The 137982-nt window shown below is 44.4% G+C and overlaps 5 protein-coding genes, 1 long non-coding RNA gene and 1 pseudogene across 7 annotated transcripts; 6 read left to right on the top strand and 1 right to left on the bottom strand.

Moving 5' to 3' along the window:
- Positions 1-16531: 16531 nt before the first annotated feature.
- LOC142871519 (uncharacterized) lies at positions 16532-22648 on the top strand. Its single transcript, XR_012919792.1, has 2 exons — positions 16532-16597; positions 19248-22648. It is a non-coding gene; the product is annotated as an uncharacterized LOC142871519 (long non-coding RNA).
- LOC142871518 (uncharacterized) lies at positions 16595-22648 on the top strand. Its single transcript, XM_076004484.1, has 2 exons — positions 16595-19408; positions 21362-22648. The coding sequence occupies exon 1, from the start codon at positions 16647-16649 to the stop codon at positions 18168-18170; it is 1524 nt and encodes a 507-aa protein (XP_075860599.1). The 5' UTR covers positions 16595-16646; the 3' UTR covers positions 18171-19408; positions 21362-22648.
- A 6183-nt stretch (positions 22649-28831) lies between these two features.
- CILP (cartilage intermediate layer protein) lies at positions 28832-42349 on the top strand. Its single transcript, XM_012758689.3, is given in 12 exon segments — positions 28832-28930; positions 30344-30512; positions 32762-32854; positions 33881-34150; positions 35373-35552; positions 35962-36276; positions 37075-37183; positions 37874-38031; positions 39508-41830; positions 41832-41949; positions 41951-41986; positions 41988-42349. Coding segments are annotated over 11 exon segments (3798 nt in total). The 5' UTR covers positions 28832-28930; positions 30344-30451; the 3' UTR covers positions 42123-42349.
- A 13188-nt stretch (positions 42350-55537) lies between these two features.
- Positions 55538-97023, top strand: CLPX (caseinolytic mitochondrial matrix peptidase chaperone subunit X). Of its 2 annotated transcripts, XM_076004482.1 has the most exons (14): positions 55538-55831; positions 65893-66056; positions 67427-67544; positions 74096-74250; positions 75244-75403; positions 76857-76898; positions 83044-83220; positions 83586-83750; positions 84644-84732; positions 85728-85892; positions 90563-90862; positions 92498-92590; positions 93807-93913; positions 95270-97023. In XM_076004482.1, exons 1-14 carry the CDS (start codon positions 55753-55755, stop codon positions 95358-95360), a joined length of 1905 nt encoding a protein of 634 aa, XP_075860597.1. In that variant the 5' UTR covers positions 55538-55752; the 3' UTR covers positions 95361-97023. The 2 variants fall into 2 exon arrangements, with proteins under 2 accessions (XP_075860597.1, XP_075860598.1); XM_076004483.1 differs by lacking the exon at positions 76857-76898.
- Positions 97024-99557: 2534 nt separating this feature from the next.
- Positions 99558-111287, top strand: PDCD7 (programmed cell death 7). Its single transcript, XM_012758745.3, has 5 exons — positions 99558-100473; positions 102586-102724; positions 107835-108071; positions 108329-108416; positions 110085-111287. The coding sequence occupies exons 1-5, from the start codon at positions 99613-99615 to the stop codon at positions 110206-110208; spliced, it is 1449 nt and encodes a 482-aa protein (XP_012614199.1). The 5' UTR covers positions 99558-99612; the 3' UTR covers positions 110209-111287.
- Positions 111288-114242: 2955 nt separating this feature from the next.
- Positions 114243-137711, top strand: UBAP1L (ubiquitin associated protein 1 like). Its single transcript, XM_012758746.2, has 6 exons — positions 114243-114842; positions 121455-121749; positions 127766-128326; positions 130498-130707; positions 136285-136386; positions 137260-137711. The coding sequence occupies exons 2-6, from the start codon at positions 121630-121632 to the stop codon at positions 137392-137394; spliced, it is 1128 nt and encodes a 375-aa protein (XP_012614200.2). The 5' UTR covers positions 114243-114842; positions 121455-121629; the 3' UTR covers positions 137395-137711.
- LOC142871582 (uncharacterized) lies at positions 118107-118209 on the bottom strand (annotated as a pseudogene).
- Positions 137712-137982: the final 271 nt, after the last annotated feature.

Below are 137982 nucleotides of genomic sequence, written 5' to 3'. Positions count from 1 at the left end.
GACACACTGGCTGCCTCTCAGGCCTCTGGCCCTCCTGCCCTGGGGCCTTGGCCTGGTGTTCCCTCTGCCTAGAAGGCTCTTTTTCAACCCACGTCACCGAATTGCACTCAATGATGCTTCAGATCTCAACCCAGATGTCTCTTCTGCAGGGAACCCTTCCTTGGTTCCCTGGCCCAGGTCACACAAATGTGTGATGTAAATTCTCAAGGCTCCCTGGATACATTTTCTGTAGCACCATCAAACTTTGTGACTGTGTACGTGTTTGCAATATTATTTCAATAGTATTCATCTCTACCACTCGACTGTAAGCACCATAAGGGCAGGGCTTGTGTTACTCACCTCTGTATCCCAAGTGCCTCGTCCAGCGCTCGACACACGGAAGAGGTATGTGGTGGTTTTAAAACATGTCTGTACATTTTTGACATTCTTCCCATCAAGAGGTAGTGCCTAACTGACCTTCCTTTAAATATGGGGCTGGTCTAACAGCTTTTATCTAATTAATAGAACGTGGCAGAAGTGACACCTTGTGACATTGGAGGCTAGACTGTAAAAGGTAACAAGGCTTCCTCCTGGCTCACTCTCGTTTTCAAATTTATTAATATATTTTTCCACTCTCTTTTTGGATGCTCCCTTTCAGAACCCAACTGCCATGCTCTGAGGATGCCCCGGCTATATAGACAGGCCACGTGTAGGTGTTAGAGCCAAAAGCCCCACTGAAACCTAGCCTGCGGCCAGCATCAACCGCCAGACATGCCCCGAAGAAGTTTGAGATGATTCCAGCCTCAGCTGCTCGTGAGAGACCCTGAGTGGGAACTGTCTGGCTGAGCCCAGTTACTCCTAGAACCATGAGAGAGAAAAATAAATGATTGTTATTATTAATTATATAAGCCACTAAGTTTGGGGATGATATGTTATGCAGCAGTAGAGAGCCGGGACAGGGTCCAATAAATACTTATTAAATGAATAAATGTGGAGAGGCTTGGTTGAAAAAACATTGCCTGTGTTTTAGCTCTGTGAAAGTTTTAATTGACAACTCTCAGTTTTTCCTTCCCCAAGAGGTCCTGGAGATTCTGGAAGCCCCAATTTAGAAACTCAAATGTCTGTATTCCTCATAACTACCCTAGAGGAGACTCCCGGAAACTCTCTGCTTGGATCAGGAATCCTGAGTGCTTTAGCTCTGACAGGGACCTCAGAGAGCGTTCATTTCCTTGGGGGTTCTTACTCCTGGGCCCAAGGGAGCAAAAATATCCAACACTGCTCTGTGTGCATGTGTATTTTCTTGAGGAGTTCTCCAGGTTCTAACTTTTATCAGATTCTCAGGAGTCTGTGTCCCAAAATTAACTCAATATCTAGGTTAAGACACTGAGAATTTACTTCATTTTCTGGTAATAGGGTAGACTAGGTACCCTAAACAAACCTTCTGAAAACAATTCTGGGTAAAAGAAAAAAAACTTAAAAATGCATGGATGAACTGGCAAGGAAGTGAGGAATACTTAAGCCAAAACATTCAAGAATCCAGAGGTAAGTTGAGCAATGAAACTGACTTTTGCCCTGAGGACATTTTATTTTAGTTTAGTTATTTTTTTACTGTGGTAAAAAAAACAAAACCCAGATAACATGAGATCTAACCTCTTAACAAATTTTTAAGAGTACAGTTCAATATGATCACAATATTGTACAGCAGATCTCTAGAAATTTTTCATCTTGCATGATTGAGACTTTATCATTTTTAGTTTTTAAGTCAGTAAGCTTGGACTTGAATGTTCATGGTCTCATGGGTATGGGTGATTGGAGAGAACCAGTGGTGTGCTAGTACCTGGCTCTCCAGCAAAACAAAGCACCCCGTTTTCAGGATTTGATGATTTCCATTGTGTAAATGTTACCACCATTTACATTTTAAGATATCGATGGTACTAAGAACCAGCATGCAGAATATTTGGTTCTTATAAGCTGATAGGAACAAGTTCCAGCACAGTACAGAGAGAAACTTGGGGCCCCTTTAAGATGGGAAGTCTAATAAACCTAACATTGGGACTTTAGTAAGTGAATAAACTATTAATAAACACCACCACCTCCCAACATACTGAAAAAAAAATGCCTATCTTAATTTCCCTATTCTGGGGAGAAAATACAATATCCCCTGAGAATTCATAACCATACTCCATCCCTATGTGGATTTGAAGCCCAAATCTACACTACTTGGTCTGAAAAATTTAAGTCAAGCATTTAATTTAAAATGGGCCCAGTCTGATAAAACCCAGAAACATCTGGCAGAATCAAATGCAAACCCTCCTGAAAGACCCACTTTCATCCCAAGCCTCCAAGAATTCCCACAAATAAAGTTCCAAAGAAACAAGTAGCTTCTAATTGAAAAAAAAAATCACAAAACATTAAGGGAAACAATAGACAGTGGAAATCAATTTGTATAGACTTCAGACAACAAAATAATTCTGTTTAAATGCTTAAGAAGTAAAAGAGCAGTCTGAAAATTTGAGCAGGGAACAAGAGACTGACAAAAGACCAACTATATTTGAACAAGAACCAAATAGAATGTCTACATATAAATTTATTTTATTTTATTTTATTTTATTTTTTTGAGACAGAGTCTCACTCTGTTGCCTGGGCTAGAGTGCCGTGGCATCAGCCTAGCTCACAGCATCCTCAAACTCCTGGGCTCAGGAGATCCTCCTGCCTCAGCCTCCCCAGTAGCTGGGACTACAGACATGCGCCACCATGCCTGGCTAATTTTTTCTATATATTTTTAGCTGGCCAATTAATTTCTTTCTATTTTTAGTAGAGACAGGGTCTCCCGCTCTTGCTCAGGCTGCTTTTGAACTCCTGACCTTGAGAGATTTGCCCACCTCAGCCTCCCAGAGTGCTAGGATTACAAGGCGTGAGCCACCGCGCCTGGCCTATATAGAAATTTAAACCATCATAATTAAGTCTACAAATTCAATGGTTGTGTTTAATAACCAGATTAAACAGAATTGAATACATCAGACACAATAAAATCAGAACTGGGAGACAGACCTGAAGAAATTCTCTAAAAAGCAGCACAGACAAATAAAAAGACAGAAAATATGAAAGAGTGGTTTAAAGACATGGAGGATCAACATGGGACTTTAGTGAGTGAATAAACTATTAATAGATACAGAAGACCCACAATACATATAATTAGAGTTTCCAGCAGAGGAGGGACAGTCCAGTCAAGGGACCTAGGCAATGAAATAGTGGCCGAGACTCATCCAGAAATCCATCAACACACACATTAAAGAATTCCAGTAAAACAAAAAGGATAAATAAAAAGAAACCACAAGTAGACACATCACAGTGAAATTCAGAATACCAAAGACAAAGAAAGTATTAAGGACAGATTGTTTTTAAAATAGTGACAAATAGACTAAAACAAAGTGTTTCTCAATAGCTGAAAGACAGTGGAATTGTATCTTCAATGGGCTGAGAGAAAATGACTGTCAAGCAAGAATTCTAAGACCAGTGAAAAGGTATTTTAAGAGTAAGAGAAGGCTAGGCAATGTGGCTCACGCCTGTAATCCTAGCACTCTGGGAGGCCGAGGCGGGCGGATTGCTCAAGGTCAGGAGTTGGAAACCAGCCTGAGCAAGAGTGAGACCCAGTATCTACTATAAAATTGAAATAAATTAATTGGCCAACTAATATATATATAGAAAAAATAAGCCGGGCATGGTGGCACATGCCTGTAGTCTCAGCTATTCGGGAGGCTGAGGCAGAAGGATTGCTTGAGCCCAGGAGTTTGAGGTTGCTGTGAGCTAGGCTGACGCCATGGCACTCACTCTAGCCTGGGCGACAAAGCGAGACGCTGTCTCAAACAAACAAACAAAAAAAATGAGTAGGAGAAAATAATGACATGATGCAAACAAAAACTGATTTGTCACCAGCAGGCAGAAAGTGACCCCAGATGGAAAAAATGAGAGACAAGAAGGAATGTAGACAAAGAAAGTGGTACATATGTGAGTAAAGCTAAACAAATATTGTACAAACAATAATAACATTGTCCTGTAGGCTTAAAAACAAGATGAAAATTCAAGTACATAAAAGCAGTTGTATATAAGCTAGGAGAAGGGTAATCAGAATTAGTTCTAAAGTTCTTGCATTATTTGAGAATAAGATATCAACCTTGGACTTAGACAAAACATGCATGTTAAACTTTCTAGCACAACCACTAAAAATAGCAAAACAGCTGTAATTTGCGCTCTGTGGGTGCTTGTGCAGCCCATGTGGCCTTGGGCAGTGCAGTCCAGTGACCCTGAGGACAGCTGGGGCGACCCTTTGGCTGGGGCCGGCGGGACTAAGCTGGGAGCCCAGGCGTGGTCCTGCTGCAAGCTGGGCTTTCATTTTCTTTACCACTGGATTTGGTGGTGTAGAGAGGGTATAAGAGGAGTATAGTTTTTTCTTTTACAAGAAAGAGGGGGAGGCCGGGCGCTGTGGCTCACGCCTGTAATCCTAGCTCTTGGGAGGCCGAGGCGGGCGGATTGCTCAAGGTCAGGAGTTCAAAACCAGCCTGAGCGAGACCCCGTCTCTACTATAAATAGAAAGAAATTAATTGGCCAACTGATATATATATATAAAATTAGCCGGGCATGGTGGCGCATGCCTGTAGTCCCAGCTACCCGGGAGGCTGAGGCAGAAGGATCACTCGAGCCCAGGAGTTTGAGGTTGCTGTGAGCTAGGCTGACGCCACGGCACTCACTCTAGCCCGGGCAACAAAGCAAGACTCTGTCTCAAAAAAAAAAAAAAAAAAAAAAGAAAGAGGGGGAAAGCACTCAAGAACTTTCAGTGGCAATCCCCCTTAGTGACCAAGTACTTGCCCTTGGGTAGATCCCTTAACTGATGCCCTTTATTCATTCAACAAATGTTGAGCTGCTTCTGCCCCCTGGGTGCTGGGGACATGGTGTGAGGTGGATGAGAAGGACCCCTCCTCCTACAGCCGGGTCTGGCGAGCAGAAGAGTCGATGCACACGTTAGAGCTTGAACGAGCTTACCGCATCTACCTGCCAGCCCTGTAGCTGACTGCCTGTGAGCCTGGATAAAACCAGTTGAAGACTCTCACAGAATCCTCAACAAATAAATGATCGTTGTTTTAAACCATTAAAAAAAAGTGTAATTTGCATCATAAAGGAAAAAAATGAAATCAGAAAAAATAATCAAGAATAGAAAAGAAACAAAAAAGTAGGGGAAAATGCAAAATAATAGGATATAAATAGATAAATGTGTGTGTGCACATGCACGGGTAAGTATCTTAATAAATATAAATGAACTAAATGCTTCAGTTAAAAGAAAAAGATTACCAGGCTAGACAAAGTAAATGAATCCATTTATAAGCTCTTCATAAGAGGCTTAAACATAAGAATCGAAAAATGTTGAAGTAAAAAGATGCAGAAAAAACTATCAAATACTAACCAAGAAGGTTAATATAGCTATATTAATTTTAGTCAAAATAGACTTTAAGGCAAAAGCATTATGCAAGACAAAAGGGTCACTTTTTGCCCAAAAGTCATTCATTTTTTAAACTCAACTCTGACAATATAATGCCTCCTCCAGGAAGCCTTCCCTAACAGCCACTCTTGGGTGATGCTCCAAAGGGCCCAGAGCAGGTGCCCCACCCTAACCCATGCATGCATTGTCACTGTGTTTACCTCAGTGTTTTACAGCCATCTGCTCGTGGTCCCTCTCCCCCACTGTAAGGTAAGTCCCTCGAGGGTAGAGACTGTGCTCTGTTCTTGTCTGTTTTTGTTGTTGTTGTTGTTGTCTGTTTTGCCGGCGCCTAGTTCAGGGCCTGGTAGATAGGTAGAAGCTACAGACATTTGCAGAATGAATAAGCGAATGCAGCTACGATGAGGAGACAGGTTTAATCCCTGTGTGTGGCTGCAAAGCCTGTGTGTTAGATACCACCTTAGACACAAAGGTCTGGGGACTGATTTGTTGAGACTGAGGTTTTTCTGGCTCAGTAGTTTTCTGTTCCCCCTGGCCTTGCTGAGGCTGTAGATGCTTCTACAGAGGCCACAGCCCAGCTCAGGGCACCTGGAGCCTCCCTGTGCCTACTCTTTCTAATGGATCCTCCTTTCAATGTGCCCTCAGATGAGAAAATGAGCCTAGGTGGCACCACACTACCCTGGGCGGTGGGTCCTGCACGGCCTCCTCTCTTCTGGACTCCCTGTGGCCCTGCGCCACGCTCCCTGTGGCCCCCTCCTGCCTTCCCTGCCTAGGCCAGGAGCCGGGGACACAGGCTGGGAGAAGACGCCGGAAGCGCAGTGTCCCAGCGAGCTCCTGCTTCTCAGCCACAGTTCTCCTGAGGAAAACAGCCGCTTCTCGCCATGGCCGGCGTCTCCCGTGGGGTCTCGAGTCCCAAACCGCTGAAGAACCCCGGGCCTGGGGCACTGGGGGCTCTGGCCCTCGGCTGGGGCCGTGCCGCCCCGGGACAAGCCGTCCCCCTCCCGTGTAAGAACACGCAACTCTGGACGCGGCGCCGGCGCGGACGCCTGGTCACGGCGAGAGGCTGCGCGCCCTGTCGTCGCCGGCGGTGGCGCTCTCTCTCTCTTCCCCAGGGCGCGGCTCTGAGCTGTTTCCTCCCTCCGCGCTGTGGGACCGTCTGCGGATCCTCTCTCCTCAGAGGAGGAAAGCAGATGTCCGCCGTCCCCACCAGGCGTCCAAACACCCTCTCCTCCCGCGGCGCGGGCAGCGGGCTCTGTCCACGGTTCATCCTCTAGTGACCGCTGCCTCCACCTCCAAGCGCAGTGAGGGAGGTGACAGGAGGAGGCGACCTTCGCCCCGTGGGCCACTCTCTGGGGTCAGGGCCGTGGCTGGAGAGGGGGGCTGTTGGTCAGTCCCAAGGCGGGTGCCCGCCGGGAGGACCAGCCTGCCAGCAGAAGGGGTCACCAGGGCAGGTTTGGGTTCGTCAGGTCCTGGCTTGGGACAGGGCTGGTGGCTCGGAGGCACCTGCTTGTGGGCAGGGGGGAATTCTGAAGTCACAGAGCTCACCTGGGGGGGGGGGAGCACCTTCCTCCAAAGTGCCTTCCCTCCACCCCATTTCAGTGGGGTTTCAGGCATCCCTGGGGTCATATTTTTGGGGAAAAGGGTGGTGTGACGCCCTCAATCATCAAAGCAGAGTCACCTTAGAAAGCACTTTCTCATAGGAGCAGCGTTGTCAACTACCACTGTGAGTGAGAATCGCTGGGAGAGCTTTGAAATGTGCAAGCCACTCCGCATCCATTAAATCCCATCTTCAGGGGTGGGCAGGGCGTGATCCCAATGTGCAGCATGAGGGGCTCCAAGGACCTCGAAGGACAGGCACTGCCGTTACCCACTGTTCAGAGGGGACGTGGGGGCTCAGAAGTGAAGCTACGTGGTCCAGGTCAGAGGGCAGGTGGAAGGTGGGGGCTGAGTCTCAGATGGGCCCGAGCAGGTGGCCCCCTGCTTTGTCACCCTGGATCCAGGCTTCCTGCGGGGCCACAAGGCCTCAGGCTGGCCTGGGAGCTCACTCCATCGGCTGGGAAGACATTTCTGCCACCTCTTCCTCCCAGGCTGGGCTGCGGCTCCTCCAAGCCCCACAACACGGGTGGGTCACCTCCACGCCCAGCCTCGGGTTGGTTCCTCTCTCTGGAAAGACACGCCCTTTGGTGAGGGGGAGGAAGCATTTTTGAGGTGAAATGTATCATAGCCAAGAATGGAAAATATTAAAAGCCCACTGGCGCCAACAAGGTTCATGCCAGGGCCAGAAAGTACAGAAAAGAGGAGGGACTTCCCTGCAGTGGAGGTCATGGTAGGGGTCAGCCAGGGGGCCGCCCATGCCCTGCGTCCCAGGCTGCCTCCATCTGCAGGTCTAGAGCAAGCCTCTCCCGGGCCACAGGAAGGTCCTGGGGTGATGACCCCAAGAGGAAAACCTCGTGGGTGTATCAGGTTTGTTTTTTGTGGGGTTTTTTTTTGTGGTTTTTTTTTTTGGTTTTTTTTTTTTGAGACAGAGTCTCACTTTGTTGCCCAGGCTAGAATGAGTGCTGTGGCATCAGCCTAGCTCACAGCAACCTCAAACTCCTGGGCTCAAGTGATCCTCCTGCCTCAGCCTCCCCAGTAGCTGGGACTACAGGCATGTGCCACGATGCCAGGCTAACTTTTTCTATATATTTTTAGTTGGCCAATTAATTTATTTCTATTTTTAGTAGAGACGTGGTCTCGCTCTTGCTCAGACTGGTTTCGAGTTCCTGACCTTGAGCAATCGCCCACCTCGGCCTCCCAGAGTGCTAGGATTACAGGCGTGAGCCACCGAAACCAGCCCTCAGGTTTGGTTTTTACCCCACATTCCAGAAAGGGCAGGGAGCACAGGGGTGTGGGGACATCGAGGGTGGAATATCTAACTCCTGTGTGCTAGGCCAGGCCAGCCCAGTGCACACACACGTTCTGAATGTTCTGGGTGCTGGGATGCCAAGAGGAATGAGCCATGGTCCCTGTCCTCCAGGGGTTTCAGCACAGAGATGGGGCAGGCAAGAAAACAGACAATGTTGGTAGAATGTGACAAACACTCTACTGGAGGAGTATGCAGGGACTGTGGAAAGCAGAAAAGGGACAGTTAGCTCAGCCTGGGGCTAGGAGGAAGGGTTCTCAGAGGGAGTGATATCTGGGCTGAGTCTTGCAACAAATAGATATGGTGAGAATTTGCACCAAGCTGGCTTCAAGGTACACACTCTCGAGAGTTATCTGTCTGTGTTTGGTAAAAGACACCTACAGAAACACAAGCAGGTGGATTTATTCTCCCCATGGGGGCTCCCTTTCCCACTGCCCCCACCACATACACACCAAGGTACAAACACACTTACAAGGTGCTGGAGAAGGTACCAGAATTCTTCTCAGTGGGAGAGAGCTGTTCCGGTAAGGGAAATGCTTAAAAAGTATATATATATTTTTAAGCCAGTCAAATTTAGCAGTGGAGGGTTGAATACCAACTTTAGTGACACTAATGTTAATAAGTTCTGATAAGTCCACTACCATCAGACCAGCCTGCAAGGGAAATGCTTTAATAAGAACTCCGGTAGAAGATGAGGCCCCCAGTGGCTGGGAATCTGCAGGGACAGGGCTTCAGAGCTGGGAAAGCTGCTCTGCTGAAGAGGCACAAGGGTCTGCAGCGGGGTGTAAGGAGCAGTGGTGGGAGAGGAAGAGGATGGGGAGCCAGTGTCAAGGTGGCCCCCTCGGTCAAGTCCACTAACCTCATGAAAGCTCAGTGCTCATGATTGCTTGTTGTGGGAACTAAAGGGAGTGAGTGAGCTTCATATTGAAGTTGTCATGGAATGAGATAGAAAACCTGAGCTCAAAGTGCAGAAGGCCCAGAAAAAGAGGAAGCTTCCTGGGATCAAGAGACAACCTTGGAATGGGCATGGGGGCTCACGCTTGTAATCTGTTATAGTCCGAAGTGTGAGTAAAGACCACCTTAGAAACTGAATTGGGCCAAATTGTGAGTCTTTATTTATTTACTGGCCAGGACTACTACTGTCCTGCAGAGAGGCAGGCACAGAAAAGTAGTGATGAGAATGGAAAAATGGCCCCCTTTTAAAGGCAAAAAAACACACTAAATTCTAATTAGTGGACGGCTGCGGTGGCTCACGCCTGTAATCCTAGCATTTTGGGAGGCTGAGGCGGGCAGATTGCTTGAGGTCAGGAGTTTGAAACTAGCCTGAGCAAGGGCGAGACCCTGTCTCTACTATAAATAGAAAGAAATTAGTTGGCCAACTTATATATAGAAAAAATCAGCTGGGCATTGTGGTGCACGCCTGTAGTCTCAGCTACTCAGGAGGCTGAGGCAGCAGGATTGCTTGAGCCCAGGAGTTGGAGGTTGCTGTGAGCTAGGCTGATGCCACGGCACTCTAGCCTGGGCAACAAAGTGAGACTGTCTAATAAATAAATAAAAATAAAATAAATAAATAAAATAAAAATAAATAAATAAAATAAAAATAAATAAATAAAAATAAAAATCTAATTAGCAAGCACTTTTACAGAAGCGAGAGAAAGCATTAATCTTACATTTCTGTCTTGTTTTAGCACAATGGGGGGTGGGGGGTTTGGAGCCTTGAGATGGGTTTTGTAGGAGTCACTGGCTACAGTTAAGATTCAGCCGAGAGGAAGCCTCTGAAGTATCCTAATTATAGACAACATCAATCTTAGTTGAAGTACATCCTGCATCCTTTGATCTAAGCCTGAGCTCATTTCACTAGGTACATGAAGCATGTCAGACGCCTCAGGGGTCCAGGGCGCTTCGACCCTGGACTAGCGGCTATATCTTGTGGGCAGTTGTGCCATGCACCACCACCCTTCTCCTTAGTTTCTAAACTTAATTACCTTAGCAGAGGCGAGATAGCAGGTGCGGAGTCAGATAAGGGTCAACTGAAAATTTCCCACTCTTCTAAGCAAGCAAGCAAGCAAGCAAGCATAATACAGAAGCTAATGGCTGGTTATTGGCCTATGGGCCCTAGGCCCTAACATAATTCTAGCACTTTGGGAGACTGAGGTGGGAGGATCACTTGAGGTCAGGAGTTCCAGACCAGCCTGGGCAACATAACAAGACCCCATCTTTATAAAATAAAAAATTAGCTGAGTATGGTGGCACATGCCTGTAGTCCCAGAAACTTGGGAAGCTGAGGCAGGAGGATGCCTTGAGCCCAGGAGTTCTAGGCTGCTGTGAGCTATGATAGTGCCACTGCACTCCAGCCTGGGTGAAAGTGCAAGACCCTGTCTCAAAAAAAAAAAAAAAAAAAAGACAACCTTGGAAGGGCTTTGGTGTCCACTGGCCATATGACAGTGGGGTTCAAAGCAATTTCACCTAGATTTTAAGGGGCAAGGAGGTCCCAGTTGACGTCATGCAGACTCTGTTATAAACTTTAAAGACCTTCTAATTTTCTCATTTTACTGTAGAGGAAATTGAGGTACAGAGAGGAAGTGCAAAATGCCTAAGGTCACTCTGCATTTGGGGATCAGAGCTAGGCATGGGCATATACGTGACATGACACACTGTCACACACTGCTTGCACTACACGCACACACAGTTCTCCCACCCTGCTCCACGGACACAGGTGCTGCTCCCTGGGTTGCCATCAGGTATGCTGAGGCTGCTCAGGTCGCTCATTAAACTGGAGCGGCTGGGGTCATACCTGCCTGCCCTCCCCCACCTCCAACCCCAGCCACATGGGTCACGAGGCCCCACAGTAGGAAGCAGAGCTTTCAGGAAGCTGGGGTCATGTCTAGATCAGCTCTAAGCATTCCCTGGAGGCTCCTCCTGCAAGCAGGGTAGGGTAGTCACCCCTAAACTGATCCAGAGCTGCCCAGCCGTCAGGGCTGGGCCGGTATCCTCTAGGGAAGATGTCTCTGTGTCTCAGGGCAGCGCCAGAGGCCTCTCTCATCAGACCCAGAGGTGGGACTGCAGCCACCCAGCTTCACATCTCAGTGACATGCCAGGGAGGACCCTGCAGTGGAGGGAGGAGCCTGGACACCCAACAGGAGACCAGGCCACAATCCTGGCTCTGCCGCCCCATCTTCCATGAATGGACCAGGCAAACCCTTTCTCTTCCTGGGGGGGGGGAGGGGCCTATGAAATTATGATGCTGAGCCAGGTGCTCGGGACACCAAGATAAATAAGACAGTTCTTGCCCTTCATGAGCTCATAGTTGAGTGAGGGAAGCCAGAGCACCCCCAGGTAGAGCAAAGAGCTCTTGGACTCCGGGTGGATCCCGAGTGGGAAAGGGGAAGCTGTGGGCTGGAGTGCTCAGGAGTGTGTGCAAATGTTTCAGGGGTGAGGACAAACCCTCCAATAGCGCTCAAAAGCTGACCCTCCTGGTGCCACTGCAGCTCAGATCCCCTTCTAGCTGTGACTGCCCCACCTACTGCCTCCTACCAGGGGAAGCAGTGCCACTGCGGTGATGGGCCAGGAGTGGCCGCCGATGGGCTCAGGCTGAGTCCCTGACCTAGATCCAGCAGGAGATGGACCTGGCAGGGGCGACAGGCAAGTGGGGCTGCCACACAGAGAGACGCAAACACACCACGGGGGAGACACTGGGCAACCTGGAGACAGGGCCTGCCCTAGAACTCCCGCCCTGGCTCCCGACTCCCGCTACCTTTACAATAGGCCCCCTCTTTTCTCAGGACGGCCCGAGTGAGTCATCATTCAGGAGACCCCTCATCTCCCCAGCACCCTGGAGGGAAGATACTAGTCCAGCAAATAAAGAGAGCAACCATGGCCGGGCACGGTGGCTCACGCCTGTAATCCTAGCACTCTGGGAGGCCAAGGCAGGCGGATTGCTCGAGGTCAGGAGTTTGAAACTAGCCTGAGCAAGAGTGAGACCCCTGTCTCTACTATAAATAGAAAGAAATTAATTGGCCAACTAATATATATGTATATAGAAAAAATTAGCCAGGCATGGTGGCGTATGCCTGTAGTCCCAGCTACTAGGGAGGCTGAGGTAGAAGGATCGCTTGAACCCAGGAGTTTGAGGTTGCTGTGAGCTGGGTTGATGCCACAGCACTCACCCTAGCCTGGGCAACAAAAGCGAGAGTCTGTCAGAAAGAAAGAAAGAAAGAAAGAAAGAAAAAGAAAGAAAGAAAGAAAGAAAGAAAGAAAGAAAGAAAGAAAGAAAGAAAGAAAGAAAGAAAGAAAGAAAGAAAGAAAGAAAGAAAGAAACCAGTGCTCTCTACTACTCTGTATGAGAGGCCACGTGGATAAAAGGGAAAGATCAGAGGCTGGAAACTAGACCTGGCTGGGTTTGAGCCATGGCTTGGTGGAGTCTGATGCCACGTGGTGTGTGCTTTGCCCACTGATTACGGCCAGGCTTGGGCTGCAATAAAAATTAGCAGCAACTATGACGGTTAAAGCAGCAGAAAGGTGAAGGCAGCTGGTGCCCTCTGGGGCAGTCTCCCTCTCTTTGGCAGAGGCTAATCAGTTGAGTGTGGAGGATTCAAAACCTACCTGGCCCAGGGGCCTCTTGGGAAATATGAGAGTCACTGGAGCAGAGGGGCAGTTCGGGACCCAGCCATGTACTTGATGATCAGAGCAGACTCCTGGTGCAGTTCTTGGGACTCAGGTCTGAGTTATGGAGAGAGCAGAGGGGCTGTAAGTAAAAGCCCAAAGAGCTGTTCCAATGAATGGTCTGTGTCTTATTTGGGCATAAACAGTCTTGTTTTGAGATCAGGTAAGAAAGGCATTTGTCCCCACTATTGACATTTGTGCACAGAGAGCCCTAGGGTGCTGAAGTCAATGCTTTGAAGAGCCATGGTGTTTAAAAAAAAAAAAAAAAAGAGGCCAAGAGCGGTGGCTCACACCTATAATCCTAGCACTCTGGGAGGCCCATGCAGGTGGATCGCTCAAGGTCAGGAGTTCAAGACCAGCCTGAGCAAGAGCGAGACCCTGTCTCTACTATAAAATAGAAAGAGATTAATTGGCCAACTAAAAATATATACAAAAAATTAGCCGGGCATGGTGGCGCATGCCTATAGTCCCAGCTACTCGGGAGGCTGAGGCAGGAGGATCGCTTGAGCCCAGGAGTTTGAGGTTACTGTGAGCTAGGCTGATGCCACGGCACTCTAGCCCAGGCAACAGAAGTGAGACTCTGTCTCAAAAAAACAACAAAAACCACGATGACGTCACACTGCACACCCAATAGAATGGCTGAAAACAAACATAAAACCCTGACAATGTCAGGTGCTGATGAAAATGTTGAACCACTAGAACTCTCACACATTGCTGGTGGGAATGTAAATGGCACAGTCACTCTGGACATAACTTCTTATGAAGTTAGATATACACTTCCCATACAACCCCACTCCTAGGTGTTTACCCAAAAGAAATGAAAAGCATGTTTACAGAAAATCCTGCACACAAATATTTATAGCTACAATGTGATTACTAAAAGCCAGAAAAGGGGAGACAACCCACATGTCCTTCACATTGTGTTACATACTGCAATGAATACTACTCAGCAATAAAAGGAATGAATATTGGTACACTCAACACGGATGATCATACTGAATAAAGCACTCAAAGGCTCATACAATGTGATCCATTTATATGATATTGTCAAAAAGGCTGAACTACAGGAAAAGAAAGATCAGTGGTTGCCAGTAACTTGGGATGGGGGTGGAGCGGACTACAAAGGAAACTTCTTAGATAATGGAAATATTTTATCATTTGATTATGACAGTGGTTACATGATTGTTTACATGTGCCAAAAATCATAGAGCTGTACATTCAAACAGGTGAATTTTCCAGCATGAAAATTATATTTCAATTTTTAAAAATTGGGGTTTGGATTCAAATTCTTTCTCCCCTTTCTTTGTCTTTCCTGTCACTGCCCAACATCCTGTCCTCAGAGCTCTGTTCTCCTAGGGAAAACGTGCTCTGAATCAGCCATCCTGAAGACTGCTTTGCTCCTGGGAACAAACGGCAAACCCGTTGAGCATTGTCTCTGCAGGGCCATGTGTCTGCCTCTATTCCTTGTCTCACCCTGTCTGTCTAGGCCTGGTCACCAGGGGCCAGCCCAAGTGACCTCCACTTCCCCTTCCCTGCACTGGAGTCCTGGAGGTGACCCAGGGCAGGGACTGAATCCTTATGGCCCAGGTGCTGTGTGGGCGAAAGCTTCTGCTTGGAAAGAGGGAGGCTTCTTACACAGAACTTTCCACAGCTTTTCTTTCTAGCCAATAAAACAGCCACGTTTCTGGAGAACATACAGCCAGAGAGGGCATCTACCTGGCATCCACTTCACCTCAGCCCTTCCCAAGGCCACCCCAGTCACTGCTGCAGGCTCTTCTGGGCTGCCAGCATCTTGGTCAGGGCTGGAGCCATACCACACCCAGAGCCATCTGGGACCTCCCAGGGGAGTCATGAAAAGAGACCTTGGGTCACGGGAAGCAGAGCAGCAGAGTCTGGTAGATGCGTGGGCGAGCTTGTGCCTTAGGACAACAAGGGCACACACATTGTGGTGAGTGTGGAAAGTCTAGGGAGTGTGAACACTCTTGAGACGACACCCTGGTGAGTGTGCACCTCCTAATCCTGTACAAAATTGTGAATGTGAGTGTTTGGGGAAATTCAGGGGGCACTGTAGGGGCACTATGATGTCCACATGTAGAATATGAACTCAGTGTTTCATACAGTGACACTACAATGTTACTGGGTATGAGCAAACTATAAAAGTGTGGTGAAGGTCAGGTGCAGTGGCTCATGCCTGTAATCCCAGTATTTTGGGAGGCGGAGGCACCTGGGGCCAGGAATTTGAGACTAGCCTGGGCAACATAGTGAGACCCTGTCTCTACAGAAAATTTTAAAAATAAAAATTAGCCGAGTGTCGTGGCCTGTGCATGTAGTCCTAGGCTACTCTGGAGGCTGAGGTGAGATGATCACTTGAGCCCAGGAGTTTGAGGTTAGAGTGAGCTATGAACAAGCCACTGCTCTTCAGCCGGGGCAGCAGAGTGAGACCTCTTCTCTAAAAAATAGACAAAGTGTAGTGAAGACACTATGGACTGTGAGTGTACCATGCTAAGCTAGTTGAACATCGTGGCGTCGAAGTGTGAATTCCATAGTCAGTGGTGAAAACACTGGGGCCTCTAGGGAGGGGGTAAACACATTGTGATAAGCGCGGTGAGCACTATAGACGCTGTGTGTAAACATAAGGCTCTGACTGTGGCGAATCCATCAGAGACACTGAGGTGATCCTGCTTTAAGCTTGAGGAGCGTTCTGTGATGACCACAGAAAGAATGCTGTGCAGAGGATGCAGAGCTCTACTGACATGTTTCTTTGGGAAACTTCTCCCACCTAGAACTGCCGCTGAGTAAGCACACCCTTATAAGACTAGATGCTGGGCCGGGCACAGTGGCTCACGCCTGTAATCCTAGCACTCTGGGAGGCCGAGGCGGGCGGATCACTCAAGGTCAGGAGTTCGAAAGCAGCCTGAGCGAGACCCCATCTCTACCAAAAATAGAAATTAAATGACTAACTTAAAAAATATATATACAAAAAATTAGCCGGGCATGGTGGCGCATGCCTGTAGTCCCAGCTACTTGGGAGGCTGAGGTAGTAGGATTGCTTGAGCCCAGGAGATTGAGGTTGCTGTGAGCTAGGCTGACGCCATGGCACTCACTCTAGCCTGGGCAACAAAGCAAGACTCTGTCTCAAAAAAAAAAACACTAGATGCTGACCTGCAGGCCTGTGGGGCGCGGTGTCAACGCCATTACAAATTGGCGCCTGTTTCCGGCTTTGCCTAGAGCAGCAAACAAGTTCAGCGCACGAGCAATTGTCGGTTGCCCTGTGGCGCAAGCATGCAAACGAAGGGTCCTGCTATGGACTAATGCTTTGGTGGCTCGACAGCTGAGCGGCCTATCCCAGCTTAGGGGTTGTGCTTCTAGGGTTTATAGCAGCCTGGGCGCTGCCGGGCTGGGTCTTCCGCATCATGTAAGTCTAAAGGGAACCCCATTAAAGCACTGTCAGAAGAACTCCAGTTGCCGCGTCTTCCTTGCTGGCGAGGCGGGCGCGACAAGTGGTGCCGAAACCCGGGAACCGAAACAACTTTGAAGCACCAGCGGAGACGACCTCGACAGAGGTGAGTTCAGAACTGACGTGTGGGACGGCCAAAACCCCCCGCTTCCATAATGGGTAATATTCCGCTGCGGTGCTTTATGTGGCCTATAAGAGATCTTTTATCATCACAAGGAGTGCACTGCGAGGAAAAGACCCTCATAAAATTTTTGAAGGAGGTGGACCGTGTAGCTCCTTGGTTCCTCCACTCGGGTTCTTTGACTATTCCCTCTTGGGGGAAGTTAGGACAGGACCTTCGTAGTGCGGGGACTCTGAGGCCAGGCACCCTCCTTGTTCACAACCTAATTATGGAGTGCCTGCATGATGAAAGCTCAGGCCCGCGCGTAGCAGCTAGCCAAAAAGCCTTAGATGACTTGCAAGACGCAAGTTCGGAGAGAAGCAGTAGGGGAGGGACCTCGGGAATAAGAAAATGTAGAGCTCAAAAAAGGAAAATGCAGGGAGGGAAAGCGCAGCCCAATTTGCCTAATTGTGACCCCTTACCAGAGTTTGACAATCTACATTTATCTGACACTGCTGACTCTGAGTCAGACTGCGACAGTAGCCCAGAGTCAGATGAGGAACTAGAAAAGAAAGAGGAACCAGTTTTTCAGGAAGCGGCCGGTTATGAGCGGTACCGCCCGCCTCCGTATGCCCCGCCTTATGAGGAACTAAGCGTTCGCCCCAGGCAGAGAGGCGCACAGCAGGGTGACTCATTCATCCGCCCTGAAGAGCGTAAAGAGCTGTTTCTTACCTTTCCTGTCTTTGAGAATGATAATCAAAGGGGCTGGGAGCCAGTGAACGCCAAGCAATTGAAAGAGCTGGCGGAGGCTGTCCGAAACTGGGGACATGGGGCCTCCTACACCTTATCTTTGGTAGAGAGACTGGGCAATACAGCAATGACGCCCAGAGATTGGAGTCAGCTCGTCAAGGCAGTACTGACTACAGGTCAGTATTTAGATTGGAAGTCCATTAACCAGGAAGAGTGCATGGAGCAATCCCGGAGAAACGCCCAACGCGGGCAACCAGCATGGAATTTTGACATGCTCACAGGGCAGGGGCAGTGGGTCAACAATCAGGTCGCCTACCCAGAGGAGGTATATGCCCAGATCAACTCCATAGCCATCAAGGCGTGGAAGAGCTTGCCCAATCGTGGGGAGGTCAAGGGTAACTTGATGCAATTGCCCCTTGGCCTGGCGGCTGCTGTTTTAGCGGCTCAAGCAAAGCAGGAACGCAATTGCTACAATTGTGGCAAACCTGGGCACCTTAAAAGGCAATGTAGAAGACCTCCTAAGCAAGGGAGCTCCTCTAACAAACAGCCAGGCATCTGCCCTACCTGTGGCAAGGGGCGACATTGGGCTTCTGAATGTCGCTCGATGAAGGATAAGGATGGAAATCCCATAGTTCGGGATCAAAATGGAAAGCCTGTACCTAAGCAAAAAAACGGATGGCGGGGCCCCCGACCCCAGGGCCCGCAAATATATGGGGCCATGCAGGGGAATACCCAGGAGAGGTCGCTCCTAGCGCCTCCGAGGAGCCAAGGAGAGCCACTAAAGGTTCTGCAGGATTGGACCTCTGTGCCACCACCACAACAGTATTAACCCCCCTCATGGGGTGCCAACCGGTCCCATCTGATTTTAAGGGGCCGTTACCTGATAATACTGTAGGACTCATCCTTGGCAGGTCTTCATCAACTCTGCAGGGATTAATAATTCACCCAGGAGTTATTGATTCAGATTTTGAAGGGCAAGTAAAAATTCTTTGCTCTTCCACTAGAGGCATAGTTTCCATATATCCAGGAGACCAGATAGCACAGTTGCTAATTTTACCTAGCCTCCATTCTATGTTCCCTAGTAAACAAAAAATCAGAGGAGAAAAAGGTTTTGGCTCCTCTGGAGGAAACTGTGCATATTTGTCATTGAATTTAGATGAACATCCTACTATGGACTTAACCATACAAGGAAAGACATTTAATTTCTGAACGCTGGTGGCCAAAAACGTGGCCATTGGCCCCCTCAGCTCAGACTCTGCAGGGATTGGGATATGCATCCTCTCCAGTGATCAGCGCCCAGACCCTGAAATGGAAGGATAATGAGGGTAGTTTTCAACCTTATGTCCTACCTTTGCCTGTAAATCTTTGGGGTAGAGATTTGCTACGGCAATTGGACTTCAAATTGACCAATGACTATTCTGTTCAAAGTCAAAAGCTGATGAAAAGCATGGGCTGTGTCCCAGGTAAAGGGCTTGGGAGGAACTTGCAGGGAAGAACTGAACCTATAGAGCCTGTGCCACGACCTTCTAGGCAAGGGCTGGGTTTTTCTTAGGGGCCGCTGGGGATCCTCTGCCCATACCCTGGAATACAGAGGAGCCAGTGTGGGTACCTCAGTGGCCCTTACCCTCTGAAAAGTTACTCGCGGCCCATAATCTAGTGCAAGAGCAGCTTACTCTTGGGCATCTTGAACCCTCTCATTCTCCTTGGAATACCCCTATTTTTGTGATTAAGAAAAGGTCTGGTAAATGGAGACTGTTGCATGACCTTAGAGCAATTAATGCCCAGATGCAGCTTATGGGGCCTGTTCAAAGAGGACTGCCCCTTCTCTCAGCTTTGCCTAAACATTGGAGTCTGATCATCTTGGACATCAAGGACTGTTTTTTCTCTATTCCCCTGCACCCACAAGATAAAAGCAGATTTGCATTCACGCTTCCTTCCATAAACCACGAGCAGCCTGATGCAAGATATCAATGGCAGGTTTTGCCTCAGGGCATGGCTAACAGTCCCACTATGTGCCAACTTTATGTGGCCTCAGCTATCCAGCCGGTTAGGCAGAAGTTTTCAAAGGTAAGAATTATACACTATATGGATGATATTCTCTTGTGTCATTGTGATGATGGCGTACTTCGCCAAGCTTATGCGTCCCTTCAGGCTCACTTAAGGGAAAAGGGCTTGCTGGTCGCTCCAGAAAAGGTGCAAGAGGGAGAAGTAGGCGCGTTTCTTGGTAGTAGCATTCTCCCTGACAAAATCGTACCCCAAAGACTGTCCATCCAAAGAGATGCCTTAAAAACATTAAATGATTTCCAAAAGCTGCTAGGAGATATCAATTGGCTTCGACCTTTCCTATGTCTTACCACAGCAGAACTGAAGCCATTATTTCAGATTCTAGAGGGAGACTCACACATTACGTCCCCTAGAACTTTGACTCCTGAGGCCCTTAAGGCTCTTCATAAGGTAGAAGAAGCCATTCAAAAGGCGCAACTAGTGCGCATTCAACACCATGATCCTTTCTCCCTCTGTGTACTCCCTTCTCCCACGCTCCCTACGGCAGTGCTTTGGCAGGATGGCCCCCTTTTATGGGTGCATCCTCAAGCCTCTCCAGGAAAGGTGATTGGCCATTATCCTACCTGTGTGGCCGAGATAGCTTTAAAGGGTATTAGTTTGGCTGTGTCCCATTTTGGGCGTCACCCTGATAGCCTGATTTGCCCATATACTGCCAATCAGGTGAACACCTTATGTGCCACTCTTGATGCATGGGCCATATTGAGATGCACCTTCCCGGGGAGCATTGACAACCATTATCCCAGACATGCCTTGCTGCAGTTTGCAATGAGGAACGAGCTTATTTTCCCAAGAGTAACTTCACTGTTACCTTTGGTTGATGCCTTGGATGTGTATACCGATGGCTCTAAGACGGGTATTGGGAGCTATGTCATTCAGGACAAGGTGTATACCAAACAGTTTAACTATTCTTCTCAGCTAGTAGAGTGTGCCGTAGTCGGTCTGGTTCTCAGTACCATCACTGAACCTATCAACATCATCTCAGACTCCTTTTATGTGGTCAACGCAGTTAAACAGTTAGAGAACTCCTTTCACATTCTTGCCAAGAGTACTGTCTTTTCTGTATTTACAGAAATTAGGAATACTATTCAAAATAGGAAAAACCCATTTTCCATTCAGCATATCAGAGCTCATTCCTTGTTACCTGGACCTATGGCTGCGGGAAATGCTATGGCAGATCGCGCCACTCGCGCCCTCTGGGTGTCTGATGGCCACGCCGCCGCCATAGAGTTTCATAAACTTTATCATGTGCCAGCTGAAACCTTACGACTTAAGTTCAACATCACGCGTGCAGATGCTCGTGAGATTGTACTGCAATGTCCAAATTGTGCTCCTTTTCGCACCGTTGTTCATACGGGCGTGAATCCTAGGGGTTTGCGTCCTCTACATATGTGGCAAATGGATGTAACTCATGTCCCATCTTTTGGAAAGCTTCAGTATGTTCACGTGTCTGTTGACACGTGCTCAGGCGTCCTTCATGCCACGCCTCTGGCTGGAGAAAAGGCAAGTTACGTTATCATTCACTGCCTAGAAGCTTGGGCAGCCTGGGGCAAGCCCCGGGTTATTAAGACAGATAATGGCCCGGCTTATACCTCAAAATCTTTTCAGCAGTTTTGCACTCGCTTGGGTGTGGAGCACCGTACCGGTCTTCCCTACAACCCTCAAGCGTAAGGCATCGTGGAGCGTGCTCAAGGCACGCTCAAAATGTACTTACAAAAACAAAAAGGGGGAGATGCCCTACAGCTAGGGCTATCACCTAGAGGACGCCTCTCCTTTGTTCTCTTTACTTTAAATTTTTTAAATTTAGATGTCAAGGGACGTTCGGCAGCAGACAGGCATGTCACGCCTGCTCCGCCACAGAAAGAATTAGTGAAGTGGAAAGATGTGTTGTCTAATCTATGGAAAGGCCCGGATCCAGTGTTAATGAGATCCAGGGGAGCTATTTGTATTTTTCCACAGGACCAAGACAATCCCATCTGGGTGCCCACGCGGCTGACTAGAACGGTGCAGCAGCCTCTGGAGCAGCATGAAGACGTGCTGGCTACTCCTCCTGACGACAGCATGGATGATCGGGAGGATGGCATCGGAGCCACGCTGGGGGATCCTGTCAGTGCTTCCCCTGCCGATGCCTGTGACACATGACGCATCAGTTTTCCCCCGCCTACTGTTATTGAGAGCCCGTGAGCTCCCTGCTTAACTGGAGGGAAATAGATCCTTCTCCTTGAAGGGGACTTTGTGTTTTGTGTGGGGTTAACGGAAGCTGCACAGACTTGGCTCCCCTGTCCATTGGTGGCTAGGGGTATGGCAGGGAATGCTAGTTTCGCATGGAATCTTAGCGACTCTTTTGAGGGTTCTGTGAGGGTGATTGCGGGAGGGCGAAACGCGACCTTTGCCCCTACACCTGTCTGTGTTTGGCCCCCGTTTATCTGGGTGGTATCCACGGAAAAACCCTCTGGTACACATGTGAACTGTTCCTCTAATACGTGCAATTATACATTGTGTTGGAATGCCACGTTTCACCCCTCTGCCATTGTTACCCGCTTGCCTAGATACATTCCTGTTCCTGTTGAAGCTCCTAGCTCTATGACTCTGTTTCGGTCTTGCAGCCACGGACCATGTGGTATTGGCACAGACATTTGCTGCGCTTGAACTGAGACAGTCTGCACAGGTGTGGTTGACCATGCTAAAAGGTTAGCCTAGTTTTGGGTTGCGCCCGCTCCTACCCCCAGGTATTTTAGTAGACATGGCCTTTGCACTCTGAGGGGTCTCTCCCATTGCACCAAATAAGGCATGTCTCCTATCCCACAGCCAGCCTTTGCACACCTCCGAGTTGTGCTCATTGCACGAGGATAGGTGGTTGCTGGTGAAAGTGAGGCTCTGCAACCTTGATCGCACGGTCGAAGGACGGTGCTGAACGGTTGCTCAGCTCTCATTAAATTAATAAAACAGGGGGAGATGTGGGGCGCGGTGTCAACGCCATTACAAGTTGGCGCCTGTTTCCGGCTTTGCCTAGAGCAGCAAACAAGTTCAGCGCACGCGCAATTGTCGGTTGCCCTGTGGCGCAAGCATGCAAACGAAGGGTCCTGCTATGGACTAATGCTTTGGTGGCTCGACAGCTGAGCGGCCTATCCCAGCTTAGGGGTTGTGCTTCTAGGGTTTATAGCAGCCTGGGCGCTGCCGGGCTGGGTCTTTCGCATCATGTAAGTCTAAAGGGAACCCCATTAAAGCACTGTCAGAAGAACTCCAGTTGCCGCGTCTTCCTTGCTGGCGAGGCGGGCGCGACACAGGCCAAAGTACATGTGGCAGCCAGTGTGGCATGCATGGTTCTGAAGGTTCCTTTCTTTTCCTCCTGTTTTCCAAGTTGGAATTGTTATCATGGTTGTTCAGTTTTGCTCATTTCTACTGGAGTGTGTTGATATGGTTACAGGGTAGAGGGGGATTATGCATGGGTGGGTTTGTAACAGAACAAACATGGGTAAACTCTGAGGTTGACAGCTATCAAAGTGGTCTCTTCATATCATGACACTCAATTCTTGATATCAAGGTCAATAGTTAGACATTTCTGGTGGATTCTTTCTGGGAAAGGAGTGCTTATTTTTGTGGTTGTGTTTTCAGTGGGCACATGTAGTTTTTTACTTCCTAGCTTCCATTCTTCCTAATTCTGATGACAGCACCACAGCTTTCCTTTGGGAAAACTCAGTCCATTTGATTCTATGGGAATGATCTACCCCTGGCTCCAGAAGTGGGCTAGTCAGAGCTTTCTTTCTTTCTTTCTTTCTTTTTTTTTTTTGAGACAGAGTCTCACTCTGTTGCCTAGGCTACAGTGCCGTGGCATCAGCTTTGCTCACAGCAACCTCAAACTCCTGGGCTCAAGCAATCCTCCTGCCTCAGCCTTCCGAGCAGCTGAGACTACAGGCATGTAATACCATGCCCAGATAATTTTTTCCCTATTTTTAGTTGTTCAGCTAATTTCTGGTTTTAGTAGAGACAGGGTCTCGCTCTTACTCAGGCTAGTCTTGAACTCCTGAGCTCGAGCAATCCACCCGCCTCGGCCTCCCAGAGTCCTAGGATTACAGGTGTGAGCCACTGCGCCGGGCCTAATCAGAGCTTTCTACCCCCATGGTTATAGGGACCAGGTCAGGAATGGGCCAACAAGAACCTTTTCCAGGACTTTTGCTGGAACAATTAGGGAAGAGATGCTCTTTCCACTGGGGACTTGGGATGTGTCAGGCGGGAGGTATTGGGAGATACGGCATGGGAGTAGCCTTCATTCTAGTTGCTGGTGCTATGTAAGAAACTACCCCAAATCTCTGTGGCTTAAATGACAACCATTTTATTAAACCATAAGATTCTCTAGGTCAGGATTTCATGGAGGACTTGACTGGGTAATTCTGCTTTTTGTGGCATGGATTGAGGCCACTGAGTGACACTCAACTGGTGGATGGGCTGGTCTGGGAGACCCAAGACAGCTTCACTCACATCTCACATGTCTGGTGCCTTCGTGGTGATGGCTGGAAGGCTGGGCTCACCTGGGACTACTGAGCAGAGCACCTGTACCAGGCCTCCCAGTGTGGTGATCTAGGGTAGGTAGACTTCTTACGTGGCAGCTGGCTTTGCCCAGAGTGAATGCCTCAAAAGATCCAGGTGGAAGCTGCATGACCTTTTCTGGCCTAGTCTTAGAAGTCTACCTTATCCCAGCAGTTACAAGCAAGTCTTAAGTCCAGCTCAGTTTCACGGGGAGGGAAATTAGATTCTATCTCTCTCTCTTTTTTTTTTTTTTTTTTGAGACAGAGTCTCACTGTGTTGCCCAGGCTAGAGTGAGTACCATGGTGTCAGCCTAGCTCACAGCAACCTCAAACTCCTGAGCTCAAGCAATCCTCCTGCCTCAGCCTCCCGAGTAGCTGGGACTACAGGCATGTACTACCATGCCTGCCTCATTTTTTCTATATATATTAGTTGGCCAATTTATTTCTTTCTATTTATAGTAGAGACGGGGTCTCGCTCTTGCTCAGGCTGGTTTTGAACTCCTGACCTTGAGTGATATGCCCGCCTCGGCCTCCCAGAGTGCTAGGATTACAGGCGTGAGCCACTGCACCCGGCCTAGATTCTATCTCTTGATGGTGGAGTAGTGTAGTTACATTGTAGAAGAACATGAGAAATAGAAGATACTATTGCAACCATCTTTGGAAAATACAGATTGCTATGTCCTCCTTGAGAATATAGCCATCACAGAGGAAGCAGTTGAGATATAAAAAGAGAATAGTTCTGATGATGTTGCTTGGATACCTGGATCTAACTTTTCCCAGAACTTCCGTCATGAGAACCATCTTTTTCTGTTTAAACCAATCTGAGTTGTGCTTTTGTCACAACTGCAACTGAAAGAGCTTTTACTCTTAGTGTGTATGTCAGTTACTTATTGAAGCATAACAAACCACCCCAAAACTATGGTTTTAAAACAATGATTTATTATTCCTCATGATTTTGGGCCATTCCTCTGCCAGTCTCACCTGGGCTCAGTAATGCAACTGCTGGGGTGGAACGTTCAAAGTGGCCTTACTCACATGTCTGGCTATTGGCTGGGGGGCCTCAGTTCTTATCCAAATGGTCTCTCATCCTTCAGTAGGGTAGATTGACTTCCTTATGTGGTAGACAGTGTTCCAAGACAATAAAGGTAGCAGCGGCAAGGCCTCTTGAGGCCTAAACTCCAGAACTTATGCAATATCACACCTACAATATTCCCTTATTCAAACAAGTCACAAAGCCAGCCTAGCTCAAAGGAATGAATAAAGGACTTCACCTCATAATGGAAGAGTTGCAAAGAATTTGTGGCCACGTTTAATCTTCTGCAGTGTAATAAATAGCTGGATAGTGTTAAATGGGAACATCTTTGGAATTAGTGTATGTATAGGAAGTAGGGTGCATGTGCCAGGCAGATAGGCCAGATTATTCTACAATGTTCTCACTGAGAAGCTGATAGCTGGAGTATGATTTCCATGGTGGCTCCTCTGAGCTCAGGGCCCTATGACAAGGTCTACATTAGACCCCTGGTTCCCAGGGGCAACTTTGAGCTGAAGACCTGTTATATCTGAGTGACTTTACCTCCCTCTCTGAGCCTCTGTAGAATAGGCCTGGTCATCCCTGCCTCCCAGATTGGCTGTGAGACTGAAGATGAGACAATCACCATGAATGTGCTTTGCAAATTAGAGTGCCATCTATGTGTGACAGGACACTATTATCTAAGACCTGAGAAAGAAATAAGCAAATGGGTCTGGGCAGTCAGAGAGGGCCGGAAGGAGGGGACTGAAGACTCAGATGGGGCTTTGAAAGATGGGGATGTTCACACTGGGGAGGAGGAAGGGCTGTATTTCAAGATGGGAAGCTGGGGAATAAAATTATAAAGGCAGGGATAGAGTTGGAACTGTGACAGACTGTACCCAGGAGAGGCAGGAGAGCAACTTCATCAGAAGGTGAGCCCTTTAATACCCTGAACTCTGGGTCTCCGGGCTCCCAGGCGGTGGGCCAGCAGGCTCTGATGGTCACTGGGAGCTGCAGCCAAGGTCAGCAAGGATCATCAGCTGCCTATCCCCACCCAGGCATGCAAAACCTCAGACCTCAGGGGGCAGCCATGAAGGAGGGGGAGGTGGTCAGGGAGTGTTAGAGACAGAGCATCCTTCTCTGAGGCCACCAAGATCAGGTCAGACCCTTCCCACTGTTCCCAAACTTATTTCCCCAAGGCAGGGTGGGGACCCCGGGCCATAGGCATGTGTCACAGGTGGCCTGGCTAAACTGGATTCCAAATCCCTTGATCCCCTGAGCTGGGGTGGGGGTGATTGATGGGTTTCCAGTGTGTTCCAGGCAGGGGCTTGGAGCTGCTGCAGACTCGCCTGGCCTGCAGAAGCCCCAGATGGCCATTCATGGCTGAGGCTGACCCATCCAGGCCAGGCCTTGGAGCATCCAGACCTGTGGACGCCTCCCAAGCCAAGCCCTCTCCATCCTGGGGTCCTGACTGAGAAGGACAGAATCCTCTTCCTCAGAGGAGTCCTGGGAGGAGAGGGACAGGGTGGGCTCAGATTCCCCCAGTGTAGCCGTGTGCAGCTCACACAGCTCCGTCCCACTTGGGGACAGGAAAGGACTCTGATGGGAGTATGGGAGTGGGTAGGATAAAAGCTAGAGGGACCCAAATGGCAGGGCTGGAATTGGAACCTGGAGATTCCAGCTCACAGTCCCTCAGCCCTGTACGAACCATGACAACACCCATTGGCCATGGGGAGCCAGGTAAGCGGGGGCCTTGGTGTGAGTGATGGGCTGAGCAAGGGGACCCAGGCAGGAATCCTGGCCTAAAGGATTTTTGGGCTATAGGCTTTTTGGACTATAGGCTAATGGCAGTGTTCTGAGCACATTTAAGATAGGCTAGGCTGAGCTCTGCTGTTCAGTAGGTTAGGTATATTACATGCACTGTCAACTTGTGACATTTCCAATTTATGATGGGGTTTTTGGGATGTAGCCTTGTCATAAGTTGGAGAGCGTCTGTATATTCTCAAACTTTGCAATCCCAGAGCTGGCAGAGGCCTATAAGCTCACTCAGTCAGAACTCCCATTACATTGAGGCCCAGGGTTGCTTGGGTTAGAGCTAGTCCAAGGTCATGCACCAGAATCAGCAACAGAGCCAAGACTAGGCTTCTGACTCCCAAGTTCCCATTTTTCTCCTGCCCTTTGATCTGGCTCAACCTCAGCCTGTCTATCTGTTTGTCAGCCCAGCAGAGTCCACACAGGTTCTACTCAGTTCAGATATCTGCTGTCAAAGCCATGGTGAAGCTACTTCATGGCTTGGCAGACTGGGGCCTGCTACAGGGCCTGCGTGCCAAGGGCCGGGGGCTGGGGGCCGGGAGCCTCTCCCAGGCTCCAGGAGAGACAGCAAACCAGATCTGTGCCCTGTGTCAGCTTGGGGTCCGCTGCTGCTCAATGTTCTTTCTTCCCCAACAGGGCCTGTCCAGGGCAGTGCTCAGAGAAAACAGAGCTCCTCTGCTTACACACACAGAGAAAGGGCAAGACATTTACAGCATATACACAAGCACATACACACAGGGAAAGACATAAATACACACAAGCGCACACACACACAAACACACACATGCACACACAGCTCTCTGGCATAAGGGTCTGCTCTGTTGCACCGTGGGACCATTTCCACGTGAGGCTCCTTTCTCTGAGTGTAAGGATACATCTTTCTTGTGGCTTCCCAGTGTCCAGTCTAGAGCCTGCCCCCAAATAACAGCTCAGTGCAGGTATGTGGAAAGAATGAGCTGACCCTGGCATGGATGGCCACAGGGCCAGGCCTCCATTCCCAGGTGCTGGCACGAGGTAGGAAGCCTAGCCCAGGTTGGATGAGCTTGCAACATGAGGCAAGTCCCTAGCACACTCTCTTCTCTTCTTCCTTCAACTGGGGCTCTATCCCTCTGACTAGTAATTCTCAAAATGTGGTATGTGAACCAGCAGCATCAATAATATCACCTGGGATCTTGCTAGAAATGCAAAGTCTCAGGCCCCACTGAGTCAAAAACTCTGGGTGTGGGGTTTAGAAATCTGTTTTAACAGCCCTCCAGATGATTCTAAATGCATGCTAAGGTTAGAGAATCGCTGCCTGTGAAAACAGGCAGCCTCATGCTGGGGGTGGGGCGTGAAGCCCCAAAGCAAGGCAGCTGCTACGCCACCTATGGGTAGTAAGGCCCCTGTGGTGTCCAGACCCGAAGTCAGACGTGAGCTCACACACATGCGCGTGTAGGAGCATTTGGCAGGGTCTCAGAGGAGTCCGAATGCTCGGGCTCTGGGGCCCCATTGGGTACAGGCAGGTACCCAGATGGAGTGGGGAGGGGCAAGGAAAACTGTTCTCACCAAGTGACATCCTGTGCCCCACAATTCCTTTGTCCCTCGGCCCTTCTGAGGTTCCCTGAATGTTCCCTCAGAGGCCAGAGAAGCTGGGAAGTTGCCCAATTCAGACCAGACACACTCAGCTGAGAGGCCAAGGTGGCCCGTGTGCTTAAGAGAGTTTGGAGTATGTGTTAAGACCAGCAAGGTCCTTTCTCTGCGTGGGCAGGCCAGGGCCAGGGACTGCGGGGGAGTAGCAAGCAAAGCCTGGTTGAGAGCACACCAGCCCCTGAGCCGTGAGACGCTGCTGCGATGCAGAGTTCCCCTGGGCCCCTTCCAGGGCTGCTCCTAGCACCCACCCCACCTCCTGGCCCCTGTCTGTCTGCTCTGGCCGGCGGATCCCAGGCAGCTGCCCACCTGGCCCATCACCAGACCCTGCAGCATCTCCCCTAAGGATCTGGACCCAAAATCCTGGCCTCTGAGAGCTGCAAGGGATGTGGGGACGGGAGGGGGAGGCTCGTGCTCAGATCTGGTTTTGCTGCTGCTTCCCCTGGCTGGCTGCCACCGGCTGAGCCACCAGCTGTGCTATATAAGGCGGGAGGCTGGACTGCTGGAGAGGCAAAGACTGGGACCCCGAGCCAAGGAGTCCTGCCCAGGACGCTGGTGAGCTCCTCTCCCATTACCCTCCCCCATCCCTGCACCCCCGGGTGGGCTCAACCTCTCCTGACCTCCCCTGTTCCTCCTTCTGCTGGCTTCTCCCACTTCGAAAATTTCCTTTCTGCTTTGAAATTCTTGTTTTTTCCCCCATTGGCCCAAAGTCCCCTTCCTCCCCAACCTGAGGTGAGGAACCCCCACATGGCCCCACTTAGAACCCTGTACCTCTGGGTGCCCTGCTTTCTCCCAGGGCTCGGCCAGTCTGCTTTGTCCCGAGTTCTGGGGAGCGTGGGACGGGGAGCCCGACGCCGCTGGGGAAGCGGCAGGATGCTCAGAAACCTCCGTGGGCTGCCAGATGGGAAATGGTTTTTCCACAAGGTGTCTCAGGCCACCTTGGCCTCTCAGACGGCACTGGAGCAGGCTGGGGCGGAACACTGTGCTCGCTGCCCGGGAGCTGGGGCAGGACGCGCAGTAGCTGGAGACCTCTGGGGTCTCCCCGACTCTGCTGTCGCATCTGAGAAACAGGTGGCAGTGGGGTTAGTGCTTTGAGAGCTGGATGGTCTGCAGTGTGGGATTGGTTTGTTCTTCCCCTGAGACATCCAAGTGTTTGGGGGGCTTTTTTCCCAAAGAGGAGGAATCTTCCCTTTCCTACCACACCCCAGACTTTGGAGGCTGAAAGGAACCACTTTTGAATCTCCAGGAACTAGTCAGATTCTGAGTTGGCCAGAGCCCTGGGGAAAGATAAAAACGTCCTGCTGAGCCGGAGCCTGGGCCACATGCCACGCCCTGTGCTCCCTGTCCTGACCGATAGCCTCGCTTTCTTCGCCTCAGTCTGTGGCCCCCAACCCACGCTCAGTAGTCTCCGGGGAGCCCTGGCCTCTCACAGCGCGTCTCCTCTGCTTTCCCTCTGTGGGCTCCTGCCTGTGTGACTCCCAGCCAGGCCCCAGACAAACAGGTCAGAAATGTGTTCCAGCTGTAGCCCATGCACATCTGGGAATGTGCTCATGGAGGTGGTGTGTCTGAAGCATCCGGGCCCTCCAGCCTGCCTGCCCCATGAGGGGCCACTGGGGAGGGGGCCGGGGCTTTCATGTAGCTCCCCTTCAAGTCCAGGTCTTACAAGTGACTCACCCAGAGGCTGCTAGGAGTGAGCCCAGCCCCTCTCATGGACAAGGACCCTCCTCACCCCTACTCTCCCTGTGCCCCATCTCCATGTGGGGCCCTGGAGCCTGGACTCCGGGTGTGCCCCTTCTGAAGTCAGATTCTGAGTCTCTGTCCCTCCCAAGCTGCACGGTTTCACAACTCACTCCCGCAAGACTTTATTCTGTCCACCTTTCCGTCCTTGACAGGTCAAGAAATATTTCTGCTCAAGCCATAGCAGGTGACACAGAAATGTGGAACCTGACAAGCTTTGTTTCTTTTCAGGTCACTGGATCTGAGAAATTTCCCAGAGGAACACATTCCAGAGACAGCCCACTCTGTGGAGCACACTCACCCACCTCCTGCCACCTTCCCTCGGGGTCTGGCGGAAAGATGGTGGGGACCAAGGCCTGGGTGTTCTCCTTCCTGGTCCTGGAAGTCGCATCTGTGTTGGGTATAGGCTAAGTATCTGCTCGCTCCCACTTGCCACAGTGAAGTCATGTCTGGTCTTAGACTAAACTATGCATCTGCCTTAAGACACAGCAATGGTCTTAAGACTTGAGGCCAGTTTATGGATTTATTTCTAATTTATACCTTGCTTGTTTTGCCCCAGAACTTGAGGTAGTTCCTGATATTAAAATGCACAGGACAGAAACTTTTAAATGATGAAAAGGAGAGGAATCATTCAGGGGGAGGAAGAAAATAAGAGGGTTACTGCCCTTGAGTACTAAATGTAGTTCTGAGACTCCTAGCAGCCAAACCAAAAGAGGATCACAGGGGATCACTGAGTTCTCAGAAGCCTGTTTGCGACTTGGTCTGTTTTTAGTTTTATGAAAATTCTGACCTACAGCTCAATTTCATTTAGACCCTGCAGCCAAATTTCACAGACACACCAGAACCCCTTCTGGTCTCCTTGCCCTCTGGCCACATCCTCTGGTAGCCTTGAGCTCTGGAAGGAACGGGTAGAAAGAATTTGTCTTTCCTGAGGCATCCACGCATCAGAGCTCCCAGCACTACTCTGCAGGCTCTCTCCCACCTCCCCTTCCTCTCCTGATTTCTAACCACAGATTCAGGTAAAACAAAATACGCTCAAAACCCTCCTTTAAAGCTGTATGCCTGAAGGATTTGTGACCACAGATGCAGGAACAAAGGCTGTCTCAGCCTCCAGCCAGCTTCTGTGTGTGCCTGCCTCCTGCCTTGCTCTCTCCACCCTGACAGCTGCTGTTTGTGAAGATGATTAACATTCAAGCGTCTGAGGGGAAATTAGATTAGGTTGATTAAAAGAGCTCCTATCACCCCAATTAAGCAGCATAGAGAATTGTGATTTGGCTGCTGGCATGAGAGCCAACTGCCTATCAAAGCGTTTGCAGCTCTCTGCTCTCCTTTCTCCTTCCCAGCCTGGAGCCCCCAGCTCAGCCTCAAAGGGGTAGGGCTGGCACTGCCGTGGCCTGAGGACCCAGTACCCATCCTCAGGTACACCTTGCCAGCCTGGTGTCAGAAAATTGAGGACCACGGCTCCAGTTAGGCCATATGATTCTTTTATGGGAAAGAATGGACTCCCAAAACGAACTTTGCCCAGGGAAGGGAAATAGCCATGTATTGCGCAAGGCATTGAGCTAAAAGGAGTTTCTAACTCTTACTCATCATACACTATGTGCTAGGCATTGTTCTAAGTGGACTTTATGAATGAGCTTACTTCGTCCCCACAGTCTTCTGAGGCAGGAACTATTATTACCCTTATTTTATGCCTAGAGAACATGGGGTCAGATGGGCTAAGCAGTTTAGGGTCACAGTTAGGAAGTGCAAAGCCTCAGGAGCCTACACCCTCAATCTGCATGTACTTCAGAGATGTTCATGGTTGTTTTTTTTTTTGAGACAGAGTCTCGCTTTGTCGCCCAGGCTAGAGTGAGTGCCATGGCATCAGCCTAGCTCACAGCAACCTCAAAACTCCTGGGCTCAAGCAATCCTTCTGCCTCAGCCTCCTGAGTAGCTGGGACTACAGGCATGCACCACCATGCCCAGCTAATTTTTTCTCTATATATTAGTTGGCCGATTAATTTCTTTCTATTTATAGTAGAGACAGGGTCTCGCTCTTGCTCAGGCTGGTTTCGAACTCCTGACCTTGAGCAATCCGCCCGCCTCGGCCTCCCAGAGTGTTAGGATTATAGGCGTGAGCCACCGCGCCCAGCCCAGAGATGTTCATGTTTTATCTCATGGAATCCTTATGCCAACTAAATCACCCTGTCAGGTGGGAGTTAATATCGCCATTTTACAGAGGAGGAAAATAAAGGTCTGTTTTTGCCAAGGATAGGTCCAGACACCAAAGCAGGAGCTTTAGCCCACTGGCTGGTCAGCAGCATCCGATGATCCACTTCTAGAACAAGAGTGAAAAGGGAACCACCGTGTAGTACATGCATGTAGCATGTACTACATGCCAGGTCATTTACATTCATTACCACCCCGAATAACGCAGCGGGACCCTATGGTGTGGTGATTATTAATGCATCCCTATTTTATGGGGAAACAGGCTCACAGGAATAAAGCTTTTCTGAGGTTGCACAGCAGTAAGTAGCAGAGTGGGATTTGAACCTACGCCTAGGGCTCGTGCACCATCCACTACATCATACCGCTTCCCTGCGTCTTAAGAAGTCCCTGTAACTTTGAGCCCTGGCTTCTCACTTAGCTGCTTCTTTTGCCCCTCAGGGAGGCAGAGGATACTAACCCACTCAGTAAGAAGAGTCCTGCCTGGGAAGAGGACCCCCAGCGTCTTTGCCAAGCCTGCTGACACCCGGGACAGTGAGTTGTGGCTGGATCAGGGAGGGATGATGAGGGGGAATCTTTACTGAACTTGCTAAGTGAATCTTTGAAGCCAGGACATGATGTCAGGGTTCCATGGAAACCCACTTTTATCTGGCACTTGGCCAGAGTAAGGAAGCTGCCTGATATAGTCCAAGAATGCTGTGGAGTTTGTTGGGGCTAGAGCACAGGCTGGTGGGGAGGGAGGAGATGAGGATGGAAGGATGGTGGTAGTGCTGGCTCACCAGCGCCCTGAATGCCTGGATAAGGGATTTTGTTTTGTTTTGTTTTTGAGACAGAGTCTCACTCTGTTGTCTGGCTAGAGTGCCGTGGCATCAGCCTAGCTCACAGTAACCTCAAACTCTTGTGCTCAAGTGGTCTTCCTGCCTCAGGCTCCCGAGTAGCTAGGATTACAGGCGTGTGCCACCACACCTGGCTAATTTTTCTATTTTTAGTAGAGATGGGGTCTCGCTCTTGCCCAGGCTGGTCTTCAAACTCCTGACCTCAAGTGATCTTTCTGCCTTGGCCTCCCTGAGTGTTAGGATTATAGGCATGAGCCACCTCGCCTGGCCCTCAGGCTGGTCTTGAACTCCTGACCTCAAGAGATCCTCGCCCTCAGCTTCCCAGAGTGCTAGGATTACAAGCACAAGCCACCACTGGGCCTGGCTAGGGGATTTTAAAGCTGGGGAGTGCTGTGGTCCAAGCCTTGTGGGGAAAGCTCACCCTGAATGTCAGGGAAGGGCAGGGAGGGGGCAAAGGGGGAGCCTTGAGGCAGAGATGAGGCAGGAAGTAACTGCTGTGGTTCAGCCAGGCTGATGAGAGCTTGGGTGGAGGCCCCAGCAGAGTGGGGCGCAGACAGGATTGGAGAGATGCTGCAGAGAGGAATATGACAGGGCCCGAGGCTGGCTGACGGGGGTAGGAGAGAGGTGTCAGGGGTGACTCCCAGGGGTCGGGCAGGAAAGGAGAACTGGCGCTCACCTGGGGCACTGGGGCACGGTGACTTCCCAACCTGGCCCTGTGTCTCAGATCCTGGCGAATGGACAACATGGTTCAACGTCGACCACCCAGGCGGGCAGGGCGACTATGAGCGGCTTGACGCCATTCGCTTCTACTATGGGGATCGTGTATGTGCCCGTCCCCTGTGGCTAGAGGCTCGGACCACTGACTGGACGCCTGCAGGCAGCACTGGCCAGGTGGTCCACAGCAGTCCTCGTGAGGGCTTCTGGTGCCTCAACAGTGAGCAGCGGCCCGGCCAGAACTGCTCCAATTACACCGTGCGCTTCCTCTGCCCACCAGGTGAGCCTGAACAGCCCCAGCCCTGACCTCCCACCAGCCTCTGCTCGGGGTGCGGCCAGGACCTGCCTCTGACCATAGGAACTCCGGACATCACACACATACATGCGCGTCGACTCTCTAGTAATAGCCAAGTCTTGTCATGAGTGCCAGAACCTTCCCAGTAGTGTTCTGTTTATGGTACCGTGCGTTCGACCCATTTATTAAATGCAAGTGGCACTGTGCTGAAGGCCACTGACAGGCTCTGCAGTCGGGCTGCTCGGGTTTGAATCCCAAGCCCACCCTATGAACTGTGTGCCCCGGACAAATCGTCTGAAGCTCCCTTAGCCTCAGGTTCCTCACAGGTAAAGCCGGGTGACACTAAATCTACGTAGGGATTTTTGTGAATGTTAAGTGAGATAATGAATGTAGCGAGCTTAACCGGGGAAATGCTCACTGAGTATTTGTTTCTAGCACTGTTCCTATGTGCCAGCCACTGCGCTAGTTATCTACAGTATTCAACCTTTACCACTGACCTTTGAGGGACCTCCATCTTGACAAGTTACGTGAGGTTCAGAGAAGTTAAGTAACTTCTCCTGATTCCACGGCTGGTAACCCAGAGCTGGGGTTTGCATCAAGTCTGTGTTTTCAGAGTCTACGCTCTTTGCATCCCCTGCCCGGCCAGGTAATACAGGTGTTGTGGGGGCTCGGCCTACTCACTTCTTGGACGGGCACCCTCCCCCTTGGGGTTCCACCCGTCCAAACAGCCTGATTCTACAGGCCCAGGCACCAGCGGTGGTGATCTAGAGTGGGAGCTCAGGCTGGCCCGGGTGAGGTATGAAGCCCCCATTCTCGCAGTCCCTGCAGCTCCCAGGTCCTGACTTCCCTAGGATCCCTTCCACAGAGGCTCGCGGCTGCTTCCACATTGGTGAGGAAGAAAGATGGTGCTATTTGTGCACACCTGAGGACAGCATATCAAAGTCTCAGTGCTTGGCCAACAAGCCCCTCTCAAGGCTACCCCTTCCCCACATGGTGCCTTTGTGCAAATGAGAAAAACCGCTTTCTTAAGACTTTTGACTTTCATCTGTTGGAAAAAATCATTGCAGTAAATAGAAATATCAATGACATCTATGACATAAGTTGAGGCCCTGTCTTTCCTCACCAGGGAAGAAACGGTCTCAGCATCAGCTTTCCTGATAGTCCCCTTGGGAGGGAAGTCAGACTGTCTGCTGATCCCACTTTGCAGGGTCCCTGCGCCGAGACTCAGAGCGCATCTGGAGCCCGTGGTCTCCCTGGAGCAAGTGCTCAGCTGCCTGTGGTCACACTGGGGTCCAGACCCGCACACGCACCTGCTTGGCCGAGACAGTGTCGCTGTGCACTGAGGCCACTGAGGAGGGTCAGCTCTGCGTAAGCCCGACCTGTACAGGTACCATCCTCCCTCCTGGCACTGGGGAGGTTATGGGGGGTGTGGCTGAAGCAGCCTAGAGGGGTGGATTACAGGGTTAGTCTGAGACTAACAGATTCCTTTGTTCACTCACCAAAGACTAACTGAGCAGATATTATGGATATTATGTGCTTTAACAGGGGATATACAGGATAATGTAGGAACATGGGGCAGGGTGAATTATCATAGCTTAGGAGAATCCAGGAAAGCTCCCAAGAGATGTCCTGGGCTAAGACTTGAAGGACGAGTAGAAGTTAGTCATGCAGGCTGATAAGCAAGTATAGCAAATGCCAAGGACTAGGGGAAGCATATGTGGGTCTACAGGCCGGGGTGTGGCTGAATGAGGCCAGAATCCGTACACACCCTGCTGATGTGGTCCCTTGTTCCACAGCCTGTGACCTGACTTGCCCCATGGGCCAGGTGAATGCTGACTGTGACGCCTGCATGTGCCAGGACTTCATGCTTCATGGGGCTGTCTCCCTCCCTGGAGGTGCTCCAGCCTCGGGGGCCACTGTCTACCTGCTGACCAAGACACCTAAGCTGCTGACCAAGACAGACAGCGGTGGGAGATTCCGAGTCCCTGGCTTGTGCCCTGATGGCAAAAGCACCCTGAAAATCACAAAGACCAAGTTTGCCCCCATTGTACTCACAATGCCCAAGACTAGCCTGAAGACAGCCACCATCAATGCAGAGTTCGTGAGAGCAGGTAACTAAGTTCTCTGGGGTAGGGCTGGCGAGGAGGTCCAGACTTTTAAATAAGGGCATTACAGTCCTAAAAGCTAGCTTCTCAGCTTACTCAGAGTAAGACCCAAAATTCTTATCATGGCCCACATGGCCCTATATTATCTGGCCCCCCATCACTTCTCTGCTCTCCTCTGCTATTCCTCCCCCAACACCAAATCACTTTACTCCAGCCACAGTGGGCTCCTATCTGTTCCTTAACATACAAGAACACTCCTGCCCTACGACCTTCGCACTTGCTGTATACACTCTGTTTAGAGTGTTCTTGTCTCAGATATTGGCATGATTTGCTCCCTCAAATGGATGAGGTCCTCCCTGGCCACCTTATCTAAAAACAGTCAATTACAATACAGTATGCGTGCGGTTTGGAGGTCACAGAGAGGCTTGGGGAGTTCAGAAATGGTGCCAAATGACCAGAAAGTTCTGCTAGGGGCAGCAGAACATAAATATTGCACTATTCAAAGCAGCCAGTTCTGTTCCAATGGTAGTGCATAGGAATCTTAGCTGGCACAAGGTCCCCTTGGTTCTCCACTGTCCCACCCAGATGCTACTCGACAGGCCATGGGAGCAAGTTCCAGGCTGAGGGTGTGGAGGGTGGATTCCACTCTGGGCCAGGTCCCTTAGGTCTTAGGACCGTTAGAGATGGGCTGAGGGTGGAGGTGAAGCCATATAATTTTAATACCATCAAAGACTCTAAGACAGCAAAGATCTGTAGAACCTGTCACAAAACAAAACATTATCTATTTCTTATCTTCTGTCCCAGAGACTCCATACATGGTGAAGAACCCCGAGACAAAAGCGCGGAAAGCTGGGCAGAGCGTGTCCCTGTGCTGCAAGGCCACAGGGAAGCCCAGTCCAGATAAATATTTCTGGTGCGTATGCTGCCGGCTCCCCTTGCCAGTTCTCCTCTTGGAAACCAGAGCTTTCTTGCATTAGAATCTGGATTAATAAAAACAATAACCAATAGAAGAAAGTTACAAGTAAGGCACTGGTACAGGGCCCTGATGTTGGGATTTACACTTGGCAGGGTTGGGGCTACCCAGACAACCAGCAAGCCCTCTCGTTGTACCTCAAACCCGGGGTCCCTCAGAGCCTCTCTGGTCTTAGGGTCCTGACTTGCATGTCCTCAGGACACAGAACAAGGTTCCTCAGCCTTGCTTTCCCCAACAAAGGCAAAGAAGGTCACGATCCCTAACGGCTGTGAGTCCTTTACCCTTCACAGATGTTTTACAGCCACTCTCTTGTTTGACCCTCCCAACAATCCTGTGAGGTCAGCTAGAGATCATTGCTCCCATTTTATAGACCAAGAAGTTGAGGCTCAGAGAGGTGAGATGATTTGTCCAAGCATCTCCAGCCAGGTAGGTGGTGGGGCTGGGACTTCAAACCAACTCCCTTGACTCCCAGAGAATTAGTGCTCTTGGGTGAGCAGAGTCAAAGGTGATATTGGCATCTGCAGGAACCCATCTGCCATCTATTTCCCTGGCTGCTTGCTCCTGGCACTGTCCCCAGGGGTGCTTGTTCTCCCACTGCCCATTCAGGCTCCACCCCTCCATGCCTTGCAGGTATCACAATGACACATTGCTGGATCCCTCCCTCTACAAGCATGAGAGCAAGCTGGTACTGAGGAACCTGCAGCGGGACCAGGCTGGGGAGTACTTTTGCAAGGCCCAGAGTGATGCTGGAGCTGTGAAGTCCCGGGTTGCCCAGCTGACTGTCATAGGTAAGCCTGCTGGGGCCCTGGGCATCCTGGGCCAGCAACAGTGAGCATAACTAGGCAGTAAAAGCTTGGGCTTTTCTGTGCCATGCACAGTGCCATGCCCTCTGGGACACAAAGATGGCACAGACCAAATCCTGCCATCACAGAGCCATCATTTGAGGCAGGGGTGAAGAAATGTAAATAAGAGACAAGTAAAGATCGAAAGATGTAGCTAAAGCAGGATAAGGGGCAGTGGACTCTTACTTTTCTCCCCATCCCACACACCACCTCCTCCCCCCACTCGAGGACTCTTGATAGATGACAGATAGATGCCTTCCAGGTGGAAGTGACCATGGACGGCTGCTCGAGCGAGCAGCTTTCCAGCTGGGGCTTAAATAATGGTCCTCAGCCTTGGCTGCCCATTGGCACCACGCACTGAGTTTTGAAAAACACTGATGCCTCAGTCTCCTCCCAGAGAGTCTGATTTCATTGGTCTGAGACGTGGCCTGAGCGTGCAGTTTAAAAGCTCTCCAGGTGATTCTATGATCTTAACCCCTCGTCTTAATGAATAGGCAGGGATTGCGTGTGGAAGTGGGGGTGTTCCAGAATGAGAGGCCAGTGTGGGCAAAGATACAAAAGTGGGGAACCAAGGAGACTTTAAAGAGAGGTGGGCCGGGCATGGTGGCTCACGCCTGTAATCCTAGCACTCTGGGAGGCTGAGGTGGGAGGGTCGCTCAAGGTCAGGAGTTTGAAACCAACCTAAGCAAGAGCGAGACCCTGTCTCTACTAAAAATAGAAAGACATTAATTGGCCAACTAAAAATATATAGAAAAAATTAGCCGGGCATGGTGGTGCATGCCTGTAGTCCCAGCTACTCGGGAGACTGAGGCAGAAGGATCGAGCCCAGGAGTTTGAGGTTGCTGTGAGCTAGGCTGATGCCATGGCACTCTAGCCAGGGCAACAGAGTGACTCGTTCTTGTTCAGGCTGGTCTTGAACTCCTGGGCTCAAATCATCTACCTGCCTCGGCTTCCCAGAGTGCTAGGATTGCAGGTGTGAGCCACCGCGCGCGGCCTTTGATCATTTTAAATAAGTTTTCCACCTACATGACTGTGTGGTGGGATGCATGAAAGTTATTTAGGATGTAGAATACGCAGAACAGTGCCAGGCATGTAGGAGACAGAGCATCAATGACCTCTGTCCACAATACGCCAGTAGCACCCCAAGTTTTGTTGATAACCCAAAAGACCCTCAAATTTTCAAGACCCCTCCATTGAGGAAAAACTACTACTTTAGTGGTCTTAGCAACCAACTTTTGCCACCCCATATATAAAATGGGATTAGTAATAGCTGTTCCGTCTCCCTTAGAGTTCTGTGGGAATCAGGGGCATGGATGTACAGTCCTTTGAAAACCACAGAGCACCGCAGAGAGGTGAGGTTGAGGTACCCTCCATGTGGGATGCAAACCTGCATCTTAACAGCCGAGCCATTTCCCTCCACAGCGCCCGATGAGGCTCCTTGCAACCCAACCCCTGACAGCTACCTTATCCGGCTGCCCCACGATTGCTTCCAGAATGCCACCAACTCCTTCTACTATGATGTGGGCCACTGCCCTGTAAAGACCTGTGCAGGGCAGCAGGATAATGGGATCAGGTGCCGGGATGCTGTGGAGAACTGCTGTGGCATCTCCCGAACAGAGGAGAGGGAGATCCAGTGTAGTGGCTACACACTGCCCACTAAGGTGGCCACCAAGTGCAGCTGCCAGCGGTGTACTGAGACCCGGAGCATCGTGCGGGGCCGTGTCAGTGCCGCTGACAATGGGGAACCCATGCGCTTTGGCCACGTGTACATGGGGAACAGCCGTGTGAGCATGACAGGCTACAAGGGCACTTTCACCCTCCATGTCCCCCAGGACACGGAGAGGCTGGTGCTCACGTTTGTGGACAGGCTGCAGAAGTTCGTCAACACCACCAAAGTGCTGCCCTTCAACAAGAAGGGGAGTGCAGTGTTCCACGAAATCAAGATGCTTCGGCGGAAAGATCCCATCACTTTGGAGGCTATGGAGACAAACATTATCCCCCTGGGGGAGGTGGTTGGAGAAGACCCCGTGGCCGAACTAGAGATCCCATCCAAGAGCTTCTACAGGCAGAATGGCGAGCCCTACACAGGAAAAGTAAAGGCCAGCGTGACCTTCCTGGATCCCCGGAATATTTCTACAGCCACAGCTGCCCAGAGTGACTTTAACTTCGTCAATGATGAAGGAGACACCTTACCCCTTCGGACATATGGCATGTTCTCTGTGGACTTCACAGATGAGGTCACCTCAGAGCCACTGAATGCTGGCAGAGTGAAGGTGCACCTCGACTCAACCCAGGTCAAGATGCCAGAGCACGTGCCCGCCATGAAACTCTGGTCGCTCAACCCAGACACAGGGTTGTGGGAGGAAGAAGGTGATTTCAAATTTGAGAGCCAAAGGAGGAGCAAAAGGGAAGAAAGAACCTTCCTGGTGGGCAACATGGAGATCCGTGAGAGGAGGCTCTTTAACCTGGATGTCCCTGAAAGCAGGAGGTGCTTTATCAAGGTGAGGGCTTACCGCAGCGAGAGGTTCTTGCCCAGCGAGCAGATCCAGGGCGTTGTGGTCTCTGTGATCAACCTGGAGCCCAGAGCTGGCTTCTCTTCCAACCCTAGGGCTTGGGGCCGCTTTGACAGTGTCCTCACAGGCCCCAATGGAGCCTGCGTGCCTGCCTTCTGTGATGACCAGTCCCCTGATGCCTACTCTGCCTACGTCTTGGCAAGCCTGGCTGGGGAGGAACTGCAAGCAGTGGAGTCTTCTCCTAAATTCAACCCAAATGCAATTGGCGTCCCTCAGCCCTACCTCAACAAGCTCAAGTACCGGCGGACAGACCACGAGGACCCACGGGTTAAAAAGACAGCTTTCCAGATCAGCATGGCCAAGCCAAGCCCCAACTCTGCTGAAGAGAGCAATGGGCCCATTTACGCCTTTGAGAACCTCCGGGCATGTGAAGAGGCACCGCCCAGTGCGGCCCACTTCCGGTTCTACCAGATTGAGGGGGATCGGTATGACTACAACACGGTCCCTTTCAATGAAGATGACCCCATGAGCTGGACTGAAGACTACCTGGCATGGTGGCCTAAGCCAATGGAGTTTAGGGCCTGCTACATCAAGGTGAAGATTGTGGGACCAGTGGAGGTGAATGTGCGATCCCGCAACATGGGGGGCACCCACCGGCAGACAGTGGGCCAGCTGTACGGCATCCGGGATGTGAGGAGCACCCGGGACAGGGACCAGCCCAATGTCTCAGCTGCCTGTCTAGAGTTCAAGTGCAGTGGGATGCTCTATGACCAGGACCGCGTGGACCGCACACTGGTGAAGGTCATCCCCCAGGGCAGCTGCCATCGAGCCAGTGTGAATCCGATGCTGCATGAGTACCTGGTCAACCACCTACCAATGGCAGTCAACAATGACACCAGCGAGTACACCATGCTGGCGCCCCTGGACCCACTGGGCCACAACTATGGCATCTACACCGTCACTGACCAGGACCCTCGCACGGCCAAGGAGATCGCACTTGGCCGCTGCTTTGATGGCACCTCTGATGGCGCCTCCAGAGTCATGAAGAGCAATGTGGGAGTGGCCCTCACTTTTAACTGCGTAGAGAGGCAGGTGGGTCGCCAGAGTGCTTTCCAGTACCTTCAAAGCACCCCAGCCCGGACCCCCGCTGCAGGCACTGTCCAAGGAAGAATGACCCCAAGAAGGCAGCAGCGGGCAAGCAGGGGTGGCCAGCGTCAGCGCAGATGGATGGCCTGAGATCTCCTGGAGTTACTCAACAGCCTCTGGGCAACTAAGTTTTGTGGTACTTCCTACTCTTCTCCTCCCACCTCACGTGACAGCCATTGTGAGACTGATGCACAAACTGTCACTCGGTTAATTTAAGCACATCTGTTTTGGTGCAATATGCTTGTTTCTTCATGCCTTTACTTACTGTCTTTGTCCCATGATACTGACTGGCTCCAAAATGTCAAAATAAACCCCCTTTGTGCTGTTCTTCAAAAGAAACACAAGAAATTGGCCACTGGTAAAACTCTGCAGCTTTGATCATTCTTTGTGTAACGCCATTAACGCAAATGTACTTCCTTTCATTTTAGCATGTTTTTGCCCATCTCCACAATAATGATAATCTGATGCCGAAGACCAAATAACCAACATAAAGCATTTGTCTTGGCTTTGTTCCACAGGACGTAAGCCAAGGCCTCAGTCACAGTCCATACATATAAATGGTGGTGAAATAAATAAAATAAAATTTTTACTTGAAATGTAAATAACTTATTTATTTCTTTGCTGAATTTGGAACTCTAGTGCACATTCAAAGTTAAGCTATTGAATATAGGGTAAACATCGTTCCTCTACGAAGTCTGGAAAGAATATTTCCTGGTATCTATAATCATGCTAGGTTGTTAATTGTATTGTTAATAGTTTGTTTCCCCTTGCATTTGCTTTGTTCTTACTAGAAGCCTAGTGTAGCTGAGGACTGACGTCAATAAATGCTCATTCTATAATTTGATTCTGAGGCCACTGTCCTGTCTTTTAACCATTAGAGTGAGCCAGCTGTTCGGAGGGGCAGAGGGGACTCTAGAAAGAGTCACAAGTGGAGTGAGTCCTGGCCCCCCTAAGTTACAGGGCAGGGCAACTAGGCACACACTCCAGTGGTCAAGTTTGTTCTCATGGATCATATTTTCCATTTGCAGAGAACAGTAGAGATTCCTGGAGTTGTGAGCATGTTCTGGGCTCCAAAGCAAGACTAAAAACATGTCCCAAGTTTTTTCTTTCTTTCCAATGCCGTGGAGCTTATACAATGGCTTGGCCAAGGACCTGACCAGCTGGCCAAGTGGTCCTTGGCTCCCCCCAGCAGCTTGTTGCCTTCTCCAGCTGGGCTGGCTGACTTCACTCAGAAATCACTCAGAAATCATGGGCTTTCTCTTTTTCTTCTTCTTTTTAAAATTCTTCTAAAGACGCTTGGCTTTTCCAGACACCAGATCTCTGTTATATGTAACAGCCTATGTCCCTGGAGTAAAACAACTGGTCCAAATGGACAGGGTTTTGTTTTTGGAAAAGGTATTTGGTTTAAAATAGTAAATCAGAGGCCAGTGGGTGGTGCCAGAGCAATCTCAGAGGCATCAACAGGGTGGTGAGGTGTGGGTTTGGGTAAGATTCGCTCACTGCCCCATCCCAACTCCTCCATAATCTGTCAGGAAAGAGGCCCAGGGGACTGGGGGAGATGAGAGGGCATTGTTTACAGTCAGGACCAAAAGCTTTCCCTGATCCCTTGGCCAGCCCAGAGCAGCTCTGTGAGCCACCTCTGGCCTGGGCTAGATTTGTACTCTTGGATCAGCATCTGTCCAGCTTCTGGGAGTTTGGTTTGCAATCAATTAGATATTTATCTGGCTGAGCATCACGTCCCATGACCACGGAGAAAGCAAGCGTATGCAAGACTGAGGCCTAGTGGCCTTGTGATTGTGATTTGACCCACTTCCAGACTTCACTTCTGTCCCACTCCCAGGGAGCAGCTCTCACTGCTTGGGAAGGCTTGACTGCCCCCACCTACGGGTCAGTGCACAGCTCTCTGCAGCACAGATGCCCCAGCTGCTTCAACCTGACCTCCAGTTTCCTTTAAACTCGAAGAGAGGTGGTGCTGGGGAAGGTGGGCTGACTGGTCCCCCACCCTGTGCCCTTCCCTCGCTGTTCTCAGTTGAGGGCCTGAATAAATGGACTCCAGCAGGAGCAGCTGGCACCAGATTCTTTTCTTCACTCACCAAACATTTGTTGAGTGCTTAAGGCCAGGCCATCTATGCAAGTAGACAGGCCTTTATAAGATAGTGTAAAATGTACTATATGTGGTGACATCAGATTTGGAGGGGGTGGTGGTCAGAGGGGGCTTTTTAGAGGAGGTGACATCTAATTTGAAGTCTGAGTAATAGCTAGGAGCAGGCTTGTCGAAGATGTGGCTGTCAGGAACAAACAGCTGTGCAAAAACAGAGGGTGGTGCTGGGTGGCACTGGCAGGCAGATACTTCTACTTCACACAGTAAAACTGTTGATCAACGCTCATGACATTTAATTCCTAAGCATTTTGTCTCCAAAGCCAGATGTGCTAGCTGTGAAACTTTCCTTTGGACTTCAATTTCCTCACCTATAAATGAAAGGGCTGGTCTAGATTAGAATCTAGACTCTCTTTACTGTCCTTTCCATGATTTTCAGTGAGGCTAAGACATCCCAAGATGCCTTTGGTTCACTAAACCACCTCGGATTCACTTGTTGTTCCCCTGTGGAGACTACACACTGGATGTACAAAATGTTTATCTCTGAAAAGTCTTGGGGTTTTGGTCTCAGCTTGCTGCTCTCCGGCTGGTCACCCAATTACTGGGTGTGAATTGTATGAGGATAAATGCTGGATGGTGGGAGAAAGGGCACAGAAAGGAAGCTAGAACCACAAGGCTGCTTCTGCTTACAAACGGGAGTTTTCCAAACAGTGCTCTCTTGAGTTCTGCGAGGGTGACAGAGAAAAATGACACCAAGATATCTGGACAAGAACAGAGTCTTAAAGGATTGAGAGAACATAAGCAAAATTGGAGGCAATGCAGGGAAAAGTGGGGTTTTAGGCAAAGGGACTGTTTACAGCCAAGAGTGGAGAGGGGACTGCATCCTGGATGCCTCTTGATTACAAGTAACAGAGGTGCCAGCTAACCTCCAGAAGGACTGGAACCAGGAACTGCAGAGCCATCCGAATCCAGGCCATCACTCTCTCTGGTCTTGATGCTCTTAACCTCTCTCACAGTCAGTGGTATTTGCTCTCTCAGTCTCTAACTCAATCTTGCTCTACGTGCTTCTCCCTCCTCTTTCTAGGTCTTTCTAGGTCGCTCTCTCTGGTCAGTCTCTCCTGCAGCTTCTCCCTCTCACTGTGTGGTCTCTCCTCTCTGCAGGAACTGTTGCTCTCACTCTTGCAGATCAGCTTTCTCTGTTCCTCTTGGCTTGCAGAAGCAGGTGTCCAACTCCACTTACATCCCTAGTCAATGAAGAGCCTCGTCTTGGAGACCAAATTTGATTGGCCAAGTTTGAATTAGGGCTTTAACCTCTAGTCCAATCAACTGTAGCCATGGCAGGGGTGGGGCATAGAGGGCAATCCTGTTATCCAATCAGATTCCTTGGAGAGAGAATCTAGTTGGCCCAGCTGGCACCTCTAATCCAATCAACTATGGCCATGGTAGGGGGTGGGGCCTAAAGGGCAGTTCTATTATACAGTCATGGTTACTGGGGAGGTGGAAGAAATTCTGAGACAAAGAGAATCCATATGAGTTAGAGAGACACCCCAAAGGGAGAATGCTTTAGGGGTATAGTGAGCAGATCATTGTGGGGGTCTGAGAGATTAGGGATTTTCATCTCCTAACATGAGGGGATTTTAAATATATCAAATGAGATCTGTGTGATACCTAGTCTGTTGAGTCTTGTTTCATGATTTAGTAGTTATTTCATGACTTAGCAGTTTTTGCAGTATGTGTGATTGAAAAACGTATGTTCTTTAATCATTGTGGGTAGTGTGTAATCATTGTGCGTGGGACCATTAACTCAAACTTAATTGTTTAGTTTAGTAAATAGTGTGTTGAAACCTTCCAATAGATGGTGCACTTGGCAATTTTTCCCAATGATTCCTCAATTTGGGGTCTATACATTTTGGGGTTTTCATGCCTTCTTGTGAGTGAAATTTTTTATTATTATGTAGTTATGTTCTTTGTTTCTAAGATGCTTTTTGTCTTAAAGCCTATTTTGCCAAATTACATAGCTCCCAACTTTCTTTTTTTTTGAGACTGTCTCACTCTATTGCCCTGGCTGGATTGCCATGGTGTCAGCCTAGCTCACAGCAACCTCAAACTCCTGGGCTCAAGAAATCCTTCTGCCTCAGCCTCCCGAGTAGCTGAGACTACAGGCATGTGCCACCATGCCCAGCTAATTTTTTTTCCTATATATATTAGTTGGCCAATTAATTTCTTTCTATTTTTTAGTAGAGACGGGGTCTCGCTCTTGCTCAGGCTGGTCTCAAACTCCTGAGCTCAAACGATCCACCCACTGAGCCACCGTGCCCAGTCCTAACAATCTGTCTTTTAACTACTTAGTTTAGCAAATACATATGGTGATTATAGATCTATCTGGACTTGTTTTTACCATCTTACTTGGTGTTTTCTATTTTTATCACTTTTTCTCCATTCTTGTCAGCTTATGGGTTGAGTAATACTTTTAAATTCTAGTTTTCTTCCTTCTACAGATTTAAAGTTTGATACTTTTTCTATCCATTTAGTGCTTTCTCTTGAATTTTTATTATTTATTTATTTATTTATTTTTTGAGACAGAGTCTTACTTTGTTGCCCTGGCTAGAGTGAGTGCCATGGCGTCAGCCTAGCTCACAGCAACCTCAAACTCCTGGGCTCAAGCGATCCTCCTGCCTCAGCCTCCCAAGTAGCTGGGACTACAGGCATGCACTACCATGCCCGGCTAATTTTTTGTATATATATTTTTAGTTTGTCAATTAATTTCTTTCTATTTTTAGTAGAGACGGGGTCTCACTCAGGCTGGTTTCGAACTCCTGACCTTGAGCAATCCGCCCGCCTTGGCCTCCCAGAGTGCTAGGATTACAGGCGTGAGCCACCATGCCGGCCTGAATTTTTATTATACACACTTATTTTAACAAAGTTAAACAGACTATTTACCCCCAAACAATACTTTCGGTTTTTTACCCTTCAAAATAAGCTTAGTCTTATTTTATACGTTTTTTTTAGATTTATTTACATGTTTACCATTTCACATTTTGCTTTTAAAGTCATTTTACTTCTGAAGACTATCTTTTGGAAATTATTATTATTTATTTATTCTAGCCCAGGCTAGAGTGAATGCCATGGTTGTCAGCCTAGCTCACAGCAACCTCAAACTCCTGGGCTTAAGCAATCCTACTGCCTCAGCCTCCCAAGTAGCTGGCACTACAGGCATGTGCCACCATGCCTAGCTAATTATTTTCTGTATATATTAGTTGGCCAATTAATTTCATTCTATTTATAGTAGAGATGGGGTCTTGCTCTTTCTCAGGCTGGTCTCAACCTCCTGAGTTTAAGCAATCCTCGGCCTCCCAGAGTGCTAGGATTACAGGCATGAGCCACCGAGCCCGGCTTCTTTTAGAAATTATTTCAGTCAAGGTCTGTCATTAGTAGAACTATCAGGGCTTTAAAATTGAGATATAATTCACAGAGCATAAAATTAATCAATTCAGTGGTTTTTAGTATAATATATTCACAAAGTTGTGCAACCACCATCAATTTCTAATTCCAGGTATTTTCATCCCCAGAAGGAAACCCAATACCCATTAGCAGTCACTTCCTAACCCTCTTGCCTCCAGCCCCAAGCAACTACTTTCTGTCTTTATGGATTTGCCTATTCTGGGCATTTCATGTAAATGGAATCATACAATATGTGGTATTTTATGTCTGGCTTCTTTCACTTAGCATGTTTTCAAAGTTCCTCCATGTTGTAGCATGTATCAGTATTCCATTCCTTTTTATGGCAGAATAATATTCCATCTTATGAATATACCATATTGAATCTATTAATCAGTTGGTGAACATTTGAATTGTGTCCACTTTTTGCCTATTACAAACAATACTGGTAAGAGCCTTCATGTACATGTTTTTGTATTTTTTTTTTTTTAAATAGAGATGGGGGTCTCGCTCTTGCTCAGGCTGGTCTCAAACTCCTGACCTCAACCAATCCTTCCACATCAGCCTCCCAGAATGCTAGGATTACAGGCATGAGCCACTGTGCCCAGCCTCAAAGTATATATATATATATATATATATATATATATATATATATATATTTGTTTCTTTGTTTTGTTTTTGTTTTTGTTTTTGAGACAGAGTCTCACTTTGTTGCCCAGGCTAGAGTGAGTGCCGTAGTGTCAGCCTAGCTCACAGCAACCTCAAACTCCTAGGTTCAAGCAATCCTACTGCCTTAGCCTCCCGAGTAGCTGGGACTACAGGCACGCACCACCATGCCTGGCTAATTTTTTCTATATATATTAGTTTGCCAATTAATTTGTTTCTATTTATAGTAGAGACAGGGTCTCGCTCTTGCTCAGGCTGGTTTCCAACTCCTGACCTCGAGCAATCTACCTGTCTCGGCCTCCCAGAGTGCTAGGATTACAGGCATGAGCCACCGTGCCAGGCCCCAAAGTATATATTTTATCTTTTTAAAAACAAGGATAACATAATTCAATCTTTTTGGATGCATTAGAAACACAATTATGAACACCAATATTATGGTGGTATAATAAAATGACAACCAAGGCTGATCTGATATATAAGAAATTTTACCTAATACCAAATGACTCCAGACTAATACTCTTTTTGTTGAATTTATACATCTGTTTTTCTGTTTCCCCCTTTTTTTGTCAGTCTCTTAGAGAACACTTTGGCTGTAGTTAATGTTTGCTTCCATTACCTCTCCCTCTTTCTTTTCTTTCTTTTCTTTTTTTTTTTTTTTTTTTTTTGAGATGAGGTCTTGCTGTTTTGCCCAGGCTACAGTGCAGTGGTGTCATCATAACTCACTGCAACCTCAAACTCCCAGGATCCCTGTTTCTGTCTCCTGAGTAGCTGGGACTACAGGCACATGCCACCACGCCTGGCTAATTTTTTTGTATTTTTTGTAGAGATAGGGTCTTGCAATGTTGCTCAGACTGGTCTCAAACTCCTGGCCTCAAGCAATCCTTCTGCCTCAGCCTCCCAAGTAGCTGGGACTACAGGCATGTGCCACCATGCCCAGCTAATTTTTTCTATATATCTTAGTTGGCCAATTAATTTGTTTCTATTTATAGTAGAGACGGGTCTTGCTCTTGCTCAGGCTGGTTTCAAACTCCTGACCTCGGGCAATCCGCCTGCCTCGGCCTCCCAGAGTGCTAGGATTAAAGGCATGAGCCACCGCCCCCGGCCTCCCTTAGAAATATGAACAACTATTTCCTAGCACTGTCTTCAAGATTTGGCATACCAAAATTCCACTGGATTAGCTTTAAGAACTACACCCCCAAATTCAAAAAGAGAAGCTGTGGTGAGTTAGTGCCATCTGCTGACCATCTCCCTGAACATCAGGATGAAGGTGGGGTAGCCTCAAGCCAAGGTCACCTCCAAGCCCCAAAGACAGGCCCAGGAGGACGATGAGCACCTTCCTGTCGTCCACTTGTTATCTCCACAATACCAAGGCTGGGCAGTGACTCCAGAGGGAGAAAGTGGTAGCAGTTGGAAGGAACCTAAAAAAGAGACCTTGGAAAATACATAGGCTTCTATCCCCACCATGGAAACATACTTTATTCATCTCTGCAAATAAACCTTACCATCTCCTGATTCTAGCATTCTAGCAATAATAATAGATTCCTAAGCCCCACTCCAGACTATTTTATTAAAACCTTTAGAGGAGGTACCTAAGTGTATTTTAACAAACACCCCAAGTAATTCTTTTTTTCTCTCTCTACAATCCAGACATCTAGGGTACCTAAGTAATTCTTGTTTTTTTTTTGTTGCTGTTGTTTTGAACAGAGTCTCATTCTGTTGCCCAGGCTAGAGTGCTGTGGCGTCAGCCTAGCTCACAGCAACCTCAAACTCCTGGGCTTAAGCGATCCTTCTGCCTCAGCCTCCCGAGGAGCTGGGACTACAGGCATCTGCCACCATGCCCAGCTAATTTTTTTTCTATATATTTTTAGTTGGGCAATTAATTTCTTTCTATTTATAGTAGAGACGGGGGTCTCGCTCTTCCTCAGGCTGGTTTCTCAAACTCCTGACCTTGAGTGATCCTCCCGCCTCAGCCACCCAGAGTGCTAGGATTACAGGCGTGAGCCACCTTGCCAGGCACCAAGTAATTTTTAAGAGAAAGAAGGATGGAGGATCATTGCCTTAATGGAACAGTGGCTTTTTAGTCCTTGATGTGAGATATTTCTGGGTAGGTGGTAGAGATTCTGCAGACCCCTAAAATCTCATCAGCTTTTGAAAGATGATATAGGGAAGTAATGGAAACTACATGGTGACTTGGGTTTGAGTCCTGGTTCTGCCTTGACATTAGGCAAGTCACTTAATCCTCTGTATCACAATCTTCTCAGCTGTAAAACTGGAATGCTGATAATATTAATAACAATACCTCACTAGGTTGTTGTGAGAATCAAATAAAACTATGGATGTGAAAGCATTTATATCCTGCCAGGGACAATCAATGTCTGCTGACACGAAGGAACAGTGTTTAGTCATGAAAAAGAAATGTCTTTATTTGGAAGACACAAATATTCCCAAAAGAATGATGGCTCTCTGAGAGACTATACCAGGATTTCTGGTGGAGGAGGAGGTGAGGTTTTTATGTTTATCAAAAGGAATCTTGGGTTAAAAAAGAAAGGACTGGCCGGGCGCTGTGGCTCACGCCTGTAATCCTAGCTCTTGGGAGGCCGAGGCGGGCGGATTGCTCGAGGTCAGGAGTTCAAAACCAGCCTGAGCGAGACCCCGTCTCTACTATAAATAGAAAGAAATTAATTGGCCAACTGATATATATATATAAAATTAGCCGGGCATGGTGGCGCATGCCTGTAGTCCCAGCTACCTGGGAGGCTGAGGCAGAAGGATCACTCGAGCCCAGGAGTTTGAGGTTGCTGTGAGCTAGGCTGACGCCACGGCACTCACTCTAGCCCGGGCAACAAACCGAGACTCTGTCTCAAAAAAAAAAAAAAAAAAAAAAAAAAAAGAAAGGACTGAGAAACACAGTTTTAAATCAGAAGTCTGGGACTTCATTCTCTCCATTTCTCACTTATTATGTGACCTTGGTCAGATCCCTAAGTTTTGTTTTGTTTTGTTTTCCACTGGAAAACAACTTTTGTTGAGATCCCACCAGCTGTATAATCTGTTCCTGACATTAAACTCCTTCTTCCTTGGCAATTCGGTCCTTCTTAAGTGGTCCCATGAACGCCTTCTTCTCCTCCATAGTCTGGAACCGGCCATGGCCAAACTTGGAGGTGGTATTGATGAACTTAAGGTCAATTTTCTCCAGAGCCCGCCATTTGGTCTGCACCAAGGACGTGCGGAGGGTGAGCACTCGATTCTTGGTTCCCACCACACAACCTTTCAGCATCACAAAGTCATTAGTCACTTCACTGTAGTGGACAAAACCACCCAGGGGGTTGATACTGTTGTCAGACAGGTCGTAGTCGGTAGAAGCATTGTTCTTGATCAGCTTGCCATCCTTGATAAGGTAGCCCTGGCCGATCTTATAGATCTTCCTTGGGGAAGCTCTTCACCTTCCCACGATGCCTGCTGCTGCGCTTCCGAGGCAAGAAGCCCAAGGACCCGTGTCTGGGAGCTGAGAACTTCCTGTGACACATCCTGCCGCCAAATCACGCCGCTAGAGTCCTAAGTTTTTAATATACTTGTTTCCTCATCTGAAAAAACCAGTGCTAATATTGGAAGGCTCACTGAGTCTAATTTATTAAAATATTTTTCATAGCAACTCACAATGTTCACAATGCACAATGCTGGCAGAGTCAAGTATAAAAGAAAAAAAAACAGTTTTGCATAAAATGAAGACATAAAAAGTTCTGTGCCTTCAGCTCTGTAGTTCACAAAAGGTAAATAACTCAAGGAGTTAGCTTCTCAAGTGAAGCTATTTGTGCTGGAAAATTGCACTTGACATTTTAAAAGCACCATTATTAACCTGTCAGAGAAGAAAAAAGCTGAAAGTAGGTGTAATGTGGCAGTGTTTTGTTCCAAAGAGCAGATAAGCTGTGACCACAGGTATTTGCCATCACTTTCCTGCTAGAGGATTCATTTTATCACAGGGTAAATGTCAAATGGCTCTGTGCTTCTGAATTCAAACTTGAGTGGATGGCCTGATAGGAACCTGACCAGAGAGAGGGTATCTATATAGTGCCAAGTGGGCGAAAAAGTCCTAGAGGGCCTCTGGAGCCCCATCACTCTTTGCAGGGGCAGAAGCCTAGCTCTGCTCCATCTTATGGCTACCCAGACACACCCTGGAGCAAGGACGCTGTCCCAACCTGTGAATTTCAGGTCAAGGAATATACATTTGTAAAACAGAATATGCTTCTTTGTCAAACAGTCCAGTGGTTCCTAAAGAATGATCCTTAACATTTGAACCATTCCCAACACTAATGTTACTTTGTTAAAACTTGACACCCATCCATTTCCAAATACCACTTAGGAAGTTTTGGTATATCCCTGTGTATAAATTCCCCAGTCTTACCCCATCAAAGAGTCCAGCCCACAAAGTTAGTGTCCTAATCCATGCTTGTTGGGTGCTGATCTCCATATACTCTAGGTAAATTTTGACTCACAAAAGCGTAGTTTTTCTGCTGCCTTCCGAAAATGCCAAAAATAAAGAATAAAAAATAAACCAAAAAAGAAAAAGAGCATAGTTTTAGGGAGGTGAATTGTAACTACCAATTTTGTGTGCCGTGTGATGAAACCGTCACCAGGCTGATGCCAAAGCCACATGACCCTTGTTCACACTGCTGAGAAAAAGTTAAACTAAGCTGTGTACAGCTCCCTCTGTTTTGTACTTTCTAGGGCAAAGTCTATACCCTGTTAATCAGACAACTCCTGGGAATTGCTTCTGGGACACTCAGCTGGATTAATCATTGTATAAATTTGTGGGATTTATGTCTATTAACAATCACCTGTTTGTAAATTTTAATTTGCTCTGCTTATGTGTAGGATTTTATGAAGTCAACATCCTAGGTTTCTGCCAAACAAAAGATTGGTGGAAGGTAAGTACTTAATCAAATATTTACTGAATTTCTACTATAGACTCAGCCCAAGTATATAATGAAGTATCTGCCTTCAAAGAGCTTATAGTCTATTTGGGAATACAAGGCTAAATACACAAAACATCCACCCATAAATAAAGTTAAATGTTAAATCATTCTGGAAATAATAGAAGGATATTCTCACATCATCATACCACTAGCATATAATTTTGTTTTAGTTACTGTCTTGTCCTTCCCCACTAGAAGTTCCTTGAGAGGAGGAACATTTTTTTATTTAAAATAATGAATACCAGTTGGTGCTCAATAAATATTTGTTGACTGAATGAATGAGAAGACAACTCCCTAGAATAGACACAGAAAGGGAAGGTTTCCTGGGGTGGTGCCCCCAGCTGAGCCTTAACTACATTCGTACTATGCATGCTTTATAGCAGTCCATAGATTTTAACAAACCTCTTCTTTATTTCTATAATAAGAAGTAACTATGGGCCGTGTGTGGTGGCTCACACCTGTAATTCTAGCACCCTGGGAGGCTGAGGCAGGAAGATCCTTTGAGCTTAGGAGTTTGAGACCAGCCTGAGCAAGAGCGAAACCCCATCTCTACTAAAAAAATAGAAAGAAATTAGCTGGACAACTAAAAAAAAATTTAAAATATATATATATATTTAGCCGGGCATGGTGGGCATGCCTATAGCCCCAGCTACTAGGGAGGCTGAGAAGGATTGCTTGAGCCCAGCAGTTTGAGGTTACTGTGAGCTAGGCTGATGCTACGGCACTCTAGCCCTGGCAACAGAGTGAGACTGTGTCTCAAAAAAAAGAAAAGAAAAGAAAAGAAAAGAAAAGAAAAGAAAAGAAAAGAAAAGAAAAGAAAAGAAAAGAAAAGAAAAGAAAAGAAAGAAGTAAATATGATTAGAATTGAAAAAGAAGGTGGCAGTGGAGTGACCCTCCCTGTGACCCTCTTAGCTCATTTCTAAAAGAGGTTTGTCTAAGGCTCAGTGAATTTCAAACATTGTTTTAACGCAGAAAAACTCTATTTCCAAACAAACCCCAATAATGAAACAGATAAAAGCAGAGCTGCTCTGGTTGATTTTGGGGTGGCATGGGAGAGGAGGCAGGGGAGGTCCTTCTACTTAGTTCCGTCACCCGCACTACAGAGCTATAGTTTCTGAGAAGTTTTAGGAGCACAGTTTGAAAACACTGGATTTAGGGAACTTTAGAGACTCTCCTCTCTCAAAATTCTATTAATGGAGCCTGCTGAGGAAGGCCAGGTTTTGGTGAAGGAAGAGGGGCTCTTTTCTGGTCTCTGCTACATTAAGCTAAGAGAGTACCTGGAGTCATTCCTCAAAGAGAGAAAAAAGTGTGTGGCCTGAGCAAAGGCCAATACCCTTTCTCAAAGCCAGACCCAGGGAACTATAATATATGCCACATTTTTCTAGATGGAGATCAATAAGGCTCATTGATTTGTGAGACCCCGTCTTGACCCTGGCTTGCCTCCTTCTCCTCCCCCAAAGCTCAGAACTAAAGGCATCCAAGCTCATGTGGCAATTTCTCTGGAGTTGAGCTAATCAGAATCTTATACACAAGGTAGTCTGACAACAACCCAGGTGGGAGAGAGATCTGATTCGTCCGTCATCATCATCCTTCACCGAGTGCATCTAGTCTGTTTACCTGCCCAGAGGAAGCAGGCCCTGCAGGCACAGGGCTCAAAGGGTAATAGAAGAGGGTTTAATGAAAGCATTATTTACCAGGGTGTGATCAGATTTAAGAAAACCTTCAGGTCCAGGCGTGGTGGCTCACGCCTGTAATCCTAACACTCTGGGAGGCCAAGGCGGGAGGACCCTTGAACTCAAGAGTTTGAGACCAGCCTGAGCAAGAGTGGGACCCGTCTCTACTAAAAATAGAAAAATTAGCCAGGCATCGTGGTGAGCTGAGGCAGGAGGATCACTTGAGCCCAGGAGTCTGAGGTTGCTGTGAGCTAGGCTGACGCCACAGCACTCTACTCAGGGCAACGGAGTGACACTCTGTTTCAAAAAAGAAAAGAAAAAGGAAAACCTTCAAAAGACTGTAAAACACCTAGGGACTAGCAACAGCTGGAAGTTTTATCACCACTAGGCCTAAAAGGGGAAGGAGGAGGACTTCTTACTACCCAACAATTGTTGCTCAGGGAACTAGGTGATGTACCACTTTGACGTTACAAGTTAGGAAACCAAGAAGATAAGGAACACAGGATGTGGAATCCCGGGAGAAGGAAGTCAGTGAATCTTGTCTACTGGCTGCCAAGTCACTTTAAAGATTCCCCCTGTGGCCAGCTAAGCCACTGTTACCACTTCGATCTTCCCTGCCCCAACCGAAACGACAGCAGAAAGAGTTTATGAAGTATTGGGACTACAACTCCCGGCATGCATCTCTCCGCGTCTATTTCAAACCTTTCAACTCTACGAAAAAGGGACTTCCGGAAAAATTGCGTGTCGGGACCTGTAGTTGCCCCAATTGGGGCTAGCCGCTTGCCGTAGCGCGCTGATTGGCGCCCAGACCGCCACCCCCTTCCCTCGCTTCACGTTGGTGTCCTACGCACGCACAGGCGGCGCGTGCCCACGCCCCCTCCGGGCCTAGGACGCAGGCGCGCGCACGCTCCCCGGGCCCGGTAGGAGGGGGGGGTGGGGGGAGGAGGAGAAGGAGGGGAAGGGAGGGGGGATCGGTGTGTACTTTGGAGAGTAGACGGCGGTGGGGCACGAAGAGCGCGAAGGCCAGCCGGGTGAACTCTGCTCTGGGCCTAGAGCCAGCGAAGAGGATTCAGAACCGAGTCAGCACTCCTTGCGAGTAGGGGTCCGGCTGCTGAGACGCAGAGGTCCTCTGGGGGCAAAGCCCCGGCCTAGGCCCCGCGGAGATGTCCAGCTGTGGCGCTTGTACTTGCGGCGCTGCGGCCGCTCGGCTCATCACCTCTTCATTCGCGTCCGCCCAGAGAGGTAACAAAATAGTCCCACACCTGGGCTTTCGGCGTTGGGGGAGTGGAGCGGACGACGGGTGGGGACCCCGGAAGGGACATGAGGCCTACCCCAAGCGAGGGGTATGAGGGTATGCGTGGCCCTTCGATTGGCACCCCTCATCTTCCTCGTGGGATGGGGCTTTGCCAACCTCTGGAGCAGCAGGTTCTCAAATTTGAAGTAAACATCTTGTGCTCGTCTTCTGGCCTCCCGACTATGGGGCTGGAATGTGGCCACTTCGCAGAAACTCTGAAAGAGGCACAAAATTCCCTTTCATTGAAAAGTGTCACCAGACCTCACTCAGCCCTGCTGGGGACCGCCGCCCGCAGCGGCCGAAGCTCCTCCGGAACCTGGCTGGGTTCCCTACGGGCCTGTCGTGGGGTCTGGAGGGGGGGCTGTCGGGAGCTAGGCTGAAGGGCTGTCACTGTTGGGGTCCCTCGTGGCCTCAGGGCACCCAGCGGGCGGTCCCAGACTAAAGCCGCGCGAGACCCGAGGTGTCACTGTCATTGTGTGGCCGCTGTCGCCCGGACATAAACAAGGTTCACCGAACTTCCCTGGCGCTGGGAAAACCTTGGGAGCCTCCAGGAAAGCTGCTAGGGCGATTAGGACAACTCCCGCAGTTCTTTTTGAAGTGTTTGGGAGTGAGTATCAGCAGTTCGCTGGCTTTCCCAACTTGACAGTTGAAGGTGGTTTCTTTCTTTCTTTCTTTTTTTTTTGAGACAGACTCTCGCTTTGTTGCCCAGGCTAGAGTGAGTGCTGTGTTCTCAGCCTAGCTCACCTCAAACTCCTGGGCTCAAGCAATCCTCCTGCCTCAGCCTCCCGAGTAGCTGGGACTACAGGCATGTGCCACCATGCCCGGCTAATTTTTTCTATATATATATTAGTTGGCCAATTAATTTCTTTTTATTTATAGTAGGGACGGGGTCTCGGTCTTGCTCAGGCTGGTTTCGAACTCCTGACCTCGAGCAATCCACCCGCCCCCTTGGTCTCCCAGAGTGCTAGGATTACAGGCGTGAGGCACCGCGCCCTGCCGAAGATGGTTTCTTAATAGTGACGCTTGTTTACCTTTCCTGTTTATCAGGAACTGTGAAAAAAGTGACACCCCAGCCAAGAGATTCCGGAAAAGAAAACATTTTTCTCTTCCCCAAATCTATGAATATCAGTCTAGGAGGCTAGATCTCCGGTTTTAATCACTAACTTCTAGACAAGTTCGTTTTATTTTGGCTTACCAGTTTATGACCCTGAGATAAATAAAAAAGCTACTTTTTCCTAACTTTTAGATTAATTATAAAATCCTTATTGTTCAGTAAATGTATATGCTGCCAAGTTAGTTAATATGGGGGATTAAATGAGGAAATGTGGGCAGAAGTATTTTGTAAAATGATAAATAGATGTAAGGGAGTGTATTTAGTCCTAAAACATTGTTAAACCCCAAGAAGTAGATGTCCTGATTCCAGGAATTTGATTTGGGAACACTGTGAAGTGACAGCTTTTTATTTTATTTTTATTTTTTGAGACAGAGTCTCACCCTGTTGCCTGGGCTAGAGTGCCGTGGGGTCAGCCTAGCTCACAGCAACCTCAAACTCCTGGGCTCAAGCAATCCTGCCTCAGCTTCCTGAGTAGCTGGGACTACAGGCATGTGCCACCATGCCCAGCTAATTTTTTCTATATATTTTAGTTGGCCAATTAATCTGTTTCTACTTTTAGTAGAGATGGGGTCTTGTTCTTGCTCAGGCTGGTCTTGAATCCTGACCTTGAGCAATCCTCCTGCCTCGGCCTCCCAGAGTGCTAGGATTACAGGCGTGAGCCACCTTGGGCCTATGTGTTATTCTCTTTGGGCAGGGAAGGCTTCTTTGAAAAAGTTCTTGATCTTTTCTAGCCAAGAGTCCCTGAACTCTTCATGAATCATAGGAGATAAGCAGTTTTGTTTTGTTTTTCAAAACAACCACTGCTGCCCTTTAAAATTTAAATATATCTGTCATTAGGTATATCAATACAAATTTTGGTTTAAGAATTATTATCTACTTGTATATCAATTTTAATATGTTTGCCAGGGGTTTTCAGAGATACAGAACCATCATTTTCACTGTAAAGGAGTAAATTAAGCTTCAAATATGAGATGGCACCCAATATTACAGAATTTAATATTTTTACATGACAATGAAATAGCACATGGTTTTCACAGTCAATACTTTTCTAAGCCTTAGTACACAGGATATTTTCTTTCTTTCTTTCTTTCTTTCTTTCTTTCTTTCTTTCTTTCTTTTCTTTCTTTCTTTTCTTTCTTTCTTTCTTTCTTTCTTTCTTTCTTTCTTTTTTTTTTTTCTTTTTTTTTTTTTTTTTTAGGAATCTTTGTGATCTACAATCTTTCTTTCTTTCTTTCTTTCTTTCTTTCTTTCTTTCTTTCTTTCTTTCTTTCTTTCCTTTCTTTCTTTCCTTTCTTTCTTTCTTTCCTTCTTTCTTTCTTTCTTTCTTTCTTTCTTTCTTTCTTTCTTTCTTTCTTTCTTTCTTTCTTTCTTTCTTTCTTTCTTTCTCTTTCTTTCCTTTCCTTTTCTTTTCTTTTCTTTTCTTTTCTTTTCTTTTCTTTCTTTGAGTCAGAGTCTCTCTCCTTTGCCGGGACTAGAGTGCTGTGGCATCAACCTAGCTCACAGCAACCTCAAACTCCTGGGGTCAAGTGATCCCACTGCCTCAGGCATGCGCCACAATGCCCCCGCTAATTTTTTCTATTTTTGGTAGAGACAGGATCTCCCTCTTGTTCAGGCTGGTCTCAAACTCCTGAGCTCAGAGGATCTGCCTGCCTGGCCTCCCAGAGTGCTAGGATTACAGGGCCAATGTATATTTTTTAAAATGTACTTTGCATATCTGAGGTCACTTGGCATTCGCAATTTGTACATTCAGAAATGATTGCTTCTATTTTAAAAATTTTGAATGAAAATAGTTGGTCTGAAAGTGGCTGTAAGAATTGTGGGAGCGTGTACAATACGCTTGATTTCTGACTGCCTTTCCTTGTCTGTTCTAAGGATGTCACCTCATAAGGGTATAAATGAAGATGTGAAGATGCTCAAACATTAGTGTCTATAATTTTCATGATAGGTACATCATGTACCTACCTTAATAATTCTTAGCTAGATTTTAATTTTTTCTCCCCCCCACTTTTTTTGGTAGTCAGTTATAATACAAGTTAAATAAGGTACAGTGAATAAATGAAGCCTCTTTATTTCTGGCACTGCAAAACATTTTTTTTGTTTGTTAGTTTTTGAGACAGAGTCTCACTTTGTTGCCCAGGCTAGAGTGAGTGCCCAGGCTAGAGTGAGTGCCGTGGCATCAGCCTGGCTCACAGCAACCTCAATCTCCTGGGCGTAAGCGATCCTCCTGCCTCAGCCTCCTGAGTAGCTGGGACTACAGGCATGTGCCACCATGCCCGGCTAATTTTTTGTATATATATTTTTAGTTAATTAATTTCTTTCTATTTTTAGTAGAGGACGAGGTCTTGCTCAGGCTGGTTTTGAACTCCTGACCTTGAGCAATACCCCCCCTCGGCCTCCCAGAGTGCTAGGATTACAGGCATGAGCCACCGGCTGGCCTGCAAAACATTTTTTAATCAACATTTCTCTCTTTTGTTTTTTCAGTCTCTTGTAATGAGGAAAAATTTCTCTTTTTTTGGCATATTTATCTTCAGACCAGCATACTAGCCTTAATGAAAACCCATTAAATAAACATTTTTAAACTTGAGGAAAGCTATCATAGGAATAATGTTATTTCTTTATTAAGAAGTATTCAGAAGTCATGAAACAACTTGGGCATAAAATTTTGAGATTAATAAAAGGAGTATACATCTGTAAGTTGCTGGCATTGTTCATGAGCTTTTGTTGAATTTTTTTTCCAATTTGTGTTAGAGGCGAAGTGTTTAAGTGAGCATTTAACTTGATGTGGCATTTCATCAATTGTTACATATTTAAATATTATCTCTAAAATAGATAATTTTTAATTAGTTTTTTCACTGTTTTGAATATAGATTGGTTTGGCCGGGTGCGGTGGCTCATGCCTGTAATCCCAGCACTGTGGGAGGCTGAGGCGGGAGGATTGCTCGACGTCAGGAGTTCAAAACCATCATGAGCAAGAGCGAGACCCCGTCTCTACTATAAATAGAAAGAAATTAATTGGCCAAATAATATATATATACAGAAAAAATTAGTCGGGCATGGTGGCACATGCGTGTAGTCCCAGCTACTCAGGAGGCTGAGGTAGCAGGATTGCTTGAGCCCAGGAGTTTGAGGTTGCTGTGAGCTAGGCTAATGCCATGGCACTCACTCACTCTAGCTTAGGCAACAAAAGCAAGACTCTGTCTCAAAAAAAAAATAAAAATAAATAGATTGGTTTATTTTTAAGCTAAATTATTTAATATTTGGGGACAATGTTTAGTTCAAAACTGAGTATAGGAAGTCAAGTATTTAAAAGTTGAATTAAGGCCGGGTGTGGTGGCTCACGCCTGTAATCCTAGCACTCTGGGAGGCCGAGGCGGGCGGATTGCACGAGGCCAGGAGTTCGAAACCACCCTGAGCGAGACTCTGTCTCTACTAAAAATAGAAAGAAATTAATTGACCAACTAAAAATATATATACAAAAAATTAGCTGGGCATGGTGGCGCATGCCTGTAGTCCCAGCTACTTGGGAGGCTGAGGCAGGAGGATCACTTGAGCCCAGGAGATTGAGGTTGTTGTGAGCTAGGCTGATGCCACGGCACTCACTCTAGCCTGGGCAACAAAGTGAGACTCTGTCTCAAAAAAAATAAAAATAAAAAATAAAAATTAAAAGTTGAATTAGGCCGGGCATGGTGGCTCATGCCTGTAATCCTAGCACTCTGGGAGACTGAGGCGGGAGGATAGCTTGAGCTCAGGAGTTCAAGACCAGTCTGAGCAAGAGCAAGACCCTGTCTCTACTAAAAATAGGAATAAATTAATTGGCCAACTAAAAATAGAAAAAATTCGCTGGGCATGGTGGCACGTGCCTGTAGTCCCAGCTACTCGGGAGGCTGAGGCAGGAGGATTGCTTGAGCCCAGGAGTTTGAGGTTGCTGTGAGATATGTTTATGCCACAGCACTCTAGCCCTGGCAAGAGAGCAAGACTCTGTCTCAAAAAAAAAAAAAAGTTACATTAATTACTCTCCTATTTAATAGCCCTAAAGTGGATATACCTTATTCTAATATTTCTTTTCAAAAACAGTTGATCTGAAACACAGAAAGCTTTATCTGTATAACAAAGTTTTGTAAATAGTTTAACTTTTAACTGTCTGTTATAATTTTTGCCAAGTAGTCTTGTGAAATATACTTTACAGAAATACTTCCCCTCTTTTGGCTTTTATAGGTTCTTCACCTGAGGTTCACAGACCCCCAAGGAGTCTATGGATAGAATTCCATGTGAACTTTATTTTTACTAACCTCTAACTGATATATAGCATTTCCTTCCATTATGAATGTAAGCAACAAATCACAATCTTAGAAATGTTTGTAAAGTTTTTTGTTTCTATTCAAGTAGACTTTAAAAGGATCATGTTCATAATTTTTATTTTTCTTGAATTCTTGAGGATAATTTTCTTTGAGTATTTCTAATAACATTAAATATTGTAAATTGTTAAGCACTATTTAAAATGATCTATCTTATTGTATAGTAAATGGGAATAATATACTATGTGTAGTTCTTCAAGGTTAAGTTTTGTTCTAAATATCCAAGTACAGATAGCCTCACATAGGGTTGTTATAATTGTAGTTTTCTTTGTGAATACATCATAGTGGTTCAATTAAAAAGTTATACTTGTTGGAAACACTCATTCTGTTTTTTAATAAGGTGTTGCCTTTTTCAAAAAAGTTATACTTGTTAAATAGAGTAAATAAAGTTATTTTATTGTGTTACTTTTCATATTTTAACCTTTTTTTTTTTTGAGTCAGAGTCTCACTCTGTTTGCCCGGACTAGAGTGCTTGCTGTGGCGTCAGCTTAGCTCACAGCAACCTCAAACGCCCAGGCTCAGACGATCCTTCTGCCTCAGCCTCCCGAGTAGCTGGGACTACAGGCATGCGTGACCATGCCCGGCTAATTTTTTGTATATATAATTTTAGTTGGAAAGTTACATATTTTAACTTTTTATGGGAGTTTTCAAACACAAAATAAATTCGTGAACTCCCAAATACTCTTCACCCAGCCTCAGCAACCATTAACTTTGTACATTCTTCATTTCATCTGTCACTTTACCCCATTACTTTTTCTAAGCTTACCTTTTGTACTGACATAGTCTTTAAATCATATCAGGTCCTTGGAAGAACAATTAATGTTTAAGTGAGACCCCCATCTCTACAAAAAAAAAAAAAAATTTAAAAATTAGCCAGGCGTGGTGGCATGTGCCTGTAGTCCTAACCCCTAAGGAGGCTAAGGCAGGATGATTGCTTGAGCCCAGGAGTTCAAGGCTGCATTGAGCTATGATGATGCCACTGCATTCCAGCCTCAGTGATAGAGCGAGACCCTGTCCCAAAAAACAAAAATATCTTAAGATTTGGCTTAATATTAACAAATTACCCTAAATCTCATTTTAATGATAGCTTAATGGCTATCATCATTTGGTGCAAACAATGGAAACGTTACAGTTGAGAAAATTTGAAATGTCTTTTGAAAACATTATTTAGAAGAAAAACATCTAATGTAGTTCAATCCAGGTACAGTGGCATGTGCCTGTAGTCCCAACTACTAAAGAGACTAAAGTGGGAGAATCTCTTGAGCCCAGGAGTTGAAGTCTAGCAGGGGCAGCATAGTGAAATTCCTTTCCCTGCCTCCAAAAAGAAGTTCATTTTGGGTTTTTATTAGTATACAAATTTAGTGTTAAGCAAAATTTTTACAGTGTATGGAGTAAGGACTGGGATATCATTAAACTTTTTTTTTTTTTATTTTTTTTTTTATTTTTTGAGACAGAGTCTCGCTCTGTTGCCCAGGCTAGAGTGAGTGCCATGGCGTCAGCCTAGCTCACAGCAACCTCAAACTCCTGGCTCAAGCGATCCTTCTGCCTCAGCCTCCCAAGTAGCTGGGACTACAGGCATTCGCCACCATGCCCGGCTAATTTTTTTGTATATATATTAGTTGGCCAGTTAGTTTCTTTCTATTTATAGTAGAGACGGGGTCTCTCTCTTGCTCAGGCTGGTTTCGAACTCCTGACCTCGAGCAATCCGCCCGCCTCAGCCTCCCAGAGAGCTAGGATTACAGGCGTGAACCACCGCGCCCGGCCTCATTAAACTTTTTATCCTTCTTTGGTGTTCTTTGTCAACTATATAGAGATGGGAGAATTTGATTCTTGTTTATATCTTTCCTGAAAAGTTTTGTGGATTTATTTTTGTACTTTGTAGAACTGGAAAGGGTGACCTAGGATAATAAATAACTAAAGAGACTACTTCTAACAGTGCAGACAACTGTGTCAGAAAATTGGAGTTATATAACTAAAATTGTTTTTAAATTGTTTGAGGGACATAATTTTAAACCAGTTTTTGATTTGGGTACAATGTATACACATGTACATGATCTCTTAAAAGCCCTAACAGGTATATAAATAAGAATTTAAAACCAGAGTTGAAAATTTTATAGGGAACAAAGTGAGGAAGGCAAAATTAGCTTCTTTTTTTTTTTTTCTTTTTTGAGACAGAGTCTAAGTCTCTTGCCTGGGCTAGAGTGCTGTGGCATCAGCCTAGCTCACAGCAACCTCAAACTCCTGGGCTCAAGCAATCCTTCTGCCTCAGCCTCCCAAGTAGCTGGGACTACAGGCATGTGCCACCATGCCCAGCTAATTTTTTGTATATGTTTTTAGTTGGCCAATTAATTTCTTTCTTTAGTAGAGATGGGGGTCTCACTCTTGCTCAGGCTGATCTCGAACTCCTGACCTTGAGCAATCTGCCCGCCTCGGTCTCCCAGAGTGCTAGGATTACAGGTGTGAGCCACCATGTCTGGCCGAATTAAATAAATAGATAAATAAAAATATATGTGTATATATATATATTTAAAAAATATATATATATATATATATTTTTTTTTTGAGACAGTCTCACTCTGGTTCCCAGGCTAGAGTGCCGTGGCATTGGCCTAGCTCACAGCAACCTCAAACTCCTGGGCTCAAGCAATCCTTCTGCCTCAGCCTCCTGAGTAGCTGAGACTACAGGCATGCGTCACTGTGCACAGCTAATATATATATTTAGTTGAGATAGTTGAGATAGTTGAGAAAGAAAGATAATTTCTTTCTATTTTTAGTAGAGACAGGGTCTTGCTCTTGGTCAGGCTGGTCTTGAACTGTTTGAGAGATCCCGCCTCGGCCTCCCAGAGTGCTAGGATTACAGGCGTGAGCTATATATATTTTTTTAATTTCAGAATTTTATAGGGGTATAAATTTGTTTAGGTTACATATATTGCCTTTGCCCTGCCCAAGTCAGAGCTAAATCTATGGAATTTTGTTTAACCTAGGACCATTCACTTTTCTTGTATAGGGAACAAAGACTTTTTGGGTCTGGGCATGGTGGCTCACACCTGTAATCAAGCACTTTGGGAGGCCAGGGTGAGCGGATTGCTTGAAGTCAGGAGTTCAAGACCTGCCTGCCTGCCTGGTCTCTACAAAAAATAGAAAAATTAACCAGGCATGGTGATGTGTGCCTGTAGTCCCAGCTACTTGGGAGGCTGAGGCAAGGAGCCCAGGAGTTTGAGGTTGCCAGTGAGCTATGGTGACCTCACTGCCCTCAAGCCGGAGCAACAGAGTGAGACCCTGCCTCAAAAAAAAAAAAAAAGACTATTTGGGAGATGGTGCCCCACAGCAGGCAATATAGCCCTTTTTGCCATTGGATTATACTTTATTTTGGAGTTTATTTTAGACTTACATGAGAAAAATCAGGGGGCAGCAAACAGTGACCCCCATGGATCAACTCTGGTCACACCTGTTTGTTTACATATTGTTTGTGTTTGCTTTCCTGTTACAATTGCAGAGTAGTTGGGGCTGAGACTACATGCTCATAATGCTGAAGATATTTACTATCCTGACCCTTACAGAAAAGTTTATTAACTCCTAACCTAGTCTATAGAATGAGTTAGTTATTCCTTTAGTTCTTTTTAGGAATGTTAATGTCAAACTTGGCAAAAGATTAAAACGTTTGAAAGAAAGCAGAATGGTGATTACATGGTATTTACTGAATTACATTTATTTTTTTGTTTCGATGGAAATATTTCATTAAATGTTAATATGTATTTTAATGAATAGCATATAACTTTGTTTCTCCTCCAATTTTTTATGTACATACATAAAATTCACTGTCTTAATTATTTTAAGTATAGAGTTCAATGGTACTAAGTACGTTCATGTTGTGCAACCATCACCATCTTGTAAAACTGAAACTCTGTACCTATTAAAACAACTCCTCATTCCCCTTGACCCCCAGCAACTACCGCTCCATTCATTGTCTATGATTTTTGGCTATTAAGTACCTCATATAAGTGGAGTAGTGCATAATTTTTTCAAGAACATTGGAGGAGTAAGGAAGAAAAAAAACACTTGAAGTTTGTTTCCATTGTTACAGTTATTATTCCCATATAACCAAAGAGGCAGACAAGAGTTGCTATCAGATGCTTATTCTCACTGGTGGAAATAATATAAGAAGAATAAAAATATAGGATCTACATGGCCTTTTTCAAAACCCTGTGGGTAAATTAGATGTTGAATTCCACTCAAACCTTGAAATAGCCATACATTGTTATGACCTGGGTTGGTCTTGCCTCACTTTCAAAGGACAGATCCAGAAAGAAACGTCTTTATTTACCTGGAATTTTAAAGAGGCCCAAGCTTGGCCTGCTTTTGAGAGCTCTTTGGCTCTGGTGGTTGTCACTGTTTTGTCTGTCAGTTTGTGCTATTGCTGTGAAAACCATATAGCTTTTTCCAACCTCCTTTTTACTCAAGGGGTTTTTATTTCCAGGGGGATTTATTGAGGCATGTCAATATTTGATGTGTAGACAACTAGATTTCATTTTATTTTCAGGTATTTCTTGTGGCCGTATTCATATACCAGTTTTAGGAAGGCTTGGGACCTTTGAAACCCAGATTCTGCGAAGAGCTCCTCTTAGAACCTTTACAGAAACACCAGCATACTTTGCCGCAAAAGATGGGATGAGTAAAGATGGTTCTGGTGATGGAAATAATAAGGTAATTGGTTTATCTTTATTTCACCTATACGTATATGTGAGTTCTCTCCTTTAAACAAATATAGTACTATGTATCTTGTTGGCTTATATGTTTTATGTAGGAAATATGAGATATATAGAATGAGGTGGGGAATTTTATGTAATTTTATTTTGTATTTCAGTTTGAACCATAAAATACTTTTGTAAATTGTGTACTTAGTAAGCAAGAATTAAAATTTCTAACATCCCAAAACAGTAAAGAACTGTCATTAAATAATCTATGTAGTCAGTAGGGTTGAATTAGGAATAACTGTCATTTCCTTTTATACAACTTGCTTTTATACAACTTTTATACAACTCTTGCTTTTATACAATTCCTTGCTTTTATACAACTCTTTTATTATTTTATTTTGGAGACACAGTCTCATTCTGTTGCCTGGGATAGAGTGCTATAGTGTTAGCCTATCTCACAGCCACCTCAAACTCCTGGGCTCAAGTGATGCTCCTGTGTCAGCCTCCCAAGTAGCTGGGACTACAGGTGCTCTGCCACCATGCCTGGCTCATTTTTTTGTTTGTTTGTTTCTATTTTTAGTTGCCTGGCTCATTTTTTAAATTTTTAGTAGAGATGGGGTCTCGCTCTTCCTTAGGCTGGTCTTGAACTCCTGACCTCAAGCGGTCCTCCTGCCTTGGCCTCCCAGAGTGCTAGGATTACAGGCATGAGCCACTGTGCCCGGACTACAACTCTTACAACTTATGATAGTATAAAGCCCACTTTATCTTCTACCTAAAAATCTTGGATTTCTGGTATAACTTAATGTTGGGCTACTCTATTGCTAGCAAGTAGATGATTGGTTATATTGGGTCAGTGACTTCTTACCATTTTTTTCATTATGTGAATTTGATTAACGAGTTAATATTATAAGCTAGACAAAAGGCAAGGACTTTCATATACATACTTCATCCTAACAACAGCTCTCTGAAGTAGGTGAAATTCCATTTTAGAGGTGAGAAAAGTTAGATCTAAGACTATTGAGTCAAGACCTACCATGATAATAACTCCTGATTTAATTTCATTGAAATGTAATCTTGCCTTTAGTAACTGTTTTACTATTGCTTGAGTCATTGAAAGAAAGCTATTATACATACTGGCATATACCATGTAAAGGAGGACTACAGGTAAATATATGTATTTACTAGAACTGATTTGATTTTTGTAGTAAATCTTTTGACACCAGTGACAATAGAAATAAACTATACTAATAATTTCATGCTAGAAATTTTTTAAAAAGTAAGATTAATTACAAACTATTGTTTACATTTAAGTTATATATAAAATGGTTGCCTGAATTGACTACTAATTGACACTCTCTTTTTCTCCTCCACAAATATTAGAAATCAGTGAGTGAGGGAAGCAGTAAGAAATCAGGCTCTGGGAATTCTGGGAAAGGTGGGAACCAGCTGCGCTGTCCTAAATGTGGTGACTTGTGCACGCATGTAGAGACCTTCGTATGTAAGTATTATTTCTAGTGTTCTTCTTTTTCCTTACCCTTTCTAGAAATTATTAAATGTACAGAAATATATAATTGTATAAATATATAATATATATGTTTATATAAGTATAAATATGTCTATTATATAAATTATGTGAACTTATATGATTCTCTCTTATATTCACCACATACTAAAAATCTTCAGGCCTGGTAATAATTGCACTGTGGCATGAGAGATAATTTTAAGAAAAATATTTGGTTCTTTATTTTGCTTACATGTGTTTATTTCAAATTTGGATTTTGTGAGTCATCATGTATGATTATTGGGCTAAAAGAGAACAAGACTCATTTATTCTATATTTTTTACTACATTCTTCAAATACCTATTGAGTGTCTTATATGGCTAGGAAGGTCAGTCATTCAAATATTAAGATAATTTTCTTCTCTGAGTGCTTACCAAAGGAGGTAAGCATGCAGTTCTGGGAAAGGTCTGATACTTATTAATGATTCAGGCCTTAAGGAAGAAATCAGCCATCCTACTTTTGCTGTTAGTGTCAGTAACTCTCTGAAGTGTAAAGATGATGCTACAGATACTAAACTCATTGCCTGTACAATTTAGAGTTAATGGTAATGACTCAAGGGTAAATTATATTGCACCATCATTTCAGCCTTCCTGTATTATCCAGTTGTAAAAGGGCCAATGGAGGCCAGGCGTGGTGGCTCACGCCTGTAATCCTAGCACTCTGGGAGGCCTAGGCGGGAGGATCGCTTGAGGTCAGGAGTTCGAGACTAGCCTGAGCAAGAGCGAGACCCCGTCTCTACTAGAAATAGAAAAAATTAATTGGCCAACTAAAAAAATATATATATATTAAAAAAAATATATATATATATATAGAAAAATGAGCTGGGCATGGTGGCGTGTGCCTGTAGTCCCAGCTACTTACTTGAGAGGCTGAGGCAGGAGGATTGCTTGAGCCCAGGAGTTTGAGGTTGCTGTGAGCTAGACTGATGCCATGGCACTCACTGTAGCCTGGACAACAAAGTGAGACTCTGTCTCAAAAAAAAAAAAGATTTGCTATTCAGAAATTCCTATCCCATACATTTCTGCCAACTAGAGATTCTGTAGGGATTAAATTTATTTTTCTTCTATGCATTGTTTTCAAAATTTGCCAGGTAATATTAATCACTGAAGGTGACTGTTAAACATAGATTCCCAAACTCCTTCCTTACAGATTAATAAGATTCTAGAGATGTGGGGGTAGATATGATTGCACTACTGCACTCCAGCCTGGGTGACAGAGCAAGAACACGACCTCTTAAAAAACAATAACAAAAAAAAAAAACAGACCAAGTGTGAAAACTCTGTAATCAACTCAAGGCCTGTTTCTTTTGGGAATTCTAATTGGGGTTGACAATGTGGGAGTAGAAAATGTGGAAAGAAAGACTAAGAGAAGAGTACACACTTAGGTACAAAATTTGGTAAGCAAATATCTGTTGATTTAGACACTGCTAGGCTCAGGAAATGCACAGATATGAACATGACACTATCCCTGTTCTGTGGAGCTTTACTTGCAGGCCCCAGCAGTGCATAGAGCCGTTCTTCCCTTGATTTTGCCTACCCATAATAAAAGTCTCTGGAGCATCGCTAATCTGAAAATCCAAAATCTGAAATCCACAATTATTTGAGCACCAATAAGAAAATGCTTGTTGGAGCACTTTAGATTTTGAATTTTCAGATAGGAATGTTTAACTGGTATGTATTTCAGCAAATATCCTAAAATCTAAAAAAAAAAAAAAAAATTGAAAGCTGAAAGATTACTGATCCCAAGCATTTCAGATAAGGGGTACTCAACCTGTATTTTGTTTATATCTACATTTTTTTTTATTTTCTAGTTTATGAACATCTTATGCTTTTTGGTCACTTGTAATTCTTTTGTGAATGGCCTGTTTAGGTAATTGTCTGTTCTTGTCATTTTTAATTATTTTTAATTACTTGAGGATTACATATATATCTTTATAAAAAGAGTAGAACTTTATAGATAAAGCTACAGTTCCTATAGTATACTTCATTGAATGTATGACTTTTTAAAAAGTGTAACTGATATATTCATATTTTTGCAAACTGCTTGTTTTCAGTAAGCAATATTTTTAAAGCTATGTATGTTAATACAGTTGACCCTGGAACAACAAGGGTTTGAATTGCGTAGGTCCACTTATACGCAGCTTTTATTCAAGCAAATGTAGATGACCTGCATATATGGAGAGCCAACTTTTTGTAATATGCAGGTTCTGCAAGGCCAACTACAGGTCCTGAGTGTGTGTGGATTTGGTGACAGGAGGGCAGTCCTGCAACCAGTCATTCATGTATACCGAGGGATGACTGTATCTATGGGCCTAGTCCTTTCCTTTCTAAAATTTTTTTTATTGAGATATCATTCACATACCATACGATTCACGCTCAGTGATTTTAGTGTATGTACCAACTTGTTTAATCGTCTCCACTATTTCCTGAACATTTTTCATCACTGTAGAAAGAAACCCCATAGCCCTTAGTCACTCTCCACCTTTCTCTTCTCTTAGCCCTGCCAGCCATTAATATCTTTCTGTCTATATAGATTTGTCTATTCTGAATCTTTCATATAATAGAATCATATAATGTGTGGCATTTTGTGTCTAGCTTCTTTCACTGAGCATGTTTTCAAGGTTTATCTGTTGTGGCATGTATCAGTATTTCATTGCTTTTTATGGCTGAATAATGTTCCATTATTTGATGGACATTTGGATTGTTTCTACTTGTTGGCTATAATAATGCTGCTGTGAACATTGGGTACAAGCATTTGTTTTAGTTCTGTTGGGTAGATATTTAGGATTAGGGTTGTCAGTCATATGGTAACTCTGTTTAGGTTTTACAGAATTGCCAAACTGTTTCCCATGGCAGCCATACAATTTCATAATTGAAAATGTATGAGTGCCCAGGCACAGTGAATCACGCCTATAATCTTAGCACTCTGGGATGTGGAGGCAGAAGGATTCCTTGAGGTCAGGAGTTCAAGACCAGACTGAGCAAGAGCAAGACCCTGTCTCTACTAAAAATAGAAAATTAGCCAGGCGGCACAGTGGCACATGCCTGTAATCCCAGCTACTCTGGAGGCTGAGGTAGGAGGATCGTTTGAGCCCAGGAAGTTTGAGGTTGCAGTGAGCTGTGATGATGCTACTGCCTTCTACCTGGGGTGGCAGAGCCAGACTCTGTCTCAAAAAAAAAAAAAGAAAATGAGGCTGGGCGCGGCAGCTCAGGTCTGTAATCCTAGCACTCTGGGAGGCCAAGGCGGGTGGATTGCTCTGATTGCTCAAGGACAGGAGTTCCAAATCAGCCTGAGCAAGAGTGAGACCCCATCTCTACTATAAATAGAAAGAAATTAATTGGCCAACTAATATATAGAAAAAATTAGCCGGGCATGGTGGCGCATGTCTGTAGTCCCAGGTAATTGGGAGGAAGCTGAGGCAGAAGGATCGCTTGAGCCCAGGAGTTTGAGGTTGCTGTGAGCCAGGCTGACGCCACGGCACTCACTCTAGCCTGGGCAACAAAGCGAGACTCTGTCTCAAAGAAAAAAAAAAAAAAGAAAATGTGTGAGGGGTTCCCATTTCTCTCATTTTCTTTTACCACTTATGTATATGATTCATAGTGTATGTGAAGTAGTATGTCATTGTGGTTTTGATTTGCATTTTCTTAATGACTAATGATGTTGAACATCATTTCATATACTTATTGGCTATGTGTATATCTTCTTTGGGGAAATGTCTATTTAAATCCTGTATCCATTTTTTTTTTTTTTAATAGTGCCCTTTCTTGCCCTGGCTAGAGTGCTGTGGCATCAGCCTAGCTTACAGCAACCTCAAACTCCTGGGCTCAGGCCATCCTCCTACCTCAGCCTCCCAAGTAGCTGGGACTACAGGCATACGCCACCATGCCCAGCTAATTCTTTCTATATGTTTTTAGTTGGCCAATTAATTTCTTTCTATTTTTAATAGAGACAGGGTCTCGCTCAGGCTGGTTTGGAACTCCTGACCTTGAGCAATCCTCCTGCCTCTGCCTCTCAGAGTGCTAGACCAGATAGTCTTTGTGTGTAATACATTTTGAAGGCTTACTGTACTTATGTGTCTCTTGGAGTTAGAATTAAACTTTTCTGCAATAGTTTAGAGATTTCATGGTGGGCCCCAAAATGTGTTCAGAATCATGAAGAACTTTCATTTAGACAATCTAATGAAAAGGCATTTACTAAGATAGTCTTTGTCTTTGGCATTATATAAGCATGTTTATTGGGGACAGTATTTTATATAAAGGAATATAGGATATGTACAGTAATTGTTTCAAGGAGAGAGGTCTCTTTATCCTCTGGTAATGTAACAAAAATTCGGTCTTTGCTGCTTGTTTTTAGGGGTAAAAAAATATGCATTGCAATGCTTATATATTTTTTTCTAAAATAGTATTTTGATAAATAAAATTGAATCCTTGAACTTGAGTATATTTTGAACATGTTTCAGTGTAAAATTGAATTGCAAATATTCACTTTGAATTTAAGCAACCCTTCAGCAGTAAGCAAAGAAGGATGTGATTTGTTAGTGCTTAATCTTTTCCTTTGACCTAATTTCTTAGAGAAATATTTTGTTCTTGTGTTCTCAGGCCAGATTTTCCTGTCATACAGCCTGAACTAGATTGGAGGCTTCTCTGCCCTTTAATCCTTGCCCTGTTTACCATCAGTAGAAATTGTAAACTGGTGCCTTATTATAAAGGCACTGACCATCTTTCCCATTCATGGGAAATGGTGATTATGTATTTGGGCTTGTGTTAATCTGCCAGTACTTGAAATAACTTGATTTTTTTCTTAGACATGGACGAGCCCTTTTAAAGTTTAAAGTTTGGTATTAGAATTTACTCAAAATGTATTTTTAATTGCCTTGTGTTTAAGAATGGAAACATAAGAATTAAATTGATTGAATATAATAAGGTTTATTTTTTAGATGTAAACTAGTCTATTTTTTTAATTCAGATTATTTTAGAAGATTTAGGTGTGCTTGCCAGTGCAGTTTTCCCTGTAATCTATGGTTAGATATTTATATTTATACTTTTCCCAAAGAAGAAAAGTTCCAGTTTTTTAAAAAATTCTTTTTCTCCACAATTTTATCTTTCTAGTTGGATTACATAAGGAAACATACAAAGGTAGACATACTACCTTTGTATTTGTTATCGGTATCTATTTGAGATCCTCTACCATGCTGCTTTCTGAGATTCCCAGTTACCATTATTTGTAGAATTAGGCCAAGAGTTAAGAGTATTTGTTGGCCTGGCGAGGTGGCTCACGCCTGTAATCCTAGCACTCAGGGAGGCTGAGGCGGAGGATTGCTTGAGCTCAGGAGGTCGAGATCAACCTGAGCAAGAGCGAGACCCTGTCTCTACCCAAAGATAGAAAGAAATTAATTGGCCAACTAAAAATATATACAAAAAATTAGCCGGGCATGGTGGTGCATGCCTGTAGTCCCAGCTACTTGGGAGGATGAGGCAGGAGGATCGCCTGAGCCCAGGAGTTTGAGGTTGCTGTGAGCTAGGCTGATGCCACTACACTCTAGCCTAGGCAACAGAGTGAGACTCTGTCTCCAAAAAAAAAAAAAAATCTAAGCTGGGCACACTGGCATATATGCTTGTAGTCCTAGCTTCTTGGGAGGTTGAAGTGGAAGGATCCCTTTTGTCCAAGAGTTTGAGGCTAGCCTGAGCAACATAGTAAGACCCCATCTCTTAAAAAAAAAAAAAAGTTATGTCCATATGTCTATATCCTGTAGGCATATTTGAAAAAGAGAGAAAAAAGAAAAATCACCTTTGGTTTAACACAATATATTCTATAGCTGATGCATTGAAATTTAGAAACCCTTTTTATCCTTACTTTTAACTGTCGTTATGTTGCTTTCAAAAGCTGTATGATTTTTTTTTTTTTGAGACAGAGTCTCACTCTGTGGCCCCGGGTAGAGTATAGTGGCATCATCATAGCTCACTGCAACCACAAACTCCAGGGCTCAAGCGATCCTCTTGCCTCAACTGCCCAAGTAGCTGAGACTACAGGCATGTACCACCATGCTCGGCTAATTTTTTTCTATTTTTGGTAGAGACAGGGTCTTGCTCTTGCTCAGGCTGGTCTCGAACTTCTGAGCTCAAGCAATCCTCCCGCCTGGGCCCCCCAGAGTGCTAGGATTACAGGTGTGAGCCGCTGCACCCAGCCATTACTCAATATTTTAAAAGTGGCTTGTAAAATTATCTTTAGTTAATGGGAATTTGAAAGAATTTCAGTCAATCTTTTAAGTATATCACAAAATGAAAGAACCTAGTGGAATTGAACAAAAGGTAGTTTACTGAACTCGTATCTTTGTAGTATATGTAGTGTATAAATGAGTCTGTGTGGCTAATGTGAAACAGTAAGTCTGCTTTTATCAAATGCATAGCTTTCATTTACAGTGAGTCTTTACGGTTAAACACTATCAAAATATTTTTATTTTCCTCTACTAATTTCTGTTTTCTTTACAGCATCCACCCGTTTTGTCAAGTGTGAAAAATGTCATCATTTTTTTGTTGTGCTATCTGAAGCAGACTCAAAGAAAAGCATAATTAAAGAACCTGAATCAGCAGCAGAAGCTGTAAAATTGGCATTCCAACAGAAACCACCTCCTCCCCCCAAGAAGGTATAGTTCTTAGCTCAGTCTTAAAAGCAGTTTATCTTGAAAATGTTCCATTGCTTCCCTCTCCCCAGTTTATACTGGATCTTCATACTAGTATCTGAACAAGTATTATAGGTTCTTTTTTTTTTTTTCCGAGACAGAGTCTCACTTTGTTGCCCAGGCTAGAGTGAGTGCTGTGGCATCAGCCTAGCTCACAGCAACCTCAGTCTCCTGGGCTCAAGCGATTCTACTGCCAGCCTCCCAAGTAGCTGGGACTACAGGCATGCACCACCATGCCCGGCTAATTTTTTGTATATATATATTTTTTAGTTGGTCAATTAATTTCTATTTTTAGTAGAGACGGGGTCTTGCTCAGGCTGGTTTCGAACTCCTGACCTTGAGCAGTCTGTCCGCCTCAGCCTCCCAGAGTGTGTATAGTTATTATAATGTGTTATCTTTGTGAAGAATATTATTCATATGATTGAGAGAAGTGTAGAAAGGATTTATTTTAATGATTTACATTAATAATGATACTTTTAGGGGGAGGGGGGGAAATGGGCATTTATTGAAACCTTAAAATCTGTACCCCCATAATATGCCAAAATAAAAAAAAAAATAAAAATAAAAAATAATCAAGGTCTTTAAAAAAAATAATAATAATGATACTTTTAGACCCATCGTGGGATATGCAAGTATTCTAAGAGACTTTAATATTAACTTTAAAAAAAAAATTAGGATAGATGGCATCGTTTATAGAATAGAAACTAGCATAGTACTAGTAGGGTACAGTGATACTTTGTTAAGCAAGAGAACAAATGAATTGTGCTTTTGTTCATTTAGTGTTTAGGGCCTCTGAATCGTTGCTACATTGTGGATTATGCCCTTGTCATTTCGATTTTAATGAGAGTCTTTGTTCAGATTTAAAACTGTAAGCAGATATGTTCAGTATATAACTTTTTAATGTGTATACTTTTATGGTAGCTCATAGTAAATTATTCATACTTAATTATTTTTCAGATTTACAACTACCTCGACAAGTATGTCGTTGGCCAGTCATTTGCTAAGAAGGTGCTTTCAGTTGCTGTGTATAATCATTATAAGAGAATATATAATAATATCCCAGCTAATCTGAGACAGCAAGCAGAAGTTGAGAAGCAGACATCATTAACACCTAGAGGTTAGTGTTTTTGATAATTGACCTAAATTGAGATCAATATTCTTAGAAGAAGTAATCTTTATTGGTACTCTTTGATTTTGTCTTAAAATACTTTTAGTATAGTGCAGAATTTTTCAAAGTGCAGGTCACTTCCCATTAGTGGGTCATGAAATCACTTTGGTAGACTGCCAAGAGCATTTCTTTGAAAAAAATTCAATAGGTATACATAGAAAATAACCAGACTACATTAACTTGTAGTTAGGTAAGTAATGTTTCTTAAAACTTTTGTTTTCAGTTATACGTGCATGGGTTCTGAATCACAAAGTAAAATGTATTCTTTGTTGAGGATCTCAGTAAAAAATGTTTGAAAGCCACTGGGGTAGAGATTGAGACATCATTTTTGAATTATAGACTTCACCACTAGTTCCCCATAAATAGATCATTGCATGCTCTGTACAACTGTGAGTTCTTCTCTTTTGGGTTCAGGATACAGAATTTCATTTGCCCATGTCAGAGATGTGTAGAGATGCTAACCTTAATATAACATATCCAACAATCTTTCTTCTTTGGGCCCTAGCTACAGAGTGCAAGGTTAAGGGTAAATTTGTAAGTGATTCAAAGCATAATTCCTATTAATGATAGATTCTAATATACCAATATACTGTAATCTCAACTTGCTATTGGCAGTAATGTATGTTATATTAGTAGAGTGATTTTATTTAAAAAATCTATGAATAATTAAAATGTAAATATTTAAGTTTTCGTTTTGTTGACCAGAGAGTCCTGATTTCTGATTTAGGCCTATAATCCATTTTAGGTTCTTTTAGTCATCATTGTACAATTTGAAGGAGTTTTTTGAAGGAGTTTCCTTAAATTTATAAAACTACAATATCTTTTGATTATCTTTAGTAGCTACTGAATATATAACTGATTTCAATGAAGATACTTGTTCATTTGCTATACTTACTGCAAAATAGTTATGTGATAGTATCAGTTACTTTATTTTTAGAAAGTGTAAGTCATAACTAATGGAAGACTTGGAAGCTTCATTTTTATAAGGTCCAAAAGCACTGTCTAATCATGGAGCAAAATTTTTTCTGGTTCCTTCAGTCAATGTATCAATATTTGAGCTATTTTAGTGCTGGAAGAACAAATGGTTATGATATTTATAGTATTAGGGATTTTAACTATTATTGAAGACTTAAATTATTATATTTTCTTAAAATAGATACCAATTTTGCATTTCACAAATGTGAATATTAGCAAATGGACAACCATCATTAAGCATGGTTTGGTTTTGTTTTAATATAGAAAGGATGTAGCATATATATTTTATAATGTAAAAAGCTGAACAAAATGTTAACAAATCCTTTAAATATATTTGGAAGAGGGCAGGAAGTGGGATACTCACCGTTCCCTCAAACTAAACAAATATGTAATATTTTCATGTTGCCATTTTCATCCTCTTTCTTAGAGTTAGAAATAAGAAGACGGGAGGATGAGTACAGATTTACAAGTAAGTGACCTCTGCTCAGGTCCTCCTCTCTAATCATTCTTTCTTTTGCCATATACCTCAGTAAAGTGTTTCAGCAGTAATAATGATAGACATGTATATATCTTCTTAGGTATTACCAAGAAAGATATATATATTATCTAAATTTGTTTATCATACATGGAATATATAACTTTGGAGTTTTTTTTTTTGTTTGTTTGTTTGTTTTTTTGAGACAGAGTCTCACTTTGTTGCCCAGGCTAGAGTGAGTGCCGTGGCGTCAGCCTGGCTCACAGCAATCTCAGTCTCCGGGGCTCGGCGATCCTTCTGCCTCAGCCTCCCGAGTAGCTGGGACTACAGGCATGCGCCACCATGCCCGGCTAATTTTTTTTTTTAGTTGGTCAATTAATTTCTTTCTATTTTTGGTAGAGACGGGGTCTCGCTCAGGCTGGTTTGGAACTCCTGACCTTGAGCAATCCGCCCGCCTCGGCCTCCCAAAGTGCTAGGATTACAGGCGTGAGCCACCGCGCCCAGCCTGGAGTAGTTTTTTTTTTTTTTTTTGAGACAGAGTCTCGCTTTGTTGCCCAGGCTAGAGTGAGTGCCGTGGCGTCAGCCTAGCTCACAGCAACCTCAAACTCCTGGGCTCGAGTGATCCTTCTGCCTCAGCCTCCCGGGTAGCTGGGACTACAGGCATGCGCCACCATGCCCGGCTAATTTTTTATATATATATCAGTTGGCCAATTAATTTCTTTCTATTTATAGTAGAGACGGGGGTCTCACTCTTGCTCAGGCTGGTTTCGAACTCCTGACCTTGAGCAATCCGCCCGCCTCGGCCTCCCAAGAGCTAGGATTACAGGCGTGAGCCACAGCGCCCGGCCTGGAGTCGTTTTTTTGATAGCTAATTTGTGTCACTTGTATGTGTTGTGTTATTTCAGGTATTTTATCTTTTCTGTTGTGATACTTCTCAAAGCATAATTTAGAGAAATACAAAGTTTTATATGTAGTTTTCCTCTATAAATATAGACATATTAATAAGAGAGTTCTTTAAATCTGTAGTTTGCTATTTTATATCTTTTTTTTTTTTGCCAAACTACAATTAGAATTGGCCTGCTTGTAGGTGACACAAGAAATTTTGAGGAGGCAAGGGATATTATCTTCTAGTGATTCTTTGCCGGAAACCAGAGTTTCTTTTTTGGTATTTATGAAACTTACATAGTATTGCAAATTATGAATAATCCTTGATTCATTGTTTCCAGCCCTGGATTGCCCTTGTAAGCATTAGATGGTCTGATGGAGGTACCTGATACACCAAGGAGAGTAGTCATTCTAATTTCTTGTGCTCATTTCTTTGTAGGTAGATACAGTTGCTGCACAGAGAGTAAAGGTTCAAGGGGTGTCTTAGAAAGATTCACATGGCCTTTTCTTTTAGTAATTGAAATACTAAAAGAAAATTGGCTAAGTTTGACACTTTTACATTTGCCTTTGAACCAAGGAGTGTTAAAAGCTACTATTTTACCAGCCTGAGCAAGAGCAAGAGCGAGACCGCGTCTCTACTAAAAGATAGAAAGAAATTAATTGGCCAACTAAAAATATATAGAAAACATTAGCCAGGCATGGTAGCACATGCCTGTAGTCCCAGCTATTCAGGAGGCTGAGGCAGGAGGATCACTTGAGCCCAGGAGTTTGAGGTTGCTATGAGCTAGGCTGACGCCATGGCACTCACTCTAGCCCGGGCAACAGAGTAAGACTCTGTCTCCCAAAAAAAAAAAAAGCTACTATATGAAATGTACTATATGTACAGGATGAGCCATGAGAATATAACTGGTTTACCAACTCTGGGATAGCATTTATTATATGTAATAAAATACTATCTTCAGTTATTTTTAAATTTATAGAAATACTGATTATACCATGCATGGTAAAATTGAGAAATACAATAAATGCAATAGACTTAGACTATATATAAGCATGTAAGACCTAAATAATAAGCTTTAGGTGCATGTGTAATTTATATTTCATAATCAAAAATATAATCAAATATGCAGTCAATACCATACTTATAAATGTGAGCTGATGGCTAGTGAAACTAATATGAATTAGTAAATAAAGTCTATAGTGATTATTTTGAAGACATGTCATGTAATATGTAGTGATATATTATAACTTAAATGTTAACAGTATATAAGAACTTAGGGCCGGGCGCGGTGGCTCACGCCTGTAATCCCAGTACTCTGGGAGGCCGAGGCGGGCGGATTGCTCGAGGTCAGGAGTTCAAAACCACCCTGAGCAAGAGCGAGACCTCGTCTCTACTATAAATAGAAATAAATTAATTGGCCAACTAATATATAGAAAAATTTAGCTGGGCATGGTGGCACATGCCTGTAGTCCCAGCTACTCGGGAGGCTGAGGCAGAAGGATCACTTGAGCCCAGGAGTTTGAGGTTGCTGTGAGCTAGGCTGACGCCACGGCACTCACTCTAGCCTGGGCAACAAAGTGAGACTCTGTCTCAAAAAAAGAACTTAGGTAAAAAACAAATATTTCAAATAGTTGGAAAACAAATTTAGAAACATATTTCAAAAGCTTAAATATAATTTATTGTCATGTGCAGTTGTGTTTTATATGGGACTTTAGGTTCTAAAGTTAGAACCTAACTTTTGGCATTAGATCAAAATCATATATATTCAAAATTATTCTTGTAAATCCCTTTGGAGATCACATATTAGAAACCAACCTACAACTTTTAGTAAGACTGACACAGCTATTTTTTCCTCCATCATTGGAATACAACGATGTTTCCTAAGTTGAGCACCAGGTGAGATATTTGGCTTGCATTTAAGGGCTGTGTTGTATAAATAATTAAACACTAGAAAAATAGCAATAATAATAGTAATTCTTCTGTAATACTTGTAAAACTGTCAGGCACTTTTCTAAAAGTTTCACATATATTAATTGATTTAATCTTCTCCAAACTCCAAATCTATGAATAGAAACTATTATTTTCACTCCCATTTTACAGATAAGAAAACTGAAGCACAGAAATTTTAAGTCATTTGCCCATGGCTACACAGCTGGTGAGCTTGGTGCAATGAACACACTGGCCTGTTTGCTCATAGTCCTTCTCATTATAGAGAGTTGCTTACACAGCAAGAGAGAGATGCAGGAGTAGGGACTAACTGAAAGAATAGGAGAGTCACCTCAAATTTACTCTGGGGCATATTCTTATAAAATGGAATGATATACATCATCTGCATCATTGAAATTATTTCCCTTTTTTTTTTTTACTTAGATCATTGAGTGAATACATATATCATGGTTAATATGCTTCTTGCAATTTTGTTCAGATTGTTAATCTATCTAAATCTTGTGTGTGTATATGTGTATGTGTCAGAGAGAGGGGGAGGGAAGCAAGCCTGGGTCTGTTAGCCTTGCTTATCCCAAACTCTGTCTAAATCATTTTTTCCCACTAGGCAGAGCTAAACTTAAGCCAAGCCCCTTCCTGTATAGTCACAATTCTTAACCAGATTGTGCTACAATTAAAAAAAAAAAACTTTGCTAGTGACAATTTAACTAATGTCATATAGCAGACTGAGTTTTCTTGCCTTATATGAATTATGAGGCATAGCATTGTGTATTATTCATTAATCATTAACCCTCAAATGTAGCACAATTTAATTAAATTCAAATTTTGATTGAATGCTTATTTTTGATGCATAAAATAACTCTTTACCTTAAGTATGAAGATAATTTGAAAGTGATAGATGGAATAGGATCATAATGATAGGTATGCTTGGTGAACTCTTATTCTGTCTAGTGGTTTAATTAAAATAATAATGCATTGAAATACTGATATCCTTAACCCATTTCTTAGAGACAAGCCTAAAAATAAACCCAGAAAAGATAAGTTTGATGTGATCATAGAAACCTCAAATGCCGAGAACCAGGAACAATCTGGGTATTTATAAATCTGGATAGTCTTTAAAGACTATTTTTTTTCTTTCCCTCAGCCAAAAGAAAGTGAGAATAAAGATTTATTTTTGTAGGGACCCAGCTGATAAATTGATAATTCACCAGCAATATCAATCCCATCTAGTTAAGTGTTAAAAGGAACTAAAAAAATCCATTTGAGATCCAATAAAATCAGAAATTCAGATAGGTCCAGAGTTAGTGAGATTTGCCATATTTGGTTTCTCTGGTAGACTCACAGAATCATTTTTAGATGTGGAAGAGATTGTAGAGGCCATACTACGTCTGTCCAGAAAGTATCTGGCCATTATTAAATTAACAAGAACAATTTGCACATCGCCTATGTAACCTGGCAGCCAAGGAGAGTGGACTGGGATGTACATGTGTGAACAATGATGCTTTCACGGTACTAGTCAGTGGGGCACTAGACACCATTGAGAGAGCATGTATACTATGTGGCCAGCACATTCAAAATGACTGAGGAGTAGAGAAATGAATCTGCATCAAAATTTGCATTAAGCTTGAACATTCCACCACGGAAATTATTTGGATGATTGAGAAGGCTTTTGGGGACAATGCAATGAGTGCAGTGCAAATAAAAGTGTGACACAAATGCTTCAAAGGTGGTCATGAATCTGTTGAAAGTGATCCATGTTCTGGAAGGCCTATAACAAGCAGAACACCTGAGAATGTTGAATGTGTATGGGTTAGGTTAACAGATGCTGGGAAAACTTGTGAGGTCCCAAGGTGCCTTCTTTGAAGGGGACTGAGGCATCATTGTCCTATGTACAGTGTTTCTTGTATCTTGTATCTTCTTCAATAAATGTCTCTGTTTTTCATATTACATGGCTAGATACTGATACTTTCCAGACAGACCTTATATGTCTTATTTTCATGTTATAGGTAAGGAAGCAGTTTCAGGGAAGTTAAATGACTTACCATGGTCCTGTAATCACACAGAAACAGAACTGAGACTAGAACCCTAGTTCCCTAATTCCTCAGTTCATTGTTTTTCACTTTCTCTACAGCCTTGCTTCTTTTCCTTTGTACTGAAAAAATATATAATAATAATGTGCTTTTATTTATCTTTTAAAGTACCTCCAAATCGATTGCATTTTTGTTCTTATACTTTCCAACCATATGTTTAAAATTGATAGGACAGGTATTATTTGATTGATTAGGAAACAGAAACACAATTTTGTATGACCTACATCATATAACTAGAGACAAAAGGAGCCAAAGCTAAAGCTAACTCCTAAGCACTATTCTGCATTGTACTGCCTTCCCTCAGGTGTGTTCTTCTTATATATTTATAGAAGTAAGAAGATGAAAAGAATCCATTCCCTTTGCTTGAGGTTTCTTGTATGATCGTTGTGTGTGAATTTTTGTGAATAGATAAGTTGAGATTTCTTCCTTTTGGGTAACACAGAATGTCATTTAAATTGGCCAGGTGTGGTGGTTCATACCTGTGATCCTAGCACTCTGGGAGGCCAAGGCGGGAGGATTGCTTAAACTCAGGAGGTCGAGACCAGCCTGAGCAAGAGCGAGACCCCGTTTCTACTATAAATAGAAAGAAATTAGCCAAACAACTATAAATAGAAAAAATTAGCCAGGCATGGCGACGCTACCAGGTCTTAGGTACCTGGTCCCAGCTACCCAGGAGGCCAAGACAGGAGGATCACTTGAGCCCAGGAGTTTGAGGTTGCTGTGAGCTAGGCTGATGCCACGGCACTCTACCCAGGCAAGAGAGTGAGACTCTGTCTCAAAAAAATTTTAGCCGGGCGCGGTGGCTCACGCCTGTAATCCTAGCACTCTGGGAGGCTGAGGCGGGCGGATCGCTCGAGGTCAGGAGTTTGAAACCAGCCTGAGCAAGAGCAAGACTATAAATAGAAAGAAATTAATTGGCCAACTAATATATATATAAAAAAAATTAGCCGGGCATGGTGGTGCATGCCTGTAGTCCCAGCTACTCAGGAGGCTGAGGCAGAAGGATTGCTTGAGCCCAGGAGTTTGAGGTTGCTGTGAGCTAGGCTGACGCCACGGCACTCACTCTAGCCTGGTCAACAAGCGAGACTCTGTCTCAAAAAAAAAAAAAAAATTTTTAATTTTTCTAAATAGATACTTGGTTTTAGATGTAGGGTTTTATGGGGCATTTTTTCAAGGAAATTTAAATGAAGCTCAAGTTATTCCTTTGGCATTTTTTCAGAATTGCTTCAGATTGCTGGGATTAGCCCACATGGCAATGCTTTAGGAGCATCAATGCAGCAACAAGTAAATCAACAAATACCTCAGGAAAAACGAGGAGGTGAAGTATTGGATTCTTCTCATGATGACATAAAACTTGAAAAAAGTAATATTTTGCTGCTTGGACCAACTGGGTCAGGTAAATAACTTCCTGAGAAAATGTACTACTCTGCTAAAAAAATAGAATATAAATGATTCTGTAACCTGTGTTATGATTGGGGGATTCTGGCTCTTGAGAAGAAAATCTAAAGCCAGTCTTCCAGATAAGTTATCAGTGTCTACAGAGGCCTCAAGCTAAATTTGAGGCATTGCTGTTGCCCTTCAGGCCAGTTTCTAACTTCTTAACAGGAATAATAAATAACAACTAGATCTAAATAGTAGTAGAAAAAGAATGTAGCAGTTAACTTTTTATTATATACTATTCAAATTTATTTTGCATTTTTGTTGAAAAATTGTGTACCAGTATATTTTTAGTAAATGTTTAGTTACTGTTTCTATTTGTAGGTAAAACCCTGCTGGCACAAACTTTAGCTAAATGCCTTGATGTCCCTTTTGCTATCTGTGACTGTACAACTCTGACTCAGGCTGGATATGTAGGTGAAGATATTGAATCTGTGATTGCCAAACTGCTTCAAGATGCCAATTATAATGTAGAAAAGGCACAACAAGGTATGTTTTCAGCATAGTTTACCTGTCCCCAGATTTAGTTTAATATTAAGAGATAATAGAATTCTTATTTTGAGTCAAGGACTAGAATTCTGTAATTACATAAAAGTACCTATGTTATATAATTTCTGCATACTAATTAGGGGCCACAAAGTTTGCCTTGCCTATTGTCATAGATGGCTGCTAGGGTGAAAACAGGCCAAATTATTATTCTTTAGGTCCTTAATACTGTAATTGATTTTCTTGTTTTAACTCATTAAATTTATGAATTATTAATGGCCATTAGATTCTCATGCGAGTTGTAGAAATGTGAGAGTTTTCATTAGTTATGCTCATTGACCATAACCACTCCAGACTCCTGTCCTAATGCTTAGGTTAGGGAAGGGGTGAGGTGGGGGCAAGGAAGGAGAATGCTGGATGAGTTTAGAAACAGTTTAGCCTGTTGACCTACAGGATGTCATAGATGTTGCATTACTCTTTTCTCCATCTATCATCTGTCCTTGTTTACATGAAGAGCTTGACAGCTCCCTGTTGAAATTCCTTTAAGGCAAGGATATAGGTGGCAAAGGGTAAGCTAAAGTTTTGCTAGTACCAGCACTGCATATACCTCCTGCTTTTGCACTATTAAGGACTTGGAAACTTTAGTGGGGTAGGAAACTTGTTTACGAGATTTGGTTATACCCAAATAATATTCTATAAAATAAATTACAAAACAGTTGTACAGAATGATGAATGGGAGAGATAGGAGTGTATTTTTAGAATATCAAAGCCATTGTATATGTTAAGTATGAAAGATTAAATAAATAACCTTGCTCTCTAGCTATCCGCTCTTTTAAAGCTGAGCCTACCTTGTATCTGTCTTTCATATTATAAATTGAATCCTCCTTAATTTATAGGAATTGTCTTTCTGGATGAAGTAGATAAGATTGGCAGTGTGCCAGGCATTCATCAATTACGGGATGTAGGTGGAGAAGGCGTTCAGCAAGTAAGCAGTTGAATATTTTGTTCAAGCCCACTAAAAGGAATACATCAACCTCTCCCAAATATTGTACGTTTGGTTTCACATTCAATTAGATTCTATTTTGTTTATTTCTGCCACCCCAAATTCCACATACCATTTTAAAGTAGGTCAGATCCTAAAAGAAAGTTGTTGATGATTTTTAATAACAAATTACCTTGCTTAGGAAATTAAAAATATCTTAAAAAACAGAAAAAGTGAAATTTAATCTTTGTTGTTTTTATTCCTCAAAGGCCCAGTTAAACATTTCTAGAAGACTCTTGAAGAAAGTTCTGGTTCTGACTAGACATGAATGAACTATGCACATGTTCTTATACCTTCCATTTAGTTAGAAGATAGATACAAAATAGCATTTCATTCCTTGCTGAGTCATAACTGAAATCACAATAATCTATTGGTCAACTTGATCTTTTAATGGTAACTGATTATAACATAAACTACTAAAGGATGAGGATGATTGCTTCATTTTTTTTTGACAGAGACATAGGTATGATAACACTCATATAATAAAATGTGCTGGATAATGTTTTTAATAAGACATCTCAAAATATAGGTATTCTCAAAGTTTAGGAGTAGAATAGAATTTTAATTAATGTGAAAGACATAGGTTCAACTATTTTCAAATTTCGAATGTTCCCACCATATGTGGGTGCTTTTTTATACTGTCATAATTCTGTCTTTATGTCAGAAGTTATGTCTTTACCATCAAAAACAACCTCTTAGGTAGACTGTTTCCTAAATTATGTTTCAGGAGTCCTATAATCATTTCAAACAAATTTATGAATTATTAATGTGATAAATGCATTAGATTTTCATGTTAGTTATAGAAATGTGAGAGTTTTCATTAGTTATCTTCATTGACCATGACCACATATTATTTTCCCCATTGAATCCCATTATCTAAAATACAATAAATAATATACTTACATGGTGATTCTATAAATTGTTCATTCTTTATTTAGGGTTTATTAAAACTGCTAGAAGGCACAATAGTCAATGTTCCAGAAAAGAATTCCCGAAAGCTGCGTGGAGAAACAGTACAAGTTGATACAACAAACATCCTGTTTGTTGCATCTGGTGCTTTCAATGGCTTAGACAGAATCATAAGCAGGAGGAAAAATGAAAAGGTAAGTGTATCTGAGGGGTTACTAGAAGGATAGAGAGCATTTAAAGGATGGATACTCAATTTCTATTCTCATAACTGCTGGCTACCAGCCATCGATTTTAAGAGTTAGGTTTTCTTAGAGCAGATCAGAAACGTGTATGTTTACTGTAGTAAACCCTCACTTGTTGAGGTTTTAACATTGTTGATAGTTTCTTAGAAACTGTGACTTTAAGCAAAACAACGGATTATTAACGTTAGAAGGAAATGATGTTATTCATAGATCTGCTATACATCTTTTCCTTAAAGTCGCAGTTTCCAAGAACTTATAGATGGTGTTAAGTTAGTTTTTAAAAACTATGCCTAGTTTTTAAAAAATTTCAGAGTAGGCTGGGCACAGTAGTTCACGCCTATAATCCTAGTAGCACTCTGAGAGGCCGAGGTGGGAGGATTGCTTGAGTTCAGGAGTTCGAGATCAGCCTGAGCAAGAGTGAGACCCCCGTCTCTACTAAAAATAGAAAGAAAATAGACAAACAACTAAAAATAGGAAAAATTAGCTGGGCATGGTGGTGCATGCTTGTAGTCTCAGCTACTCTGGAGGCTGAGGCAGAAGGATTGCTTGAGCCCAGGAGTTTGAGGTTGTTGTGAGGTAGGCTGATGCCATGGCACTCTAGCCCAGGCAACAGAGTGATGAGACTGTGTCTCAAAAAAATTTTTTTTTCAGAGAAATAAATTAGAAGATTTCTAAATATTATCTATAAGATAGGCATTTTAAAGTTTAAATGATGAGTTCAATTTAATATTTTATCTAAGGATTCTTTTATTTTTTGAGTTAGATGCTATATCTATAAAGTTTCTATTCCATTCCTCCTGACCAATTTACTGGTGCCCAATAAGCAGCTTATCTCCGTTGCCCCAGTTTATATAGGGTCTTAGATCACTGCCAACACTCACAAATGGAGGGAAGCATTTTGGGATTTAGAGGGAAGGGTTGTGATCCTGCCTAGTTTTATATATGTTTGAAGTATTATAGTTTTATATATGTTTGAAGTTATATATATATATACCAAAATATACATATATAAAGACTTGTGTCTTCAAATCTTGAAGGTACTTGCCCCATACCTATTTGTTGACTGATTACAATAAAATGTAATGTCAACATAGTGGTAAGAAGCTCAGAAAACACCCATATTTTCCATGTTTTTGTGTTTTTTACATAATAGCCACAAATGTTCACTTTTATATTATATAATATTCTACCTAAATGAGTATGTCATAAATCAGCTGTTTGCTACATTGCTTGCTATAAGTCTTCTTAGCCTTGAATGTACTAGTTTAAGTAGTAGTTCAGTAGTAGTAAAAAAAATAATAATAATACTGCTAATGGTTGCTCATATAGTTCCTTTGCCTAGCGTAGATAAGAAATACAAATACTAACTGAGCCATATAATGTTGTTATTCCTCAGTACCAGGCCTTACTCAGCATGGATAAGGTTAGATTTTTATTTTTCTGCAAATTTATTAGAATTTCAATAGCAGGAAAAACATAAATTAACTAAGTATGAAAATTTGTTTTTCTTTTTCTTTTTTTTTTTTTTTGAGACAGAGTCTCACTTTGTTGCCCAGGCTAGAGTGAGTGCCGTGATGTCAGCCTAGCTCACAGCAACCTCACACTCCTGGGCTCAAGCAATCCTCCTGCCTTAGCCTCCCAAGTAGCTGGGACTACAGGCATGCGCCACCATGCCTGGCTAATTTTTTTCTATATATATTAGTTGGCCAATTAATTTTTTTCTATTTATAGTTCAGACGGGATCTCGCTCTTGCTCAGGCTGGTTTCAAACTCCTGACCTTGAGCGATCCTCCACGCCCGGCCTGTTTCTCTTGCTATTGAAATTCTACATTAATTTACCCTAGCAAATTAGAAGAAATTATCTTTTTGTGTATGTGTTGAGAAACAGATAACCTTATTCTGAAGTTCTGTAACCAAAGCAGAGACCATGTTCTGATATTGATTTGTAATGAATAATTCTTAATACTTCCAAAAAGGATTTGAAATTAGAAAACATGTAGAACAGAACAGTTAAAGTGAATGTCAGAAAAAGAATCAGAAACATGTACAAGAAAGGTTTAACTCATAGTTTTGATTTATTGGGAATTAAGTCACACCATTTAGCTGTGAACCTAATGAAAATTAGAAGGAAATCATAGGCCCTAGTTCTTACTATTTGAAAGAGGAAGTATATGAGGTCTTCAGGAGATGCAAAGTTGATAAAAAATTTGTCATGTAGATCTTTATGAAAAAGAGAGAGAGATGTGAGACTGTTCGAGAATGATTTTATAGAGGATTAAAAATATCCATGTGGGCCGGGAGCAGTGGCTCACGCCTGTAATCTTAGCACTCTGGGAGGCCCAGGTGGGCAGATTGCTCGAGGTCAGGAGTTTGAAACCAGCCTGAGCAAGAGTGAGACCCCATCCCTACTATAAATAAAAAGAAATTAATTGGCCAACTAATATATATAGAAAAAATTAGCCAGGCATGGTGGCACATGCCTGTAGTCCCAGCTGTTTGGGAGGCTGAGGCAGAAGGATTGTTTGAGCCCAGGAATTTGAGGTTGCTGTGAGCTAGGCTGACGCCATGGCACTCACTGTAGCCTGGGCAACAAAGTGAGACTCTATCTCAAAAAAAAAAAAAAAAAATCCATGTGGCTATTGTTTTTATCAACCCTCGTTGAAAGTAAAAGGTATAATATTAAGTAATATAAAATAATATACCTAAATTTTAGCCTTATAAAACTGCTTACAGTCCTAAACATATTCTTCTTGCCTTTGCTAATGCTCTCCTCTATCTCAATCCAGTAGGCAAAATACCGGTTCATCTTTTAAAACTCAGACTATTAAGTGAATAATGTTCCTCTATAAAGGCTTTCTTGGTTGCTTCTCTCCCCAATACATGAAATTTTTTCCTTTCCAATGCCACAGTGCCCCGTTCAGTCATCTGTTATTGTACCCATGATATTTTAATGCCCTCATGTGTTCTCCCTCTAAATAAGCCCCTTTGGCATAAGGGCTGTCTTCAGGCTTGTTTCCCCAGCATTTTATAATAATGCTTAATAAATGTTTATTTATATATAAATACATATTTATATCAAGTAAGCATGTTATGTATATTATATACGCTCAGATATAATGTTTAAATTATTGAATGAAGGATATTTTGCTTTCTGATGCATTCTCTACATGGCTAGAAGAATAGTATCTTCAGGCTGTGGTAACAAAATACCATAGACTGGGTACCTCACAAACAACAGAAATTTATTTCTCATAGTACTGGGGACTAGGAAGTCCAATATCAGGGTACCAGCAGATTCTCTATCTGATGAGGACCTGCTTCTTCATAGAAAGCCATTTTCTCACTGTAACCTCATGTGGCAGAACAAGAAGGGATTTTTCTGGGGTCTCTTTATAAGGGTATTAATCCCATTTATGAGGACTCTACTTTTATGACCTAATGACTGCCCAAAGGCCCCACCTCCTAATACCATCACCTTGGGGGTTAGGACATATGAATTTTGGGGGACATAAATATTTAGTCCATTGCAAACAGATTTTTAGCTTAGGCTATATTCTCACATATCACTTACTTCTGTTCTTTTGACAAAAGCTGTATGACATATAAAATTAAACTTTCTGACAGTGGCCTGGAGTACAGTTTATGTTGACTGAAGCAAGATCTAAACCTTTATGTCTCCACCCTTGTTCAGAAAAGTTAGTATTTTTGATGTCATCCTTATGTGTTCCTTACAAAATGTAAATTATCTAACTCATAGGCTGATGCATGCAGCGTAAAATCATAATTTTAGTAGAATGTTTAGCATTTATGTAAGACACTTGTGGATAATTTTCTCATAAGGTTGCTTGTTCCATAGGTACTAGTCTAGTTTACAATATTACAAAATTAACTTTGGTTATAAAAAAATTACTATCTCCATTTTTATATTTTTTACACCTTTTAGAAGCCACACTTGTAGAAATTTTATATAAACCCTGCTACCTCATTATTCTGGGGACTTCTTTTATAGTTCTTATCTAATTTTATTAGAATTCATTCATTCATTGTTTTTTGTTTTTTTTTTTTGAGACAGAGTCTCACTTTGTTGCCCAGAGGCTAGAGTGAGTGCCGTGGCGTCAGCCTGACTCACAGCAACCTCAAACTCCTGGGCTCAAGCAATCCTTCTGCCTCAGCCTCCCGAGTAGCTGGGACTGCAGGCATGCGCCACCATGCCCAGCTAATTTTTTCTATATATATTAGTTGGCCAATTAATTTCTTTCTATTTATAGTAGAGACGGGGTCTCGCTCTTGCTCAGGCTGGTTTCAAACTCCTGAGCTCAAACGATCCGCCAGCCTCGGCCTCCAGAATTCATTCTTTTAGGGTTGGTTATTACATAGTTGTTAGGTTCTCAGTTCTGAAGGCTGGCAGACCTGAGTTCAAATTCTGGCTTTGCCACTTTGAACACGAAGACCTTGGTCAAGGTATTTCATGTCTCTAAGCCTGTTTTTTTGCTTTGTAAAATGTGATTGATAATAGAACCTTTATAGAGTTGTGGCAAAGATAATGTGAATTATGCATGTAAAGTACCTGAGGCAATGAAACTTCATTCTACTATTTATAATATGCATCATTTCTTTGGCAGTATCTTGGATTTGGAACACCTTCTAATCTGGGAAAAGGCAGAAGGGCTGCAGCTGCTGCAGACCTTGCTAATCGAAGTGGAGAATCAAATACTCACCAAGACATTGAAGAAAAAGATCGGTTATTACGTCACGTGGAAGCCAGAGATCTCATTGAATTTGGCATGATTCCTGAGTTTGTGGGACGGTTGCCTGTGGTAGTTCCTTTGCATAGCCTAGATGAGAAAACACTTGTACAAATACTGACTGAGCCACGTAATGCTGTTATTCCTCAGTACCAGGCCTTATTTAGCATGGATAAGGTTAGATTTTTATTTTTCATACCTAGTTAATGATGATTTTCTTGCTATTGAAATCCTACATAAATTAGCCTAACAAATTAAAAAGGAATCCTGCTTATGTAGAATACCAGCCTATTCCACACTAAATATGGACCTTGGAATCAAGGAAGGCACATTATGTTACATTAGAATTTAGGATTTGGCTTTATTTCTTTTGCATTAAAGTCATCATTGTAGCATAAAGCCCAAGTATAGAGAAATGATGCCATCACTCTACCCCAGCCCCTTTAAGCCAGACACACAGGATTGTCCTTTCAGCCTCGAAATTCTAAATGCTTTTGTTGTAACATACTATATATACTTTTGTCTAGGTAGTTTTATTAACTCTCATATCTATATCTCTGTAGCCAGACACCTGGAGGTCACTGTAGTCCACACAATCAATCAGATAGCATATGGTTTGGGTTTTATGAACTTAGTGTCTCTAAATATCAGTTTCCTCCTTTCCATTGTCACTGCCACAAGTCAAGCCCCTTTATCATTCTTCACCTTGACCCATGTATTTGCTTCCTAATTGGTCTGCCTATCTCTAGTCTGTGTCTGACCTCCACCACCAAAATATTATCTTCTCTTTACTTCCAGAATGGATCACTTAAAAATTATCGAGCACAGTTCCCAGCAAATAGATATTAAGTTCTCAATAAGTATTTGTTGAACGAATAAACACAAGGCTCATTCTTTTACTCCCCTGCTTAAAATCTTTCAGTGGTCCTTTAGTCTTATTTAGATGATCCTACTTTGGTGCTCCATTAGCACCATGTGCATACACTGGACTATAAATGCTAAGTTTACCAATGTGTCACCACCCAATAGACTGTAAGTTGCTTGAGGGCAAAGGTGTCTAAATTATCATTCAGTCGTGATATGTGAAGATACAGATCCAGTAAATGTTGAAAAAAGTCCATGTTAATCTAGAATACCTCTTCAAGCTTAAGAACAAACTGGTGACTTACAGTACTGATACTGTCATAGGTTAATTGATATAGAAACAAGTGCTTTTTAAAGGTAGAGTTCTAAAACACGATAAGAAATAGTTGCTTCACTTATTTTCTGGAAGTCGAAATTATTAAGCAAAGCTATTTTAATATTTAATACCAAGATCTTACAAAATCTGTTGTTCAAGTATTTTGTGTTTTGTTTTTTTAAAATATCTCAATATTTGAACTCTACTATTAATCTGTGATAATTTAAAGAGACTTGTCTGAAGTTTTACCTTGTATAGGATGAAAGAGTTAGTAACACTCTTTAAAATGTAGTTAGTTATAGGGACCCAATAAAGATTTTCTAGGAGGAAAGGGATAAAGTCTAAGTGATACTTTAGTCTGAAAGGAGATAGGATCAGTCAAGACATAGAGATTCTGACCCTGCTTGTGTTTCTGAATATCATTGAATCAGTTTAATTAATCCTCTGGAACTTATTTGCTTAATTATGATTTCAGGGTACTGGTTTCTTTTAGTTTTAAAATTCTGTGATTCTAAGAAGACCAACAATGGTGATAGGTAGTAATAGTTAATAGATCAAATGCTATATGGTAATATTACAAAAATATTATAAAGGATTATCTAAATTCTAACTTGTTTTTTATGTATTTGTAGTGTGAACTGAATGTTACTGAGGATGCTTTGAAAGCTATAGCCAGATTGGCACTAGAACGAAAAACAGGTGCACGAGGCCTTAGGTCCATAATGGTAAGTTGGCATTATTCTACAAAAACTAGATTATTTGGCTGGGCATGGAGGCTCATGCCTGTAATCCTAGCACTCTGGGAGGCCTAGGTGGGCAGATTGCTCGAGGTCAGGAGTTCAAGGCCAGCCTGAGCAAAAGTGGGATCCCCATCTCTACTAAAAATAGACATTAGCTGGACAACTAAAAATATATAGAAAAAATTAGCTGAACATGGCGGCACATGCCTGTAGTCCCAGCTACTCGGGAGGCGGAGGCAGAAGGATTGCAACCTCCCACTTAATGTTCTCTGCCCCTCTTCAAGACTAGGGAAGAGGAGAGTGGCTGGAACCCAGAAATGCCACTCACCCAAGTTGGCCAGGACTATCTGAAACACAGTATCTGTAAAAGTGCAGAAGTTGGTATTACAGTTTTACCCTTCTCCAGAATGCGTTGCACTTCCTGTTTTAGGCTATCCTTACTTTTCACTGTAGCAAAACAATTCTTATTTTGAGACCACCTTAAGCAGAACCTCTCCTGGTTATAGTTGCTCTCCCTCCCCCCTCTGTTTCCCACTTTTCTCTAATCCAGAATTCTTAATCCAAATAACTGGTTTGACCCTGGCTAAGCCTCTTTTCCCTTCTAGCTGTGTGACCTTGAATGAACCACAACTTTTCTGGGCCTAGTTTCTTTATCTGTGAAACAGGGTCCAAACGTCTGCCGAGCCACAGTCCACCTCGCCACGCCTGTTGTGAGGATCAAGTGAACAAGCTCTTTGTGAGCTGTAAAAAGCAGTAGAAATGTTAGCTATGCTAATTATGGATAGCTAGTCACTTTTCCAGAACCCTTCCCTTTCCTTTGGGACCAGCCTGACACTTCTCCCCACTGTGGTGTCTGTGCGATAGCCATGCCGACTTCTCTCAATTTAGTAGAAGCTGTTTTAATATTAAGAATATGAGCCGGGTGCAGTGGTTTGGGTCTATAGTTCCAACTAGTTGGGAGGCTGAGGCAAGAAGATCACTTGAGCCCAGGAGTTCGATACCTGCCTGGGTGATACAGCAAGACCTCATCTCTTAAAAAAAAAAAAAAAAAAAAAAGCTTTTACATTGCTCTCAGCACTCAGTTCTAGTGTATAATATAGAGAGAAATAATACTTCTTGAGTGAGTGGATTCAATTAGTGATTTATAAAGTTTTGTTTGTCACCTGTTTTCCATGTAAATCATTACTTTTTATCTCTTTAGGAAAAGCTGTTACTAGAACCAATGTTTGAAGTCCCTAATTCTGATATTGTTTGTGTGGAGGTAGACAAAGAAGTAGTAGAAGGAAAAAAGGAACCAGGATATGTTCGGTAAAGTATATTTTCAAGGCAGAACAGATCTAAAATTCAGGATCAACTCCTTTTTGCTGTGGGTTATTGGTCTGTCATTTAAAAATTACATAAAAATTCTTATGTTTGTAAGGGAAGCAATAATCTTAAGTTTTCTGTAGAAAATCTAATTTGAATTTGTAAAATAATACTATTTTTGTGTCTTTTTGAAAATTGATCTTCAAAATCAGCCTCTACTTTTTTCTCCTAAAAAAAAGTATCAAAAGAGACATAAAAGCAATACAAATGAGATTAAAGTGAATTTTTGCTACTAATTCTCTAAAAGTCTAAAAGACTTTGTCTTTCACGAGTCCAAAAAACCCTTTATCATAATTTTTTCTTCCAGAACTATGGTATCAGTTGATAAATTCAACACATCTTTCACTGCTTTATCTATTCCAAGGGTCAGCAAACTTGCTCATAAAGGGCTAGATAAATACATTAGGTCCATAAAGTCTGTATTGCAGATACTCAACACTGCCCTCATGGCACAAAAGCAGCCATAGACAATATGTAAATAAATGAGTATGTTTGTGTTCCAATAAATCTTTATTTACAAAAAGAGGCAATGGACTAGATTTGGCTTGCAGAATCTAGTAGTTTACTAACCCTGATTTATTCAATAAGTATTTATTATACATAGGGCTTAATGTTAATGTTACCTACACACAAGTTAGGTTTCTGTTGAACTCAGTCACAAGGTATATGTTTTATTTTTTTATTTATTTATTTTTAATTAAATTATTTACTATCTTTTTTTCTTTTTTTACTCCTTTCCTAATTGTGATGGTAAATATGTTTTATGTTTGTTTATCTTCAAGATAACTTTGGAGGCAGTTGATTGGTTTTGAACAGCCTCAGTTATTCAGAAAGATGTAATCTTTTATTTCTGTTGTTTAATGACGATGTGTGACTTTAAAAGGAATTGTGATGGTCTAAATCATAATTTTGACTAATTTGAGTCGGATCAGATTCAGTCAGAAGTAGTCAGCTTCTTTACCACATACATATGTTAAATTAAAGTATTTGAGTTGAAATAACAGATTCTACTTTATTTGTTGGAGAAAAGATTTTTTAACCCTTAATAATTGAGGACTTGTCCATTTAATTCAGTAATAAATTTGTTAGGAAAAATGTTGGAAATTTATTTGCAACTCATGGTTGTGTAATCTGTTTCCCATATTTCACCACTATGCAAACAATATTTAAAATGCCCTGAATATTTTCTATTTTTGTGGCTTTATTAGCTAGAGGATTAATTTACAATTCAAAGTCTAGAAATCATGTTGACCTCCAATTTTTATTTAAAAAACAAATAAACATGGCTTTTCATTATAGGGCTCCAACAAAAGAATCCTCCGAAGAGGAATATGACTCGGGTGTCGAAGAAGAAGGATGGCCTCGTCAGGCAGATGCTGCAAACAGCTAAACCGTCAGATTCCTGTCCTGTATATAAAGCTTTTCCTTCTTTTGTTTAGGATCATAACTGTCTCTACAGTCTGATATTAAAGGCATTGGATCTATCTTGGCTATCATACATGGTCAGAGAAGCCTTTAGGATAAGAATCAGATCATGTATATTATTGTAACATCACATTGATTTATACAGAGGACATTATGTGGACTTTAATGATACAATGTTTAGAGATAAATGTACATTATTTTGGTTCCGTTTTTAAAAAATATGCTTTAACAAAATTCTTAGGAATTCTTTTAAGCAATGCAGGTAGTGCAATAACTGTGGATTTTACAATAATGTTACTCTACAAATGGGAAAATAAATTCTTTAAAATTAAATGTTGAGATCCCATTCTTTAGTGTTACCTTTTTCTACTTACATTTGTTTCCTGAAAATACCAGAATGAAAATACCAGAAAATATCAGATGAATTTTATTCATCTGAAAAATTGGACCAGGTAGTTTTCCAATTGTTAAAAATTTCATGAAAAAATACCCTCAAGAACCATATTTTGATGATTTGTTTAGCTGTATTCTTAGTCTTATTTGCTAATGCATGACACTAACTTCCCAATTGGCACTATAAAAAAGGCCATTCTCTTACTGGTTTGTCTGATTTATTTGCCATCTTTGATCATTTTGGTACCATGAGTGAGTAGATGGAATTGAAGTCTGGCTTAAATCTTCAGAAAAAGATTATACATCTAATTCTATAAATAGCATGCAGTATCAGTCATAGCAATAGCTATGTGCCGAACTAAATATCCTGATATTGTTTACTAAAGTACTGAGCTAGTTTTTTTGTTTTTTTATGCCGAACATTTGTCTAATTCTTTGGCTTCATAGAACATTAAAGAAAATCTGTGTTTTGCTATCTGCCAAAGTGAATATGTCACACTAACATATGTTACTAACCTTCATTATATAACAAAACTAAAAAGTAAGAGGGAAATTTGGTACTTGAAAATTGTATCATTTGATTCCATAATCATTAAAATATTTGGGTTTGGGTACCTTTTCAGTTTTTTTCTTTCCTTCTGTAATGGTACAAGTTTCTATATTATTCAATTCATTCTCATTTATAATTGTTACAAATCAGAGGGTTATTTTTGTGTGTTTTGTTTTGTTTATAGAGTTTTCCTTACCTACTTTTGTTTAGGAAAAGAACCTTAAGCTATTAGCAAATTCTAAATCCTGTTGATGAAAAGTTGAGCCTTCTATAATGTAATAAAAGGGATGTAAGATACCTATTTATGGCTGGGGTAGGACCAGAAATGCACTTTGTATTACAGAGTATTTAAGGCTAGTCGCTATAATATGGCACAGAAATAGGTATCCTTCTTAGTCTCCCTAATAATGGTTCTTTCATATTAGAACTGTTCATTATCTTTCTCTTATAGCATCATTTTCCTTTTTGTAGAGTGGAGACCAGAGTAGCTTCTAAACATGTCGAGGGTAATCCTCCAAAAATGGGCTGGGAGACATTTTCGTCAACAACAACTTACATTTGGTTTTGGAAGTTGTTAACAAAGCATAATTGATGTTTTTAAATCAAACACAACTGAGTCTAACTACAATTTGTATCTTGGAACTTATGTTTTGGCATTTGAATAAAACAAAAGGTCTAAATGAAAGCCAACGTGGTGGTGTGTCCATACTGCAACAGTGCAGGAGCACTCTGCATTGACGCCAAGCGCTGCCAAAGCAGTGCCATTTTTAGGCACTGCTGTCATATGAGCTGCTTTATTCTAGGGATTGGTTAATCCGTGGCACTTCATATGCCTCTAATAAATTCTTCTAGTTGTAGAGCCACAAGATTTAATTAAGGTTTTTATTGAAAATCCTTACTTTAGTGTCCCTCACAGAACATGACACTAGGGATACTGGTCAAGATTTTCAAGAAACTACTCTTGGCCAGGCCCAGGGGCTCACACCTGTAATCCTAGCACCCTGGGAGGCCGAGGCGGGAGGATCACTCAAGATCAGGAGTTCAAAACCAGCCTGAGCAAGAGCGAGACCCCATCTCTACTAAAAATAGAAATTAATTGAGCAACTAAAAATATATTTAGAAAAAATTAGGTGGGCATGGTGGTGCATGCCTGTAGTCTCAGCTGCTCGGGAGGCTGAAGCAGGAGAATTGCTTGAACCCAGGAGTTTGACGTTGCTGTGAGCTAGGCTGATGCCACGACACTCTAGCCTGGGCAACAGAGTGAGGTTCTCTCTCAAAAAACAAAGAAAAGAAACTACTCTTGTAGGAGAAATAAACACAAATTTCAGTGCATTTTAATAGTGGAGGTGAGGTACCAAGTGTGGTGGTACAGAAGATGGGTCTATAAGAACATGTAGGAAATGGCAGAAAAGAATAATGAGAATTAAAATCTCAGAGGTATAAAACAACAAATAGGGAGCCTTAGGAGTTGAAAATAGGTAACAACTATGACTTCCCTGCTAATACTCTGAGATGACCATTTAATAATCTGTCTATAAATCTACCCACTTTGTCACGCAACCTTTCTAGTTAAAACTGAAGGATTCCTCTTAACCAAAACTCAATCACTCCACATATGTTCTGGGTCCCATCATCCCCTCTCATTTCTCAAGGCCTTTAATTCTTTTATTGATATCTCCACTACGTTGTCTGTCTCCTTCCTTCTGAATCATTCCCAGCAGCATCTAAACACTGCCTAGTATTTCCTGTCTTATACCAAATCTCCCAAGCTTAGTTACTTATCTTTTCAGCACCGTAAGTTCCATTAGGGTGAAGACCAAGCCTCTCTTAACTCTATTACCAGCACCTACCATAGTGCTTCATATATTTGGTGTTCCATACATTTTTAAACAAATAATAGAATGCCTTCTATGCCACGTTAAATTATAATTTTTTGCAGAAAGTAGTGGGGCATTATTAAAAGGAGTTTAAGCAGGGGAGTTGGCCATGATTAGATGTGCATTTTGGATTGTTGGGAAGGGCAGGCTCTGAGGAAAATGACTGGAAGGAAACATGACTATAGGTCTACTCAACATTATCCAACAAATGCCTATTTCCTATCTCATCAGTTTTCTCTTTTTTCAGATCAGTTCTCATCTGCATACAAACAAAACACAACTTCCTTGAACCCACATCCTTTCCACTGGTTGACCAGCTTGTTCACAGCAAAACTAAAAGTTGGCCTTACAGTTTCTAGTTCCCCTCCAGGCTGTAACTTTTAGATGAGAAGCTGTTGGAAGGTTTTGCACAGAGAAATGACATCTGACTTAAGTTCTTTTTAATTGAGTGGGTCTGTGGAACTGACTTAAGTTTTAAAGGCCACTTCAGTTGCAGGGTGAGAGAACAGACTAGGAGAACAAGGAAAAGAGAATGAATTGGGCTAAGGTGGTAGCAGTGGAAGTGGGAGAAGTGAATGGGTAAGTATTTTCACAAGTCCAAGGAAAAGTGGGATCCTGTGGGATCTTCAATGGGGAAACTCATAAAGATGTTTGTTTGTTTGTTTGAGACAAAGAGTCTCACTCTGTTGGCTGAGCTAGAGTGACGTGGCATCAGCCCAACTCACAGCAACCTCAAACTCCTGGGCTCAAGCAATCCTGCCTCAGCCTCCCTAGTAGCTGGAACTACAGGCATACGCCACCATACCCGGCTAATCTTTTCTATAAATTTTTAGTTGGCCAATTAATTTATTTCTATTTATAGTAGAGACGGGGTCTCGCTCTTGCTCAGGCTGCTTTCGAACTCCTGACCTTGAGCGATCTGCCCGCCTCGGCCTCCTAGAGTGCTAGGATTACAGGCGTGAGCCACCGCGCCCGGTCCCTTTCTTCTATTTAAATCATATTCATCCTTTAGATCTCAGCTGAAGTCTCAAATCTTTTACGACAACCTTCCCCAACCTCTTTGAGTGTATCAAGTATTCACCATTGCACATCCACGTTTGCACAATTACTCGATTAATGTGTTTTCTTTACTAGACAGATAGTTCCACGAGGGGAAAACCTATATCTCTTAGTCTCGCCGTATGCGGGGCGAGTAGCTCCACACTTGGAACGCCGAGTAAAAAACAGGGCTTATAATGAAGGATTGAAGGTTGAACGAACGCCCAGTCGTGCACCGGGCTTTCTGGCGGGGCGTGCGTACTCGCGTCGCGCGTATAATACGTCACTTCCGCCCGGAAGACTCTCCTGAAGAACCACTCAGATTTCTGTCACTTCTCAAGAGCATCTCCGCCGGGAAGATGTCCCTGCCGCCCTTCTTCGCCCCGGGCCGCCCAGGCCCGCCGCCTCCGCAGCCGCCGCCTCCCGCTCCTTTCGGCTGTCCGCCACCGCCTCTTCCCTCCCCGGCTTTCCCGCCGCCTCTGCCCCAGCGGCCCGGCCCTTTTCCGGGGGCCTCCGCCCCCTTCCTCCAGCCTCCGCTGGCTCTGCAGCCCCGGGCCCCCGGGGAAGCTTCTGGCGGCGGTGGCGGGGCCTTTTACCAGGTGCCGCCGCCGCCACTGCCTCCGCCGCAGCCCCAGTGCCGGCCCTTCCCGGGGACCGACGCCGGCGAGCGCCCGCGGCCGCCGCCTCCCGGCCCGGGGCCGCCGTGGAGCCCGCGCTGGCCTGAGGCTCCGCCGCCGCCGCCTGACGTGCTCGGGGACGCGGTCCTCCAGCGCCTGCGCGACCGGCAGTGGCTGGAGGCGGTGTTCGGGACCCCGCGACGGGCCTGCCGGGTGCCGCAGCGCACGCACGCCGGGCCCAGCCTAGGCGAAGTGCGCGCGCGGTTGCGCGGGGTTCTGCGCCTGGTGCGGCGGCTGCGCAGCCTGAGCCAGGCCCTGCGCGAGGCCGAGGCTGACGGGGCCGCCTGGGCCCTGCTACATGCCCAGGTCGCGCCGCTGCGCGCCGAACTGGCCGAGCGGCTGCAGCCGCTGACCCAGGCCGCCTATGTGGGCGAGGCGCGGCGGAGGCTGGAGAGGGTCCGGCGCCGCCGGCTGAGGCTTCGCGAGAGGGCCCGGGAGCGGGAGGCCGAGCGAGAGGAGGAGGCCGCGCGGGCAGCAGAACGCGAGCAGGAGATTGACCGCTGGAGGGTCAAGTGTGTGCAGGAGGTGGAGGAGAAGAAGCGGGTGAGAGCAGCAGGCGCTCATGGGGTTAGGGATGGTGATGGTTGGAACGTGAAGCGGCGTGAGACTTTAAGCTGTCATTTTCCAGGGCTGAGCCTCTATTTCCTTATCGGTAAAATAAAATGATAGATAGTATTTCCATCTCATACCTCTATGTTAATTGCGTGTTGATGATGTATTATACGCAAAACAAAAGCTCCAGGTGTGCTGTAAAGTTCCGTAAACACAAAGTATAGGATTACACGGTGGCATTGCAGGAATGGCAGGTCTCCTCTATCCTGTGCCAACTTCTGTCCACTTACTAACATTCAAGACTGTCTGGGTCCTTGTTTCTTGTACTGCCCTAGGTGATTTTGAGAATACAAAATGTAGAGAGCTTGGGGGCCCTATTTCAAGGAGTAAATACCCTAATTGGCTGATAAGGCAATTTTTTTTTTAAGCGACAGAGTCTCACTTTGCTGCCCCGGCTGGGGTATAGTGGTGCAATCATAGCTGCAGCCTGGAACTCCTGGGTCCAGCAATCCTACCACATCAGCCTCCCGAGTAGCTGGGACTACAGGCACTTGCTACCATGCCCAACTAACTTTTAAATTTTTTGTAGAGATGAAGTCTCCCTATGTTGCCCAGGCTGGTCTCAAACTGCTGGCCTCAAGCCACCCCTCCATCTGCAGAACCTGGGGCTATGAGGTTTAAAACTTGTAAACAGCTGAGTGTGTTTTTGAGCACTACTATGTATAAACTAGGAGCTATGCTAAAGTCCTTATGTATATCAGATCTTGAATCTTTATGACAACAGAGAGAAGTAGGAGGTATTATCCAAATTTTACAGATTAGGACACTGAGGGATAGCGAGATTAACTTGCCAACCATCATACAACCAGTTTGTGGCAGTTTCATTCCATATTTGAGCCCAGTTTGATTCTAAATCCTTTTGATCTCAAGCTCTTATGTAGGGCCAGGATGAAACTGGAAATTGTTTGAATAGTTGTTTAAGGCATTGTTAACTTTGAGTGCCTCTGGGGTTCTCTTACCTCCTCCCTCTACAATCAGCTAATGTCTCCTACTATCTGCCACTGTGAAATAACTTTGCTGTGAAGCATGTCAGTGGCAAGCTTTCTGGTTGCACAGTCAGGAATATCACTACATTAAAGAAGACTGCCTGGAGAGGCAACACTTTAACCTGAAGGAGTTTGGGTCAATTCAGCAGGCATTTAATGAGGGCCCATTTTGTGCCAGGCCTAGTGCTGGATGGTGGAGATAGACATAGTCTTGTTCTTAAGGGGCTTAGAACCCTATGACAGATCATGTCAGTATAGCATCGTGTGTGTTAGGATTTCAACTGTAGGTGCTGTAGGAGCCCAAAGAAGGGATATCTAATCCACTGGGGGAAAGCTTTCTGGATGCTATAATAATATCAGAGCCCGGTGAAGGCAACAGGTGCAGTTCCAGGCAGAGGGAATACTCCAAGCACACAGGGAAAGAGGTTGGTATTGGCTGTAATGTTGGAATTACAGGCACTTATTTGACTGATGGAAGAGAGAATTTTAGACAAGAGGGTCCTCTCTACCACTCATGGTGAGGATATTGCCGATGGAGTCCCATGAGGAGTGGCTTGAGGAACTGAGTTATTGAGTCTACATGTGAACCATCTTGAGACCAGTAGGATAGTGATGTTCAAATGTTTGGAAAGTCATGTGGAAGAGATCCTTGGGACTGTAAAGCAGGAGAGTACAAACTATGCACAGATTGTCACTAAGACTTTTGTAGAGTTCTTGGCCTTTCCAACCCGATTCCTTATCTTCCTTGGGAGTCTGTGTTTTTAACAGAAGAGTCCTAACTTAATAAGGCAAGTGGGACACAGATACTCCCTGGACCACACTTTGAACAAGCAAAAACCAGTGCTCATTTGGAAGCTGCAGAGAGGAGAGGCTCTCCTTAAGATGAGGGGATAATTCCTTGGCTTGAGGGGAGTCATGTAATGCCTAGGAAATTGGGATGTGGATGCAGTAGCATGTCTTGTAACCCTGATCTTTTGAAATCTAACCACCGGGCAGCTGTTCTCTACTGTGAGGTTGTTGTTAATACTGGGTCTTGTGGGGTTTTTTTTTCCTCCAGGAGCAGGAACTCAAAGCTGCTGCTGATGGTGTATTATCTGAAGTGAGGAAAAAACAAGCAGACACCAAAAGAATGGTAGACATTCTTCGGGCTTTGGAGAAGCTAAGGAAACTGAGGAAAGAGGCTGCAGCAAGGAAAGGTAACTGTGTGTTTGCATTTCTTCCCCTTCTTTTTTTTTTTTTTTTTGAGACAGAGTCTCACTTTGTTGCCCAGGCTACAGTGAGTGTCGTGGCATCAGCCTAGCTCACAGCAACCTCAGACTCCTGGGCTCAAGCAATCCTCCTGCCTCAGCCTCCCGAGTAGCTGGGATTACAGGCATGAGCCACATGCCTGGCTAATTTTTTCTATATATATTAGTTGGCTAATTAATTTCTTTCTATTTATAGTAGAGATGGGGTCTCGCTCTTGCTCAGGCTGGTTTCGAACTCCTGACCTCGAGCGATCCACCCGCCGAAGCCTCCCAGAGAGCTAAGATTACAGGCATGAGCCACCGTGCCCGGCCGCCTCAGGAGTTTTGAAGCAGAAAGCCTCAGATGTTTAGTCTTTGGTAACTAAGGTTGGAAAAAGAGGCAGTTGTGGGAACCCACTGCACTACCTTCCCTTTGACTCATCATTCCTCCCTAGGCATTCCTGTTCATGCTTGTCTGATTGTGCTTGCTGTGGTTGGTCAGCTTTGCCCATGTGCCAGGCCAAAAGCTTTCCTACCCTTCCTTGATGCGCCAGAAAGTTTTGAAAACTTGGCCTGCTCCCTCATATACATTTCAAACCTGAATTATTGCAATTTGAAGAGATATGAATAGTTGGACAGAGCAGGGAGTGCCTCACAGACTGTGTAGATGTCCCCAGCTTCCCTGCATGTCACTTCTATACTCAGTAGACTTCACTGGTCTCTTGCCTCTGGAGGAAGCACCAGATACCATAGCCAGGTAGTCCAAATCTCTTCACAAGTTTGTTCCAGCCAAGCTGGTTTTCTAGAAGTTACCCAGTTGTGCTTTCCATTTGGCTGTCTGGACCTTTGCTCTTGTGGGCTCAGTCCCATCTTCGCCATTTTAAGATCTCATTATCCCTCAAAAACAAACACAGTTGCAGTATCCTTCATTTTTCCCTGATCTGAGTTAAGGTGACGTCTTTTCCTTCTCACTTGCATCTGGTTTGGACCACGTGCTGCTGCCTCATGTTGTAGATTATAGGCCCTGGCATCCACCAGAGATATTTGAGAGTACACAAATTAGCAAATGCCACTCTAGCAAATCATTTTCCCTGTCTGGTTTATAATATAAATGAAAATTGTGATTCTTTTAGACCCTTAATAAAGTTTTGCTGGAATGTGACCATTGTGCATTCACCCAGGCTCATTCACTACCTAAGTGATTGGCTTCTGCATGCCAGTCTTCAGAGTGGCTAATACCTGTGATGAAAAGGAGTGAGCAAGATCAATATCTGGCAGTGGGTGGCTATGGTGAGAGGTATTATGTGTCTTAGGGTTGTGGGGAAAACTTGAGCGTGTTCAAATGCCAAGGGAAGGAACAAGTAGAAGGGGAAGGGTCAGAAGCAGAAGGGATAGTTGATGGCTCAAGGTCCCGCCCAAGGTTGGAGATTCAGATCCCCGGTGGAGGGATTGAGGTGGAGAAGGACCCATCCTCCACAGGCATGAAAATGAAGGAGGCAAGGATGGGTAGTGATGCAGGTGAGTGCAGTCGGGGGCAGAAGGTTGAGGGATTTTCTGCCTGCTGCTCTGTTTTCTCTGGAAAACAAGTTAGATGGTTTGCTGAGAGTTAGGAGAGAAGTAGGGCTTAAGGAGAGCAGTGAAGGTTTGAAATAACTGCTGTGAAGAATGGATGAGAGCCATCCTGAAAACCATGGAAGATGGTTGCAGGGAGGTGCCGTAGGGCTAGCTGACACCTTATATTGGCACCAGGCCACACAATCAAATGCATTCTTCCGGGGGCACCCTGCTGCTGGGGGGTGAGTACAGAACATAATGCTATCGGGATTTTGATTTATGGGATGACCACAAGTTTTGGTAAGAAGGCGTGGAAGAAGGATAAAATTGATATAGCAGGTCTGGAAATTTTGGTGAAGCTAACAAACAGGTCTCTGGGGAGAAGGAACTATTGATAAAAGTACTGGAGGGGAGGCCAGGCGTGGTGGCTCACGCCTGTAATCCTAGCACTCTGGGAGGCCAAGGCAGGCGGATCGCTCAAGGTCCAGAGTTCAAAACCAGCCTGAGCAAGACCCCGTCTCTACTAAAAATAGAAAGAAATTAATTGGCTAACTAAAAAATATATATAGGAAAAAATTAACCGGGCATGGTGGTGCATGCCTGTAGTCCCAGCTACTTGGGAGGCTGAGGCAGGAGGATCACTTGAGTCCAGGAGTTTGAGGTTGCTGTGAACTAGGTTCACGCCACGGCACTCTAGTCCAGGCAACAGAGCAAGACTCTGTCAAAAAAAATGTACTGAAGGGGAGAAAGTTGTAGTCAGAGAAGAGAATAATTGAGTTTAAGACTTTATAGAGGTGGAAAGTTTTTTCTGAACGTGCCGAGGTCTGAAGACTGGATGAGGCCTCAAGGTATGTGTGGCTGAAGGGGAAAAGAGGCGAAGGCATTAGTGTGTAGGAGCTGCAGGACTAAAGGAATGAATGATATTCATGAAGGGAACCTAGATGGTACCAGTATGTGGGGTCAAGAGGAAGACTGGACAAGGAGTGCCATTTCCAAGGGAGTGTGCGAAGTTGACCAGGGAGTGATCAATGAGGGGTTGAGAGAGAGATGGGTGGGTGGCCCAGCAGCCTGAAATGGGAGCAAGCCACATCTCCTCATAGGGTCTGCAGGCACTCAAGGGCTGATGGAGTGTCTGTGTATTTTTGCTGTACCAGCAGTTTTTAGTAGTTACAACAGAGACTGAATGGCTTACAAAGCCTAAAATATTTATTATCTGTAAAGGTAAAGAAAGGAAACAAAACCATGAATTTATTACAAAGCAACAGTGGTGGCTTACATTTGTCAGCGTATAAAAATTTTGTATACTTGGAAAATATTAGCCTGACTACTTAGTAGAAGATGAATTTGAGTTGTATAGTTTCCATAGTTGAGAATGAGTGACTGGAAACCTGTTCAAGCAAAGCAGTTATGAGACAATGATCTAGAAAAATATTAGCATTGAAGGTGAAGATAGGAGAGTTCCACAACCACTTATCTGTAGTGGATGGAGAAAAGAATCCTACCTCCAAATTAAAACTTCACAAGTGATAGAACTACTAAACTTGAGGAACCATTATTTTATACAATTTTCAGCCAAAATTGAAAGTTGAGTGCTCAGAGCTGGCAATATTATGCTTCACAGGTGGCAGCATAAATTGTTAAAACCCCGTTGAAAATCATTTATTCATCGAAGAAATATTAATTATCTTCTCTGTCAAGTGTTAGGTAACTGTGTAAATGTATAGCTCTTTTAGGAGGCAGTTTAGTGCCACTTTTTGATGGTCTTTAAAGTTTCCATGAACATTTTCACTCTTGAGAATTTTTCTTATTGAAATAATCCATAGGAAGGAAAAAAATAACATGCTCAAGAGTATTCATTGTAGCATTATATAATAATGGGACACTTGGAATAACAAGTGTCCAGCAGTAGATACTTAAAGCTTGTTAAGTATATTATGATACATTGATTTGATGAAATAGTTATAAAGACAGGAAAGGAATACAGAATCAATGTGGGGATGTGGAAATTACATACATATTATGGTGAACTGTATGAAGTTGCTAATATGGATAAGAAGAGAACATGGGAAAATAATTTTTTTTTTTTTTTTTGGTGAAGACGGGGTATCACTCCTGCTCAGGCTGGACTTGAGCTCCTGAGCTCACATAATCTTCCTGCCTCGGGCTTCCAGAGTGCTAGGATTATAGGTGTGAGCCACTGTGCCCAGCCAAAAATGGTTGATTATGGTAGCGGGATTAGCATTTTTCTTTTTCCTTGTATCTGGTATTGTTAAAGTGCTTGGGTAATAAATACATTTTCCTTTAAAATCTTCAAGGACTCAGCATTTTGGGAGGCCGAGGTGAGAGGATTCCTTGAGGCCAGGAGTTCCTGACCAGCCTGATCTCATCTCTAAAAAAAAAAAAAATGTAAAAAGTAGCCGGGCATGGCAGTACAAGCCTGTAGTCCCAACTGCTAGGGATCACTTGGACCCAGGAGTTCGAGACTGCACTGAGCTATGACTGGGCCACTGCACTCCAGCCTGAGAGACAAGAGTGAGACCCCATCTCTAAATAAAGAAATCAGTCAACCTCCAAGGACTAACAGGATAGATCACACTCACAATCCTCTGCATTGAATCACCCAGCAGCTTCGGCAGCTTTTATATTGCAGAGCCATTATGGTAGTGAGTGCACAACTGTAATCCACTCAAGTATTCATTAAATTTAGATTTTTTTCCCCTATGAAACTATATGAAAAATTTCACACAAAAGTAGAACACCTACTTAACCCAAGTGATGTAACCAGGAAAAAAAAAAATAAAGAAGAAAAGATTAAAAATAAGTTAAAAAAAAAAAGTAGAACACCTAAGTACCCACAATCAACTATGATGCCATTATCACACCAAAAAAAAAAGCAGTCATTCTTTGATATCATCTAATAAGCAGTCTATAATCAAATTTTCCAGTTGTAGCTTTAGCCATGTTGGCAGCTGACCTCACCTACTCAGGGTGACAACAGTCTCGGTTTTCCTGGGACTGGGAGGTTTCCTGGGACATGGGGCTTTCAGTGCTAAAAGTAGGCAAATTAAAACAGTTTAGTTTGCCCTGCTGTCAGCAACAGACTGTAAGGCCATTGTGATTATGCGTATCTTCTTCTTCACCATCCAAGCGTGGCTTCTCAAAATTCAGACTCAGAGGGAGAATTGTTTATTAGTTAGGTCTGGGAGTTTATAATTAGGGAATTTCCCAAACAATGAAGTTAAGACAAGTTCCTCTCTTTACAGAGTTCACTGTCCCAAGTGGAGAATCAATCTGTAAGAAAGAAACAAAGCCAAAAGTTAAGTGGTGTGATCCAGAGGCAGCACTTAGAGGCAGGTAGGGTCAGTAATTGGAAATTCAAAAGAATCAAATTGAGCCTTAAAGATGGGGTAGATTCCAAATTCTAGGCAAATTTATAGCATGGGTAGGACTTTGAGTCTGCTCATTAGAACATGGATTTGAGGATAACAAGTTGTATCTAAAATGCCATTTGGCTCTTTTTATGCAGGGGTCTGTCCTCCAGCCTCCGCAGATGAGACTTTTGAGCATCATCTTCAGCGCCTGAGAAAACTCATTAAAAAACGTTCTGAACTGTATGAAGCTGAAGAGAGAGCCCTTAGGGTTATGTTGGAAGGAGAACAAGAGGAAGAGAGGAAAAGAGAATTAGAAAAGAAACAGAGAAAAGAAAAAGAGAAATTTTTGCTTCAGAAACGTGAAATTGAGTCCAAGTTATTTGGGGATCCAGGTAAGTCTCTCTGTAACCAGTGGAAAAAAGGAAAATACTAGATTGACAGTGGTTATTATGGGTGATCTCAACTTAAGCTAAGAGGTGGTAGGCAAAAAATGACACCTTCAGATTTGAAACTCTAAACGTGGAACCCGTGGCTACAGACGAAAAGCATTTGATCACATTGTCATAATCATAGGCTCAATCCCCTTGCCTTGAGAAATCTACTCTAGTATCAAGTAGGATGATGTGGTACTGTGCCTTTTCTCTTTCAGACGAGTTCCCACTTGCTCACCTCTTGCAGCCTTTCCGACAGTATTACCTCCAAGCCGAGCACTCCCTGCCAGCACTCATCCAGATCAGGTCAGAGGGGCTGGCTGTCGGTGTTGCCTTTCCCTTAGGTAGCAAGAAGTGCTTGATGAAGTGCTTGTATTGTTGAGGTCTAAAGTTCTTTATGAGTTTATAATATTTCCAAGTTTCAAGAATGCTACCTACATCTTGTTTGGTCCTCATTAATCCTTGAGAAATAGATGTCCCTATATTAACAGGTGAAGAAACTGAAACTCAGGCTGTGACTTGCCCTTTTGTATTATCTCATGTTATAGCTGTTAACATTGATTTAAAACATTGGCTTCCTTTTCCTAATTCTCTAATGGTGCTAAACAGGCCCAGGAAAAGAAACCCTCCCCTACGTACTTGCCTATGGAAACTGCTTATGACCCATACTGACTTCTGAGCTATTATAGGTCAAAGCCCAGTAACCTGGGAACAGGAGCCTCATCTGAATCTGCAGTTACTAATGAGCTGGGTAGTTTTCAATTCTCTGGGTCTCACTTTCCTCACCTGTAAAGTAAAGATGGTGGACTACAATGTGGCCTTCAAACATTAGCAGCAGGACTCTTCCTGAATGCTATCTTTTGAGAAATCAAAATGTATAACAAATTGAATGAATGGGTTCCCCAGGCAGTTCAAATCTGCTGTTTCCTGTAAGCACTTCGTTGTTTCTTGACTCCCCCAAACATCCACTTGGGGCCTAGGGGTCTTTAAAGTATGGTTTGTAAATCACCAAACTAAGTGATCTATGAGGTCCCTTCCAAACCCAGCAATTTGTGATTCTCATGCAAGAATGCTGTTTAGCATACCAAGTTAATGTTCTGGGAAAAGCTTATTTTGGGCTAATATATAAGTTTTAGCTTTAAACATAAGTACAGTCGATTCTCATTCATGGCAGCTGTGTTCTATAATGTCCCGGAAAACACTGTATTGCAGAATACTGAACCACCACTCCTAAAGAAAATATAGGCTTAAGTAGATTCCTGTGAGCCCCTGGTCACAATGTTTTTATCAACTGATCAAGGTGTGTTTCTGTTTAAAGACACCTTATTTAATATATGTTGTTGATTCATTAACATTGAACTCAACTCATAGTTACGGCATGCCTGTATGAAGCTTGTCCGACATATTTTCTACACAAGGCACATCACAGCCTTCTTGCACTTAGGAACACTACACTTGGGGCTATTTTAAACAGTGAAATCATCTGAAAATCACAGAAATGTGAAAAACGTGGCATTAAATAGACTGAGAAAAGGGCACTAGTTTACAGTATGAACTGAAAACGAGAAGGCAGAGTGAGTGTTGTCTTCCTCAGCTGGGAAGGTGCATTTTGATGACTCACATTTTTCACCACTTTGCACATTTGCAAGTGACTGTGAAAGCACCACAAGTGATGACTTGGGGGTTACAAATAAGTTTTAGTGAGTAGGTAAATTTGCAAATACAGTGTCTGCAAATAATGAGGGTCGACTGTATAATTATTTAGTTATCCGTAAGTTATCAGTTCTTCAGAGTTTTTCCCTTTGTGCATAAAAGAAATATAACTTTTGCATAATTTCTAGTAATCAGGTTCTATAACAAATTAGTACATCAGTCGTTTGAAAACTAAATACTAGAAATAGAATACTTAGTTGCTAAACATCTTGCTTGAAATAAAACAGAAATAAACAGTTGTTCTACAATGTTCTTATTAAGGCATGATTGGGATCAGTACCTGGTGCCATCTGATCATCCCAAAGGCAACTTCGTTCCCCAAGGATGGGTGCTTCCCCCGCTCCCCAGCAACGACATCTGGGCAACTGCTATTAAGCTCCATTAGTAAAGATGCTCCAGGAGTGTGGTCCAGCCAACGTTCTTTCCAGCTCTAAATATTAGCGATGCTGCTATCTTGTGCTGTACTCTAAACCACAACTTCTAAGCTCCATGTGGCATTGCCCTGTCCTGAAGTTATGCTTTCTTTCTGTGCTCTGTGCTAGCCAGAGGTGCCTCTTGAATCAGGAGATTAATATATTTCTTCAGGAAAGGACTTAGGTGAACTGAGGTTATAACCACCAGAAGTGACCTTGGTTCACCAAATTTGCCTCTGTTTTAAGGGGCTTGGTCCAGAATGATTTGTTAATTTACTCTAACTTCTTTGTGTGGTGATGGGTAAGTACACGCAATTCACTCAGATACTCAATACAGATGTGCACTGATTTGATTTAGCAGCCCTTCTATCAGTAGGGAGTAAGTGAAATAGTGAAAGCAAGCTGCATGCAAAACCTCCTTACCATTCCTACCCAAAGAGCCCTCTAACTTCCAGGAGGAAAGCTCAAAAATGCTTTATCTTCAATTTTGTTAATCTCAGTTTTGGTGCAGCTTGGAAGGTTGCTAGTTAGGAAGATGGCAGTGACTGCAGGCTGGGTTCCCAGAACAGATGGTGGCCTAGTCTTAGTATTCATGTGAACTCAGAAAATCTAAAGAGTACCTGTACCTAAATTGGATTGTGTTTTAATGGACAAAGGCTGTATTTTCGCCATGTTAGAAGGATCCTAATGGAAGCCCCTGTTTTTTAAGTTCCTAGGGATCTAGTTGTTCAGAATCCCCAAGGATGGAAATTTATTTCCATATGGGAGTGGGACCTTAACATCACTCAGTCACATTGTAGGAGCCAGTATAGCTGTGGAATTTTCTTAGGAACTCAAGTTTCGAAAAGTATCCATGTAATCAAAGCTGGGAAAGAAGCAAATAAAAGTAATAACATTTATTTTTTATATTCATTAATAAATGCTGTTGTGCTTGGAGGTGATCAATCATATAACATGTCATTTTTTTGTTTTCTGCTTGGTTTGGTTTTTGCCAATTATTTTGCTATTTATATTTCTGAAAAATTAAATAAAAATCATTTTTATTTTTTAGTTTGAGCCTTTGCCCCCAATTTGTTGCCTTCCAAATCCCTTAACACACTTTCACATTGAAACACATTTTCGCTCCAAAATTCAAATTTATTTAACAGGCATTTGCTACAGGAAGGTGAATCTCAAACACCAAACTTTGTCTGCAAAATCCAGTTCTGGTAAGCAGGAAAGGAAACATCAACTTTGGAAACGATACATCAACTTTGGAAACGATATTGTGTACTGTAGTTTGAAGCTCTTGGGGCAAGATGCTAATATCTTTGTCCCTTTTCTGTTAATTTGCATTGTTTAATTTATATATTATACTTTGTAGAGTTTACAAGGAATGAGGGCCACATGTCTCCAGCCTGTATATCTGAGTTTATAAATCTTAGAATCTGATATGATTAGCCTTACATAACCACACAGCCCTGTGTGCCTTTTGTTAGGAATCTCTACTATTTGCTCTCTGATGAAATGCAGGAAGAGGAAAAATAAAAAGATGAATTGTATGATGTATGTTTGGTGTCCTGGTATCTGGACAGCCTTGCTACTGAGACATCTTCATTGATGGGAACAGGGAGTGTGAGGGAGGGACTGAGGAAAACTGCAGCAGAGCCCAAGGAGAGGGTAGCATTTAACCACTGGTGGAGAAAAAACCTTTCCCTCTTTCCTCTCATTAGGCCTCTGCAAGGTTTTAATAAAATAAGTATTATTTTTATTGTTTGGTTGGTTTTTATTTTGTAATTTTTTCCTGGTTTATTGCCTGTGTATAGTGGTAGTGGCACTACACTGGTTCTTTACAGGGTTAGAAAGACAGACTCAATAGTGCCTTTAATGAATTGAACTTTCAAGAATATGAGCAATGTCATTATAATCTTACCCCAGTCTTTTTTTTTTTCAAACTTAAACTATGGAAAATTTCAAATGTTTGAATTTCAGTTATGTTTGAATATTCAAACATAAAGAGAATAGTATAATTTTTTTCCATATACTCATCATCCAGCTTCAAATCATTATCAACTCATGGCCAATCTTGTTTCATCTGTACATCCACCACTCACCCTGGATTCTTTTGAAACAAATCCCAGACATCAAATTACTTCATAAATATTTCAGTATGTAGCTTTAAACAGGTTTTAAAATTTTTAACCACTTAGTGTCACTAAAGTTGGTATTCAACCCCCCACTGCTAAATTTGACTGGCTTAAAAAAAAAATTTAACCATAGGAACATTATCACATTTAAAGAAATGAATAACTCCTTAATATCATAAATACCCAGTCATTGTTCAAATTTCCCTATCTCGGAAATGTTCTACACTTTGTTCAAGTCAGAATCTAAATACAGTCAATATGTTGTTGGTTGATGTGTGTTAAATTTCTGGTAATCTCCAGGTCTCCTTCCTGCTCCCTATTATGTACTTTTATACTCTGTCACTCTTTCTCTTTTTCCCTTGCAATTTATTTCTTGACAAAATAGTTCCTAAAGAGTTCCCACAGTCTTGGTCTTGCCGATTGCTTCCTTGTGATATCATATCCCTCTGCATATATTCTATAAGTTAGTGTTTAATATGGTAGCCACACACAGCTATTGAACACTTGAAATGTGATTAGTTTGGGATGTGCCATTACATAGGTGGCTTACATTATGTTTCTATTGGATAGCATTGATCTAAAAGCTTGATCACATTTAGATTGGAATTTTCTGGCAAGAATACTTCACAGATATGATGTGCCCTTCCATTCAGGAGGCACTAATGTCTGGTTGTCTTTTTTTGTCATGTTAGCAGCCACTGATAGGACCTAGATTCATGAATTCATTGGGGATTGAAAAATAGAGTTTAATTGTCATTCTTCAAGTTATTAGCTGAAATACTTCTAAAAAGAGAAACTTCCCCTCATCAACTATGTGATTATCATGGAGTACAATTTATATAGAAAAAGCAAGAGATAAATACTTGGTTCCCTTTATTTTATTAGTTTTCAAAATAATGACCTGGTTCCTTACCATTCTGTAAAGGTAGCCAATGAGTTTTGTTTTTAAGTATCATTATGAGTTTGGATCTTATATTTTTTTCTGTTCATTGTTATCTTTATTGATTGTCTCATCTTTGGCCAATGGGAGCCTCTTCAGCTAAGTTCCTGAGTTCCCACACAATCCCAGTATTCTGTCCCAAGCTTCTCACATACATTTCCTCCCCCAGACCTGGGATCTGTCATTTCTCCAACAAGCCCTGGTTACTGTTCAGTGGAAAAGGTACTGTTCAAGTGGGAAAAGACTACAGCCTGAGGCCGTGCGCGGTGGCTCACGCCTGTAATCCTAGCACTCTGGGAGGCCAAGGCGGGAGGATTGCTTAAGGTCATGAGTTTGAAACCAGCCTGAGCAAGAGCGAGACCCCGTCTCTACTATAAATAGAAAGAAATTAATTGGCCATCTAATATAGAGAGAGAAAAAATTAGCCGGGCATGGTGGCGCCTGCCTGTAGTCCCAGCTACTCGGGAGGCTGAGGCAGCAGGATCGCTGGAGCCCAGGAATTTGAGGTTGCTGATGCCAGGGCACTCACTCTAGCCTGAGCAACAAAGTGAGACTTTGTCTCAAAAAAAAAAAAAAAAAACCAAAAGACTACAGCCTGCATAATAGGATTGCTTTTGCTTTTGTTATTGTTGGTCGATTCTTGTTCTTTTCTTTTTTTTTTTTTTTTTAACTTTCCTCTTCTACTGGATCTTTTTTTTTTTTGAGACAGAGTCTCACTCAGTTGCCCAGGCTAGAGTGCCGTGCCCGGGTGCAGGGTGGCAGCCTAACTCACAGCATCCTCAAAACTCCTGGGCTCAAGCAATCCTTCTGCCTCAGCCTCCCGAGTAGCTGGGACTACAGGCATGCACCACCATGCTCAGCTAATTTTATCTATTTTTAGTAGAGACGGGGTCTCGCTCTTGCTCAGGCTGATCTCGAACTGCTGAGCTCAAACATCCGCCTGCCTAGGCCTCCCAGAGTGCTAGGATTACAGGTGTGAAACACCACGCCTGGCCTCTTGTTCTTTTCAATTAATAGAACCAGAAACTGCAATTGTATTAACTAAGCTTTCAACCCTTTTCTAAATCATGTCTTTTTTATACATTTACTTAATATTCTTCATATATGAAACATGAATGAATGAAAATAGAGAAATAAAATTATTCATAGCCTAACCAGAAGTTAACCAATTATTTGTTGATTCATCATATCCTATATGCAAGACTGTTCTTTTTCCTGGGAGAAGAGACCCTGGACTTGTGAAGAACTCTAATAAAAGCATATATTTTTAATAAATTAGGTAATAGAGGAGAGATTAGGAAGCTATGAGAGAAATAGATTAGTTATATGTTAATTACTAAGGGTATTAAGCCCAAGTAGCTGAGTTTATGATGTCAAAGAATTTGCTGCCACAAGCCAACCAAGTTAATCACTCTAAAACCATTCATGTTCCTATGTCCACGTGACGTTTGTAACAAGAAGCTTAGCTAGGATTATACCATCTGTTGTAGCAATTCACTTCTACGTGCTTTGTCCACAGGGGAGTTCTGCCAATTACAAGGTAAGTACGAAGTATATCTTGTTCCATTTAAATAAGTATAATAATATGCTATATATAAAAGGAATGTGATGCTATGTAGTATTAGTAATTTGGGGGGACTGGTGATTAAATCAGACATTTCCAACTAAAAATGTTTTTAATGCTTAGAACCAAGAAACTATTCCCATATAATGAGCTACTTACCATTGTGTGAATCCACACAGTAGTTCCTGACTTGCCACATGTGGCCCCCCAGAAGAATTTGTTTCCAATGCAGATTCCATTTGCTTTTTGAAATAAACTTGGTTTTTCATAGTCCCTGAAGCAAAGATTGAGGTCTTTGAGGCAAGTGGTGTTAGAGGGCATGACTGTGCAGAACAAAAGACACTTTGCTCGGCTTTATTCATCCATGCTTGCCAGAATCTGGGTACCAGGATTTGAACTGTTCTTTAGGAAATGGTTTTTAATTTGCCATTTTCTGGGTACTACTGCAGTTAGATGCTAGAAACATAAACAGGAAAAAACAGGATTCCTGCCCTCCTGGCATTTGAGTCTAAAGTGGAGAAGCTTAATGACTGATCTACAGATAATTAGTCATTAGTTATAGTTGTGCTAAGTGCCACAAGGAAAAGTCCTTACTAACCAATTTACATTTTTCATTGTCCAAATACTAAGTTCCTACTGAGGCTAAGCAAAATACCAAATACTCCCTAACCTCATAGAAAATACAGGCTATGAGGAAGACAGATATTAATCCAGCAATCATTAAAAGTATGCTGAATGCTTTGAAGGAAAGGCACAGTTCTATGAAATTATGAATTAGGATTTTTTTCCAAACAGGGTTCTGTAATACACTGAGGTGAAATAATAGAAAACGTCTATGTAACATATAGTGATGACAAGAATCATCATTATTCATTTTACATTTGTTTGCTAGGTCACAAAGTGTACTATGGGCCACATTAAAAAAGAAAATTCTTGAGTGGTGGCATGTACTTGTAGTCCCATCAATAAAAAATATTCTGGAAAGCCACCATACTAGGTAAACCTAACCAAGTTTGGGGGTCAGGGAAAGGTTTTTTGAGGAAACGATGTTTTCAGCTGAGCTCTGAAAAATGGACGGCTCTTAATTAGTTGTGGGGAAGAGACAGGGAAGAACATAGCGAGTATCTGAAACAACATATGCAAAGGCTCTGGTGGGCCAAAGGACCACGGCAGTTGAAGCTAGCATGGCCAGAGTAAGATGGGAGGAGAGGAATCCACGCCCAGAGGTTGCAAAGCTTCAGAAGGAGTTTAATTTTTATTTTGAAAGCAGCCAGGAACCATTTAAGGGTTTTAAGCAAGGAAGTGGCTTTAGTTCTGTGTTTTGAAATGATCCCTCTTACCTTGGCATGTGGAGCAGAATTGTAATAATAGAGCATGTGAAGATACATGCAGACCAGTTGTCCAAGTGAGAGATACTGTGATAGGGGCTTGGAATGCCATGATAGCAATGGAGACAGCATGATGTGGCTGGAGTCCAGAGGTTTGGGAGGTAAAACTTGGCATGGGGGTTGAGATGGGAGATGGTAAAGGAGAGAAAAGTGTCAGGGGTGAATCCTTGTGTACCTGGCTCAATGTCACCATTCCTTGAGACAAGAAACCCTCTGCAGGGGAGAGGCAGTTTGGAAGAGGGAAAAATCAATTCACTTTTCATACGATGAGTTTGAGACTTCTTGGGGGAGATGCCTTGTGGGCAGTTGTGTTTATGAGTTTGCTCTGAGAAAAGAACTAGAGAATTTGTGTGAATCATTGGTAGGTAATTGAAGCTATGGGCAAGGATGAAGTCATTTAGACAGTGCTAATGCCATTGCCTGGGCTCCACCTAGACCAATTACCACAACTTCCACCCACCCAACTCCCAACCCCTATGCTCAGATGCAGCCAAATGGGCACAGATCCATGCACTGGTGTTTGAGAAGCCCTGAGTTACACAGTCTGGCGAAGCATGCTCAGCCTGGCTTTGCTAATGTTCCCACCCCACTCTACACCCTCAGGCCTATTACAAGCTTACTCTACCACCTACTGAATAGTCAGCACTCTGCCTACAGCTAAAAATCCTCCCCAGCTCTACCCCCATCTACCCTTTCAATCTTACCTCCCACTGCTTCCCAGCACAGACTGCTGACTCACTTGAGTCAAGCAGCTTCTCACCCCCTCACTCTGCAGCAGCCTCCTGCCTCTGCTCCCTTGCTCAAGCTCTTCCTTCCCTGGAGTCTTGCTGTCCATCCAACTCTTTCCCTGCTCACAGACTGCTCCAGGGCCCAATCCCAGTCCCATCTGTTTTCTGAAGCTTCTCCAACTCCCATAAGGATTAGAACACTGCTTTCCTCTGAAGAATGTTATTGCTTAATGCTCTGTACCTCTCATTTCATACTTAGCGCTCGTTAAGAGTATGTTCTAATTAGAGCATACCTTTCACTGTAGTCCTTGCCATTCTTAAGAGATACGTTGCCAGAATCCTCAAACTCTTAAATTATTCCAAAAGCAAGTATAGGGCTAAGTGAAGAATGCCTATTAGGATGCAGATGCTGGGTGGAAGGTGGAGGAGATGGGTGTCCTATACCTGCCAAGTAGATAGGCAATTCACACCTGGTCTCAGTAGAACTATGGTCCTTCCCCATAGCTCAGAATTCAAATGATAGCTGAAAATGTGAGTCATAGATCTGAGAGTGCCAAAACTTGCTGAACTTTCCTGTGTCTCCTATAACACCCTCAGAGTTCCCCTATGAAAGAACGGGCTGATGAGGGAGACAATTTATTGGTTATACTGGGACCTGCCTGATCCTGTACCAAGAAGGCAGCATGAAGAGCTGCTTCCTGATGTGCTGTGAGACAGGCTATAGGCCAGGGGTGGAGAAGCCTTTGAGTCTTATGTACAGTAAGGCACTGACAAGAATGGGCAGATGGGGAGGAGAGGAGGGAATTAAGGGATTTGCCCCCTTGCCTTCATTTGACCTCTCTGCACTCAGATTACCCACGCTGCCTCTCCACGTGGTACTCTCATGTGGGGAAAAGGATGACCGCAGTGACCTCAGGAGCAGGGCTTTGCGTCATTCTGGCAGGGGTGACAGATTGTATTGAGCCAGAGGCGCTCCCTGGTAAGCCCTGATTGTTTGCAGAATGCTGGACTGCGGCCAGGAGTCTAGATTTAATTATATATTATAGGTAGTCAAGAGCTTAAATTCTATGTGCATGACTTTTTTTCCTTTTTTTTTTTTCTGAATGCAATAGGCTCAATATTTAATGTGGTTTAAAGTACATTAAAAAATCGAACTCCTGACTGTTGTATTACTAAACTAAGAACAGATACTATACTTGATCTTAGCCAAAAGACCAAGAAAGTGATATGTGAATGAGTTTTTAATTCTTGGATTTCAGCTTTAGTAGATACTGTTGACTAATACTAATTGATACTTTTTTTTTTTTTTTTTTTTGAGACAGAGTCTCGCTTTGTTGCCCAGGCTAGAGTGAGTGCCGTGGCGTCAGCCTAGCTCACAGCAACCTCAAACTCCTGGGCTCGAGTGATCCTTCTGCCTCAGCCTCCCGAGTAGCTGGGACTACAGGCATGCGCCACCATGCCCGGCTAATTTTTTTTATATATATATCAGTTGGCCAATTAATTTCTTTCTATTTATAGTAGAGACGGGGTCTCGCTCTTGCTCAGGCTGGTTAATTGATACTTTCTTGGTACTTTCTTACCAATAGTGCATGAGAGCTACAGATGTTCCACATCTGCATCAACACTGTTTTAACCATTCATGGTTTTACGTGTGTATAGTGGTATCTCCATTGTTTTATTTTGCATTTCCCTGATGACTAAAGAAGATAAACAACTTATATGTTTATTGTTTATTTGGATATACTCTTTTGTAAAGTCCTTATTAAAATCTCTTACCTATTTATTTGTTTTGTTTTGCTTTGTTTTTTGAGTCAGAGTCTCACTCTGTCACCCTGCCTAGAGTGCAGTAGCATTATCATAGCTCACTGTAACGTCAAACTCCTGGGTTCAAGTGACCCTCCTGCCTCAGCCTCCCAAGTAGCTGCGACTACAGGCGTGTGCCACCATGGCTAGCTAATTTGTCTATTTTTTTTGTGGAGAAGGGTTCTCTCTTCTTGCTCAGGCTGATCTGGAACTCCTGGCCTCAAGCGATCCTCCCACCTCAGCCTCCAAAATGCTAGGATTATAGGCGTGAGCCACCACACACAGCCTATTTCTACTGCTTGTAGAAGTTCTTTGTATATATTGGATATAAATCCTTTTTCAGATAGATGTGTTGCAAATACATTCTCCCACTCTATGATTTGTTGTTTTGTTCTGTTGTACTCTTAATGGTGTCTTCTGATAAATGGAAGTTCTCAACTTTAATATAATGTTACATAATTTATCAGTATTTTCCTTCATGGTTAGTCCCTTTTGCAACTTAAGAAATGTTTGCCAATTCCAAGGCCATAAATATAGTCTCTCATTTTGTCTTCAAGTTTTATTATTTAACCTTGCCCATTTAGGTCTATAGTCTGCCTGGGATTGACTTTTGTGCATGATATGAGAGGTCAAGATTGTTTTCCCCTAGGTAGATATCCAATTGATTCAGAACCATTTATCAAAAATACCTTCCCTTTCCTACTGCTCTACAGGGCCAATTTTGTCATAAATCAAGGGTCCCGATATGGGTGGATCTGTTTCTGGACTTAAGTCTTCTACTATATTGCTTCTTCAAGAGTGGCTTGGCTTTCCTTGGCCCTTTGCATTTCATTTAATTTTAGAATTAGCTGGCCAATTTATACCCGAAAAATGAGATGGAATTGTAATACATGGGATCTAAAATCAATTTGGGGAGAATTGATATCTTTAAAATATTGAATTTTACAATCCTTCAGTATGGTATGTTCCTCTATTTAATGTAACATTTTATAGTTTTCTTTGTAGATGTCTTGTATTAGATTTAGTCCTAGGTAGTTGATGCTAATATAAATGTTATCTCTTTAAAATGTCAATATCTAATGAAATTTTTAGAAGATACTATTTACATGGTTTATTATTTGTATATAAAGATATAATTGATTTTTTAATATTGACCTTGTATCCAATTACTTTACCAAATTAACATATTAATTCTAAGAGTTTTATCCATAGATTCTTTTGGATTTTCTTCATATAGTAATGTCAACTGTAAATGGTAGTTTTATTTCTTTTTTTCCAATCTTTATTTTTTATTTTCCTTCCCTTTTTGCACAGGCTAGTACTTCCAGTGCAATGTTGAACAGAAGAAATGATGAGGACATCCTTGTCTCATTTCCAATTTGGGGAATATCTTTCAGTATTTCACCATTAAGTGGGATGTTTGCTATAGATGTTTTAGAGATACTCTTTCTTAGGTTAAGAAAATTCCCTTCTATTCCTAATTTTCTTTTCTTTTTTTTTTTTTTTTTTACTTTGAGTTGCTGTTTCATCCTAATTTTCTAAAAGGGATTGTTGTTTCTTAAAATCATAAATGGATATTGATTTCATCAAGTATAAAAAAGTATCTGTGGAGATACATAACTATACAATTTTTCACCTTTATTCTATTGGTATTTATCTTTATTCTCATTGATTGACTTTGGAGGGGTAAGCCAGTCTGTCGTTCCTAGAATAAGCTCAGCTTGTCAGGGTTATTTTATTCCATGTGTAATTAATTTTTAGAGACAGGGTCTCACTCTGTTGCCCAGGCTGGAGTGCAGTGGTGTGATCGTAGCTCACAGCAACCTCAAACTCCTGTGCTCAGGCGATCCTCTTACCTCAGCCTCCAGAGTAGTTGGGACTACAGGCATGTGCCACCATACCCAGCTAATTTTCTTATTTTTTGTAGAGATGCGATCTTGCTGCATTGCCCAGGCTGGTCTTGAATTTCTGGTCTCAAGCAGTCCTCCTACCTTGGCCCCCCAAAGAGGTGGGATTTCAGGTGTGAGACAATTATTTTTGTTATTATTTTTGTATCTATGTTCACAAGAGATTGGCTTCTAATTTTCTCATCAAGTTTGGTATCAAGGTTATGCTAAAATCCAAATGAGCTAGAAAGCATTCCAGGCTGGGCATGGTGGCTCATGCCCGTAGTCCCAATGCTTTGGGAGGCTGAGGCTGGAGGATCACTTGAGACCAGGAGTTCAAGACCATCCTGGGCAATGTAACAAGACACTTATCTTTACAAAAAAATTTTTTTAAGTTAGCCAGATGTGGTAGTGCATGCCTGTAGTCACAGCTACTCAGGAGGCTGAGGTGGGAAGATCCCTTAAACCCAGGAGTTGGAGGTTACAGTGAGCTATGATCATACTATTGCACTGGAGTCTGGACCACAGAGTGAGACCCTGTCTCTAAAAAAGAAAAAAAAAAGAAAGTATTCCTTATTTTCTTCTTCTCTGGAAGAGTTTATGTAAATTGATGTTATTTGTTTCTTAAACATTTGGGTGACAACTCTTTTGATGAAATGCTTTAGAACTAGTGTTGTGGGCCATGTTTTGGAAAACAGTGGTCTAGAGCATGACTTACATATAAAATTGCAGTTCCTGTCAGTGTGAATGCTCTTGTTTTTATCCATTTCCTCCCTTATGCAGCACTGGCCACTTCACCTTTCCTTTCCAGCTGTGTGGGGCTCAGCTAAGTGACCCCACAGGAGAGCAGTGAGGCCACTTGAGGCCTGAGCCTGGTCCTCGGGACTTGACAATCTCTCCCTGCCACCAGGCGTCCTGCCCCAACCTCGCTCAGCCATCTCCACACTCCTCTGACAGAATGAACGCCCTGGACGGTGTTCCCTTCAGGGTGCCCAAGGGCTTTGTGATAGACACAGAACCTCTCCCTGGGCCAGAGCTCAGCGTCCCGGCCTGCAGGGAGCTTCTGCTGGGTTCTATGGTAAGTGTGTCTCTGTCCACCTCCTGGGGCTGTGGGTCTGAGGCTGGGCCCCAGGGGGCCTTGTTTCTTGATTTTAAAGGGCAGCTAGGCCCGCTATTGTACAGTCTGTGGAGTTTGGAAATAACCCAATAGAGGAAAATGTGTTTTGTGAAGAAGGCTGGCGGCTGGGTGATGAGGACTGTTCAACGGGTCTTGTTTTAAGCTTAGGATAGATCCTTGGGAGGCTGCCTCCCGTGAGGTGACTGAAAATCACTGCAAGGATGCTCCAATTCCTCTCCTCCCTGTCAGCCTACTGCCACGTCTAAAATTCCACCATTAGAATCACTTCTTTGGACTAAGACACTGTCTCCAGAACCCCCTGTTAAAATGCATACAGTTACATGGGGCACACTGGAAGGGATTGCTGTTCCACAGACCCACAGCCCGTCTGCCCTGGAGGTGGCCTTGGTGCACCGCAGGCCTCCTGGGGCCTACACACTGGGATACGCACACTCCCAGGGAATGCAGTTGTGGCACAAGTGACCTCAGGATAAAAGCGATTAAACTTCCTGAAGATTCAAGTTTACTTGAAAATTTAGGGGGCAAACCTATTTCATTTACATTATAACACAGATACATCTTGGGGTGGGATGTGAAATTTGCATGAATTTAAGAAAACCGAAGAATATTGCAAGGAGCTGGAGCTAGTATTGGCCCCTTGGGGCTGGGTCCCCAGACTCTTGTATATTTACTCCCCACTGTCTGCAGGGTTCTTCATAGAAAAATTTGAGAATCTAGTTTGGCTCTTACTCAGTTTGCCTATGAGAAACCTGAGGCCCAAGGAAGAGAAATGATTCTTCTAAAGTTAGTGGCAGTGACAAGACTAAAACCCAGGTCCTGACTCCAGGTCATTTCATACTAGCTAAGAGTAGGACTTGGAATATGAGAGCTAAAGGGCAGGTAAGGTTTGAAGGCAAAAAAAAAAAAAAAAAAAAAAAAAAAGGAGGTGGGGCTGTTGCAGGGAAGTCAGAAGCAGAGATCAGTCCAGGAAGGAGAGACCTGGGGAGGGGCTGGGGGAGGGGCTGGGGGAGGGGCCAAGGTGGCCTGGCAGTGCAGGGGAAGGCCCGTGCAATTTTGCTTTATTTGCAGACCTTAGAGTTGCGCTGAGGCTCCCTCAGTTCCAGGGCTTCCAGAACGGAAATAAGCTTTGTAAAGCTCAGAGCACCACGTCCAGGGGCCATGCTCTGTTGAGCAGGAGCTCTCGCTCTCCCCTGGCAGCCTGTGCTGTGGACTCTTATTCTCTCACAGGGCTTTTGTTGTTGAGAAGAGGAACATGCTTTATTAAGCCTGCAGTAGAGGGGGATTATCACAGCTTTTCTCTCCCTGCCGAGCTCAAGCCACACTGAGAAGAGGCTATTCTGAAGGTTACCTCTCCTAGAAGCAGAAATGGGCACCCTCTGCCAAGGCCACACCACGCGCTGCCCCTGGCTCTGCCCCGTACGCTTAGGGTGGGCAACTGCTCTCCCTTGAGCCTGTTTCCCTTCCTGGGCCTCCATTTCTTTTACTGCTGGGCCCAACTAATAAATAGAAAAGCAGGGGACTCCAAATATGATTTACAGCCTTCCCTGGTCAATCCTCCAGCTTCACCAGGATGTATTCCCAGCCTTTGGCACTTGAAAGATGGGACACTGGCTGGGCGCGGTGGCTCAGGCCTGTAATCCTAGCACTCTGGGAGGCCGAGGCAGGCAGATTGCTCAAGGTCAGGAGTTCGAAACCAGCCTGAGCAAGAGCGAGACCTTGTCTCTACTATAAATAGAAACAAATTAATTGGCCAACTAATATATATGGAAAAAATTAGCCGAGCATGGTGGCACATGCCTGTAGTCCCTGCTACTCAGGAGGTTGAGGCAGAAGGATCGCTTGAGCCCAGGAGTTTGAGGTTGCTGTGAGCTAGGCTGACACCACGGCACTCACTCTAGCCTGGGCAACAAAGTGAGACTCTGTCTCAAAAAAAAAAAAAAGATGGGACCCCATAACAACGTTATACATGATAGGTAGATTACCAGGTGAATACAGTGGCCTAAAGGGAAAAAAGCCAGCTACCATTTATTGAACATCTACTGTGGACCAGGCCTGTGCTAGGTGCTCTTCATACATTTCCTCTTCTCTCCTTTTTATGATGATCCTTTTAGAAGGTGAGTATTCCTGTACCAAGGACAGGAAACCAAAGCTCCCACCCAAGTGACCCACAGGGCCACATGGCTTATGAATGACAGCCAGGATTCCAGCACTAATCTGTCAAACCCCAAAGCCCATGTCTGTTTCCTCTGCCTGTTGCCTTCCCAAGAAGCCTTTCCTTCCATAGTTAAAGCTTCTGTTGTTTCATAGTTTCCCTTTAATCAATATATATATATATATAGAGAGAGAGACAGAGACAGAGAGACAGAGAGAGAGAGAGAGTGTGCAAGCGCAGAAGTTGACAAACATTTTTTTGTAAAGGACCAAATAGTAAAAACTCTGTGGTGATGACTTAACTATTCCGTTGTGGGGAGAAAGAGATATAGGCAATATGTTCACAATGAGTGGTTATGACTGTGTTCCAATAAAACTTTATTTACCAAAACAGGGTGGAAGCTGGGTGCGGTGGCTCACGCCTGTAATCCTAGTACTCTGGGAGGCCGAGGCAGGTGGATGATTTCAGCTTAGGAGTTTGAGACCAGCCTGAGCAAGAGCAAGACCCAATCTCTACTAAAAAAATAGAAAGAAATTAGCTGGACAACTAAAAATATATATAGAAAAAATTAGTCGGGCATGGTGGCACATGCCTGTAGTCCCAGCTACTCGGGAGGCTGAGGCAGGAGGACTGCTTGAGCCCAGGAGTTGGAGATTGCTGTGAGCTAGGCTGATGCCATGACACTCTACCCCTGGCAACAGAGGGAGACTCTTGTCTCAAAAAAAAAACCAAAAACAAAACAAAAACAGGGTGGGGTCAGTTTGGCCCACAGGCAGTTTGCCTACCCCTGGCTGAGTAAAAAGCCTCCCTCTGATACCTTCCCATGCGCCCTGTTCCCCACCTCTACCCCCTCCCTGGTGACCTCTGTTATTCATTTTTAATGTATTCACCCAGAGGTTCTCGTGTGTATATACAAGCAAATAAAACCATTTCCTCCTTTTTTAATACAAAATGTAATATTTTATATATATTATTCTTCTTGATTTTTTCCTTAATGTATTTTAGGATCTTTCTATATCAGTATATAGAAAGCTGCTTCAATTTTGTTTTTCACTGCATAGTATTACATTATATAGATATATGATACTTTATTGAACAAAGTCCCCTCTTGACGGACATTTTGGTTGTCCCCAGTCTTGACATTACAAAAAAAATAGAAAGAAATGCTGCAGGAAACCGAGACTATATGCAAATGTCCTTTTGAATTTGTGTGAGTGCATCCAAATTGCCCTCCATTAGGTGTGGTGACTGACATCCCAGCTAGCATTATAGGAGTGCCTTTCCCCCCAGACGCCCCGACAGCAGACTGGGTCTGCCAAGGGATAAGCAAATGGGATCTCAGTGCAGGTTGTTTTCTTTATTGTTGTTCTTTTTTATAATTTTTTCTCTTCCTTTTTCTTTTTTATGTTTCTCTTACTGTCTCTAGTCCTTGATTCAGGATCAGTATAGTTTTAATTTGCCTTTCTTTTCTGATGAATGAGGCTCAGCAGTTTTTCATATGTTTAAGAGCCATTTGTGTTTTCTTTTCTGTGACCGGCCATATCTTTTGCCCATTTTCCTGTTAGACTGTTGCTCTTTTTCTTTTCTATTTCCCAGCATTCTGTATTAGCGAAGTTAGTCCTTTGTCTGTGATTTGGGTGTTAGTTTGTTACTTGTCTTTTGACCTTAGCAGTGTATTTGCCATGCAGATTGTGTGTGTGTGTAGTAGAATTATCTTTTTTAAAAATGGATTCTGGATTTTGATCCAAAGTAAGAAAGGCTTTGTCCTCCTGAGATTATAAAGGATTTTTCTCTTTTTTCCTAGTACTTTTATGGTTTTACATGATACATTTAAATCTTTGATCCTTTTAGAATTCCTCCTTGTATATGTACAGTGTGAGAATGGATCCAACTTTTTTTTTTCTAGCTAGCTAACATTATTTATAGACCAGTCACTTCTTTTCATATTTCTTGGGATGCCACCTTTATTATTTACTAAATCCCCATATGTTTTAAAGTCTATTTCTGGACTTTCTATTATGTACCTTTAATCTGTCTGTGCCAGTACCATAGTTTTTGTTATTGAGGTTTGATAATATATTTTAACATCTGGTAGGGCCAGTTACCCTTATTTATATTTTTGTCCCCAGAGTTTTTCTGGCTAATCTTGTTTTTCATATGAACTTTAGAATCATCTCACATAGTTCCAAAATCAATCAACGGTATTTTACTGGGTCTTTGTATCCTTTTATCCCTCTAAGACCCACCGGCTGTCTCTCTTGTTTTCTTGGGCTCTTTCTGTCCAAGTATGCCTTATTAGCTCTTAAGTCGCCTTTTTCCCCCTGTCCTACACAAACTACCTATTTTGTTCCAATCTCTTTCTCTAACCATTTGTTCTGCACATGCTTATAAATGTTCAATCTGTGCCAGGCTGGCCCTGGGCCTTGAAGATACAGAGAGGAATAAGACACAGTCCCTGAGGGCGGCAGGGAGTCCCACTGGAGAAGTTACCTTATGCTCCCCTCCCTGAGGTGGGGTCCTGTCAGGGGTGAGTGCCTATGATCTGCATGTCTTGAGTGTCCATGCCTGTCTTTCTGCCTACCTGTTCCCCACCCCCAACACCACTTCCCTGAGCCTCTCTCTCTTAACTGGCCATGGTATAGCAAATTGCCTTTAAATTTATTTTTATTTTTATTTATTTAATTTTTTTCTTTTTTTTTACTGAGACAGAATCTCACCCTGTCACCCCAGGTAGAGTGCAGTGGCATCAAATTGTAGCCCCCTGAAACCTCCAACTCTTGGGCTCCAGCAATCCTCCTGCCTCAGCCTCCCAAGTAGCTGGGACAACAGGTGCGCACCACCACACCTGGATAATTTTTCTATTTAGTAGAGACGGAGTCTCACTCTGGCTCAGGCTGGTCTCAAACTCCTGACCTCAAGTGATCCTCCTGCCTCGGCCTCCCAGAGTGCTAGGATTACAGGTGTGAGCCACCGAGCCCGGCCAAACATTTTTTATATTTTTAATGGAGTTTATGTTTTCTAGTCTTAATTTTAAAGGTAGGAAACAGGAATATTTTATTTTTGCCTCATTTTATAAACTCTCAAGTTAGATTATGTGGACTCCGGGTTGGTTTTTTAGGTGGCCTGATATGTAGTGGAGAAAGCACTGCCATCAGGAGGAGAGAGGAATGAATACCACCAGCTCCGCCACTCATCGCCGACCTGTCCTCTAGCAAATGAAGTTTTCTGAGTTTCATTTTCATAATCTGGAAATAGGAATGACACTAGAACATACTAAGTAGAGTTCAACAAAGATTAGCGATTATCACATTTCCTGGGCCCCAAAGTAACCTTGGATGGCAGCAAGGGGTGTGGGGTCAGGGATTACTCCATAGGGAGGTTCGTGTGCCTGGCCGCCCTGGACAATCTCCAAGGCAAATGGTGCTGGACTCCCCTTAAAGCTGCTTTGCTAAGAATAAATTTTATTGGAGAATATTTTTAAGCAGCTGTTGTTCAACCACACACTGAATGGCAAAGGGATTTAGATATTGGATTCCACTACATTTCATTCTATTAACTCACTATACTTCATGCCAGAATTTGCCATTAAACTGTCATTGATATCAATCTGCCACAGTGTTGGCTAAAACCGGGGGTGGGTGTGGGCTGCGATGGATGCCCGGGGCTCAGAATCGGAAGCTGTGCAGGCCTACGCAGTCTTTGGCTGAACAGGGTGCCCCAGGTCGGGGATTAGGGATGCGCCTCTAGGTTCTGGTTTGTCCCCCCTCAGCTGGCCTTAAGTCGTCGGTCGCCTTCTCTCCGCAGCATGACTTCAGCCTGGAGAGGAGGGCGCTCTTCTGGGTGGAGGCCGCCGTCTGGGGATCCTGCCCGTACCAGTGCGTTGACCCGGGGACCGCATCAGCCCCTCCGGCCTGGTTCTTGCTGGTCAGCCCCGAATGCAGACTGGCGCCTGCGCCTGACGCAACCAAAGACCCAGAGGCTGGACCCCAGGAGTGGCCCGAGCAGGACGAGGAGGACGGGGAAGAAGCCTCCTCCGCCAGCGAGGAAGAGCCGGGCCCCTGCGACCCCCAGCCCGGCTCCCCGGCGAGCCCCGGGCCCCGCCATCGCCTGGGCTCGCTGGACGTGCTGCGCGGCCTGAGGTCGGAGCTGGCCGGGGCGCGGCGGCGGCTCTCCGAGGGCAGGCTGGCCGCTCGCCCCCGCGCCCTGCTGCACCGCTTCCGCGGCCACCGGGCGCTGAGCCTGTGCGCCGGCCCCCTGCCACCCCCGGGGTCCGCGTCCCAGCTCCCCAGCGCCTCCGAGCCGGCCCCGCGGCCATCCACGGCCGGCGCCGCGCCCCCGCTGCGGAGCCACGAGCCCACAGTCGCGGTGAGGACGCCGCCCGCCCTTCTAGCGTCGCAGCTCAGTAGCCAAGGCCCCCATCATCTGCGTCCCCAGCCCGGCCCGCAGCCTCGTCCCCTCCTGCCCGCGCTCCTGCTTCCTGCCCTAACCGGCTCCCACGCGGGGCCTGTAGCGCTGTCCTTCCCGCAGCCCTTTGTCTAGATGACCCCTGTTCAGAGCCCCCTTTCCCTCCGTTTCCCGCGTGGCTGCCTTGCCTTTAGCCTTTATTAGGGCGCCTGTCACAATGACTGTGATTATCCAGTACCTGTCTGTCTCTTCCACTGGAATTTGGGTTCTTTTAGGATGGGGATTGCGTCGCAATTCATGCTCGTTCCCAGAGCAGACCTGACCCATAGGGGGTGCTCCATGAATGCATGTTGAGTCAATGACAGCGACTGAAACCAGGGGATTCCCGCTGGTGAGGTTTGCTGCAGGCTGGCGGCAGGAGGCTCCCTCAGGGAGTGCCCACTCACTGTCACTTCCTGCCAGACACTGGGCTGGGCCAGAGAAGGTCAAAACCCAGGACAAAAAGAGTTGGCCAAGGGGGTGTGGGACAAGGCCCAGCACTGAGTAGTGGGGTGGGGTGTCGAGATGGAGAGGCGAGGGCTGCTGCAGGCTGGGAAGGCTTCAGGATGGACGAGGTGAACCAGGAAGAACCTGGAGCAGAAATGAAGCCAAAGAAGTTTAAGGCCACTCAGTTTGTCCCTTCCAAGGTCTTGCATTAATAGTACCCAATTTGTTTTTATTCATAATTGTCCTTTTTCTTTAAAAGGTCTCTTCCAAATTGTATGAGTATCAGACTCCACAAAACCTGGATCCAGAGCAGATGGGGGTGGGTCAGGATTAGTAGAAGGTGGCAGCTGGGCATGGCTTTCTGGCCCCCAGCACCCCCATGCTCAGGCTGGGAGACGCTGCAGAGTAAGGCCAAGGTGAAATTAAATCCAAAAGACAGAGACTTGAGGGCTGGCTTTTCCTCCTCACTGGTGTGTGAGCTTAGGCAGGTCACTGAGCCACCCTTTCTCTGCCTGTGAAGTGGGCCAGCAGCCCTTCCCGCAGTTGTTTAGAGCAAATGTGGAGGAAGAGAAGTTCTGTGAGCCGGACAGGCGCTGCCGACATCAAAGACCAGACATTGTTACCGGGAAGGCTCTTCCTGGGTCAGGATTAATTTAACTCTAGCAACAGCCCTGTGGGAGGGATGGGGCAGTATTCTGTAGATAGGAAACTGAGGCAGAGGGTGGCTAAGAATTTTTTCAAGGATGCAAGAGCAGACTCGGCTCCTGAAATTTGGTTATTGTCCACCCTGGAGGTTATGGGCAGAGCCCAGGGCAAGTTCATGGCAGGGAAGCCCCTGAGAAGAGGGGGGTGGGTAGGGAATTCATATCCCTCACATACTCACTCCGCCCCAGGAGCCAGGATAGCAGCTGGGCTTTCCTTGGGAGGAGGGGACAGGAGGTTCAGGGCTGGCAGAGGGGGACTTCCTTACGGGAGATGAGAGGATGCTGGCCAAGCCAACTGAAATGCCTTCAAGCCACCCTCCTTAATCCAGGATCTCTTTGGGTCTCTCCAGCACCACAGCTGAGGGGGGGTGCCCAGTTCCTATCCTGCTCCGCGCCCTGCCAAGCCCCAGCCTAGCCGAACTCAAGAAGGAGGGTCTGGCTGGGAAGATCCACCCCTGCTCCCCCCTCACTAAGCTATGGGGTAAAAAATTCCTGTGAATAGGATTCAGGTCCTAAGCCCATGCTGCTTATCAGGTCATTAAACTTCTCTGAACCTCAATTTCAATATCTGTAAAATGGGATAATAGGATGGCTCTATCATATTTCTTTTGCAGGGTGTTCTAAGCAACCGATGACATGTTAGCATTTGCTGACAGTTTCTGCGTGCCAGGCCCTTGGCAGTCCCTTTTCTCACATGGGCTTATTTAAGCCTCATACCAATCCTGCGAGGTAGCTTCTGTGGTTGCCTTCCTCTTGCAGATGAGGAAACTGAGTAGCCAGCGGGGACAGTGGGGAGCAGGGTCTGCAGGACCCCACACCCTCCACAGTATCAGCTCTTACTCTGTAGAGAAGGGGGTATGCAAAGGCGCTTTTTAAAATGTCCAGCCCAACTGGGTGTCACTTCCTGTGATAACTGACATGTCCAGCCTGTCTGAATTTCAGTCCCTGAGCCCGTACACCAGCCTGCCGCCTCCTGGGGAGGCACCCCAGCCTCTCAACACGCACAGATCACACCCTGATGCTGCGGCTGACCTGCTGTCCGCCCTGAGCCAGGAGGAGCAAGACCTCATCGGGCCAGTGGTCGCCCTGGGATACCCCCTGCGAAGGGCCATTGTGGCTCTGCAGAAGACAGGGAGGCAGAGCTTGGGCCAGGTGAGTGGGGGACCCGGAGCTGAGGGGCTGTGAAGCTGGAGCCAGGTGAGTGGCCACATAGTTTTCATCTTTAACTTGAAGTTTTGTTTCCTTCTCCTGGAGGCAGAAGCTCAGCCTGGCTTTAAACATGAGGGTTTGTGAGTTTCTCCACCCTAAGGCTGCCTCCTCCATAGAGTTTTATCAGGAATCCCCATGCCCACTTGAGAAGTCTTAGTATTCGACTCCTGTCCTGAACCCTGCCCCAAATACAGGGTGGCTGGAGTATTGATAGTCAAGAATGTCTCCGGAACTGTCCAATAGAACTTTCTGTACTGAGAGAAATGTTTTCTATTTGTGCTGTCCAAAGCAGTGGCCACTAGCCATGTGTAGTTACTTGGAATGTGGCTAGTGTGATTGAGAAACTGAATTTTAAATTTTATTTAATTGTAATTAACTTAAATTTAAATTCAAATAGGTACATGTGGCTGGTAGCTACCATATTGGATGGTGCAGCTCTAACCACTTCCCTCTATAAGTAGTTTATTCATACCCACATCCATCTCCCTGCCTTTTCATTTACCCATCCACTCTCTAGTCAAGAGTATTTCTTGGGCTTTTCCTATTTCCGGGGTGTTTATATATAGTTAGGAGCTATTGGGAAAACCAAGGTACACAAAAACTAGTGTTGTGGGCTGGGTTCCCCAGAAAGCAGACTCAGATGGAATTTGGCATGCAGGAGGTTTAGTAGGGAGGGCTTGGGGATCAACTCGTGTGGAAGGGAGGGGACCAAGCAGCAGTGGGCAGAGGGAGAAGTTGAGCAGTAATGCAGGCCCAGTGACAGCGTCAGCCAACCCCACAGCACTGGAGCATCTATGGCCCTCGGAGTTGTCCTAAGTGGGGCTGAGATGGTCAGGTCCTCATACTCCTGCCTCAATCAGGCTTTGCATGGGAGAAGTGGATCTCTGCAGTTAAGGAAATCCCTGAAGGGTACCTCCCAGCTCTCAGCATTTGTGGCAATAAGTCCTTCAATGAAGTGGTATCTGGAAGGTACATTATAGAGTCTACCAGACCAGGTTCTATTCTTGAAGAATTTACTTTACTGGAAGAATGGTGAACACTCATGATGACCTCAGAGCGTAGCACTCCAAGCCACTCTAATGTTTGGAAGCAGATCTTGACCCCCAATGTAAACCAAGACTGTGAGAGCACCCACAGGGGAGTGAGGACCCCCAAAGTGCCTTCAAAAAGGTGTTAATGATAAGACGCTGGGGAGCAGAAGGGGTACAAGGGCTGCAGGGGTGTTTCTGTAATCTATTGCTGTATAACAAACCACCCCCAAACTTAGTGGCTTAATACAAAAATAATTTGTTTGCTCTTGATTCTCTAGATTGGCAGTTTTGGGGTTGGCTCAGCTGGGTGGTTCTTCTGCTCATCTCACTGGGGTCTCTCATATGGGTAACTCAATTGGGGTTAAATGGTCTAAGATGGCCTTACTCTCAGTCCAGTGGTTGGTAACACTTGCCAGGGGTCACACATCTCCAGCTAGCTAGCCCACTTAGTTCTAAGCATGCAAGAGTGAAAGGTGCAAGGCCTCTTGAGGCCTAGGCTGAAATTGTACACAGTCACTTCTGCCTTATTCTATTTGTCAAAGCATGTCTTAGACCATCCTAGATTTATTTATTTTTTAAAGACACAAGGCCTTGTTATGTTGCCTAGGCTGGTCTTGAACTCATGGGCTCAAGTGATCCTCCCACCTCAGCCTCCCAAGTAGCTAGGATTACAGGGGTCACCACCATACTCACTTGCTTGACTTCCAGATTTAAAGGGTGGAAAAACAGACTCTACCTCTTGATGGGAAGGACTTCAGTGAATTTATAGTCATTCTCACTTTACCACAAGGAGGTTCCAGTGATCAAGAAAGACTTCATGAACCACATTCCTGCAGCTAGAAAAGATAATAGGACCGGGCGCGGTGGCTCACGCCGTAATCCTAGCACTCTGGGACGCCGAGGCGGGTGGATTGCTCAAGGTCAGGAGTTCAAAACCAGCCTGAGCAAGACCCCATTTCTATTAAAAATAGAAAGAAACTAATGGACCAACTAAAAAATATATATATACAAAAAATTAGCCGGGTATGGTGGCGCATGCCTGTAGTCTCAGCTACTCGGGAGGCTGAGGCAGTGGGATTGCTTGGGCCCAGGAGTTTGAGGTTGCTGTAAATAGCTGATGCCACGGCACTCACTCTAGCCTGGGCAACAAAGTGAGACTCTGTCTCAAAAAAAAAGATAATAGAAAGGCCTCATGGAAGTGGAAAGTGTTGTGCTGGACTTTAAGGATAGATAAGATCTGACTTTGAAGAAAGGAGAAGAGATGACATTCCAGGCAGGAGGGACAGTGTGAAAAAAGCAGTGGGGGCAGGAAGAAAAGGTTTGGGAGGCCCTAATCCCACCAGTCTCAGTGGAGGAGAAGGTGCATGAGGCAGGCTGGAGGGGATAAGACAAGGGGAATTGGGGGCAGACAAGGGTGCCTTGAGGGCTGGGCTGAGAATTCAGTAAATGACCCAGTAGGCAAAAGGGAGGCATGGAAGAACTGTAAGCAGGGTCAGGAGGTGACATTGAATGCCATTGCCTGCACTCCCCTCCCTCCACCTGAATGTAACATTCCCCTTTGTGGTGTTTGCTTTTTTAATTTTTTTTTTTTATTTCAGCATATTACAGGGGTACAAATGTTTAGGTTATGTATATTGCTTTTGCCCGACCCAAGTCAGAGCTTCAAGCATGTGCATCACCCAGATGGTGCACACTGCACCCATTAGGTGCCTTAGCAGAAGGATCGGCCTGGGTAACTTTTAAATTTTTTGTAGAGACTGAGGTCTCACTGTCCCCCAGGCTGGTCTCAAACTTCTGGCCTCAAGCCTCAAGCGATCCTCCCGCCTTGGCCTCCCAGAGTGCTGGGATTACAGGCGTGAGCCACCTCACCCAGCTGGTTGCTATTATTATACTTTCCTCACTTTGCAGATGAGGAAACTGAAGCCAGAGAGGCTCATACAGCCAGTCAATGGCAGCACTGGGGTTCAGGCCAGGATGGTCCAACTCCGAATCTTGGTTGCACAGTGCTTTTTCTCGCATTTTCTGTCTGAGAACCTCCTAGGACAGCATTCCAAGCTGATAGGAGATTTAAGAGCAGATGTAAAGTTGCTCCTACCTTACACAGCCACCAAAAACCAGGGCCTTGGCCAGGAAGCAGGCCAGGATGACTGTGAGGGGCCAAGTGCACAGTGGGGCTCTGACATGTCTCTCTAGTCCCTCCAGGCCCTGTGACAAGGTTGCAGCCTCAGGCCATCATGGTGGAGGTCTGAAGATCAGTCAGAGCCAGCACAAGGCCCTGGGCTCCCGGTAGGTGGGCTGGAAGGATTTCCCTGCATTGGGAACATTATGTTTCCAGATATAGACTGGCCACCTGCCTGGCCCCCTGGATCTCTGGCTGGCCTTCTTCCCTAGTGGGCAGTCGGGTGCCAGGCCCCAAGGGGTGGACCCGAGGGGCCTTTGGATGACTTCATCTATCCTCCTCCACCAAATAAGATTTTCTTTCCATTCTATGAAGTTCTATTAACTAAGCGACTCTTTTGGGTTCGGATTCCTTCTCCCACTGAAAGACACACACTGCAGTAAGTCCTTTTTTGGCCAAGATAAACAAAAGATGGCCCAGGAGGGAGGACATCAGGTTATAGAGACAGGGTGCTTAGAGTCCAGGAGAGGAAAGAGACACAGAAAATAAGCTTTGTCATCACTCCTTCCTTCCTGCCACAAGCTGAATAAGCAGCAGAATCTTTGCAAATCCAGACTCCCAGGCCCCATGCTGAAGGGTCCCAGTCACTGGATCTGAGGTGGGCCTGGGGGCCTATAATTTTAAAAGATCTGAAGATGGTTCTGATATCCAGCCTGGCATGGCTCAAGGTCAGCTGTCCCTGGTCAGTGATTCTTAGCCTTGGGCGCACACTAGGATCACCTGGAGAGCTATAAAACTCCCAATGCCCAGGCTGCCCCCAGGCCCATTATAGCAAAACCTTGGAGATGAGGCCCAGGATCAGTAGTTTTAAAACTCCAGAGGTGGCTGCAGTGAGCACTGAGGCTGAGAGCCACTGCTGTGGGTGAGTCGCAAGGTGAAGGGAACGTCCACCGTCTGCCCTTCCCGCCCTCCTTCTGAAGGGGAAGGCTTCTCTTAGAAAGCCCTGTCCTCTGGCACCGCCCAAAGCCCTCCTCTAGCAGCTGATGCCTCTGATGGACAAGGCATTGACTGAGAGATTGGGCAGGTGATCTGGGCCTTCGTTCTGGGACCCTGGGCAAGCCACCTGCCCCACCTGGACCTCAGCTTCCTCAACTGTGAAAGGAGGGCTTGGGTGAGTGGTTTTCAAAATGTCCTCAGAGCAAGGTCCAGGTGTCATGGGCAGGAGCACTGGACTCCAAGCTCCCATGTCCCCTGGCCTCAGTCCTCCAAAAGCAGCCCTGATCTTATCCTGTTATTATTGGAGCTTCCTTGAGCTTGGGCCAACAGTTGAGGAGCTAAAACAGTTTGAAAACTATTAGTCTAGATGATCCATGCTTTCAGCCCAGCTCTGAAGGTCTGCAGAAACCCGACCTGTGCCTTCTGCACGCGCAGCCATGATTCTTACTGTCTGGAGCCTTCACTTGGCACCCACTCCCCATAAATCCTGCTCCGATGTGCCTGGCACTGGTGGCGTCCCGTATCTGGTTTATCTCCCCCACTACGCTGAGAGTTCCTTGATGTAGACTTCCTTCATTTTATAAACACAGCATGCATTTATTGAGCCGCTTCTGCCCCCCATGCTGGGTGCTGGAGACACAATGGCGAACAAGACAACCCCTGCCTCGTGGGGGGAGAAGCTGGTGGGGGGGAGAGAGATAAGAAAGCTTAAGGGAAGCAATTACAAAGCGAGACGGGCTGTGCAGGGGAAGCACAGGGGACACGGACTGAGGGGCAAGGAAGGGGCCTTGGCTGAGGGAGCAGCAGATGCAGACGCCTGGCGGGGGGGAGGGGGAACTGAGGCTGTGTGCAGGTGAGCAGGGCTTGGAGCCCCAGCAAGGAGGCAGCTCATTTTCCTGAGGGTAAGGTAGCCCCTGATGACGCTAATAGGTTTCAGGCCTGCACCCCTCTCCTGTATTGGGACAGGACTGCCGCACAGTAGGGGCTCACGGAGTCCCCGATGACAGAGAAGTGTCCGGGGGTGGAGGTGCACGAGTGTGGATGGGAGAACAGGCCAGGGCGCATGCGCGGGTGCAGGTGTGTAGGAATACATGGGGTGGCAGGTGAGACACCTTTGTTTGAAGCCTGTCCTGCTCCCTGCTTAGGCTCTGTGAACTCCCTACCCCCCCCCCCGACAGCCCTGTTCCTAGATTCCAGCCCCCAGCTTGGGACAGTTGGTGAGGACCCTCTGTCCACCTGTCCCCAGATTGTCAGAAGAGGCCTCTGTTCCTCTTCTCTTGGCTGCATGAGGTGGGCTGCCCAGGGAGCCTGCCCGTTGCGCCTGCTGCCCGCACACCTCTCACCACCCCTTCCTCTCTGTCCCCTCCCTCCCAGTTCCTCAGCTACCTCAGCGCCTGCGACCGGCTGCTGCGGCAGGGCTATGAGGAAGGCCTGGTGGAAGAGGCCATGGAGATGTTCCAGTTCTCCGAGAGCCAGGTCAGCAGGGCCTCCTGCCAGGGCCCCAGAGGGCTGGGAGGGCTGAGGGTGCCCCACAACCCTGGTGGCAGAGCCAGCCTGGGGCCCCGCAGGAGAAGGCCTGCCTGCCCCGCCCTGGGGAGAAGGAGCCCGGCCAGGGAGCTGAAGCCTGAGTGAAGGCGGGAGGAACAGAGGAAGACCTGGAAGAGGTGGAGGGGAGATAGGAGGCAGAGAGGAGCAGGGGCTTTGTTTTATTTAACTGAATCAACACGGCAGGTATTACTGAATGCCACTCTTTGTCAGACACCCAGATAGGAGCCACGGGCAGTGCAAAGATGCTAGAACTCTCTACTCGGGGAGTTTGCCGCCCACCCAGAATGCACGCAGGTGTGTGCCCAACAGTAAATTCTAAGTGCCTGATGACGCTTGGAATCCTGTCTACAACTGCCAGAGAGTTCTTCACAGAGGCCGAGGGGACGGAGGAGTGGGTGACATGCCCAAGTGGAAAGAGGGAGGAGAGGTGAAGTTTTGAGCTCCAGGGTCAGAGGGGGAAGGCAGGCAGAGGCTGCGCTGTGGGCCCCAGCAGTGTTCGGGGCACAGAGCCCCCGTGCTGTGCACGCTCTGGGCACTAGTGTGCCGCCTGCCTCTTCCTGCCCCAGCACCAGAGCACAGCGCCCAGCGCCCAGTGGGAGGGGTGGCAGTGCAGCCGGGACACAGCCCGTGGCCAGACTGGACCTTCTTTCCTTGGGAGAGGAGGGTGCTCCCTCCCCAGAATCATGTCACCTGGCCCCGGGGGACCACAGCTTGCTGGGACTAGGCACAGGGGCGGGGGCTCCCCAAGGCTGAGGCCGGGCCTCCCAGAGCCAGCAGCGCCCTCCTTTCCTCTCTTCCCAGGCAGGGGAGTTCCTGCGCCTCTGGGAACAGTTCAGCGACATGGGCTTCCAGCAGGACCGGATCAAGGAGGTGCTGCTGGTCCATGGCAACCGCCGAGAGCAAGCCCTGGAGGAGCTGGTGGCCTGCGCGCAGTGACCGCTGGGCACTCTCGTCCAGGGCCAGGCCTGGCAATCCATCCTAACTGCATTATTAAACCAAGTAAGAATAACAGAGGGATGCATGGTTCCTCAGTATGAAAACACAAACAATGCCAAGGGGGAGTAAACACCAAAAGAATCAGCTGGAAAGAGTTGAAGGTGTTGCCTCTTGGGGGGGGGGGCAGATGGGAGAGCAGGGCAAGGAACTGTGTTTTTCATACAAGCCTTGTAAAACTATCTGTATTTGACTCTTAAACCGTATGCATTAGTAACTTTGATGTTAAGAAAATTAAAATGACTAAATGATGGACCGCTATTGTGAGTCCTGCTGGATCCTGGTCTTAGTGTGGAAAGGACATCGAACTGCAGGTCAGAAGAGCTGATTTCTGATTTTATGTCTGTTCATGTCTGGCCCAAGGCCTCTTTGGGCCTCAGCTTCTCCAGGAAAAGTACTGAGATTTGACCAGGTCAAAAGTTTGCAGACCTGGCTGCTCTCCATAATAATCCCTGGGGACTTTGTTAAAGAGTCCCTGGCCCCAGCCCTGCATGTTCTGATTCAGAAAGCTCAGCTTGGCAGCCCCCAGAA

This window comes from Microcebus murinus, chromosome 6 (genome assembly GCF_040939455.1).
Source record: "Microcebus murinus isolate Inina chromosome 6, M.murinus_Inina_mat1.0, whole genome shotgun sequence".
Taxonomy (NCBI): domain Eukaryota; kingdom Metazoa; phylum Chordata; class Mammalia; order Primates; family Cheirogaleidae; genus Microcebus; species Microcebus murinus.
This window is presented reverse-complemented; position numbering and strand designations above follow the sequence as displayed.

What these genes read in the sequence shown, in the direction of transcription:
- LOC142871518 (XM_076004484.1), top strand. Translation starts at nt 16,647, where the DNA reads ATGGGTAATATTCCGCTGCGGTGCTTTATGTGGCCTATAAGAGATCTT.
- CLPX (XM_076004482.1), top strand. Translation starts at nt 55,753, where the DNA reads ATGTCCAGCTGTGGCGCTTGTACTTGCGGCGCTGCGGCCGCTCGGCTC. An exon ending in TGTAGAAAAGGCACAACAAG is followed by an intron (nt 83,751 to 84,643) that starts GTATGTTTTCAG and finishes CTTAATTTATAG; the next exon opens with GAATTGTCTTTCTGGATGAA. An exon ending in GCAGGAGGAAAAATGAAAAG is followed by an intron (nt 85,893 to 90,562) that starts GTAAGTGTATCT and finishes TTTCTTTGGCAG; the next exon opens with TATCTTGGATTTGGAACACC.
- PDCD7 (XM_012758745.3), top strand. Translation starts at nt 99,613, where the DNA reads ATGTCCCTGCCGCCCTTCTTCGCCCCGGGCCGCCCAGGCCCGCCGCCT. An exon ending in AGAGGCTGCAGCAAGGAAAG is followed by an intron (nt 102,725 to 107,834) that starts GTAACTGTGTGT and finishes CTTTTTATGCAG; the next exon opens with GGGTCTGTCCTCCAGCCTCC. An exon ending in CAAGTTATTTGGGGATCCAG is followed by an intron (nt 108,072 to 108,328) that starts GTAAGTCTCTCT and finishes TTTCTCTTTCAG; the next exon opens with ACGAGTTCCCACTTGCTCAC.
- UBAP1L (XM_012758746.2), top strand. Translation starts at nt 121,630, where the DNA reads ATGAACGCCCTGGACGGTGTTCCCTTCAGGGTGCCCAAGGGCTTTGTG. An exon ending in GCCACGAGCCCACAGTCGCG is followed by an intron (nt 128,327 to 130,497) that starts GTGAGGACGCCG and finishes TCTGAATTTCAG; the next exon opens with TCCCTGAGCCCGTACACCAG. An exon ending in GGAGGCAGAGCTTGGGCCAG is followed by an intron (nt 130,708 to 136,284) that starts GTGAGTGGGGGA and finishes CCTCCCTCCCAG; the next exon opens with TTCCTCAGCTACCTCAGCGC.